General features: G+C 39.3%; 1 protein-coding gene across 1 annotated transcript; it reads right to left on the bottom strand.

The window, feature by feature from the left end:
• Positions 1-16440: 16440 nt before the first annotated feature.
• On the bottom strand, positions 16441-99909 carry LOC149298009 (serine/threonine-protein kinase SIK2-like). Its single transcript, XM_089487871.1, has 15 exons — positions 99775-99909; positions 69208-69324; positions 66075-66138; positions 49542-49703; positions 42008-42132; positions 39198-39321; positions 31904-32124; positions 31281-31433; positions 26006-26170; positions 21361-21604; positions 19786-20052; positions 19421-19578; positions 19064-19171; positions 17805-17896; positions 16441-16990 (listed from the first exon to the last, which is right to left on the bottom strand). Exons 1-15 carry the CDS (start codon positions 99907-99909, stop codon positions 16441-16443), a joined length of 2685 nt encoding a protein of 894 aa, XP_089343997.1.
• Between the last annotated feature and the right edge of the window lie 9400 nt (positions 99910-109309).

Below are 109309 nucleotides of genomic sequence, written 5' to 3' on the forward strand. Positions count from 1 at the left end.
CGCCCTCTGCTGAAGACTGTGAGCGGCATTGAGGAGCTGCAGTGCAGGTAAGGGGGTGGGGAGGGTGTTTGAATGAGAATGCGTGATTGAGGGAATGAATCTGTGAATGAATGAATTTGTGTGTGTGTGATAGAATGGATGTGTAAGTGCTGGAACCTAGGCATGATTGGACTGTGATTGATGTTAGCAATCACACTCCTATCATGCCAAGTCAGCCAGTACATGCTGAAACATAGCTAGCTGCCCCCCTTGTGTATTGATGCTGCCAGCAGTATGGGGTCTGCACATCCCTTACAGCCACCGTGTACCAGCAGGTACTGGCTGACTTGGCATGATAGGAGTGTGATTGCTAACAGCAATCACAGTCCCATCATGCCTAGGTTACAGCATTTACTAGTTGGATGTGTAAGTGCTGGAACCTAGGCATGATGGGACTGTGATTGCTGTTAGCAATCACACTCCTATCATGCCAAGTCATATTGCAATTTTTTTTTGTTCAATTGTGGTGTGTTACCTACTTTTATTAAAAATGTGAGTTTTTATTATTATTTTTAAAGGTGGGGGGTCATTTTCGGTTTTGGCTAAGTGAACCGTGAATGTTTTGGTCCAGAATTTTCATTTTAGTGCATCCCTAGAATAAATAGAACTATTTCATTTTTAATTATCCTGAGTCCTGAATTTGTAGTCACAAAACTTTCTAGGCCCAGAAATCAGTGAGAGGAAAAGTAAAGGTTTTGTGTCATTTACTTTATTTTAATCTGCATATTTTATTAAAGGCCATATTTTCTCACAGTGAAAAATGAGTGCGGCCCGCGCACGTATACAATTCTGATGAAGTGGCCCACTTCAGAAAAAACTTGGACACCCCTGGGGTAGACAGTGAGAAGGGGGGTTAGGGAGAGGGTAGCTAGTGACAAGGGGGGGTGGGGAGAGGGTAGCTAGTGAGAAGGGGGGGTAGGGAGAGGGTAGCTAGTGTGAAGGGGGTGGTAGGGAGAGGGTAGCTAGTGAGAAGGGGGCGACTAAATGTGATTATGAACAAGAACAAAAAAAAACATGCCAGGCTGTGATGCGTGCTGGCATTGTGGTGAAATAATTTAAATGAAGCCATATAGTCATGCTAAGTCAATATAACTCACATTGGCGCAAAATGCCAAAACTTGCAGTCAGTTATCACTAATCACTACAACTTTCTATACCGGTACTTGTGATGTGAAAAATAGTATAAATGTGGTTTATTATTTAGAGCCGATTTTAGATGTGGCAGGATTACTAAAACTTATTTAACCCCTTCTCAACAAAGCCTGTACAATTAAAAAAAACATTGTTCTCTGTAGTAAATTTTTCAGGAAAAAAAAAACTACACAGGTAATTAATAGTTTGCATGCCCAGGAGCGGTTCAAAAATAAGATCTAAGAATCTTTGGGGCTGTTGGAGGAGAACCTTCATCAACTTTCCTACTCTTTTAATGGCATCATATCTTCCATTGTGTCAGAGGAAGCGGAGAACTCGAGCCATTAAACTTTAAGGTTTGTTAGTGCTCTGGAGCACTGCCTGCTGGGATAAAAGCTCTGCTCTCAAGCTCTGCTGGCAGGTGATAATTCTAACCTTCCATGTTCTAATCATCTGACACCTTCCAACTGAAAGGATGAATAACGTATGCAAAGAGAGGCTATCAAGACATGTCAGACAGTCACACCCCATACTTCTGTGGCATTTAGTCCTCTCTGTTGTTATCATGCATTAACTGTTCCATAGAATTAATACCTCTTAGTCTGTGGGGTATGAATGAGTACTCCCAGCATTAAAAACTTAGAAGTTGAGTTTAACTCCTACATGATCTCCCTGAGAAGCACATAACCCCTTATTATCTACAAGGTCATGTACAGTGCATTTTCCATGGCTATTTTCTGCTATGGCTACTGCTTTTAGGTAATAAGAAGGTACTGTCTAGGGACGTGGGAGCAGCTGCGTTTTGCCTCTGCCTGTACAGATCTCTCTGGCCAAGTCGATAGAAACCAGTGCATAAGTCTATAAACAGAACAAAGCCGAAGAATAATAATCATATAGAATGAATAGACACTGACCTGTATTAAAACCTGCAAGCGACCCAGGACACACATAAAATTGCAACAAAGATGATTAATATACATTACAAAAAAAATGACAAGCCTGTCATTCCTGCAATGTATGCCCTGAAGAAGAACCTGAACTTTTGGGTCGAAACAGATGCGAGCATTTATTCATTTGATGTAACATTTTTGTTGTAATTTTATAAGTGCTCTGGGACTTCTCTTTAAATTTGAATAGTACTACTGCTGTAAATATTCTGTGAATAGATGCCGTCCTTATATGACATCATATATTATATGTATTAATTAAAAGGAAAAAACATTTTTGCTTTTTGGTGGGACTTATTTGTAGGTGATTAGTAGTCCCATAGGCATTCATATTATAAATAGACTAAAAAGCATCTGCTTGAAGAATATATTCTCTGAAGAATAAAAGAAGTGGGAGTTAACGAGTGATGGCGGCATTAATTTGATATTGTCCCGGCTGAAATATTATCTAGTAAGGAGAGTTGTTGACATACCAGCTGCTCCTTGGATACTGGACTGTAGATGCTTGTTATGAGTATAGCTCCAGTATTACAATAGAGACCCAATATTCCCTGCATCAGATGCAGCCTTTGTGGACTAAATAAGTAGCCTGAATCATTCATGGATCTCTCTGACAACAGTGAATGCTGCCTCAGTGACGCATGAGTTTTCCACCTTAGAGATGAAGGTGTCCTTTTAGGCTATGCATTAATGATGCTCTTTCCAGCAGAAGTATTCTTAGGGGACTAGTGCTTAAAACCTACATTTTTGGACAAGGGTAATTTCAAGCTGTTAGAGAGCAAAAGTCTATTCCTTACACATAATTATTTTTCTTAGAACAGGCAGTTGTTTAACAGCGTTGTAATAGGAACCAGGGGGTCTTAGTAGGACGTCCCTGACCCTTGTTGCCGCCTTCCTTGTAATGAAGGCCGGCTACTATATATTGTTAGCCACTCCAGTTCTGGAGTAAAGGTTTGCTGGGTATAAGCACATATACTAGGCCTTCCTCAAAACCAGGTGAGGATTGTACTATTGCAAGGGGGATCTCTGATCACTTTAATTGGCCCATTTACCCTGCCAGGTATAGAACAGCCTCTGCAGTACTGTACCTGAAGCCACGTGTTCTACAGAGGAAGAAGTGGGGGGGAGTGCAACAGGGTCACGTAATGCATGTTAGTGGCAGCCGCATGTAAAGTGTGCGCTGCGGTGAAGATGGGGTTCTGCATAAAGTAAGAGGGAGCGAGTACAGGAGGAGGCACAGCTGATAATGAGAGAGGGTGAGAGTGTGTATCGGTGTGAGTGTGTGGTGTTAGCGTTACTTTGGGTGTCAGTGTATGGTGTATGGGCCTGAGGTTAGCGGTGCAAGAAAGAGCCTAAATGTCAAAAAGTTTATAGAAACTTCGTCAGTTTCATGAATAGCTCTCAATAGGTAAATAAGGGTAAATAATTGTATGTGAGGGTCCTCGGCTCCGTTCCCTGTCGACCCTTGTTGGTGACGCTCCCCCGACTGCGCTTCAGACTCTTCATTATTTGCAACTTAGAGCTTACGTTGCGTCTATTCCTCAGAAACTCAACCTTGTCAGGGACCCCATGCCTTTTGAATCGTTGTATTTAAAGGATGCTCTGCCCCCTCATGGGATTTCCCTGCTGTATCATTTGCTCTTGAATGTGGGTGATGGTGGTTTGCCGGCCTATGTGGGGAAGTGGGAATCGGACCTCGGGGTGTCATTCACTGCGGTGCAATGGGGCAAAATCTTCTCTTTGACGTATGGTTGCTCCCTTAGTACCAGGTCACAGGAGCTCTCTTATAAACTGCTCACACGCTGGTACCGCACGCCCTCTCGCTTGCATAGCATGTTCCCTGATCATTCGGAGTTGTGTTGGAGATGTGGGTTGTCGGTGGGGTCGATTCTACATATATGGTGGGACTGTCCCCTTATTGTTCCTTTTTGGAGAGCTATCCAAGCCGTCCTTCCACATTTCACTGACTCTCCGCCTCCTTTTGACCCTGCCAGTTACTTGCTCCATCATACCACCCTGCCTGTAACTTTGTATAAGAAGTCTGTGCTCAGACACTTACTGGACGAGGCTAAAGCCTTGATTCCCTTGCATTGGGCTTCTGTCACCCCACCCTAGTGAAAGGAATGGATACTAAGAGTGGAGAGAGTGTGTTTTTGTTTCTCCTTTTCACTTTGTGTTATAAAATGTTAAAAACAATAAAAACTTTGATTCACAAAAAAAAAATAAAAAAATTGTATGTGGGGGGAGGGTGACCGTGCCTATAAATTTGGTCATAATTCATAAGGTTACATGTAAAGGAAACAAGAAAACCATTATTCTTTCCATGCTAAATTTGGGACAGCAGAGACACCATATTGCAGACAGGAAACTTTAAAAAAAAACGTAGTATTGTCATTAACATGCAAAACGACGGTTTTTATTACTAAAGTGAAGAGAAACGCCTGCAGACCAGCGCTAAGCGAATTCTTTAGATCCTCCCACGTAAAATCTTGGCACATCAACACTTCTGCCGAAGTGTCAAGGTTATTATCAGAGTTCTGCTATGTGTGAGCTCCGATAGATTTTCTACCACTAACAGAATGAAGGGAAATACCCCAGGTCCCTCTAGACATTGCGGTTTCCATACCAACTGGTAACACAACTGCTGTGTCATGTTCTAAACTTGGATTGTCTTCTTTTTTAACCATTTGAATATCAGACTTCAGACATGGAAGCGTGCTTTTATTTTTTGTGATATGCGCAGCTATTGGCATTTTGGGTGTTTGTGAACTTAATATTTTTTTTATTATTAATAATAATAATAATGGTACCTAGGAGCCCCTCAGTGCATGTAGAATACACCAAGCTCCCCACTTCCTAGCCACTCGTGAGTTGCTGCAAGATAACCTTGAACTGGTGCTAAATTCCGGTGTACTGAACTTTAAAACAAACCCCCGGCATTCAAACACAAACTGCACTTGACCTTAGGGGCAGTTCGAAAAGGCACAATTATGTTGTGGCTTTGTACTAGTGACCTGATTGGCTCATTGCTGGCCAATGAGGTCACTGTATTTCAGTTGGTCAAGGTGTTTGGTGATCATGGCTGAAGTAGGAAGTAGGCAAGAAAATGACTAACGTTCTTTTGCGGTATTTCTAAATAATCCATTGCATTATGATATCTATTATATACATAAAACACTAAATAGCTCAGGAAAAACTACTGCCTTTTCAGCTGGTTGCAGGGTTCCAGAGCAGTGTTTATATATTGTGAAGGATTAGGGCTGTTATAGTCGGCTTGATTCGGTGTAATATCTGCATACCTGGAAACTCTCCGGTTTTGACCTGGAGATTGCTGGGTGAAGCACAGCTTCTCTGGTTCAAGACCCGAATCCTCCGAGTCGCGGGAGCGGGGTCTTGGAACGCCCCCAATGTCAGGGGGACCTCCCACCGACATCAGGGGGACCTCCCACCGACGTCAGGGGGACCTCCCACCCACATCACGGGACCAAGCCTGAGCCCGACCTAGGCCAAGCCTGAGCAGATGTGTTGGATGGGTAAACATTATTTAGATATAAGCCAGCTATGTCCTTAACAGAGGCTCAGGGTCTCCAAGAACGCGAGACACCAAATGAAGGATGTTGCTAATAATGTAATTGCCCAATGGCAAAACTAAATAAAGACACTTTATATGCTATACTTTTATGATGAGTATAAATGTGTATATAAATATATTGCTGTTCAATCAGCGGAGAGGTTGTAAAGGGTAGAGAAGCACTGTTAGAGGGGGTTTGGGGACATTTACACAAAGTACATAATGTGTTTAGGGTTAACCTCCATGTTGTACAGCTCCGCTACAAAGCCACAAATGTGAATGCTGCCCATTTACCATTAAATAAGTTTTGTCCATCCTGTCTCATGAAAAGTGGATTAAAAATAGAAACTTCAACCCCGCTTGTCCTCTTTGACTTTGTAACCCAGAAGCCTCTTTCCTTTACAGCTGGCGGAGCGAGGTATACAAGTGACATTCCTGTAAGCAGAAAACGTATACCGCATTTACAGATTTCCTGTCGTCGATGACTGTCCAGATCGATGCAAACTGCATTCCATTTCAAACATCAATAGGACCAAATGAAGAGGTTTCCTTACTCCTTTCTAATGCATTTGGGGTCCCAGTACGAGAAACCCGTTACTGAGGACTATGAGGTGGTGCAACACTATGAATGAATGTATAAGAAGTTAATCTTTATGCCCGGGAACATTCTAAGTGATTGTCTGAGACTCCTTATACATTAACTGTTTAAAATTCCATCACAAAGTTTATGTTGTAGTGACATAGCGGCTATCAAATTGTTATAATAATCATCCTTATGAATACCATGACTTCTAAGGAGGAAATACTTTATTCTGAACCAAAATTACCTTATTTCAAGCAGGAGTTTTATCTAGATATACTCACGAGAAAGGCAGCAATTGAGATGGCCAGAAATCAGTTCTCAAGAGACAGTAGAACTCAAACATGGTCATAGCCAAAATCCCTGAGCAGATGCCAGTTGACGGTATAGATAACAGAATGCAATGTGTGGCAACAAATGGCAATACCTTTAATCCACCCAATTATATCACGAATATATTCACCACATTCCTGCAATATTAGGGAGTGACACTTGGGATTCAGAAAGCTTGATCGCACTCCCTGAATGCATTAGGGAAGAGCATATGTCATTATCCAGAGTACAGGCAAGGTAACACACATATTCATGGCATTTCCGGGGAAGTAAAAATCATAAGATTCCTGCCAATCATTCAGTTATTCAGAGAGATTACCAAACTCTTCACCATTTGCTGTCCAGTTGTTAGCTTTTCATATGTCTGGAGAGCCGGACATTTGCAGAATGGTCAATGCCCAGAATTTTACGAATGCAAATATTTAAAGGGATTTATGTATAAATTACATACGGTATATGATATACATATTCTTTACATGGTATGCAAAGCGCTCCCTTATAGGAGCTGACTTCTGTAAAGCCTTTTAATTAAATGAATGAGCCTTACCCAAGACCATGTTATGCCAGTGATCAAAGGGCACAGTATTGAAATGCATTGTTGCAGCATTAACCATGGCAGTGATGCACACTTACATTAACCCACACGTGCCCACAATTTTTGGCATAACTACATTTATTTGTTGAAACTATCTTCACCTCTTTGCTTGTCAATCACAGATATTAGTTTAGATATATTTAGTTTAACACTTACTTCTCTTCACACAACCTTACATGTTGCCTGTTCAACACTTAATAGATAAGCATAAGCAGTAACCTCAATAACGACGATCACAGGAAGGGGAGGATAAGAAAGTTTTCAGCCACCGCGGCGCTGTGCACCCCGTACACACACCTGAGCTATAAAGGTAAAGCTATCAGATAAATACCCTAGCAGCAGTTCACATGTAAACAGCAGAGATGGAATGCACGCTCTCTCTTTAAGTAGATCATGTCACTTACAGCAAAAAAAAAACAAAAAAACTACTTGCGTATTAAATTTAATTATCTGTTCACGGTTGTTGAGTGGGGCTGTCCCGAAATCCTCCCCCAGAGGCTGTGAAAAGTTTAACTTCATTCCCAGGAGGAACTGTAAGAACCTAATTTCCATATGACTTTCTCACGTCTCCCCTAACATTTTACTGTTAAATTACTGAGTGTTTCCCCACAAGCCGTACAGCCGGTGACACTTTATTATGTGCGTGATGACATGTCATCGTTAATCTCCTCTGTCACAACCATCTGTTCTTGTCTTTTACTATAATACAGTTAAAAAGAACACATACTCTCTGGGAGACGTTACGATGGCTACAAACAATGGACAGGCTGAAGGCTTAACACCCCAGTAATAAAACGGCCAAACATATTTGGGACACGGAACAAATATGTAATGATTGGTTGCGGACAAGCCCTCAATTAACTTTTATTTCATATACAGGCCCATAAAGGTAGCCAGAGAGTATAATCCTATAGTAATAAGACCCCTGAACATATGAATGTCACTCCCTTTTTCCCTGGGGCAAAACATGGAATAGCATCCAAATAAAAGATCATCCTATGGAGTATAGGAAGTCTTGAACCCAAATGCCTTCAGGTACAGTTGCCAACATTCCGATCATGGATTAGTGAAATTATTTGTCCCAAATGACAACACTCTCCATGTGGGTTATCTAGTAACAGAACGGATCCAGTAATGCTCAGGGATTATCACGTTTTTTAGTATTGTAACTCATAATAAATTTCACACTGCAATACCTATGATTTTTTTAGTATAGGGTTACTATTTACCGAGCGCTCACACTTAGAAGAATGGGGCTCCTAAGGAGCAGTTTCTTCTGGTCATAGCCCTGGGGTTGTTGCACAGGGTGGCAAGGGGGTCCTGGGCTGCTCTGGTTTATACATTTAGGACACTACCTGAATCCATACGTTCTACTTGCAATTTTATAGCTAACTACACATTCCCTTTTTGTAAGTGGGTGTCTGGCATTATTATTATTTATTGTTTTATATAGCGCCATCAAATTCCGTAGCGCTGTACAATGGGTGGACAGGACATAACAAGTAGTATGTAACATAACAATTTCACTTACAGAGACAACAGGTGATGAGCATACCTGAGAACTTTTGGGCTCTGGCTACCCGGAGCCTTCCCTTGCGGAAGGTCCCGCTGATGTCGGGGACGTTCCCGTTGACGTCAGTGGGCGTTCCTGCAGACAATGACTAAGGAGACTATGGAGAAATCTCACTGATTGAGTCATTCATTATAAAGGGCCAGCCAGAAGCTCACTGGGGTTGGAACTTCATAATGTATAGTGAGGCCAAGGAGCAGAAACACAACTCTCCTGCAATCTCTACACTCTGCTCTCCCTTTAGTGAATAAACCCCTATTAACTTTTATTTTGATTGTTTTTGATGTATCGCGGTGTTCAGTTTCTATGTCAAACGTTGACAATAACAAAAGCCTAATCCCGTCAGGGCTCTAACGTGAAAATGTTGCACCATCCTCACCAAACAAAACCAGGCCTTACCTCAATGGGGCAGAATATTCCGCTTCCCAGCAGCTAAACCGTAAAAACCCCTCTAAGGTGAGCACAGGTGTCTCCGCAATGACGAGCAGCAGGGCTGGTAGTAAGAGACTAAATGGAGTATTGATTGTAGCTTCGCCTGCTTGCAACCTGTCATAAACAATATAGAAACAATATAGAAATACATATTTGTAATATATATGTATATATATATATATATACACTTCTGGCACTGAAGGGGTGGACAAGATTTTATGTGTAATTTGTATTTCAGATTTAAAGATTTCCATCTCTTAGCCATATACAGGTGATTACAAGCGTTGAGGGTATTATTAACACGACTGACGTCAATGCAGGAATCTTATCCACTGTCCAGGCTTGTAGCGAAAATAAACCAGACTCTGCATTATTAATAAGAAACCCAGTAGGAGCTGGGTGTCCGGAACAGTCAGGGCATTCAATAATGCTTACGTCAAGGGCACGGTTTTAAAAACACTCATTGTGAAACAGCCCATCGAGCCTTCTGGAAAATGCCTTTGGTTATCAATTTACATAGTGATTGTTTACCGCAGTAAACGTCATTCTAGATGTTGCTAAGAGGGGAAGTGATAAAAGCCGCATTTGATGTACATGACATCACCGCCGCTTGGCAGATACAGCTTCCTCTTGCTTTTGGCTGACCTTGAAATGAGATTGGGAGTACATGTACCCCCAGACCATGGACCACAGAGAAAAACGGCTTATATGTTGTGTTAAATTGGTCAGAAATCCATTCAGCTGTACGGTATATGTGTGAAATACTACAAATACTCGATAAAACAGATTCTATAGTGCGGAAGCTCCAGCTTTAACAAGTTTTCATTTTCAGCCACTACGGAGAGTTAGGGAAAGACTGTTTTTGACCTGCGCGTACATCCTAATACAGATAATACAGATAGAAATATAAGAACCATTCAGTCCATCTAGTCTGCCCATTTTCGTGGATTTAAGACTCAAGTTTTTATGCCTGTTTCATGCATATTTAAATTCCTTCACTGTATTAACCGCTCCCACTTCTAATGGGAGGCTGCTCTACTTATCTACCACTTTCTTAGTAAAGTAAAGCCTTAAATTACATATAAACCCCTGACCATCTAGCTTTACATTATGACCTCTTATGGCCCCCTGGGTTTAATGAATTTGTCTGCTTTTACTTTGGAGAGTTCAAGTAGAATGTCTTCTTTTCTAGACACACATGCTTTACTTTTACTTTTCTCTTTTCTATCTCTCCTTCATATTGCAATGCAAAACCTCCATGTTCCCCCTGTGAAAACGTTATCTTCTGTGAATTATTTACTTAAACAGTCAGCTAGATCTTTATCCTTACACTTAAGGTGTCTTTAACCTAATTGTTTCTTGTTCACATCTTCTCCTGTCACTTGTATAAATACGACTGATTTTATTTCCCATTATCTACTTTTATATCACATACTTCTACAAAGACTTACCTAGCCTGACACCATGTCCTCGCATTTCTTCTTGGGCTCCTGGGTTTGATTGGTCGCTTGGTTGTCACTTCACAAGACCATCGTAACCCCTTAAGGACAATGGGTGGTCCCTAAACCCATTGAAAACAATGCATTTTGAGCCCGTACATGTACGGGCTTTGTCATTAAGGGGTTAAGAGATAATGTGGATACCTAACTGTGCAAGAAACACAGGCTCTTCTGTAAGTGGATATCAATGGGTGCCATTTATGCGGTTTTGGACTTAATCTGGATGTATGTAACGTAATGCATAATTGGTGCATGTTTTAGTTTATTTACAATGAGCCATAAACAATGCATTGAGTTGTACAATGTGCAATGTACATCTGGTTACATTATTGTGCTTAAGTGGGCCATCGTTTCATCTTCTTCAGGTCTCTTCCCTTCCCATGGTCTGGTTCTTGTTTTTAATACTTGTTTAATGCTGCATTAACCCTGGCAGTTCCTAACTTGCATCTGTCCCATCGGGACTTTCTCCATTATGTTGTAAAATTGTCTCTTTGTAAGAACCACACAAACCTCGGAGGAAGGGCTCAGACCTGTTCCTACCTGCTGGGTTCCATCCTCAAGAGCCTGGCTTCCAATCAGCTAACCATCTTCATAATTGTTTTCTCCCAGAATAAACAAATTGCCTGTGATTTCAAAAGATTTTCTTCTTTATTGCCCCCTTTTATCCTGAACATGGCTGTTCAAGAAATGATGAAGGAAATCAGGGATATTGTTCCTTTGACGTTTATTTAAACTACAAGATGGCATGAAATAACACCATGTCAGACTTGTACTGAAACATCTTTATTTTACGCAAACCACATTATCCATTTCTGCTACAATAATGTAGACAAACTGTAATTGAAAATGTTCCTTGTGCGTTGAGAGCAAAACAGTCAACTGACTAAGTAGGATGTTTTCAACAATCCAGCCTGAAAAATTAAGTTCGGTACAGCATACCTAAAAATAAATTCCAACATTTCTTATTATTTAATTTTAATGACATTAATTTCTTAATACTATACCTACAATGTCAATTCCAAAGATAAGGAGGAACCGTACAATATTGACGCAATTTATTGCCTTTAGCAATGTTTTCCTGTGTGTTGAAGGCAGACTGAGGTCTTCCAATTCACTTACACCTTTATCATATATTTTTACTTGATCTATTGCTTACATACAATGTTCCCTTTTCAATTCTTATGCTGCCCTATAATGTTGACTTTTTGGCAAAGGATTTCGGGAGCCATGGACAGCTTTGGGATACGGGTACAAACACAGTCAACTACCTGCAGGACCATTCAGACCAACTATCAGCAGCTGTCTAGGAGGCCAGCAGGGTAGAAGAAGACTACTATATTTCTCATATTAGTGAACAAATGTATGAGGGGACAGCAGACAAATTTTGTTCAGGTTTTGGTAACCCTAGGGCTGGCTCTTACTGTCTATCCTTTGGGCCCTCTCGAGAGTGCATGAGCCACCTCAAAGCTCTCCATGGATGACCTCTTGTGACTTGTCCTTTTAATAGGACTACTGGAAATATAAATAAATTCTTTTTTTTTTTTATTATTCAGGTATCTTTTTTAATAGTTTGCTCACTTTTTTGTTTAACTTTCATTCTGTAACCTAATCCTCATTATTTTAGGTATATAGATTTAGACTGCAGATAAATAAACAATAATATATGTAATATAATGTTTGGGACATTATATTACTGTTTATTTTTTCTAAATTGTTAGCATATTGTGGTAAGTTTGGTCATTTGTATTACAGAATACTGGATATCAAAGATTATTTTAAATTACAAACTATCCCCTGGAAGCAAAGTTGCAGATGTTTTGCCTCCCATCAAAATCATATAAACTGTATTTTCTGTTGATTTCAAAAAATGAAACTACAGCATGAATCCAACATCTTTGAAGTCATAATGTTACATTAAAATACGACTTAATGTTATGCTTAAGTGTATACCCATATTAAATACCTGATTATAAAGAAAATATTGTGACAAAAATGGAAATCACTCACTTTTGCCTTATGTATATTCATTGGTCTTGGTTTCTGATCCATTATGAAATGTACAAACAGCAGTTCCTCAGCCTGTTATACATTTGTAACGCCACACTGAGCATTACATTACAACATTTGCAAAATTTGTGGTTAACAATATCACATTTTAAAGTCACCATTTATAAGGTTTTTTGTTTTTTTTTAATGATTGTGTGTATGTTGGGTCTTCCGCTATTGTTTTTATCACAAATATAATGGGATATTGTGCTCAGTAAATATTGTGGGATGATACCAGGATGTAAAGTGGGACTAGAAGCCTCTGGACAGCAGCTGCTAGGAAACCTACCCGCCAAGCATCATGGGAAACGCAGTCCATCGCAGCTGGAGTTCCAGAGGTTGCTCGTCTCCTGATGGGAATGAATATGGCACATTTAAAAAGTATTCTGCTTATGGTTTCAGAGCACCTTAGAGGTCTGCTATTTATTTCCTGCCATGCCCCCTCATCCATACAAAACTCTTCATATCTACAGTAATAATGAGGCAAAGATTCCCATAGAAGCTTCAAGAGGTTTTAGGTACCATAGATACCTGGGGATACATTTTTTATATATTTACATTCAAAGAGTGCATTATTTAGTTTAATCTCAATAATAGAATAGCAGAAATCTAATTATTCTTTGCCTCTTATACATGGGGTACATATACTCTATTTAACTAGGTGACATAGTGCTTTGCTTACATTCCTCCATGTTACCCCAAAAATATTGTACATTTCAAGCTTTGAAGCTCAAAAGTCAATGAAATACAGCTCACCATAGCAAATTATATGAAACGATGAATAAAACCCAAGGAAAGAATGACTGAATGAGTGATTATAACAGATGTCAGGCTTGCAATTAACACCTTTGTTTTACAAAAGTTTAAATTATTCGTTGCGTCCATTAAATTTGGAAACCCTATGTCCTTCGATCGGGATAAAGGTACCTACACGGAGCAGGACAAGAAAGACTTGACAAAGTCAAAAGCACATGATGACCTGTTGGACCACTGGTGATAGCAGCCACTTAATAACCCCTATCCCTTTGCGGCTGAAGGTATAATGGTGGAGGACAAACAGATATGAATGCTCACAGTATGTAGAACATGCGCCTTCATAACCAAGTTGTGGAAATTGTATGTGACATGAGGTTGAGTCAATGACCTTAATTGGTGTTACCAGTGGTTAAAAATGCATGGATTGCAGATGACCTCCCTGACTAGACCTCAAATAACGACTGTATTTGACACATTAATGTAGTCATTGTCTGGATCTTAACTCTATCTGTTGAAAAATATTATTTGTTGCCATAGAGGGAAACAGACATCAAAACAAACATTAAGAAACATGCAATTATTCACGCTACTGGCTGTAATGAGCTTCTGCAGTAGCAATGACTTGCTCTTACAATTAAACATGTTTTCTTAGATTTGATTAGACATATAGTGGTTAGGACATGGAAATATCTTACCCTGGCTTGTGATTATAAGATAGGGGCTTTAAAGTCACACACACATTTCAGCTATTAGTGATTTGTTTTATTTGTGCCTTGGGAGTTGAATTGCTTACTTGATTTTAGCTTGCAGTTTTCTGTAAGCGTTTAGATTTTAGGCAGGTCATTGAATCAAGCTCCAGGGGCCATGCATAATGCCAACCATGGGTAGCTTTCTCAAGAGTAACAAAGATGACTCAGGCAATCAAAGCAGTGCTTAGGTTGTACAGACGTCATTCAATAATTTTCAATTGGTTCAGGGTTTATGACATTTACTTTTTAACACAGCTAGAGATCAGTCATTTAAATTTCCTGTTACAAAAAAAATTCGTTAATTTTTTTAAAACCTGTATTTCAGCAATCTCACTTTGACTTGTCCAGTTGTCGATTTTGTGACTCACATGATAAAGGATCCATGATTATATATATATATATATATATATATATATATATATATATATATATATATATACATATACATATATATTTTTTATATATATAAATCCTCGGGTGGGCATCATTTAATTACAGTCAGCGTTTTAATGAAAATTGTAGTGTGCTGGTGTTTACAATGTTAGCAGTAACAGCAATTCTACTCCACAAGTTCACAGGAAAATGATCTGACTCATTAATTACTGGCTTCTTTTCTAATCTATTTATTAAGTAATGGTATTGACCAGATTATGGCTATTTTAATTCTTGAGATTTACAAAAAGTGCAACATATATTGTGAATGATTAATAACAGGCGTACAAACTATGTTCAAGGTTACTACCTACTACGTAGGGTAACTTATTGAATACTAACGCGTGCGACTTAAGAATATTTGTATTCTTGAAAGAGAATTTCCTCACTTTAGCATTGTACAAACATCCCACTGCCATGTTTAATATATCAACAGTTCATGACATTAAATAGAATTAAATATTGCTATAATACTTTTTCAAAACATTTTTTCTACACATGAGCGATCAATACATTGAATTCATTAAACAATTTATGCATTCCACACAGTGGAACAAACATATGCACACACAAACTTGGAATTTACTTTGGATGTAGCATTGATAGAAATGGGGTATGGTCTAATTTTTCTTTTTAATCTGAAAAAGAAAGGTATAATCTAGTATGAAAAAGAACCCAAAAGGCACATAACTACCACATTTCACACATTATTTTTTGTAGCTCATTTTGTGTTTTCCTGACTCTAAAATCTATATAGTTTACCAAATGTACAAATCTTTTGCAACAAACAGCAACATACAGTATTACTGTGACTTCAAAACACAGTCAATATTATTAATAGTAATATTATTATTATTTCTTAGTATTTTCCTACAAATGTTGAATGTTTGTAATAAGAGTTACACCTTCAGAGAGAAACTTCTGTCTGCATCCATCTTTGAAATATATGGAGGTTTTAGGAGATTTGCTTCTATGTATGTCCAAGCTTTCGCCTACAGGTCTTTCCAAAACAAACACCTACATAAAGTCTGCACAACTGCATTTGTAGACATAAAAGAAGACTGTTGTAGCCATCCAACAAACAGGAGATTGTAATGCACCATCAGATCTCTTAAGGTAGTCTTCTGGTTAGGTCAGCATCAAAGCCACGCCAAGGCTTCATTTTACAGGTGTCTCCAAGCATCATTAATGTACAAATGGGTTAATAAGTCCCTATCTTCTCCAGATGCTTTTGCAAGGTGCTTTGTTGTCATATCAGTAGCTTAAGAGTAACATTGAAGAAAATATCCTGAAAGTCTTTGCATTCAACTTTTGGGTCACTTAAAAAAATGTTTCCCAAAAACAATATTGCTTTTTGATGTTGCTTTTCATACAAATGCCACAATCCAAATCCTTAGTTCTACCTATTGAAGTTTCGATCTGGTAGCAGTTTTAGGCTCTCAGCAAAGTAGAATGTTGACTTGAGGAGAACCACATAATGGCTTCGAGATAGAATTACTTTTCTACAGAACTCTGTCGCCAGTCTTCGAGGTTCCAGCACTCAGAACACAAACCTGGGAGTCGCAGCCAACTGAAGGAGCTTTGCCCATATGCTGGATTTCGCATAAAGGACCAGGTCAAGGGTAAGAAAATAAATTTTTTTTTTTCTCGTTTAGGTTGAAACACAAGAGAAAAAAAAAACAATCAAAAATTCACACGCTATCCTTCGTTACACCTTGCCATAACATATGTTAACACACAAAGATACCCCATGTATTTTTCTAATTAACCAAAACATAGCCACTGTGTTGTGAGTCAACAGTTTCCATCATCTCACAGTCAAAAGGTTCATTGAGTGTCAATGTTTCATAAGGTGCCTGTGGGTCATTTGCCCCCTGGTTTTCATGCATGGCTATGCCACCATGATGAGTTGGGTTCATAGAATACTGGCATTGGCTAGTGTACTCTGTTTCATGCGATAGCACCCCTGGCAACTCGCCAGTCTGATAAGGATATTGTAAAGATGCCTGCTGCACCTGCATCGGTGCTGCCGCCTGTGGCAGGCTAGGCTGTGCCAGGTGCTGCATCTGCTGGGAGTGCAGCTTGTGATACTGACTTAAGAATGGGTCGTATTGCATTTCGTCGGAAGCTGGCTCTATCACAGGGCTGAGCGGCTGGGATAAGCTGAACTGCGTCTGCTGGACTGACTCCTGGTGCGACATTGGAAGCTGCGGTCCTTGCATTGGGTAAGGGCTTTCTGCTATATGTAACTGGTTGAAGTAAGCCTGCAGCTGAGGCTGCTTCTGAAGGAACATACGCTTCTGATACAGCCTGTTGGATTAAAAGCCAAAGTCATTTAATTGGCTACTATATTATTTTTTTAAGGGCGACATGCAAGAAAAGAAAGATACAAAACTCAAAACTGAGCTATCATATTGATAAATGGTTTGAGAAAAATGGTCAGAAAAAAGTTTGAGGGCAATAGGTCCATGCCTTCTTCAAGTTTCCATGTTCTTTTAGAATTTCCCAAAAACTTTTGCTCCCCAGTATGCTTGCTCTGTCTATCCTGATGAGTTATGTCATGGACCGCATAAGCTATTTATCGTTAATCAGAATAGTATAGCAAACATTTCAAAATCACAATCTGTGATTTCTGTCCCCTAGCAGTACAGTCTATTATCCTCAATTCAGTTTTAACAGTACCTGTCCTGTCTTATGTATCTGTGCTAGAAGGAATTAATCTCAGACCCAGTCTATTCAATTTTAAATACTCCCAAATTTCAAAACATTATCCCTAACCCTATTATTATTATTATTATCTTTTATTTATATAGCACCAACAATTTAAGTAGTGCATAGAAGTTGACCTCAGAAGCTATAACGCATGTAGAAACAAGAAAAAAAAAGGCAGCCCAACACTGCAGTTTCAGCAAGTGACCCTATATTTTATTCATCAAGTAGGGAGACAGTGTTTGAACACTAAGGCACCCTTTGCTTGTTGTTATGAGAAAGAGTCATTATCCTTATTGAGACTGCAGTGTTGCTGAGTGCTTTTTTGCTATGTTTGAGTCCAGACAAAAAAGTTGTATATGGTATAAGACAGAGAGGAGCATGTAAACATTGCTCAGCGGCATCACATTCTCACCTGTGTTCCTGCAGCTGTTGCTCCAGACTCCTTGGTGTTTCTTTACAATACAGTTGGCAGCTGTTCTGAGCTTTTGCCAACAGACTTACTTTCTGCAACAGAACCAAGATCGAATTAAAGTAACAATTCCCATTAAACACAAACAAAAAGTAAATGTGTTTGAGAAAGCTTTTATCTGCAGGTCAGCTTTCAGAATTAGAATCCTACAGGAAATGTCCTGTTGGCTGCACACAATTCTGCTGGTAAGCAATCAGTGGAGCTTCTTAATTGGTGTCCTCCATTAGCAACACCAACCCAGCACTGTGGTCCCATGCCTCTTCTATTGGCACAGCTTAAATTCAAGCAATGGCTGACACTGGAAAGCACTGAACTAGCATACTATACTGTAAAAGGTCATTTTTGGCAGTATTCTCAGACACATGGACACCTCTTTACTATAGGATTATCCTAGAAGAAATTTGTAGGTTTAATTTCCACCATGTTTCCTATTGAGATAGCTGCTAAAGACACCTGTTTTTATTTTTGTTACTAGGAATGCTCTAGGTGTTTGTTATATCAATCACTGGCTCATATTTGTGTAAATTCTGTCTTCACTTGCTCTATAAAATAACTTGGGCCTACAGTATGTCTAACCTTCTCATAGCAGCTTCAGACATGAAAATGTGCACCACCAAAGAAATTGTAGAGAGGGACAACGTTTTCTACTTAGCTCTCAATTATTAATAATTTAAAAATGTAAATATAGGAGGATCACCCGCATGCCTTGGGTTGTATTGTATAAACTCTTATTCAAATATTGGTAACAGAATTTTTTTTTCTATATTAGAAAGAAAGGAACAGAATCAGAAGAATCGATTGCTTGCACTATAAGTAATATGATTGGGAAATCAAGCAGAAAAGAGACAGGGCTGCTGGATGAGAACGAATATTTATCTTCACCTGGGAACAAATTATAGTGATTTACATTTCAGATATTAGTGTCCGTTAAACTTTGCAAGCATTCTAGAGAGGAGAGCAAGAAAAAGCTAAGAACAGGAAGAAGAGAATCCCCGTGCCTCTTCCAGAGGTCTATGCAACAGCAAGTTCATTTCAAACCCAAATAATATCTTCGCTCTTATACTGAATTAATGCATAGCCTGTAACCACTAACGGCTTTTACTCTTGGCTTTTATATCCTGTTTTGGGGAGGCTATAGCAAAAAATGAAAAGGATGGATGAAATCCTAAAAACAAATTTAATCCATGCCAATGGAACCATACCTGTAGTCTGTGCTGTAAATACTGTGTCTCCAAACTTTGCCGTCTAGAAAGCAGTTGGGGATGCATGGGGAACGTAGACACATGAGGAAGTTGTGTAGACACATCATGCTGTAAAAAAGCAATCACAAGTTAATAACAGTGCATATGTCTGTGCACATGTCTATCCCTCATGCACACATGAATGGGCCTTACATGCAGGAGTGTTTATAAGCATCAATGTATACATACACATGTGTTAGGTATGTGTATGAGTGTACTTTTGTATAACCACATTTTGGGAATGAAGTCACAAACATCAAGTAATGCAACACTGATACTCATAGCATTAAACCATACTGATACATTTGGAATCCATACCTGAGGTTGACTGAGATCTTGGAGGTGATGGGGCCCATAAGCAAGGTTGGGATCTTCATCTGGTCCCATCTGTTCATACAGCATCTGGATTTTATTGAGTTCCAAAATGCCCTTGGTTCTGGCCAGGTTCTGAAGATGCTGCCGAAAGGCCACAATACCTAAAAATTGTTATGACAAGAGACATTTTTTTGTATAGACAGGTATATTATATCTGCAGGATATTAGAAAAGAGTTTTCACAAATATCAAAACAAACACCTTAAATATTTGTTGTTCAACCTTTCAATGTTGTGAATATTTGTCAATGTCTGCATATATTTGTAATAGTCAGACTATATGATATGTAAATTTAGGCAAGGTTTTTACCTTGTGTCAGTGAGGTGTCTGATGCTCGTCTTCCCTCACGGAAGCTGACTGGAGACCTGTTGTGGGCTTCTCGTTTTTGAGAGGAAAGAGCTGGCATGGCCAGATTTGTTGGTGGCAGCCCCATGTAAGGTGGCGTTAGCCTGGTCACTGACTGGTTGGCCATAACAGCATCCTCCTGGAAGTTGAGATCACTCTGAATGGAACCCATATCATATTCAGAGTCAACACTTCCTAGAGATGGGTTGTTTCCAATGGTGAAGAGTTTTCCTGTGATGGACAGAAAATGAACCAATGATATAATTCAGGACACGGAAACAGCAAACCAAATCGGGACAGACAATTTTGTCAACTAGAATTAAGGCACAATGATCTAATGTATGAACAGAACGCATATCTAAATTTTGCAATGGGTAGCATACATTTAACAAACTATAAATTTTTTGTTGGTATACTGAATCCACAATTGCAGAAAATTAATATGCATACAATGCACAGTCTGAAATGGAAAGGTCAGGTAACTATCAAGCAAAAGAGATGCGGCAAGAAGTGTTGACATTATGTTGAGTCAAATTTAAACTGTAAAGATGGCTACCGTTAAAAGAAATCATGTTACCATGGGTGAATAATACTCTTTATATTTACCCTTTATTTCCACTATGAACAATACATAAAAGTTCAGATAAAATACACTACATTCTCATGAGAAAACTGTATTCATTTAAGTATAACAGAATCAAAATATGAAACATATTTTTGCTATTAATATCTCAGGTAATTAATGGGACACTCCAGTGCCTCATGCAGCCCCTACAAATAGTGCATTTTAAAATATTATAATATGCATTCTTTAGTTGAAAGAAAAAATACTGTTCTGCTTGTTTAAAAACACATCATTATTTTTTATAGCAATTCCATTTGACGATTATTCCAGTTATCTACCAACGAACATGTCCTCATATCAGTAAAGGAACCCAACCTTCCAAGGAATCCAGGAAGTGCTGAAATTCCAGAGAGGAACTTGAGTTACAATTTGGATGGAGTTAAAACACCAGCTCTGAATGCTATTGATTCCCAATGGCAGATTGTCCTTTTTATATCACATATCATGCAAAAATTAGTTATAAAACAGGTGTGCTTGCTTTCTTTTGCTTTGATTTGTGTCATTGACACACCAAAACCACTGATTTGTTTGTTGATTCCCTTTCATTTTAAAGATGTATGAAAAAAATAAAGTTGATCATTCTGCTTCCTGTGGTACCTACAGCCACCTGATCCACATAATTCCATTCCAGAAGCAGATCCGTTACAGTTAGAAACCAGATATTATAATACCTCTTTCACCATAGCCCATATTTCCATAAAACACCGGCTAAACAATAATATGCCTGTTCTAGCTGAGTCTTGGCACTCACAGAAGTGAACAACCTGACAAAAAAGAATCTGTACTTATGTCCTAAATAAAAGGACAATTTTACCATAACGTATCTCATCAGCATTTATCCATGTGATGTTATGCTTATAAGCAAATGTATTATGGATGTTTTATGCTATGTACTAAAATATTTGAGCCATTACCTTCCATGTCTGGTCCCACACTAGGCAGTACCACTAACTGGTTAGTCACTTCAGCAAGTGTATGGCGCCGCTGTCCGCCACGCTTTCCTTGGAAGGCTGCAAATGCCAAAGCTGGGTCATCTTCAGAGTCATCTTCAGTCTCTATGCCTTCGTCGATGGAGGTCTCCATCATATTGCTAGGCAAAGACTGGCATCCTTTTCTCACCGACACTGGAGGGAGCGGGTCAAACAGACAGCCGTTCACCTGTGAAAAGTGAGGAGATGTTTAACAGAGTGATTGTGTGATGGCCCACAGAACTTTAATCAATACACTGGTATGGAAGACTAGTTTGTAATAGGAGGGTGAAGGAAAGTAAACCATTAACTGCGGTTATGCTGCACTATGCTTGAATGATCTAAAAATTATAAGAAATACACTATTGTTGAACACATAAAAGGTTAAAGCTGTCATGTTGCTTGAGAAAAGTGTTAAGCAACATTGCTTACATTTGGATATTGCTCCATGCGACCACAGTGAGAAGGGGGCAGAGGTGGGAAGGCAGTGAGAAGGGGGCAGAGGGGGGAAGGCAGTGAGAAGGGGGCAGAGGGGGGAAGGCAGTGAGAAGGGGGCAGAGGAGGGAAGGCAGTGAGAAGGGGCAGGGGGGGAGGCAGTGAGAAGGGGCAGGGGGGGGGAGGCAGTGAGAAGGGGCAGGGGGGGAAGGCAGTGAGAAGGGGTAGAGGGGGGAAGGCAATGAGAAGGAGCAGAGGTGGTAGATAGTGAGAAGGGGCAGAGGGGGAGACTTTTTTCCTTTTTGGGGGATGGGGGGGCGCCAGAAGAGTAGTCCGCACAGGGCGCCAGAACACTTAAGGCCGGCTCTGGCTCCATGGGATTCTGGGAAGCGTGCAGGATCTAGTCATAACAGAAGGCATCACGTAGGTCTAGAGTTAGTAACAAAGACGAATCACCTCCATGTACAGACCATGTGAATTTCAAGGTCAAATGGTTGACCCAAGCCACAGTTGCTGAGCTATAGGTAACTAACAAATATTGTTACTTGCATGAAAAATTTATGATTTTTATCAGTCACATGTAAAAACACTAAAAACAAAAATCGGGCAAGATATAAGTAAAAGACAACAATACTACCCATGGCAGGGGAGGAGGTGGAGGGAAAAATGCAGGAAATGGTGCCAGAGACTTGGGAATTTAATCTTTTCTCTTCAGGATGTGACTAAAATCATTCCAGGGAAAAACTGCATCCGTGAACAGCTGATCCTATGAACTTCAAAACCAGCGGAGGCCTCCGCTGCAGTATAATTTCTTTCCGGTCTTAATAATGCCAGCGCATGTTAACATTTCTTTTAAGCGTATTTCCACATTGAGAGGGCAGTAAAGCCCCTGTTCTCACAGAAGGAATGCACAAGCTATGTTCACATAAGTGGAATGATTAGCTCTGCTCTACGTGACTTACAATAAAGCACGCTGTGTATGGAACATGGCTTTGCCAGAATGTGTCGTGATTGAAGATGCAGTCTGGAAATAGAATGGGCGAGCAGGCACGTCTTGGTGCGTCCGCTATAGCTAATGTTAAATGATGGGCAATGTTGGCACTGTCCATTGGAGCTGGATAATATTACTAATTTCTGAAATTTAGGAATTCTATTGGGATAGTTAGTGGACTAAAAATAATTAACCAGATTCATTCAATTTAACACCACTCTTTTGAAATATATATTGTCAAGCTCAACGTCTTTGAGCTTGACTTTAAAACATGACATACATATCATCGTGGGCACAGGAACCAACGTAAGAATATAGAATATTCCACAGGTTTTCAGCAGCAATACTACTAACAAGAAGTTTTGTTTTTTGAGACAAAAGGCTACACTTATACCCCCCACAATATCGGTACTGCTTATGCTTAAGGGTCATCTACCCCTGAATATACTTAGGTCGTCTACCAAGAGTGAAATGTAATCAATTTATAACCTACTTGGATGGTCACTGTGCCTAAGGAGATAATGGACAACCTTGATGGACAACCTTACCACATGGTAAACTCTTCAATCTGTTCCCATATTAGCGTTGCCCCAACGTCCCCTTGGTGACACTGCCAGGGGGCACCAACAAGTAGTACAGGGCTGCACATGCTGAACTGTGAATGAACTCTAATGATGCAAACATGGGGTGGGGGATAACTTGGCAAATTGTCCAGGGTCCAATGGCATCCTTACTTGGCCCTTACTTTTTATGTTTAAAAAAACAACAAAAAACTTTTTCTTTGTGTCTGACAAAATACATATGGCCACATAATACACTAGTTTACACTAAATGTTAATATCTATACACTGTACAACCCCAAAATATACAATTACCATACAAAATAATCCATTCATAACGGAACAGGCTGAAAGTAGCTCTCGTAAAAAAAAAACCACTAATCAGCACTGGCTAGCCAACTTTTTTCTCCTGGAAAATAATTTGAAAAAAAAGGATACCGAAACCAGCAAAACGTCAACTAAATCAGTAGGCATTTGAAGGCCTTTTAAATACCAGTGTAAGTTTTAATGATCACACCATTATTTTAAGCTTGGCTGAAAAGACATCTGTTTTGTTTTATAACTTTAGTTTTTTTGAAATTTCATGCAAGTTTTATTGAATCATCATATTAAAGCAGGGTTTTAAGGATGCCGGACCTGGCCATCCCCTTACCAAACCAACAGTGATAAGGTTAATATCGTAGGATGATATTTATTAGCTGCGTAGCGTGAATAGAACAAGGATCGTTAGCTATATACGAGGAGGGTTTTAATTACCAGAAAAAATTCACTTCTCACACAAAGTGTTTTGGTTTTCTGTTTATCTGTATCTACAGTTTCATTTTTGTTTATCTTTAAAGCGACCCCATGTGATGACTGCTCAGGGGTTATTTGGACCTAGTCCTGTCTAGGCAGTGCATTTTCATGTTGTATTGCTCAATGTTAAAATTTGTTTCTGTCTGTTCTTATTAAACAACATTCGTGCCTATTTCTTTTGATATATTACTGAAGAAGAAGAAGAAATATGTTGTGGAATGACCTACTCGTAAAAGGGACCATTGATGTTTGTACTTTAAAAAGAGGATTTGTAATACTAACAAAGACAAGCTTTGTATGAAGGTTTTTAGTGATTGTTCTTAAACCCATCTTGCATCAGCAGATAGCTGACTCATTCATGGCGCCAATAACATGTTTGAAGACCGAGATGTACCCATCTGAAACTGAGGTGACAAATGTTTTTATCCACTTTATGGCATTTTAAGGCAAAACATTCCTCTAGTTTTACAGCTTTTCAGCTGGTCTTCATTGTTAGATAATTGAATTAGAGGTAGCATTTTGAAAGGTCGATGGGTAATTATGTTTCTTTTCCATAGCAAATTAGAATGCAACAGAAAGATTTTTTGAGCTTTATTATTAAAAATATTAATAAAGTCTATTCTACAATAGATGTGCTCCATATACATGTATCCCGTTTTATGTATAATAACCTTACCACAAGTGTGCACAGCACTATGTATTGCTACTATGTAAGCTATGTACTATGTCTGCGGGACAAAGTCGGGGCGAGGGAACTTTGGGTTCCGGAGGTGTTTGTGAAAAATATTCACAAAATAAAACTAATTAGACACATCTACCGCACATATACTCTAAGAAGCATATCCCTATATACCGTATGTAAAGTTATTTTATATAATGGTACTCTGCTGCTTGCTATAGGCCTCCACAGATTGCATACCCCAAAGGCCAATTACAATTAAAAAGGAAATATTTTTGCTTCCTTTGGTGCTTTTGAGGTTCTGAAAGCTGTTACTTTCCCCCTCCGAGTCTGTGAGTGCAGCAGCGTTTCAGAAAGGTTCCCTGCGGTGCAGCTAAAAATACAGGATATTACACATTGTTTTTACAGCTCACAACAGCTCGGCTGAGATTTTCTGCAGCTGAACTATCACGACTCTTGAAGTGATTGTTCATCTTTGAAACGTTAATGCACCTATTTTAACCTCCCCCTCAACACAGCTGAACCGCGGGCTTTTACCAAGGTGCATTTCCATAGGGACTGCAGTTTACTGATGGGTGGGAGGTTTAAGATGAACGACCCATTGGCAAGATGCCGGTTAATAAGGCTAAAAGGGTGAGACTTCAGTTTACACCTTGGACAAATTACCTTTAGATCCCAAGAGGTCCTATTTTAAACATTAGACGAGATATAAACAGGACGTAAAGAAACACTGCGTAAATGAAAAGTTTGGTAAAGGAAGCTAATGTAACGTTATAAACCATTTTCATAATAATTATATCTGTATACGTCTCATTTATTTCATTAAGGAAATGATGATGGAATTTCAGTGGGGTGGTGACTGAACATCTGTTTGGGCGCCATTGATGGCTGTGTCCTGACCAAGATATTTATTCCTGGTGTTGGGGGCAGCTACACAGAACTTGTGCTTTTTATGGTCCAGATCTCTCTTCCATGGTCTTCTATGATTCTCCTGCAGTCATAATTAAGGCCATACAGATCGACAACAGACAGCACAAAAAAGTATGCTGATGTTGGATCTTGGTTTCACATAAAACAAAAGTAACAAGGTGGGTAGACATTAAGAGATTTAGTGACTGGGAAAATACTTACGGTGGGTGTATTCACAGCCTCCTCTTCTAGGAATGCAGTCTCAGGCTGACAGGCGCTCTGGGGGTAGGAAAATGGTTCCACTGCAGATGATTCTTGGACAATTGGACCTCTCATCATCCTTACATTCTGTGGCATCATGTTGACTGGAGACATCACTGTGCTGGCCTATAAAGAGATAGGGATGGGCACGGATTTACATGCACATTCTGCCTTTAAGCAAACCAAACCAATTTCTACTACAAAAAAATTGAAGGGGAAGTCCCGTGAATTGTTTTAACGTAAACATATAATATAGTATGCAGTAATGTAGGTTAGCATTGACAAACTCCCTTTACCTGTACAGCTGTCTGTAATGTGATATTTTGGGTGACCTTGTCTGCACCATCACCACATTGAGCCGATTCTTTATGGAAAATGTATGTAGTCTCTTTGTACATAAACTTTCATTAACCAGAGTGGCCGGCTGTGTGATTAAGACCAAAATATTCTCTTGTTTATCACAGGTGGTAAGGAGTAAAAGTTTGTGTCTTACAGACAAAACTAGAAAACATACAAATGGCTAATATGCAGCAGCCTGGCAAACTAGAACTATTTAAAACAAATAAAGAAACCAGCAAAATATTTATAAAACATATTTTAATCTGATACTAACATATGATGGTAAAGATCTGTGGAATAAAGATGGGGTGTGGGAACTTTCCTAGCGGTGGAGACCGGATAATACACAAGTACCAAACATTTTCTTTCATGGGCTTTTAGACGTCACAAAGGAAAGGGCCATCAACAGTATACACTCAAAACAAAGTTCCATGTGTGACCACTGTAGTCTATAAAACAACACTAATCAAATGGCCTTTTTTCTGCCTATGCTGGCCACTTCAGTGAGTGTTAGTGTGCGCTGATCGCCAACAACAATGTGTGCTGAACTTATTGTGGGGTCTGTGCTTTGGGCTTCTATATCACTTCTTCTTCAGCTTGCCCTTTCCTGCTAGACCAAGAGTTGGCAGCCTGTGTCTAATAACGTCTAATTATAAAGAGCAACAGTGTGAGTCGTTATCAAGCAGCAAAAGGCCGTGCACAATGCGCTTCTGCATTATAAATCCCAAGAGGGAAAACCACATCAAACTGATCATTTTATAGATTCCTGTATTCTATACTTATAAACAAACTAGTGAAGACTGTTCCCCCATTCAAAGACATTGCGCCAAAATAGTGCATTGTGTTTGTATGAAAGTGAAACACCTGCTGAGTTAATAATTCCTGTAATGATAATAGCACTTTTGTACAGAAAATGTCAAAAATAAATGGGCTCATGTTTCCTAAAAAGTAGATTTATAACTCCTCTGCTAAGGTTCCTGATCCCGGTAGATGTCTTTAGGTCCACCTAACTGCAGGATCATTACAATACAACACTGTTTGCACCTGACAGGACAGTAATAGGTCAAGATTTCGGTGTTACAGAGATCTGTATTCCTGTGTTCACCAATAAAACACAAGCACCAGTAACTTTGGTAACAAATCAGTAAGGACTCGATAGAGCAACAGATACTAATCTTCCAGCACGACGGACAAAGCCGTCTGGGCTGAGCTGTGACCTTTACCAAGGACATTCTAACTTCCAGCTCCAAACCACGGATAACACAAAAATATTTCTGCTCTTCGAATTATGCAGGAAGCCGAGTTTGCGACACACAAAGCCACCGATAACTCTGTCTTCTGAGATATGTTGTGCGAATAACAACGTTGGCTATGCAAAAATGAGCTCAGCTTAACACACCATGCTGTAACTGTCATTGAAATCCTGTTGTGCTCTCTGATTTTTAATATTACTTATTTGCTTATGAAATAGATGGCTTGTCCAGGACGATATACGCAACAGCCGGTTTATCTGTTCTATCGCGGTAATTATTGTTATTGACAGCAGATTAAGTTCTGTCGTCGTGGTTAATAGGACGTGCAGCTCGGCACATGAGCCGGGAACATGACAGGAATAGGATTTATTAACAAATCATACGCAGCTTAACTCTGGAAGTGACTGATACCATGATGTGAAGGGGTGAAGCCCCTCACACAGCTGCCAACTCCATAGTGGCATTCCCACACCGCGCCCCAAATCTGGAGCGGCATTATTCTGTCCCAGAACCAATATAATTGTCATATTGAATAAAAGTTATGTAATCAGCTTGCTTTAGTGTAAAGTATTACTCTGGGCGAGAACACTTGGCATCCTAAACTAATTTGCGTGTTGCAAACACAAGCAAATCTTCTACCTCCGCGTCTCCTGTTTCCACGTGCTCCAGCCGCTGCTCACATGGCAGATAAGGTGAGATCCTACCCAGACTTGGTCTTGTATGATAAACAGCATGTGATACTCGTTGGCTCCTAGCCCAGAATCATATTCCTCACCACACCTGGCTCATCAGTTCCAGAAGTCGAAAATCTCTTCCCTATCTAGGACATTCCAGCAATGCAGAACTAGCCTTATCTGCTCCACGGTATCACAATTCTAGAGAGAACCTAAGCTCTGGTATAAAAAGCTAACAACTACTGCCTGAGCCCAGATGGAATCTAACATTTTTTATTTTTACTTTTAAGCCTTAATTTAGAGTGCAGTCACACCAATTGCAAATTACAATGTAAGCATATGTTGGTTAAATGGTTGATTTTTTTTAAAGACTATAATTGCATTATATTTTCACATGCTGGTCATCTGTGTTTTTAACAAAGTCATTTCACATAATTATTGGATACAAATGTGTTAATTACAGGGATCATAATTTCTTTTTTTAAGAAAAAACTCTTCCGTAAAATACATTGAGAAAAAAATGAAATCATAAAATATCAACATGTTATCCTGAGCACTTAAAGCAGCACAGCCACCTAGAAAAGGCTGTACGTTTGTGATTTTGGAAGATGAACAGTCAATAAATGATTGGGGTGCCATGTATTAAGAAAGATTATGTAAGTACAGTTGTTTTAAAATTGCCACTAACAAAAACATATATTGTACAAATTTCCTCTTATTAAATGGAGAAGACTGTTCCCCTCTTTCTTTGTTGACTAGTGTAGTTACTGGCAGGCCGACTTTAATTATAGTGGCTTTACTCATACACACATTGCCCAATGTAATGTGTGAACATAGTGATACAGTAGACACCTTTTTAAGGCAGTACAAAGGAATAGATTATTATACACTAATAATACACAGTGAGGGTGGAATATATTGACATATACAATGTACATTTGTACATATGCTCAACATTTGGCATCTTAACCAAAAGGTACTAACAACCATATAATTAGAGTGCTCTAAAACATAATGATACCCTACCCTCCATGATGTTCCTTCTATTAGTCACAACGCAAACCAGTGTTCCAGCAATATATACAGTGCTAGGAAAAATATTTGCCCCTTCTCTATTTTTGGCTTATTTGTCACATTTAACCCCTTAATGACAAAGCCCGTACATGTACGGGCTCAAAATGCATTGTTTCCAATGGGTTTAGGGACCGCCCATTGCCCTTAAGGGGTTAAATGTTTGGTCATCCAACTAATGTTAATATAAGAAAAAGACGATGCGAGTAAACACAAAATGCAGCTTTTAAATGACCATTTGATGTATTGAAGGTAAAGATTTATTCAAAACCTCACCCTTGTGAAAAAGTAATTGCCCCCCTAAACCTAATAACTGGTTATGCCACCCTTGGAGGCAACAACTGCAATCAATGTTTGTGATAACGGACAATGAGTCTTTTTCATTGCTCTGGAGGAATTTTGTCCTGCTCTTCTTGGTGTAATTGTTGCAATTAAGCCACACTGGAGAGTTAGAGCATAAACTGCCTTTTTGAGGTCATTCCACGGCATCTCTATCGGATTCAAATCGGGACTTCGACTCGGCCGCTCCATAAACTTAATTTTGTTTCTTTTGAGCTATTCAGAGGTGGCCTTGCATGTGTGTTTTAGATCATTGTCCTGCTGGATAACCCAACTGCGCTTGACCTTTAGGTCGCAAACTGATGGCCGGATATTCTCGTTCAGGATTTTCTTCTAGAGAGTACAGAATTCGTGGCTCCATCAATTATGGCAATTCACGCAGATCCTGAAGTAGCAAAGCACCCTCAGACCATCACACTATCACCACTGTTTTCTACTGTTGGTATGATATTCTTATTGTGGAATGCTGAGTTAGCTTTATGCCAGGTGTAACAGGACCCATGTCTTCCAAATAATTCCACTTTTGACTCATCAGTTCACAGAATATTATCCTAAAAGTCTTGATGGCCATCACAATGGTTTTTCAGCAAATTAATCAAACCTTTGGACAGCAGAGGTTTTCGCCTTGTAACTCTCTCACTTAGCCCATTTATGCTCAGTCTCTTTCTTAATGTGGAATTGTGAACACTGACCTTAACTGAGGCAAGCAATGCCTGCAGTTCTTTACATGTTAGTTTGGGTTCTTTTGTGAGCTCCTGGACGAGACGTCGATGAGCTTGAAGTTTTCTCTGTTTGTAGATAACGGCTCTTACTGTGGATCACTGGTATTCTAGAGCCTTAGGAATGGCTTTGTAACTCTTTGCAGACTGATGGATGACAATCACTTTGTTTCTCATCTGTTCCTGAATGACTTTAGATTGCAGCATCCTGTGTGCTGCTTTTTGAGACCTTTCATCTCTACTTCACTGCAGGACATGTTCTATTTAATTGATGATTGGATTCAGCAGGGCTAGCAGTAATCAATGTCTAGGTGTGTCTAGTGAAATTACATCCAATTATCAATTAAATTTGGTTAATTTGTTGATTTAGTAGCTAATGGGGCAAACAATTCACATAGGGCTATGTAAGGTTGCATAGCTTTTTTCTTCTATACATGAGAGCATCATGCATCATCGCATTTTGTGTTTACGGGTTTTTTTTTTGTCTTATATTAAAATTAGTTTGATGATCTGAAACATTTAAGTGTAACAAATATGCAAAAATAGAAGACATCGGGAAGGGGTAAATACTTATTCACAGCACCATATGCCTTGTATAACCTCTCCTAAAAATATTACAAGCCTGATAAAGCATGAACCTATTGAGGAACCTATTAATACAAGGTGCATCATGTCTCTACTGGTTCAATAAGTAAATACAAATAATGATCAGAGAACATCAACTTTTTCCCCTGGCGTTGGAAGACAAAATTTATCACTTATTGCTTACAAATAATTGAAATATAATGGGAGGAGTAATGACATAAATGCTCTCCATTTGCATGAGAAGACTGAGATTTACCTTGGCCACTGTCTGTTCAGCAACTGTGCTTGGCCTTCGTTGACGCGCGTCAATCCTGGACTCTACTGGGAAGCTGCTGCGATGAGATTTGAGCCTTTCAACTAACAAGTAATAGATGGCAGCAAAGTGATTGTAGCTGCGATTCTGTAGGGACTGGATAAAAAAAGGTTAAGGGTTTAAAGAATGAAAAGTAGTACAAGAATTGAAAGAGAACACAATGATGCATCAAATCGATTGCATAGTGTCTATGTCTTGTTGTTGCATGCATATGTATGTGTTATGTATTCACTGAAAGTCCTGGAATCTTTGCACAAAACATACAGAATCTGCATATTCATACTTTAATAAAAGCAGGAGCCTGTGGCATAGCAGGCATTACCTAATCATTTTTTCAGTCCTGAAGTTGTCCCCCTTCTCCTCATCTACCCTAACAAAGGTTGTCTTAACCAATCAACAGATTAACAGAAAATAACACAATAGGGAAGAATAATCATGCAGATCCATGGAACTGATACTTTTCTTCATTGTATACATATTTTTTAATTTTAAAGTGCAAACACCATTTGCTTATTTTGAGTATGGAAATGTGGCAGATGTGTCACCCTCTGTGTCCTTAAACTCACCTCTATGGTTTTCTGCTGGTCTATGCCAAGACTGTGCATGAGCCTCAGGACCTGTTCATTGTATTCTCCGATAGACGTTTCTTTCTCCTGACTCTGTGCGTACAAAACAGGCCTATGCACAGGGACCTCTGCCACCATCCACTTGTGCTCTTTAATTTGAGAAATGGAGAGACGTTTCGAGGGCTCCAAAACCAGCATCCTCCTGATCAAATGTTCACATTCTGAGGACGAAAAGAAAAGCAACATATTTGTTAACCCAATCAAAAAGAATGAGTGCCAGTGATATCTGTAGGCCAATACATCCTTGAAACAAAGCTCTTGGTCGGGTCAACTCCTAACGTCATCATTTAATGAGTGTAATTTTTTGTGGCCAATTTAATTACATTAGCTATCTGAAAGAGTTCAGTTGTTCTTAAAACAACATTTTTTAGCAATATTTTTGGCATGACACACAAAGGTTTATTTCTCTAGTTGAAGCATGAGGAATTCAGGGAACAAATTTGACCTCCGGAAGATGCCAATATGGCTAAAGACATCTGCGCGTCTTGCATACTTCTGTCCCAAGTGCATCATTTAAATTACCCTAAAGGGTATTATTTTACGTATATATACATATACAAGATCACCAAATAATTCTACCATTGTTTCTCATGGATCAAAGGAGGCCTAACCTGGCAGTGAAGAAATTGAGGATGAAATTTATTACTGATAAGTACTAAACAAGGTAGTGATTACATGGGTAAAATCTCTGCAGGCTGTATTATGGGAGGGTTTGGCAAATTTTGCCAGTCTTGATGGTAGATGTGAGGACCAAACCTACCCCGATTTCATCTATGCAGCCAGTATTACAATTTGTCTAAGTTAAAAGACCAGGCAATGTGGACTCCCCTGACGTTGTTGTGTTGATACACACAGTGAAACGCGTGTTGAGAATGATTGAGAATTAGAAAGCTAGACAGCACTAGCAAGTAATTTAACAAGTTATTTTGAGAGCAGATTTATATTTATAGTAGTTCTTTTAGGGACCAGTGTAGTACTCATATAGATATCAGACAAGTCCAGGAAAATAGGAATTAGCGAATGAATGAGTTTTATATGATGCAACTATTTTCTGCCTCTAAACATCTAGGCTAGGTGGTGTGTCCTCTAATTGTATATTAAATTGTAAATATTTTTGTTTTCTTATTGATTATGTCTACTAATCATCTTAATATACACATAATAAATATTTTTTTTAGACCATAGAGTAGGCTATATACTTTCTTGAAAATGAAAGTATATAGTGTTAATATGTCTTAGCTGTTTTGGAAGACTGGCAGTGTAAAGTATCTGGGATTTTCACAAACAGGACCCGGTCACCCAGCAAGACTCATGATTTCACGACCCATTTCAAATAACTACGCCATGGTTATATTTTAAGACAGAGTGTACAATACTTATAAAAAGCAATTTCAAATTAAAGTGGTAAACGTTGCACAGTCAAAAGAAATTGAATGTCCCTGCTTACCGCTTAACATCCAGAATGGCTGTTTATGGATGTGGTCTGTGCCTCAGCCATAGCACCATTGCAAAGACTTACTTTTATGTGGCTTCTGCTCCATCTCATGATTTAATATAAATACTTCACTGCATCACAAAATAATACAGTACAATGGACTGTGAGTGTGATGTGCCATTCTTTTACTTTTTAATAGCCCAAACGTGGAAAAATGACCGACCCCAACACCACTAAACCGCAGGTAACGGTGACAATCTCAGGTACCTATTTTGGGGTGGTTTCAACTTTGCTTAACAGAAAGACTGCACCTTTAAGAAATGGTCCATCCACAAGGCAATGGGATTATATCCAAGTTGTTCAACAGTGACTTCGCTTTATCAGATCTCACAAAATAAGAGAATAAAAGAATATTTTTTTTCTTTTATATAATCAGTGCTCTTATTTTCAAGACTGCTTTTATGAAGGAAAGAACTTCCTGACATAAGAAATTAAAAAAAAAAAAAGAGATAATAAGCCAATTATAAAAATGCTATAATGTAGGCGATTTTCTTGGGGAACAAGTTTTTACCATTTACTTTGATAAGATTCAAGAGACAAGAACAGCGACATTACTTAAAGTTTGGAGGGTGGGCTTCCGTATTCCTTTTGTATAATGGTGAGGGCAATTCATTATTATGTTTCATTGGCAAACATAAATTAAATAGTAACAGGAAAAATAATAAAACTTTAAGTTCTGGGTTTTGCAAAGTATTGCCATACACGTTTTGAGTGATGCTTTTTTTGCTAGAGGAAGAGGGTAGATTTCCAAGTGGTTAGATTTTAAATAGGTGTCATTTACATTTTATGTTATGATCCTTGTCAACTTTAGGTGTCCTGACTTTGAGCTGCTACTCTGCAATACAAAGGCCTGGGTCCCCTGCTCTGCTATTGATTCTCCATGGGCAATAAGGTCTAGAGCATGGATGAATTGAGTCTCTAGATGGGTTACTAAACTTTTACACTAATGACGTGTTAAGATACAAATTAGATGGTTAAATATAGGATGAAAGAGACTCTGGGGACAAGGATCTTAATAAATCTACATACGTCAGAGACTTAGCCTGAGGTCTGGTTTCCACCACAAGGAATCTGAAGAAAGATTACAGCTTTGTTAGTACCATAATCCCCTGGCACCTTCTTTGTAAACATCAGGATAAGCACTAGGGGAACAGGACAATGCAGACCTGGCTACGTAAGTGAAATCAAATTAATTTACAGCTCTGTAGCTTACTATTATTTTGAGTCAACACCAATACGGTCACTTAGTAACTCAGAGATGCTAAATCATCCCAACACAATACACTTATTGTTGTTAACCGCATTCTTATTGACATCAGGAAGATTCTTTAGGCTGTACAAAGCAATTTATGTACTATACTGTACTGTACAAATAAAGGCCCCACCCCTATAGTTTGGTGCCGTTTTAAAGAAAATATATATTTTTAAAAATACTAATTAGTAAAAGGGTAAAATAGTATTGTCTCACTCTTACTCACACTCTCTCAAACACTCACTCAATGTCTCCCTACCTCCTCTGCCGCTTCCGTGTCCTCATCTCCTTTTCCGCAGCTTCACTTTTTCTCATGCTTCTTCTTTCGCTTCTCTCAGTTATGCACTCAGCAAACCGGGCCTTCCAGAACATATATGCAGATGGGCGGAGCCTCTGGGCAGATCACCTCCCCAATTGGAGGAACGGGGGGAGAGGCTGTCCATGTGGTGTGCGCAGTGGCTCCATCCTTTTGCGCAGAGAAAGAAGAGAGTTTCTGCATCTCTCTCTTTCTCCAATAAGCCATCTGCATTATTTTGACTTCTTGGAGCACTTCCACAAAAGTGATGTCCTTTTGCAGAAGCGCTCTGGGAGGCCCGGCTCACAGAACTGATACAGGGGAAGAAGCTGACAAAGAAAGAACAACATGAAGAGGCAAAGAAAAGGAGACAGGGACACGGTTGGCGGAGAAGGTACGGAGAGATTAAGGATATCCGATTATAGGCTGTACCCCTAATTTAAAAGGACAAGAGAATATGCAATAAAACCGTTTAAGGTTATTAAAAGGGTTGTGAAAACATAAGTATATTTTCTGTATTTGTTTTTATGGATTATGTAAACAAAATATGGTTGATAAAACATAAGCGAGAACATGCCATTCTGCACAGTGTATTTAAAAGCCTCCAGACCCTGAGAGGGGTAAATCAGCTAAACAACCAATTTTCTAGTTATAATTGCTCTAGAATATTTGCTTCATTATTTCTTGTGGCTGTCATATATCCTGAAGAAAGGCCTTTTTAACAAATGTATTATATACATATATAAGAAAATGTTTCAAATGATTATTTATGAAATATGTTTTCAACACTAGTTTTGTCTTCTAAGTATCATTGATAACTTTTTACTAGATATATTAGATATTGCTCTAGTAAAAATAGAAGAATATTTAGTTTTGTGTTTTGCTACTCGAATTCTAGTCTTTGATCTCAGTACTTTGATCATAATATCTTTTATTTTTTGGAGGTAAATGCAGATTTGAATACACATACACACCTTGGTACTCGTTAGTATAATAGTTTATCCCCTTATCAGTCTGTCGATCATTAAGCTACAGGAGATCGAGAATGCAGTATGAATGCCCAGCTTAGACTGGTGTCAAGAGGCAGCTGCCAGCACGTTACAGAACAGAGTTCCTCCGTGAAACTCAAAATCAGATTGCCAGGATGCCTAAGTAACATGTGCATAACTCGTTTTAAAACGAACAGTTATTTTATATTTATTTCTTTAAACGCATGTTGGGGTCATTTTACATAGACTTTTGTACGTTCTACCTTGTGCAAAAAAATAAACGTGTTTGCTTTTTCAATGTATATTAGAGGAAGAAAATATATCCTCTCTCTCATTTTTCTCTTCTTACTGCTTCGGTGGGCCAAATCCTACTGAAATACAGCAACACCTTTAATGTTTAACTTCAAAAGACAGATGGAAGCCATAGGCGACTTACATGTTATAATATGGCAGTTAAATAAATGATGGGTATGTTTTATTTCTTGGTTCCAGATTGTGACATGCAGATGTGGTTTTTAGTTATCGGGGTAGAACACAATTTCACATGTAGAGGGAAAAGGCTTGTCTAAACTAGCAGGCTATACAAGCCCTAACTTCAAGCCATAACGTTGCCCTAGTTCCATGAACATTTTCATTTAAGGTCCCACAAGACCATGTTTTGATTGCAAACATGAAATGAATTAAATGATCTTCAAAAAAACAGCGAAAAGGGAGATGCTTTCCAGACAGTTAAAAAAGAACCCCATAGAATCGATGTTGCTATGTTTAATTGTCAGGAGGCAACTCATTTACAGGAGCGACAAGCAGATGAGCTTTTGTTGAATCTGCTAGAAAAGGTTCGTCCACTCGGGAACGTGATGTTAGTAGAGAAATGTTGAGTAAATGTAGCTAGCACCAGAGAAACAAAGGATTCTGTATAAGGGCATATCAAGGTCAGGGAAAGTCTTATATGTAATTGCAAAATGAGAAGCAAGCTTTAAGGGTATTTCTGACTCAATAACACGGAAAGAAAGAAAAAAAAAACCCCATGATATTTTACTCAATATAGACACACAATTTAGTAGCTGTGGGAGGAGGAAATCATTTGTCTCACATGGGGGAGATGTAATGCAAATTGCACCCAAATTTCTCAAAAATGTTGAGCTAGAATTATTGGGGTGTAGGGACTTTAAAAAAAAAATTAAATCTAAAAAACTACGTATATTGACATTTAGTTAATCACAAATAAGCTGATATAGCACATCACATTGAAGCACTTTCTAATCTTTTTCAAAGAGGGAATGTTTGATTCATGGCTAAAGATGTTAACCAACTTCAGCTTGAATCAAAGTTATACCTGTGCATCCCCAACTTGCTCAGATTTCCCCAATCACCTGAATGAGTCCATTATACCTGCTTGCACAACAACTAAAGGCAGTGGTATCTAGTTGCCACCCTAGGTCGGACCTGGGGCAGTGCTTCCAGGGACCCCACAGGGCATAACTATGCTGAGATATTGTATGACTTCATATCCCAGAGGAACTGCCTCGTAAGGCATATCAATTTTAAAATAGAACTCACATTTAGGTTTAAGAAGGGTTAAGATAACAAATACAGAGGTCTCAATCAGGAGAGAGTCCTCTAAAAATGAGGCCATCTGTTCACCCTGACCAGTATTTATGAAGTCTCTAACTATACTCGTGTAGACAAGCTCCGCTGATGCAAAGCTTTTTTGGAAGTCATGGTTTTTGAGCCTTATAGAGATGATTATGAAACATAGAATTTTCATTCCTTTTCCCAGCTACATGTGGGTTCCGGTTCTAAAGAGCTTACATCGGAGACCTGTTTGACTAATTCTGTTTCTGACCTTCTCTATAGAATAAGACCAAAACTGGAGTATGCTTTAAGGCATATAGTTCGAGAAAGCAAAAGGCTGGAATGTAATTGTGGACGGTGACTGACTTTTTATAAAGTATGAAAATATAATTCTAACTTTCATAAAAGTAGAGATCAAATACGAAAAATTCAGTCCATTTTTATAATGAAATTCAATGTAGACAAATGTAAAGTTATGCACTTCGGGGTAGCGAATGCACAAGCAACCTACACCCTAAACGGTAGTGAATTAGGGGTAACGACAAATGAGAAGGATTTGGAAATTGTTATAGACAACAAACTAGGCAACAATGTGCAATGTCAGTCTGCGGTTGCTAAGGCCAGTAAGGTCGTGTATAAAAAGGGGCATCAAGTCGCGGGATAAATATATAATTTTGCCTCTGTATAAATCAATGGTAAGGCCGCACCTTGAATATGCTGTGCAATTTTGGGCACCTATTCTAAAGAAGGATATCATAGCACTAGAAAGGGTGCAGAGGCGGGCTACAAAATTAATAAAAGGAATGGAGCACTATAGTTATGAAGAAAGGTTAACAAATTTAAATCTGTTTAGTTTAGAAAAACGTCGCCTCAGAGGGGATATGATAGCATTATATAAATATATTCGGGACCAATACAAACCATTGTGTGGAAATCTGTTCATAAACAGGACTATGCATAGGACACGTGGTCATGCGTTCAGATTGGAAGAAAGGAGATTTAGACTAAAGCAGAGGAAAGGGTTTTTTACAGTAAGGACAATAAGGATGTGCAATTCTCTGCCTGCAGAGGTAGTTTTATCAGAGTCTGTACAGACGTTTAAACTGCAACTGGATGGATACCTGGAAAAACATTATATTCAGGGATATAATCTCTAATTATGGGGAAACGGCTTATTGATCCAAGGAGAAATCTGACTGCCATTTTGGGGTCAAGAAGGAAATTTTTTTCCCTGGTTAGCGCAAAATTGGAAAGAGCGAAACCGGGGGGTTTTTTTGCCTTCTTTTGGATCAACAGCAACAAATGAACAGAAATAGGAAAGGCTGAACTTGATGGACGCATATCTTTTTTCAGCCTATGTAACTATGTAATATAATAAAAAAATGCATTAAAAAACTGGACTAAAACAACTTCATGAAGAACTGAAAAAACATGGATACAGAAATAGCACATTGTAGATTAGTCAAGTGCTACTAAACCAATCCAAACTTAAGGAATTGGTGCTTCCATGGTGCGTGAAACTATTATTTTCATAGAGAGGAAATTAAATACCATTAACAGTTCTCAACACAATTCAAGTTTTATATGTGTGTTTGGATCTCTGTGTATCCCTGTAGAGCAGACTATACCTTCTGACATGAAATATGGAATCCGGAACCTTCCTTCCAGCACCCTCTGTCTCAAGATGGGAAGTGTAGGACCATCAAAGGGCAAAGCACCACAGACTAGGACATAAAGGACAACCCCCATGCTCTGCAACAAGAGGAAAACAGGAGTTATTTAATAGGCTGCTACTGTAAAAGAGACATACATGGCAGATGAACTCCATCAAGTATACAATGTACTTATTAATTCTTATTTAAGAATGTTTAAACAAAGGAGACCTATTAGAACAAAAGGTTGTACATTGCAAACCCTCAAAGCTGGTGGTACAAAGTTATTACACGTCTGTTTTACCAGGAAGATAGTGAGGGAATGCACTAGACTGTTCTGAACAACAAACAGCTATGCATGGGAATGGGCATACAAGGGGATCCAGCTGGTTTCATCAACTTGCGAGGAAGCAGGATTGGGTGCTGGTGGTTCAAGGCAAAGTTGGTACATTGTAAGATATTGTATAAGAACATTGGACTATGAAAGAAATTAATGTTGTGAAACAACCCACTGGATGCAATACCATCTTACTTTTTTATGTTTATTTTTGCAACTACATAAGAGTCAAGCACCTTCCAACAGCCTTGACCCTTGAGGCATGAACTCCACTAAATCTCTGAAGTTGTGTTGTGGTATCTGGCACCAAGATGTTAGCAGCAGATCCTTTAAGTCCTATAACTTGTGAGGTGGGTCCTCCATGGATGCATCCTGGTGCCATGTATTCTCCAGGTAAGCGACGCACAAGGCCATCCGTGATGTAACAGAAAATGTGATTCATCAGACCAGGCCACCTTCTTCCATTGCTCCCTGGTCCAGTTCTTATGCTCACATGTCCATTGTAGGGGCTTTCAGCAGTGGACTGGGGTCAGCATGGGCAACCTTAACCAAACTGCGATGCACTGTGTCTTCTGACACCTTTCTATCAGAACCAGCATTACGTTTTTCAGCAATTTAAGCTACAGTAGCTCATTTGTTGGATTTGACCACACAGGCTAGCCTTCACCCCCCAATGAGCCTTGGCCGCCCATGAGCCTGTCACCAGTTCACTGCTTTTCCTTCCTTGGACTGGGAACACCCCACAAGAATTGCAGTTTTGGAGATGCTCTGACCCAGTTGTCTAGCCATCACTATTTGGCCCTTGTCAAAGTTGCCCAGATCGTTACGCACATCAGCTTTAAGGATGAAATGTTCACTTGCTGCCTAATATATCTCACCTACTGACATAATGTTATGGCTGATCGTTGTGTGTGTGTGTATATATATCTGCAAGTCAGCAACAACACAAAGCAAAAGCAAATAGATTAATGCATTCTTACCAATTAAAATAGTCATCAACATTCTATACTACTGTCCTCACAAGTTGTGGTAGTGCTGTCGTGTATGGGGAGTTCTGATGTTTCCCCCAGACAATGCCCCGTTTCATCTAGAGGTAAGATGCAGTTCACAAACAGAGGAGAATGTTACAGGATTTATGCCTGGGAGGAGAATTCCTTTGTTGAATTTATTGTACCTTACCATAGAATTTGCCAAATGTACAGCAATCGTCCTAGAGCTGCATATAAATTAACCCATTTAATGCCATTGTTGAAAGCACATGGAAATGGGACAGCCGGTCAGCAAGAGTATACCTCCCAAAAAATTAAATGTCAAAGAGGGACTATTTGTATTGTGGCGGCTTGACCTTACCAGTTGACTTTAGGTAACACTGTATGTAAGTAGAGAAAGGCCAAAGAGCTGGTAAGAAAGCCACGCATGAGCAGAGCCATAACATAAAAAAATACTGAGTGCAAATACGGAGGAATGTTTGCTGGCTCGGCTCTACCCCATTACAGATTAGCTCCAAGGCAGGCTTTGGTCTCAAACAGGATTTATATATAATGTAGTTATATTATATTATGTATTTTATTTGTAATTATTGTATTTATACAAGAGAACTTACATGCAGATTTACTGATGTTCCAAATCATGGCCTTTTCATTGCTGTGGGGCGGTATGATGGATACACACGGGACTCTGGGTTAGTATGACCCCTGGGCAAGTGAGCAGCATTAAGTCATGTCCACTCCTGCTCCACCCACTCGTTATGCTCCACCCACCTCATACTTTCTACCCATTTTAAGTGATTATGGCCACATCCTGAGAGTGGGAACCCTAGGGAGCTCCTAGGTATGCTTATTTCCCTTCATGGTCTCTGGACAAATATTTAGCAAACAGACCGGAAGAGGCTGAAATATCGACAGCCTGGACATGTCCAATTCCTTAACTCTGTCTACTAAAGATGTGGATCTGTCACAGACCTTGCAGTGAAAATGTATATGAATATGTATATATTCATTTTTTTAACCTTTTTAATCAATGCAATTGTGTTATAACTCAGCTGAGCTCAGAGGCATGTAGGGCAAAACCTGTATAGCTGGTTGTTCTATGTCCTGAACTAAACTCTCTTGATTCTGATTTCCCTCTGAGGCAGCCAGACCAGCTTCCACCAAAGAAGAAGGAACATTTTTAAAGGGCGGAATAATTGTGCGCATCCCGTGACATATGATTTAAAATGGCTGCCCTTGTGAGTCTACTAATAGCGCCAGTCTCTAATACATACATTGCCTATTGTAATCTGAAAACATCATTTAACATTTATAAAGGATATTCAAGTGTAAAATAACCAATTATGGTTGCCCTGACATTAATAAGTCAATAGGTTAGTCTTTATTTTAACTGAATGCATACAAATGGATACAGTTACGTACATAAATACATGAATGTGAAAGAATGATAAGAAATATACCCAGATATCCAGCTGTGGTCCCTCATACTGCTGCCCCTCGAAGACTTCAGGAGCTGCGTAGGGAGGGCTCCCACACCATGTAGCCAGAGGTTCTCCAGTCTTATAAAAGTTGCCAAACCCGAAATCTAGCAGAAGACAAAACACAATCATCCTTTGTTGCTTGGGGTTAAATAAATGGAAAGACCTACAGGAGGAGCAGGAGAAAGGAACGTTCACAGTGCAATCAAGAATAACGAGGATAATTTGCATGTCCTGCATATACATTTCAGAAAAGGCAGGTGGTCCCAACCGGCAAGATGCATCATACATTGAGGGCATTATACATGTTGTATCAAATGTAATCAGTACCCTACTGCATGTGGTATTTTTTTCCCCTAACCGCATTTACCATTCAATAGCGATATGGCTACAATGTTCTCTCTAAAGTGTGTAAACCTGGGATCTCATGCAACATAGGCAATTTTAATGTTTTATCTTGTAGGCCTCCTTCACAGCTAGGAAATCCTTCTTGGCTATGCTCCATACACAGCAATTTGATCCCACTCACATACATACTATTAACTGCAATAAGATCCTCCTCTCCTCTACACTTCAATAAAATAATTCTCTCACACAAGCTATTCTCTTTCTCACACATTCTATTCACTACAATGGGATATCGCTCTCACTCTGCAATGGACTTGAATGAACATCAGATTCTTTGCACAGTATCGCCGTGCCCATGACAGTAGCAAGGTTCTAATACGAGACTAGCCAGGTTAAGCACAGGAGCTGCAGAGACTGACACCAGCTTTGTGAAACACACTTGCGTTGCTACGGACTCATCTGAGCTGCTGACATGTGAATGTCATGTGGTCTGCGAGCGCGCAGGAATGAGACGCTCTCAAAAAGCATGAAGTGAGATCATTACAGCCGGATACTGCTACTGCACGCAAGCCCTGAGCTAATTAATAGCAGAATATATCAGAAATCCATTTAATATCTACCGTATTTTCTTATAGGAATTATATGTGTTTGCATAATAAATAAATAAATATATATATATATATAAATCTATAAATAATATAGATTCTGTTCCGTTTCTAGGGGTTGAATACTGACCCACCATCATTTTACTGACTGCAAATGGTTTTTTCACCCACTATTAGTTTAGATACTTTTGGCAATGATAAAAAAAACAATACTGAATGCATTTTACATTATTATTATTAGTCTTCGGCCACCAAGATTACAGTATTTAATTCACATTCGCATGTAGCAAAAGTTAACAGACATTAGAATTTGCTACTCCAGCTCAAAGAACTAATTAATTTGCCAAAACTTCACAGCTAGTACTTTTTTGTTTTGGAAATATCTAACTTGAAATGGGGTCTTCAGGAACTCAACAAGTTCAAGACAACAAATGCACCCTATCGCAGAAATGTCTTTATCTGGAGCAACGTGTCGTGCTTCACAGCTAACCCGCACAATACTGGTTTCTAAAAAAAGCTGGCCTGCCAATGGCTTCTACACGACGTAGGTGAGCTGTTTACATTATACTGTTGACCCGCCTGCAGTCACAAGATTAGCCATAGTACATGTGGTTAACAGTCTCACATGAATGCAGCTGTAACTGCTCCAAGCCATTACATCAGATGGAGGTCAGCCGAGGAACACGTACAAACCAAGCTATAGAACACATTATGTATTAGCGGCTGTATCCCAGGTTCTTAGAAGGACAAAACTCACAAATAAATCATAAAGCTTAAAAACATACAGGGGGAAAAGTCCATATAACAATGCTATTCATGCTTAAGCCATGTCATTTTCCGTTGTAGGATTTCCATATTTTTGCAATATTCTAAAATCACGTCACTCATGTTTGCCCGAGAAACTACTTAATGCATCTTTCTGCAGGCTTAACATTACTGTTCTTCTAAAGCATGGAAAGGGGCAGCACCAACACACGGCAGGGCACGGGAATGTCAGGGGGCTACAGTTTTCCATCAATCGCATTTTACATGCCGAGATCATATAGCTTCCGACTGTCTGGTTTCACGAGGGACTGTCCTGATTTTGGGGACAGTGGGGAATTACGGGCTGATTTTGAGAGATCCTCCGATCTTCCATGACTGGACCAGTAAGCTGTGACATTGGTTAAAATCTCTTTCTGTACAGCTTCCACATGGCGTCATATTTCAACTAAAATCTGCAAGATGGCGGGTCGTGTCCTACATTAACCATACCCTGTCCCAAAATGGACACATGAAATGGGGTGGTATAATAATGGGCTGAACAGGCTACCATGAACACTTCATGATACACAACAAAAGGACATCAATTTGGAATCATTGCTACTTACAATATATATATATATATATATATATATATATATATATATATATATATATATATATATATTTATTTATTTTTTATAATTTTTTTGTTTTGTTTTTTTGTTATTGTTTTTGTTTTAAGCTTGCGAGCAGGGCACTCTCCACCTAATGTATCGGTTTGTCTTAGTCTGTCAATTCTCGTCTTGTCATACCCCTTGAATATATGTATTGTATTAAGCGCTGTGTAAATTGTTGGCGCTATATAAACAATAATAATAATAAATATATATATATATATATATTTTGTAAGGAGCACTGCATAAATTGTTGGCTCTATATAAATAAAAGCCACTGCTCCGTGCTGTCTATTTATTTGTAAATATGTCTTAATTTTATCCCGCTAAAAAATTCTCACACAACTAACATTCTTGTTTTTTTCCAACCAACTTTATTTATAACATTCCTAATGCCACAATGAATATTTTTTCCGTGACAACTTTATTGATAAAAATGCTCCCATCACAAACGTTTTTTTTTTATTACGAAATGATCCCTGAATCTTATGCGTTTTAGATTTCAGCGCGGTGAAATCCTTTGCGACTGGAAGTTAACTTTGATTTTCAGCTTGTTCCTTGTCTATATCAAATCACTCATGTTTAGAATAAACACCATTTTGATTGGCAAGGTACACAGATGTTTATTGGACATGTCGGGAAATGTGCGTCCAGAAACGTGTCGAAAACCAAGTGAGGTTCATCCGCCAATAAAAGCTGGCAAACGTCTTGGCACGCAGCAAGAAATGCCGGTTATCAATGAAAACCTTTAAATCCATAACAGACACTTTCAGATAAACATTGGCATTGTGATTATTATAAAACACATAATTGTGCTCAGATTTGATGTTTATAAACACTGTTCATACAATAAAAATAAGCATGTTTGTTTCTACTTAAGTTGCGTGTTACAAGACGTTGCCAAGACACAGAGCGTTGCGTACAAAGAAGCACATTGTATTACAGTGTTTTATCCAAGCCATGTTATATCCCGTGCTTTACGTAGGAAGCTTGCGCCTGGCTTATTCACGGTGACCATTAAATCCAAATAACATAGCAGAGATTTCGACTCACGCATGGCCATAAAAAGGGACTGCATAGTAAGGATCCAGTTGTGGCGTAAATGATGCCCAAGTGTTGTTACTTCAGAAATCATGGCTGTTATATGTGGCACTTCAATATAAATGTCTAAAACAAAAAAAGCTCTGATAGAGGCCCAAAAGTTTCCCCAACAGTCCATTGATGATCTAATCTACTTTCATTCTTCTCTATCATCTCTTACAGCATCCCTTGGCATATGACCTATCTTTAAGGCGTCTCTAAATGTGTATATATATATATATATATATATATATATATATATATATATATATATATTATAAATAATTTTGATTGTTGCCAATATTGAGATTTCGGATCCCGATCAGCAACGTAGTTACCATGATGGCTGATATACGCCACCTACCACCGTTAAATACCTTCTAGCCTGGCGCAGTTATGTTTATGAACATGCGATCAGTAGAGACAATCTGTCCTTGGACTAACATTTCTAAGAAAAGAAAAAAAATTCTATTTCTAAAAAACTTTCCCGTAGAAATTTGTAAATTGAGTTGTGTTCATGAACTATGGTCAACCACTATGTACAGTAAAAAGGAGGATTTGGGCAAACTATCGTGATACGGCATAAAACACGCAAGAAAAACACATAAAACAAAAAGGCTCCACCTGCTGCAGAACTTCGAGAACTTGAAATAGTTCCAACAATAGAATTTGGCCACTTGGCCCATTTTTTCTGATGTAAAAGACTCAGACGTTAATCAGTCCTTAATCTTGTCTTAGATTGAGGATAGCTTTATGTCTATCCCATGCATGTTTAAATTCCCCCAGTGTATTAGCCTCTACAACCTCTGATGGGAGGCTGTTCCATTTATCCACCACCCTCTCAGTAAAACTTTGTTACATTACATCTAAGCATCTGACCCTCCGGTTTTAGACCATGAGTCCTTTTTAGTCCTTTGAAATAAACGTTCCTCCTGTACCTTATTAAACCCCCTTAAGTATTAAACGTTTCTATCACATGTCCCCCCTCTCTCCTCTCCTCCAAGCTACACATATGGTGATTGACTGCACTTCTTCCCGTGAGGTTCCGCAGCAGCTGTGGCATCAGCTACACACACAAAAAGCAGAGGATTTCTGTCTTTTCCCAATCTGAGGTACAACGTTTAAAATCTTGTTGAGCAGCAATTTGCCGAGAATGAATAAATCTCAGCATTAGTAAGTAGCGGCCCATAAAGAGATTTGCAGCGGCGACTCTCTTCCACCATTAGGGTTAATCATTAAACGCCTAATTAGCAGCATTCTGTACGGTATCTCCCTTTGAGATTGTGGTAATGCGGAGGTAGAGGGAAGATTTGGGGAGGGAAGACGTCGCTGATAATGGGAAGGTATGAGCGAGATAGGGACAGCTAATTGTCAGAGCTGACCCATTTCTTGCTCTGAATGTTAATGAGCCGTGTTTGACGTCAAAGCCAAGCTAGCTGTCCGTCAGTTAAACGGAGCCAAATATCTGGGGAGCCGCTTAAAGAAAAACATTCACTTTCACCTTGATTCACTTACAACTGGAAGTGCGGCAGCGTAAAGCAGGGCCGAGTATCTCGAAATTCCCCCAATATCATCATTGAAGAATTCTTCTTTACACGCTATATTTTTTTTTTTTTCTTTAAAACACCAGAAAACCCTGCAGTTTGTACCGGGAAGCTTCCATACCAATTTTCTCTATTCAGCTATGTATAAAATTGGTGAAACTGAAATAAAGAACATTCCACTGGTTGCTATGGTGATTGCACCACTTCACGCGGAAACCGAATTGATCTTTTTACATGACCTCTTAGTGCCTTAGGGGCTCACATATATACAAACAGTTATTTCTCAGAGAAAACTGAGAATTTCCAAGGGTTAACTTAAAGCAACGTGCGTAGAATATACATATACGCTGTTACTTTATAAGCTGCTGAGTAATACATTTGCATTATGCGCTTTGCATTGAAGCGAATGTATTGAAGCGTATGACTGTCTCTATCTATCTAGTGTTGCAGCAAACTGGCCGCTATAATGAGACGCCTGTTTGTAAGACTGTCAGTTGCTTAGCGTTTATCTGAGACTCCACGTTATTTTACATCACAGTATACCTGGGATGATAAAGAGAGTTATTGTTGTGAGCGAAAGAGATAAGCGTCGCAGACTCTGACATGGAAATGGATCTGTGCATTCAATAGCCCAAACCGCAGCGGCGTAAGTAATCGGTCACTATGGAACAGAAATACATCACGCTACTTAAAGAGGCAGAAAACATCGCTTATCGGCCAAATTACATTGCGTGCAGTAATAAATATAAATATACTGATTCTGAAATGAAAAAAAATGGCATCTATATAACTTCTACACAATATAATAATCCACATGAAATGGCTGATATATACAGCCCAAAAAAATAAATAAAAATATATACATACATACTACACATGTGTATGGTTAGACGATCACATATCATTATAATGAACAGATATCTCTCCTAAACATAGACGAGACCCAAAATGCTAGTATATAGGGTTACACATTATAGATTTCCTAAATCTCTGTCCTTTGATGGCAAATACACCCTGCCTGGCCTGTTACGCACAAGTGGCAACCTGGAAAAATATTTTGATTTCTTGCAAGCATGGGAAGCGTTAAGAGCAGCACTCTGGTTAGTAAGGCATGTAACCTTTTTAGTCTAAAGGTTGCGCAGGATTGATTTGAAATGGCTTAGAAGTGAGTTTGGAATGTTCTTAGGAGAACAGTTACCTCCCTCTCAAATATGTGTTATGGACATAACTATATAAGCAATACATTCCTAATTAGATAAAGGAAATCTAATATGGGGTTACACGCATCCTCAAAGCAATAATATCCAGCCTATTAAGGGTGGGTGGCCGACGACCAAAAAACACTTGGCTCCTAATAGATTTCAAACTAAAGCTCCTAGTTCATGTATCTGTGTGTCAGGTTTGCCGAGAGAGAAGGATGCTTATGCTATAGTTAATTACAGATTCATTAGAACCTTTACGTGAAAAGCGAAAGCTTTCGGTGTGTGGTTCTAATAAAACTGCATCTACATCAATTGGAATGTTCTCGCTAGCTTGCCATGGCATCTTTGGGTCTAATACAAGGGTGTAAGTGACCTTTGATGTAATTAAGGTCTTGGACAAGAACATCGGCACGCTGGAAATCCAGCATGTGAAAAATAATTACGTGATTCACACGTTGGGTAAAGTTCCACACACCATATATTCTGCTTTTAAAAATACAAGTCAGTGGACTGTTAATTGGAGTTTTGAAATCATATACAGACACCATATGTGATGCAGAGACTAGAATCGTTATACCGGCATCTGAAGATCAAAGGTAAGCAGCTAGTGGGCCTTTAATGTAACTGCTTCCTTAAGTGCTCACATATAAAGTGGCATTATTCCACATGACAAACCTTCTATAAAATAATATTGCAAGAACTACACTCGCTTAACGCTACATCAAAAAGCATGGGATGATCAAGAAAGCAGTTTCAGAATATATATATATATATATATATATATATACACACAAAATATATACATACATACATACACATTGCACCCCTTATGGTACTATGAACTAGACGCGGCTGACTGCCTGGCTATGTATGTGCCAACCCGAACTCTCCCACAGCAAAAGTTAAGTGGTTGCCACCATCAGTGCAGCCCAAAACCTAATGGGTGGAGGAGTCTGAGATGATTCCACTCATACTGCTCTCTTCATGACTCCAAGCTGAGAACTGTGTTAGGCTTGAGCCTATAGCCAGCTTGACCAGCAATATTTTGAAGTGACTACACCTTATCCTAATAACAAATCAAATTAATATGCCATATAAATTGAGGGAAAACAACGAGGTGCACACTAGAAGGCATCTAAATAGCTTCCATTGCGTTGTCTTCTCTTCTGAGGCCTGACAATAAGCAAGCATTGGCTTCCACAAACGGAGTTATTTGTTCCACGTACTTTAGTGCAATCCTAAAAACATGGTTAGCTACCTTGCTGACATTTAAGTCTAACTTTTGATAATACATGTAAATGCATCTGAAAAAAAAATACCTGCTATCTTGATGTTCATATGATTGTCCAGTAGCAGGTTTTCAGCCTTCAAATCTCTATGTACAATATTGCGACTGTGACAGTACTCCACCGCGGAGAGGATCTGCCAAAACTTCCTTCTGGCTTCAGACTCATTGAGGCGACCATGATTAGCCAAGTAATCTATTGAGACAAGGGTAAATAATTACATTATACGTTAGCTGTGGTGCATCAACACATACAAGTGCAATACCAATGCAGAAGACTATGAGAACTGTGCTCTATTACAGCTAGCCACTATTGTTCAAAGCCGATTGTTAGAAGAGTCCTGCTTGGTTGACTACCTTTTATGGACAACCTGTGAAATGTTGCATTTGGTGAACATCATTGTATTGCCCTGAAGTCCAACTAAGGATTTTTTGTACTCCCTGCATGCGTGGGACATCAGCACACCCAGAAACTCTTCGGGTGAACCTCTGCCTCCACTCATCCCCAGGTCAGCTTCTACTCCCGGGACATAAGAGTGGCATTTTTTCAATTTCAACCCCCCCCACCTGTTAAAGCCTGTCTGGGGTAGCAACATCCATATAATGTGGCATCATATGGTTTATATAAAATAACGTAAGTCATTAATGCCTGAGGAAGAGACCTAACAACTTGGTCTCGAAAGCTCGCAATTAAACTCTCAGTTAGCCAATAAATGGTATCATTTTAACTATACTTTTCTCCTATAAAATAATGTAAACAGTTTTGTTTAAATAAACATTTTATTTGAATACATTCATACTAGTTGTATGAAAGTTATCAAACTAGCAATGGCCTACAGGGAACATCTTCTTAAGACTGTGAGCCTTCATTCACAATTGCCAGTTGTAATTAATTCCATATATATATATATATATATATATATATATAGGCTTTTTTTTAAGTAAAGGAGGACCCTGGATCCCAGTACATGTTATTTATACAACTCTGAAAGAAGGTAACAAGGTTAGAATAAATGACTTGTTATATTATAAAACAGTGTTTTGCTTACATCATTCCAGGAAGAGAGCGGCTCTGTGTTCCAGGAAACGTGTATGATGCACAGCCTTATCACACAAGGCATTCTACCCTTAGCATTATTAACCGAAACGGCCAACTCAAAAACTGGGTTGTTTGTTTATGCAGCTATGTTTTGCTCACATGTGCCTTTTGTATCCAAAAGCAACCTAGAAATATTTAAAAACAACAAATTCTTCCATTCCATCAGGAGGTACAGTGTAACACCAACAAGGTTTGTATAATAGTTCTTGAGACCTGTATCTAGTTGGGACATACGAAATATCGAAACTGTTTTATACACGTGACTGGAAAATGCAAAACTTTTTGTTTAGTTGCAGATTTAAAATGTACCGGTACGCGGTACAGCCACACCGGGCTAGGATGTCAAATGGAACGTGAATGTGGAAAAATATTTTTCTCTGAACATAAACCCAGTTCTGTGCTCAGTGATGTAGGTTAGCAATGAGAAAAACCTGACTTTATCTCATTTAAAGTTCCTTTGTCTGCTGACCTGGAGGCGGCCATTATTATCAGTCATGTGATATTTTGGGTGACTCTCCCTGCTCAAACACCACACTGAGCTGATTCTTTATGGCAATGCTAATGAAGTCCTCTTGTTTGTTCAATGAAATCTTTGCCATACGGGCCCTGGTAAGTGGAGTTACTCCATGCTGGCCCACCAGACGTTTGCCCAATTTGCTAGATGGCCGGTCCTGGCCTGGACTATAAGACAGTGAGAATTCAGGTTAAGAATTCTGTAGAATTGGTTGCTATGGTGATGTAGTTGTAAAACAGTGCCGGAGTTTTAAAGGGAATTAACTATCATTGTCAGCAACAAATATTTCACATAATTATTAGAAGTTTTTTGCACACCTGTCCCATTGATCCATTTAGTTTCAGCCTTTTCTTTCAAGATGCAAATATAAAATTCCCAGTGTAAACAGTTTTTGTTTTTGTTGTCTCTGTTTTCAAACAGAAATAATGAACTAACCGAAATGAAAAAAAAGTCTTTATGGTTAGATATTAATTATGCGAGGAGAAGATTAAAGGGCCTCAACCATGAAGAATGCATTTTACGGATCTGTAGGGGAAAAACAACTTTAAAAGAGCTGTTCTCCACTATTTACACACATTTTTAAATTAATGGAAGCTCTTTCAGTGCATGCTTGTGGGGGGGGGGATCTCATAAACCCCCCGGGAATCTTATGCAAGCCAATACAGGAGCTGGCCGCATTAGGGTGACCACATCCGCCATGTTTTCCAGGACGCATTTCATTTTTCCATATTGCTGATCAGCCCAGCTAAAATGCTGCCCTGCAGTATGTGGGATGTATAGGCTTATGGAAGGGAACCAATTAGTCAGATAAACATCCCCCATACTGCAGGGGAGCATTTTAGCTGGGCTGATCAGCAATATGGAAAAATTAAATGCGTCCTGGAAAACATGGCTAATGTGGTCACCATAATGCGCATGTCCAAGCACATCTCCTCTAATGTGGGCAGCTGGGCCACACTCATGTATAAAATGCATTAACGTGTCCCTTTAATTATTATTTTAAAGGTGCTATTCCATCTAATCCACTGAATATACTTTGCTACGAAACGTTGCAATAAAAAAATAACTCATAATAATGATTCTTAATTTATTGAAACATTGTGTTATTTTATTCTTTCCGCTGAAGGTTTAATCGCATATAAACAGAAAACTTTTCAGATTTTAAGGGCAAAGAAGCTTGGTTTTACATCACAACCTCACAGTGTTCTAATACGCCTTGTGGAAAAAAAATGGCTGCAATGAGCACTGGTTTGGGGCTTGTCTTGATGCTATAAATGTACTGCAGCTAACACGTGAAGCACATGCACTGAGATAGATAAGATCTTACAGACACATCAGCCCATGTAGAAGCACATGTACTAAACCCATTCTTCCATCTCAGTCTACGTCTGGGTTTCTCATCCTTGTCCGCGTGTACATCAGGTTAAAAGGATCTTCTAGTCTGAGCACAGGTGACACAGTCTGCCCGACTGAGAATGGATTATCCTACTTGTTCTTAGGGATATAGGCCATGAAGTCCCCAACGCATTTTAGAACGTAAAGGACAATAGATTTGTTTCCCCGCCTACCTCCTAGGCAAGATATAGAGACATCAGATTTAAACCACTTTCCACCCCTGATCACTGTATTTGGTTTATAATTCTGGCAAGAAGACTGTCTAGGTTGGGATCATCATCTACTGACCTTTATAAAAGTTTCCTTCCACCTACACGCTTAGTGAGAAGGCGAAAGGTGCATCAGACTTTCAAACTTTCCATGAATAGCTAAATTATTTTATCATCGTTACCTACGGCTGGTGTTTTTGAGATTTATTTTAAATGGAAGCACCTATTACCCCTCAGAAGGCTCATATACTGTATGTGGCAAAAGGTGGCCAGACTGGTATAACTATTAATTTCCAAATGATCACTCGGGTTGAGCCTGCATAGCGATATTCTAAAAATGATCGAAATGCTTGACTCTCCTTCAAAAAAACCTTAGTTAGTAAATATGATCTACCCATTCATATGTCAAAAATAGCCATACATTATACGTGGGTTTGAAAGAGAGAATTTCACCATGAAGTCCGGATGAAAGGAACTGTGTGTGCGATAGTTTTTTATGGCTAATTGGGACTTGAGATTTCACAGTAGACGCAGCTTTCAACAGCGTCACTAATTACAATCATTTTCAAATAGAGAGTCCTATTGGAGTCTACTGACCTTCAAACCTCCTCTGAGCTATTCCTAATGAGCTAGATGAGTGATCCAGGGAAAAGCGTCCGTATTGGAATAATCTCGCTTAAATGTCCCTGTATGTTCTGAAGCCATTACTCAGACCCCGGGGTATATGCACCTGCACTCCGCCAGCTAAAAGGCAGCAGACACAACAAGCGGATTCAAATCCCATTAACCATTGCTGTGCCAGCCAATGCAATGCTTTTTCCCCCGTTTATATTTCTTAAATACGAATAATCGCACGTTAAATGTGTTTTTAAATTGCACTTTTGTTTGTGCATTAGAATAAATGTACTTTCCAATATAAACAACAGTTTCCATGACAACACCCATGCAAGATTAATCAAAAAATAATAATAATAATATATATTAGGAGACTGTCTATGGCAAGTCTGGGCAAATGCAGCCCAGCCGGATTTTAAAATAGTATCTTTGTTAATTATAGGTACTGCCAGACTACATTTGTCAGGGACCGGCACGCTGTTTTAAATACCAAATTGCTCAACCTTAAAAAAATATAGTTTATTTTTTTTTATATAAAATAGGCAAATATAGGTTGGCTGGACACCTCTTTCTGGGACATTCACTAAACTATAAGGGGCAGAGGAGTTTTGGTAAATTTAAACATTTCATTGTAATGACTTGACTGTGTATTACCGTATTATTATTTATTGAGTTATGCATGCCGAGCTAATTCATCCCTTCTTGCTATATAAATGTGGCTGAGATTGGTCTTCTTGATACGCCAATACTTCTGACTTGTGGCTGCCTTTCTTTGGTTTGGTTGTTCACGTTTCACTTCGAGACACCCTTTTCAGCCAAAGCCATGATGGCAAGTGCCTACAAGACTATTACTCCAAAAACAGTTCCTAAAGAACCGGTGACCATGAGAGGTCAAAGGGAAACACATCGGCTCAAATGGATTTCTATAAAGCTCTAAGACGAAGCATGCGCTGTGGCTGGCCTCTCCGCCAGGCAAAGGGTTCGAACGTGACTTTGCTCAGCTAGGACAGGTCTCAAGTTACACTTCACTGGGGAGGTGATAAATGATGGCTTGTTAGCAGTCCTATGAACAGAATATTTACAAAGTGCTGGGATGACGCAGTTAGGCTCTTGGCATCTGCCTGCGATACTTACTCTTCGTCCGGCAGGGGAATTTAGCAATAGAGGGGGGGGGGGTTGGAGGACCTTTTAAGTCACACCAGAGATTACAATTTAGAGTTGAATAAGAAAAAAACTAACACTGACCTTATATAGTAGAAACATCTGACCTAAGTTGTAAATTACTAGGTTTAACCGGCGATGCCTCTGCGGCTTTTAGGGACCATAAGCAAGTAACTGAAGACATTAATACACTAGAAAAAAAATGATATTGTACAAAACGAGCAATATATATATACACATTTTTAACACTAGACAACAAAGGGTGCTTGTGATCTGGGTAAACATCTTTACGCATGAGAAAGTTACTGCCCTTTCTAGTAAACTAAACCCAGTGAAAGGGATTAGTAGAGTCAGGTGTTTGAAGACTTTGGTGAGCAATCAGGACCAATTTGGACAAGTCTAATGTCTAAAACAAGCCCTGTCTAATATAAATTTTAGGCTGGAACTTGCTATCAGTTGAAGTTGTCGGCACACAAGGTTCTAAAGCCACACCAGACCACTTTCAAAAGACATTGCTGAACACTGCTGGAAAACAGTTGTTGATACATATGATATAAGTCTGGATAGGGTTACAGGGCCAATTTTAAGGCTTTGGGGCTCCACTGAACCCCTGTCAGAGCCGTATTGATCAAATAGAGAAGGGTTGAGCCAGTAAACACTCTGTTCTGTCATAGCAAGCTGTAAAATAAACCAGGAAAGCACACAGTACTATAGAACAACATGTAGGGATCATCAATCCCCTCTCACCTTGACTAAGGTCAGTGTTCAAAGGCATTGGGCAAACATGGGCTTCATGGCAGACTAACAAGGTGATTACCACGTCTCTCTAAGAAGATTGTTAATACTCGTCTATAGCACCTGGATGCTCAAGAGTTCTGGAACAACACGAGTCAAAAGTGAAAAGCCAATACTGCAGTTCACATTAAGAACACTGTAACATATACAAAAATGTTCTTGTTTTCGACATTGTCTATGAACATCATACCAATGGTCAAGCATGGTGGTGCTGGTGGTGTCAGGCCTTGGGGATGCTACATTCGTAAGTGGATAACTTGCCATTGTTAAAGGAATCATGAAATCTGCTCTGTAGCCCAGACCTAAACCAAAGCATTTGATTGCAGTTATTGGTGCTAAAGGTCCTGTATCCAGGTTTTATGTACAAAAATTCAAAAGCATCAAAGTTTCAGCATAATACGTATGTCTTCACTCAAGTTTTAGCTATTAGGGTTTGTTTTAAGATCTAATTAACTTGCCAAAAATATGCAAAATAGGCACTCACAGGGATTGTTTTTGTCAAGTCTCAACCCGACTTTTTGATAAATAATAGATATTTTTTATTCATAAGACATTGTACAGCTCTGTTCCAAATATACGATACAGCCCCAACTTTGCATACCCATGGCAATTACACAACTGCATGCTGTATGTGCCTATTGTATGTCCAATCAGTAATTTTGATTTTTCTGGAAAGATTCCAACGCCCAGAGCCATTCTCAATGTACCGGAAAACATCTAGTTGGATAACCTCATCATCCTCAGTATTATATAAAACAAACAGAAAGCACAAACGCTGGACTATTGAGAGAAGATCAGGTCCCAGCCCTTTGTCACGGAGATTATCGACTCAAAACAAAAACAGAAAACTCTTTAGCATTCCATGCACAACTTTAGCTCGGAAAGAGCGTCCTTAAAGAAACACAGGTCCTTTATTCACATGTCCGGGTTCAAGCATTCTCATGTGGCTGTGTCACTGCGAAGTGTCTGACTGTAAACATTTTGAAAACGCGGCACTAAAAAGCAAGTTTACAAAAGCATCTTCTATTCTGATGTCAAGAGACACTGGGCGAGACTCAAACTGTCTTGACGGCTACACATATCCAAAGGAAACACTTTCATTTGTAAAGATAATTATACTTATTTTAGTTTAGTTTTTTATCTAAGTGAACAATGTGGGAAAAGCTCAACGTTATCTATTTCTCAGTCTGGCGAGTTTACCCAAAGTTAAATCGCAATAATTGCCTACAAGTATCCAACCCAGGGGGGGGATCACAACATTGTTAGAATCGCTAGGCAATGACGAATTTACAGTTATACATTCTTTTTACATTTTCCTGTCAATGTAAAAAAAAAACCAAAAAAAAAAACCACTTTGTTGAAAATATAATTAACTCATTCATGAAGGTTGTTATAATGCTGAATGTATTTTTTTTTAACTATTTAAAAAGGGGGTAAGTAACATATTGAACATAGTTAAGTTTCTTTTGCAAAGTTTTGCTTAAATAACGTTCAGATGATTGTAAAGGAGGTAAAAGGGGAGAAACAGCGCTGCGGTGGGAGAGTAGCTGCAAAAGGGGTACCTCTACCAACGAAAGGATTAGAGACGGCAGCACTACTCCAGACCCTGTGATCGAAGGCTGACCCATAGATAATGGATGGGGAGAAAAACATGAAATATATATATATTTTATATACATAGCAGCAACGTGTATATTGTGTTTCTTTATCTTTAGTGTTTAGGTATAACTAAATCATGTGTCAATATACGAACTCTACCTGAAAATATATAGCCGCCCCTCTAGACCATGTAAATAGCATTTCATTCACTGTTATTTTTCAAACTGTTTGTAGCCAAAACTGAGATCCCCACACCTCTTTAACCTAAAATTCCCAGAAAAATGACGGGATTTTTCCACTTATCCACCATACTCTATCAACAGGCTGAACTCTATGGCAAAAGACTCCCACGAAATCCGTAACTCCCTTAGCTTCGCTATTCTCAAAAATGTAGCAGGAAATTGCAAAATGTCAAATGATTCCCTTTCAACTTGTTACAGGAAGCCCTGAACAAAACCGAAGTATATCGGGCGTCAGAAAGAACATCGCCAACGAATAATTCCGAGAGCTTATCCCTGGATGATCCAGTGGAGTCATATCTGCTTGCCAAGATGAAGAATGATAAGATATAAAGAAATATCCCGTTAAATATCAGTGTGACCGCGTCTTAATATAATACCCCGATGCCACTGCTTGTCACTGGATCGACGTCTCCTATCCTCCACATGTGCCCTTCATCCCAGGGGCATAATGATAAGATGGAACTATATAAATCAATAAAGAATAATAATAATGATGATGATAATAATAATACTAATAATATGACCTCTGCTCCTAGTAGCAGAGTTGGAAGAGCGTTAGAGAGCGCCATGTTATTCTGCACTCATAAATTCCAGGCTGAGAGCTCCGCTAGTCCTGCAGAATAGGGGGGTCCAGGGGTGCCGAGTTCTGGGTCCGCAAGAACGTAAGATGTGAACGCAGCTGCATGCTATGCATTACCTGCAGTTACACGCCACTTCACATGCATGAGACACGGATGAGCAAACATACACTGTCCATGCTTGTGTCCTCAAGACCTGTACACTTAACGGCACGTAATGACACACGTGCAACTTTCCATCTTATGTCAAAGAATGCCCTTCTTCAATTGTTTTATGCATGTACTGTGCTCGGTTCCAACATTGCGCACACGCAGCTGCCCCCTGTCCCAAGGACTACAGCAAAAGACATAAGCCTTCATCAGAACTGTACTGGCAAATTCAGGACTACTGGCAACTTCGCTCTGTTCTAATGTATTATATTGATTTGATTGTTTTGATCTGTTAGTACTGTTACTGGGGATTATCAAACACACTATACAATAAGTAGGATTTGGGATGATGACAGGCTGATCCGAGGTTGAATTATATTCATATTGGGGTTTGGTTTTTTTTTATATGTTTTGTTCTCAGTACAAATAACGTACGCTGATCATTAAATCGCTGTTCTAAACTGGAATCTGTTACTGGTTTATTTCCGGGAATGCAAGGAATACAATTACAGCGAGCCGTGAAGAGCAGCTTCCTGTCCCAGAGCAGTCACACTTTCCTGATTTGGATTTGGCTGCCATGTGCAATAATGTGGAGAATATAAAAGTAGGTGTTTATTAGACAAAATATTCCAAGGAAAAGTAAAAAAAAAAAAAAAAAGTTAAAAAAATACCAGTATGGCAAAATAGACAAATTAATACCTCTGCTTATTTTGCGAAAGACTCTTAAAGAGACTATACCAATATCCATATTCTCTGGTCCCGAAAGAAAAATAATTGCATAGAACTATTTCGGCGCTGAGAACCGCTGAGTAGCTTACAGAGCCCTTCAACTCCCATTGTCAGCAGTCACCAGTCAGATATGGTGGAGAAAATAGATCGCAAGCTCGTTTGAGCTCCCCCTCACCTTATGTTATATACTACTTGTTATGTCATGTTTACTCATTGTACAGCGCTACGGAATATGATGGCACTATATATAGTGCTAACTGTCCAGCAAGGCTATATGTAAAAGGGCACAGAATGTGTAGAGGACTCCGCTCATTAGAATTAACAAAAGAATGCAGAACAAACAAGGTAAAATACCTACAACCTATGGGAACCTCACATTAATCATTAGAACTAAATAACATGTTTTTTTTTCAAAAAAAACGTGTAGCTGTTTTTAAGAGATGTCCGCAGTATGGCCTGGTATAATGAGGCGCACAAAAGTCATCCATCTCATGTCTTCCAATCTCATCTTCTGCATTAGTTATAAAACCAGTTACACGTTTTTTGTTCAGAAGTGGATCGTTTCAATTCAGTCGAACTTGTGAATTCTTACGAATGCTTTGTCTAATAATATAATGCTCGTTGTGTGTGAGCTGATATAATAATATTTTATTTTGTCCTCTTGTGAGAACTTAAAACAAAGTTGACTTCTCTGGACCAACCAGGGACAACAGATGTCCTTTGTTGATATCCATACTGGCACAAATCAATATGTTAAGGTACCTTGGAACCTGTCATAAACTGAATACACATCCAGTGTGCAGGAAAGGTGAGTGGGCGCAGGAAAGGTGAGTGGGCGCAGGAGGTTCCTCAAAGGTCCTGGACACCTGACTTTTTTCTTGGCCACCATTCTCATACTCTACATTATGAAGTGAGTACATTTTATAATGGCTTGTGCTTCACTCATCTTGCGCTTGTTACGGGCCCACATTAGCGATGACATCAGCCCAGCTGCATAGTTTAATGCCAAGAACACAGAGTCATTGGACTTGTTCACTATGATGCCGATTCCATTAATGTGGTTGGGTAACAGGGCATGTTTCGGCACGACATTCAGGTTTGCCGAGATCAGACAACGTTTAAGTTTTCTATTTTTCTGACTAATACCGACAAATAGCTAATCATCTGATCACAGCATGATTTTCAAGTGGAACACACAAGCCATCATTATTTTTAAACCCAGATGTGGTTGTTTATAACAGCATAGGTCTTCAACGGCTAAAGAAACGCCCTATTATATAAATGTTTCGTTTTTCCTTTTTTTTTTTTTTTTATAGAAATGTTCTTTAAAAGGGACATATGATACCCACATGCACCCCCCATCTATCTGCCATGCAGGATAAGTGTCCAGCCAAATTGCCAATCTATGGAGGAGGCAGTGCACTTCAGCTCTGCTGCTTCTACTGGAAGTATTTTTTTTTCTTATAGTATACATATATTGTTCAAGAAGCTACCTGGGACACTGTCTCTTTAATGATATTTACATCATTCCCCAGGAGTTTTGTTAGCTGCCGATCTCTATAATATCACTACAGCCCACAGAAAGTGGAATTATATGACCGCATAACTCCGCAGAGGCCCCTGTTCTTCATTTCCAACAGTACAAATACTTCAATGGCAGTGAGTGCTTTGTTCAGAAATAAGAACAATTATACATAATAATCATTGTTAAAGGTTTGTCAAAAATGAGGTGCAGTTGGGTCCCAAGGATCATTTTCTGTTTCTTTTTTTAAATATAAAGATTTATCGCATTCGCATTGGGGGGGGGGGGGCTGTTCATTGACAAGTAAAGCAGGCTCCATTCCTACCACATCAGGCCATTTCTTTAACACACCAGGGTATTAGTCGTGCCAATGTGTGTGCGTCACCTCTGAGAAGAACGCTGAAAATTTCCAAGAACAATTCACTTTGATTGGCTAAAGAATTGCATGTCAAATGTTGTTTATTAGAAGGCCTGGCAGCCAAAATTCCCACAGCATGCATTCTGGAAAGAAAGGCACGGCTTGCATTCAACTGCACACATTCAGGGAATCTAACTCTCCACACATTGCAAAGTCATCAAAACGAAAATGCCATTTTTTGGGTGAGCAACGGAAGAGCAACCTGTGTTAAAATTCTTCAACACAATTCTGCTAAGGCTATTTGTCGATCATATTCCAACACATAACACTGGTTTGGACAAGTTGCTACTACATGACTACAAGGGCCTGCTGATGATCATAAGAGGTTAAGCATCTCCTGGCACTTGAGATGCTATAAATGGAGGCTTTCACGATGCTCAACTATTCCCTTTATCCCACCCTTAGAATTTCAGTTTGTTCCTTCCAGGAATCAAAAAGGAACATTGATATAGACTTATTGGTCCAAGAATGGTGGAGTCTGTAGTTGATGGAGATACATTTTACTGGAACAACATGGATAAAGATGTAGAGTCACATAAGATTCAGAACCTCAGTGTCATAAAACATTTTTCGAATTTTTATTATTATTATTATTATCCTTTATTTATATAGCGCCAACAGTTTACGCAGCGCTTAATACAATACATAAATTCAAGGGATATGACAAGACAAGAATTGACAGACTAAGACAAACCGATACATTTGGTGGAGAGAGCTCTCAGAAGCTCTTGTGACTACATTTTTTTCTCCATCAGCCGAATAAAAGGCATGGCCTTTGACTAAAGACTCCATCTATGAAAAAAAACCAAAAAACATATTGCCGGTTGAAGTAGGAGAAGACCACGTCTGATGTAACTGGCAGGAACAACTCCACAACAGGAGGAAATCTTTATTTAAGAATTCTGCGACAGCTGTTGATCTACTGCACACGTGGGAAAGGTGGTGATATCATGATTAATCTGCTTTTTGTCAGCCTGAAAGAACATTGGAAACAGACAAATATGTACATGGTCCATAGCCAGAGAAATTATCAAGTTAACTCTTTATGGCCTCCTGGTCTTAATGGAGTCATCTTATTCTACCATATCTGGCACATACCAGCTTGGCTGTTATTAAGGTGTACTTTGAAGTGGTTAAAGTTGTGGCTCCCAGGACCACAATTATGTCAGGTTGCCCCTGTAGCTAATATAAAAAAAAAAATCATTCTTATACATACACTGCAAGCCTATGTTTGCATACCAGGCCAAGAGGGGACATTAAGACCTGTGGCGTTTGGCAGTAGCGTTAAGCAGACAGACATTCCAGATCTTATTCTGCAATTGATTCAGAGCACTATCCAATACCAAGCAAAAAAATAACTGGGTCGAATCTAATATCTGTATGATGAAGAATTAACCAACCAACATATTTTTTTTTCTTTTAAGTAATTTTATTGCTTGTGGGATTTTTGCGCTAGGGGTGAAATCAAGAATGATTACGATGAAGAAGAAATAATTTTTGATGCTTTAAGGGGAAAAATGTAAATAATTTTTTTCCCCCCCTTGGTGTAGCCTTGGTAGAAGGAGTGAGAGGAAAGTAAGATGCTTCGGCTAAAAATGTATTAATTAAGCAGGTTTTGCCATCCATGCCGCAAGGTCCCTTATGTTTAAACTAAGAATCTTTAAAACAGTGAAATGATAAACAGTCAATGAAAATGGAAAGTGTTGACCATATCACAGACCTCTATTGATTTTAGAGCTCCTGGGGAGGTCAGAGTATAAACCCCAACCAGCCAACTTTTCAGTGAAACAGTGGGGCTCCTACACATGACACTGCCTAAAAAATCATGGCACACTCGGGAGGTATAAATGTAATAATATTATAATGTTAGATCCACTTGCAAAAAAAAATGGTACAAAAAAAAAAAAAAAAAAAGGAGAAAAAAAGTACAGAATGTTTAAGGTCAACTGCAAAAGTAAATCCTTGTTTCCAAGCTCAGAAGAACAGGAAGCAAATGTTAAAACAATTAAGGGGGAATGAATTAGTCAGGTAGAGAGTGACGTTATTTGAACATCCTGGATATCACGCAAGATGTAAAATCACTGTGGAAAACAAACAGAAATCCTCTCTGGAGTCTCCTGGACATAGAAATGTCCCCTTTTCATTATTTTTATGAGATTCCGTTGGAAATTACCACAAAAAAATACAGATGCTACTTTGTGTGATTAATAGAGACCTGGCAAATTCTGTGCCGATTTTTAAATAATATTAATGATGATGACTGTTGTACTATCCCAGCAGTGACGCAAGCGCATAATCCTGCCATATCCGTGAAGACTCTGCTAGTCTTAACAGTTAAACATTGGACACACAGGGCCAGATTCACTAAACCATGACACAGGAGTTTGAGTGTTGATTGTGGGGATGCTCATCTAATACCTGCTCACCAAGCAACTCCTGGCAGGAGCACAATTCCCGAACGAGCAAGACTTTCACACGAGTTGCCCAACTCTCAGAAGCACTCAATACAAATCAATGGGACTCACCAATCCTTGGTGTACTGATTGACCCTAGTAGGTTTCCACTGCCTAAATGGTGCTAATAAAAACCCAAAGATAAAATTTCATCTCAAGCCTTCTTTGAACCAAGAAATGCATTACGCAGATCTTTGACTCTCCCCGTGAAGGTCTTGCATCTATATATCAAAATCCAATACCAAATTACACTTCAAAGTTTTACAAACCCCAGACCTCTACTTCTGGTGTCATGTCTAGCGTACAATTAGATGCTGTCAACCAATACATCAGTTTTATTATTGCTATATTACTGTGCCAACTATGTTTTTTTCCAACCCCTGTCCATACATTTTCTCATCTCTAATTTCTTTCCTTACTGATCCATCGCTATCATTAAGCGGTATGCGTGAAGCCATTTGTGTGATGAACATAGACACCCAAGTGCAGGGCTGCACCTTTAAACCTTCCACTATTACACAAGCGACGGCACTTCAAACATTCTATAATTGCCATACGTAAATGCAATCTGCCAGATGATGGAGAAATTCAGAGCATGCACAGATTGAAGGCAGATCTTGTGCTGGGAACTCAGCCATATACAGGATATAGATGTGCATCAACTGTGATGAAAGATATTCGTCTGTTAAACATAGCCCGGCACATCTTCACATCATCAAAACTTGGAACATCTCATAGCTTTTGGGAATTTAAAACAGTCTTAGATGTTAGTTCACATCAGGGCAACCTGTAGCTTTCCAGCTGTGGTTAGCCCTGTAGGCCACTCATCCCTAACACTCCAGAGGAACAGGGATGCTGGGAATTTTAGTCCATCTGGAAGGTCACATTCATCTGTTCTATTTGTTATTGTTTTTCTCTGATGATTTCATAAAGAAACTAAATATTAAACATTGATATCAAAACTGTGCACATTTACCCTGACTCAAGGTATTATTCTCCAATGTGTTGTTATTAGTTCTCCGTATTTAAAAACGTTGCAGGCTTTTTATGTGTTTTGTTCATTTTAAGGGATATTACTAAAACTGTTATCACTTAACAAAATCAGCATATTCTAAAAAGCTAATTTCACTGCGGTTCTACCCATGCCTGAAGTATCCCAGACTTGCTTGGTGGTTCCTACACCTTACTTCCAAATTATGAAATGTATATTTAGATATCCTAGAGAGACAGAGGAAACAATCTCAGTAACTTTGATCTCTGGTTATCAATGTACAAGTTATATATAGGTTAACAGATGCCCCGCATTAGAAAACTGTGGGGGCTTCAGATTACCCAGTAGGAGGTCAGTAAGTAAATACCCATCACATATCTTTTACACGCTCTGCATTATACAATGTGTGAAATGATAAACATGTTTAAGAGGACAACAGCGGTCATATAACTGAAGCATCATATTATAGAAACTGATACAGGGGTGTGAACACGTGGATGTGTCGGTTAAATGTTTCAGGGGTAATAGCAACAAGGCCACTACATTCGTATGTAACTAATTTATGATAAATGGATATATCCCCAAATGTTCCTCTTTAGGACCCCCCTCTCCAACCCAGAATGCTGGGTATGAGTGTATCATAGTGTTCTACATTCCTATTTGTTACAAAAATGAGCAAACAAAAAATATTCTAATTCTTCTAAATGTTTAAATCAGTTACAAAAATGTTTCTTTATAGGCCTCAAGGTCATTTAAAAAGTCTTCCTTCCTGGCTATGCCTCCAACCACATGCCTGAAACAATGGTGTCCCTCATTGACTGTTCAGATTGTTGGCTGCAAAGTGATATGCATTTGCCCGCTCTCATTATGTAGACATACTTTAGTTATACCTGGGAACATCCTAGGACAGGATACCCAGCGCTCTCCCTCTTCTCAGGGAGTGGCTTAATCTGTGGAGGTGGGGATAGCCATGCATGGGGCTGGGCTAGCTGCACTTAGGGGCTGGGCTAGCTGCACTTAGGGGCTGGGCTAGCTGCACTTAGGGGCTGGGCTAGCTGCACTTAGGGGCTGGGCTAGCTGCACTTAGGGGCTGGGCTAGCTGCACTTAGGGGCTGGGCGTAGGGAGAGAGTAGGTATGCCTTTCCCCTGCCCAGATAAAAAGAGGCACATAACAGAGATCCGAGGAAGCAACACTTCACTCGGAGACTCTGGGTGAAACCTGGCATTCCCATGTATGCCTATAATCGGCAATTTATTTACCGTTCACTCCAAGCTACCCCCACCTCAGCCGGCGTCTGTACTCCATTAAAGGGCATACTGTGCCTTTAAGACACACAGCACCAGGATATGATATCATATCCCAGCGCACAGATATCTCCTGTAACCAGCCTATTGAACAGAACATCGGGCTGCCTGTTGTCCAAGTGTGCGATCTGCCCCCTGCTGCCAAACTTCTTGGAAGGGAGAGCAGCTAGGATCCTCAAGGGTACAGAGAATATTAATTATTGCCAAGTTCCCGTTTTTGTAGTGCATGGGAGAAGGGAGATACTGACCACAGATCCGTATGACAGTATAATGTGGGTGCCAGGGAATGGCAGCAGGTCCACAGAAGAACCGAATCACTCTACTCACCTTCACTGGCTCCCAGATCTCTCTGTACCCATAGAGGGGTGGTAGAGAACCGTATCAGTGGTGGGGCATGAAATACTTTGTAACCCGTGACAAACCATGCAAACTATCCATCAATATACAAATGTTATGCATTTTCTGAGAAAAGTCTCTCCTTGAATAAGTTATAGATATACCAGAGATAACATTCCAACAATGAGATGAATTTCTGCATACGCCATTATTATACAAAGTCCCTGCAAACCCTATACGTAAATTCATTATAGGGCCTTAGGTGGCTTTTAGCTATTTTCCTTATATATTTAATAAGATTGGAAGAACGTTATCCGTCACTAACTAGCAGCAAATACACATCCAGGCATTTCCGTTGTTATTGTGGTTTTTGCAGCTCAGCTCTCACGGTTTAAGATCATTTGCAAACTCGAAAAAACATATCCTTCAGACAATTTTAATAATAGATGTACTTACCAAAAATCTCTCCATTTTTGGCATATTCTGTGACAAGATAAAGCATGTTTTTGGTTTCCATAACCTAAAAAAAATAATGATATGATATATCTTAAATTCTATATTAAATTCTATGTTAACATGCACATGGACAAAATAAGGTGATTATACACTATTAATAATCCAAGAAAAACAGACTTAAAAACATTCGCTGTGAATTCTTGTGCAATTTTAGCACTTTACAAATATTTGTTTTCTTCAAAATTGGGGTCAAAATTATGAGTATTTTACTATTATACTAGTTTTATGGTACTATTTTTTTTTTTTATTTAGAATCTAAAAGTCTTCAAGCAAAAGGGTCCCAAAATAAAAGAAAACTACCATATATAACATCAAAAGTAAGCAGAATGTTTTAATCTGATGACATCACCACTTGTTGGGAAATCTTCCTAAAACAGCTAGAATGTTAGATGGCGCAAGGAAGAGGGTCATTTATCAAACTCCAAATAAAAGTTATTCACTTGTATAACATTTAAGGAGCCATGGCTCCCTGGTTACTGGAATTTAACAAATCCTGATAAGACTGATATTCCTGCAATCAGACCCATAGATGTTTTGCCAGCAGCACCCGCTGTTGACCGATTAAGCCACTCGTTCTGAATGACCCCCTACGAACAGCCGTACTCCTCCTTATGTTGTGGAGAACGGATAAGGCACGTTGCACAGTAGAGTAAGAACACATACCTCCTCAATCACTTTTTGCATGTTTAAACACGATATGCTTATTTAAAGTCTGTGGTTGATCGGCCTCATATGTTATCGAGTGTTGACTCATTCTTTCAAGGAGTCTTAGAAGTCCTATCCTTACGTAACCTTAGTTCTCCAGCTTTTTTACCCAGCTGACAATGATAAAATTAGCATCCTAATTATTCTTTGCCCATTCTTTTTTGGATATATTACCAACAGAAGTAGTTGGTCCCAAAAATGTAAATACGAAAACCTGATACTCGGCCGAGCGCTTGGTTATTCCAAAGCTCTTTTAAGGGTGACAACATGGGCCATTTTTTCCTTGACTCACATACATGTTGCTCACTAGTCTTCCCTGTTCATGAAACGCACATAAAAGGAATTCATTTGTTATACATCAAACATGCTGCGGGGCAGCACTTTGCACGTGCAGGTCCCCAACATAGGAAACGTATATATGTCCTGGTAAAAATGGGGTCACCCTAGCTCTGGCCCGAAGAGACAACATACCAACCAATGGAACATTCCTGCTGACTGGACCAGATTTGCAGTTGCTATGGTGATATGACCACTTTTCAAACTTTCCATTAAACTTGCTTTTTATAAAAGGCTCTCGATGTGTTTTGAGGTTAATTCACCTCTGATATGATGTTTATTAATGTAAAACTCGCCAGCCTGGGGTCAACGGGAAAAGCAATAGCAACACGGGATACATAAGTAATTATAGGGAGAGCAAATTATGTTTTTTTCAACTATATTACAATGTAAAAAAATACCTTTGTCCGTCGTGTACAAAAGCGCACAAAACATGTTAAACTGTGGATGCAAATAGTAAACCTGTAAAAAGTGGCGCTTCCCCATATAAATATTTAACCTCTACATCCAAAGTAATATATATGGAAAACGTATACATATTATGTATCCATAATAGGGCGCAACTTTACGCATCACACTAATTGCTAAATCCCCCAAATTTCTACCATTCCTTACATATACAGGGCTTTGCCCCCCAGTTAAAGGTCTAGGGTTGTCACACTAATTTAAATAGAATATTCTAGATGAGTGATGATGCCCCATTAATCCAGTGAAGCAAGGTGGGGAAATATTTTTTCACAGAGCAAATATATTCATGTTTAACATAAAGGGTTAGACAAACTACTGAAAGGTACACGAGAAAAATGTATTAATATCATTGGTACATACACCCCACGGCATGTGACAAATACACGTCACAGAGTGTCCGACGGGAGCAAAAAGCACTGTTTGTCGATGGCTATTGGAGGAAGGCAAAAAGGCCTTTCACTTAAAGGTGCAGTTCGATTATTTGCACGCTCTAGTATGTTAAACAAATAAACCTATTTTTTTTTACTCCTTATATTTCACTAAAAAACAATGGAGATTTTTTAAAGAAACTTTTTCCTTTGTCAACAACCTATCAGTGGCTGCATTTTGAATCACATGACAGTTAAGTGTTCCCAGCAAAAAGGAAGATTTTCCATAACTGCTTTTTACTTATTTTAGTACCAGAAATGGTGTTTGTTTAAGCATTCTAATTTAGTTTAGTGGAGTAGTCAAAACAGCGATTTTAAAGGGGAAATGTTGCAGAAAAAGTATACAGCAGGGCTGCCTTAATTTCTATGCTGCTCTGTAAAATGCCATTTTGACCGTTCCATGCCGAAAAGGCTAACGTGTGTGGCTTATTTATTACTTTTTTGGCAAACTCTATTTTTATGCTTCAAAAAGTTATATAACTCTTTGATTGCCAGACGACAAGTTTTGCGTATATGTATGGCGGAGCGGGTGGTGGTGGTGTTTACATTGGTTACAAATGGTTGCACGTTCTATGGCCTGGTAGTCAAAGTGTTAATGACTATTTCTCAACCAGCTCTAACAGACCACAATCTAGGGAAGTCTTTAATCCTTAATCAGAGGTTCAGTTATCTCAATGACTCATTGCTACTAAAGTAAGAAGTTCCACTGAGCGTGCCTCGTGAAGCAATCCTTGGTATGGAATTCTTTTTTAATACGCTTCCTAGAGCATTCATCCATCTACAGTACACCGGAAGTGAATGAGTTAAAGGAGGACTCATTATATATACACACATATATATATATATATACACGTTTAGATACATATATATATACACACACACACACACACACACACACGCACGCACGCACAATGTTTTAACGGCTTCAGTACAGGACTGCTCACGTACGTACCAGAGTTCTATAGTTCATTCCATCATACCTTCTGGCACTTACAAGGTTAATGTTAAAGTTATACGAGTCCCATGAGGTTTCATAAGCAGAGCATATGGAAGAATTAACACCTGCCTATTAAATTGGTAGAAACTGACTGCTACACATTTGTTACAGAATTTAGCATATAAAGGGTAAACGTTACCTGGTAAAGTTTGATAATGTGGGGATGATCCAGCATCTTCATTATCTGCACCTCTCGGTAGATTTTCTCCAAATTCACAGCATCCAGCTGAGACTTGTCTATTATCTTTATTGCCACCTAGAAGAAAACAGACATTATTAGGAACCAGAGCTTACCAAAGTATATATTTACGTTAACTATGTAATTATAAAACAGATAAAAAGGTTATAACGCAGGGAGCTCTCGAGGTAAACACATATTCTGATACTAGCAGAAACCCGGCTGCTATTCATTACTCATATACTGCACAGAAACTGTATAGGTATAGTGTTATCATATTCTACAGCAATAAATGCAGGAAATAAAGAGTTAATACGCGATACGGTATACACTATGTTGTGAGAGTTTCCTTAACACCGTACCGGCCGCCTACAAAAACACTCTTTAACAAAGTATAAATGTGTGTATGTAATGTTTTTAAAAATGAAAAGAATATATTAAAAATGATTTAAAAAAAGTTAAAATTGAACCTCCAGTTATTAAGCAAAAGTAGCCGCAGTACACCATAACAACCAACGCGCGATGGTCACGTGGTGACCTGGTGGTGACCGCTGCACGTTGCGTGTTATGGTGTACTGCGGCCAGGGCCGGCCGAAGACTTAACGCCGCCTGGGGCGAAGTTTAAAATGCCGCCCCCCGCCGACGCCGGGGGTGGGGGCGGCATTATCTACCCGCCCCCCACCGGTACTTACCCTTAAACAGTCCTGCGGCGAGTCTCCCTGTGCTGCCACGGTGCCGGCTTGTAATGCTGAGCGCCGGAAATTCACGTCACTTCCGGCGCTCTGCATTACAAGCCCACAGAGACCGAACAGGGAAACTCGCCGCAGAGGAGAGAGAGAGGGGCGCCGAGCGGGTAAGCGAAAACCACTCGGTGCCCCTCTCTCTCTCCTCCGCTTCAAAAAAAACAAAAAAACCGCTTGGGGCGGCAAAGTGCCGCCCCCTCTGAAGTGCCGCCTGGGGCAATTGCCCCAGTCGGCTCCATTGTAGGGCCGGCCCTGACTGCGGCTACTTTTGAACAGCTCTGCTCATGTATTTTTAAGGAGATTAAATAAATTGTCCTCTGTCTGTGTTTTCGCTGTTGGAAGGCGGCCTGACACTGGGGATTACCACTTATGATGTAGTGGAGGAGGTCGTGATTTGGATTCACTCCGCCGGTGTGGAAGTCCCATGGATCAGTAATGAGTGCTCCTAACTATGGGGACGAAGTCTCCGCACTTAGTTTTATATGTTTAAGAAATATAAATCTAGTTCTGTGTACAGTAACGTAGGACAACATTAAATAAATATGGGTTTATCTCTTTTTTTGTTCCAAAAAACCTTTGTTTATCTGCAGACCTGCAGGCCGCCATTGTTATCAGCCATGATATTTCGGGTGACTTTCCTGCTCACCCCACTGAACCGATACTTTATGGCAGTGGTAGTAAAGTGTTTTCGTCCGTAGACTTTCATTAGCGAGTGTCTGACTGGGTGATTAAAACCGAGCCATTCTACTGTTTACCACAGGCAGTATGATAACAAGTCAGGGCTTGGGTTAAAATAACAGAGCTAGAACACATATAAACGCATCTGCCTGAAAAACATTATTTAATCACAGTACTAAAACTATTATAAAAACTATTAAAAAGATACCAGTAATAAAAAAGGTTCTTTTTTATTACGCTCTTTTCTCTTTGATCTCTTATCGCTATATGTATGATACATAACTTGTCAACATAAAAAAAAAAAAGAAAAACCCACACCACTGACAAGAGTCAGGTTAGTAAAGTGTATTGCTACAGATATTTCAAGGACTAAACGGCTTAAAAATAACGATTGCAAAGTATAATATGCCATTACGAGGAACGTGCGTTTCTTGGAAGTAACTGGTCCGGTTTACGTAATACAAAATCGTAAATCTGTCGAAAGCGGCACATTAATTATAAGTCCCTGACCGTAAACATTTGTAATGTATTTGGCACCCTGGAAATACATAATCTATTAACTGTACGTGAGGCAGGGTGACACGATTTAGCTGTAAGCAATGCTAGACCGAAGGAGAAGCAGTATATGCCCTATGGTAAAAGGATTACCGACCCTAGACACCCTTGATAGTTGGCTGACCGCTCTATGTGACACTGGTCAAGGCCGAGGATGGGAATCTACCAGAGGTGCACTTGGTGGCCTCCTCTAGTCACACGCAAGGTTGGCCAACATGCCATACCTGCAGGCAAATCATTGGTGTTATGCCCTTGACACATTTATATAGAAAAGGGCTACCTCATCAACACAGTGGGTTGGAGTCCCCCCATATACACCTGAAACACAATGGACGCATGGAACGTAACTCATGTCCTCCTATACTACCCTTCTAAGTCGACCCACGCTGTGAATGATACTGCTGACATTTCATGACTCAAATAATTTCTCCGAATTATATTCATGTCCTCTGACACCCTGCGACAGCTGGCAAGGGACTATAAAGATTGCAAAGAAAGACGGACGGATTACGTTCACATCCCTCAGGATACCTTGAAGACATACTTTGTTTTACCTCGGTATGGATTTTTTACAGTGTAACCCTTTCCTGTTATAAAGACAGAAAAGCACTAAATGTTACAGATATATAAACACAGTAAAGCTTAATTGGGTGTATTAAGGACAAATGTAAGCATGCATCCCTATTCTTGATATGAGATTAGAAACCCTAACACCAACACAGAACATTAGTTCTCTGGATATCTCAGGTATACATTAATATAATTCTCAACTTTATGTAGCATGATGTATTGTTTGGTATCATGGTAGCTGAATGACATCACTGAGTAATGGGTAAAGAACATACAATATGTGTTTACATATTCCAGGTAATCTCTGAATCATAACAGATAAAATGACTCTTTAAAAGACACGTTGTGCATAAAAAGGTTGCCATGGTAACTGCATCAGTTTGACTACATAGCATCTGAAACGTTTAACGTACGATACACACTATTGTATGATATGCATGCATAATAATAAAAAAAAAACATTTTCAGAAAAAGTATATGTTGTATACGTGTGTAATACCATAGTGTACCATACCATGTATGCATTAAGGGCTAGCTTACTGTCTCAAAGACATACAAAAGAGTATGACCCCTATCTCCTTCATTTATAGAAAATCAGTCTTCAAGTCAAAAACAATGTTTAATTACAGATGCGGTAATATTCACACCGTATGTAGAGAATCCTAAGACGCTGGCAGGTAAGAATCCCATGGGTATTGATTTAAGCAATTGCTTCTGTACAAACCACTTATCTCTATTTTTCAGCCGCTGCCATGAGATCGAAACAGCATAGGAAACAATCAAATCTGTCATATTCACATTATTTCATTTAATGTATCATTATGAACACTCAAAGTCTACTGAAACGTTTGCTTCATTTGTGTCCAGTGTATAGAACCCATAATAAAAACATTCTAAAAGGTGCTATTCCATTTAGATAAAACATTAATTGCACATTGTAGTGTGTGGAACAAATACACCTTTATGGATCTTTCCTCTTAAGGTTTATACACAGACATTTTCAAGAAGTACATTTCCAGTGCGCAGGAGAGATAAGAAGGTGCGGGTGGGAGGGGGCATGTAGGTTTGTATGTATATGAGCATAAATGTCTACCCGTAACTGTATGTGAGCATAGATGTCTATGTATCTGTGTGTTGGCACAGATCTCTGTGTATAAGTATATGTAAAAATCAATGTGTGTATGAGCATGAATGTCTGTGTATTCATGTATGTATACAATGTCTATGTATAAGTATGTGAGCATGGGTGTTTATGTGTAAGTGTGTGTGAGCATAGATGTGTATGTGTAAGTGTTTGTGTGTGAGCATGTATCTGTAAGCGGTGTGAGATGGAGTGTATGTTAGCATGGTGTAAAAGTGAGGTTGTGTTAAAATAGACTGTGTACCAGTGTATTAGTAAGTATGAGCAAGTGTGTGTGTCAGCATGTGTAAACTTTGGTAAGTGTGTTTACATATGTGTGCCAAAGAGTCTGTTGGGGGGCAATAGGGGCAAAGCTGTTTGGAGTTAGGATGGCACTGATAACCTGCTTGGGGGCAAAGGTGGCACTCATAAGCTGTATGGGGCAAAGGTGGCACATGTTGCTCTTTAAAATTGGGGGGCTCAGGGCAATTTTTGTACCAGGGCCAATGTAAGAGGATGTGCTGGGGCACCAAGACCAATCTTTAGCTGTTGCTTGAGGAACTTTTTTAATTCCAGAGAGACATGGACACAAACAGATAATGGCTCATGCCAGATAAAACGGGGAAAACATGTATTTATTCTTTATCTGAAACACACATATGTACATTTAAAGTGCTGCAGAAAAGCTATACTGATAAGGGGAGTTTTTCTCTGGTGGGGAGTGCAGAATCACAAAAATGTTATTACAAAAAATATAAGTCATAACAACATCCATACGAAGCATTCATTTATGCTAAAACACTTGTGCACCGTGTATAAATCAACATGCTATTATCTGTGGAAAATGGCATGACCTTGACCAAATCAATTGATTTCCTAAAAGCTAAGCCAATTCGTGCCAACAATACCCCCCCCCCCAGCGTGTTGCCCGAATACATCCTATGTTGTTGTAGAAAGCAAGCTTGCTTAAATTCAGTCCATAAAACTCCTGGCAGCGGAGTCACAGCTAGGATGCGTCCCAACGGCTTGATTTCCAGTCTGGAGCGAAGCTGGGCTTGCAGTCATCGCGTTCCAGCTCCCTCCTTCTATCAGTTCTATTGCATCCAAAAACTAAAGAAACAGACAGCCAAAAGCAGGAGGAAAGACCTTGCGGTTAAATAATGAGGGTTAATAAATAATAATAAAACAAACAACTGGGTTTTGGCTTATCAACGTTCGTTTTCTTAGGCTCACCCGATAGCTTAGCTACTGGCTGAAAACACTACTGCTAATGACGTTAGCAGCCGGAGTGAAAACGTGCACCTATTATGTTGCAAGCCAGGACAATACCTAAGCAAGGACATTAAAACTTTGCAAGGGTATATAATAGACAATTAAATGTTCTACGTCAGCAGTCCCCATGCGGCAGCAGATGACCGCACATTGCCGGCCAGTTAACAGCTATTAAAATGTAAATAAAGTAATAGCATTTCTGGTATGAATGCTATATGTGGAGCAATCAGCAGGAATATTCTGTGGTTTCCATAGTAACTGCCCCACATTTAGCACGGTGGCCTGGAGTTGCTTGTCATAGTGAGGTGTGATAAAAAATAAATAAAAAAAAAGACTCCGTGATCAGCCCTCATATGTTTTATATTTAGAATATATTTTAGTCTCCCAATAGTGAAAAAAAAACCCAAAAACAAATCGGATGACTGGTGAATCCCACAGGCAATGATAGGATCACTTTCCCGAGAATCACCAGACCACAGAGGAGCAGGGAGCTGCAGCTTCTCCCTAACGTGAGTCAGTTATTTTTTTATTTCTTGACATTGAAAAAATGTTCTCAAAGTACTTTAATATACATTCTTTTTTTGGAGAGACTGTCAGGGACATTACATTGTCCCTTTAATGCAAACAGAAACTGAATTGCACAAGCCTGTGCAGCCAGTACTGATTGGGAAAGTTCTGTGACTTCCTCTGACCTCAGTGTCACAGGGTGAGAACAGGAGCCCAAGCCAGGACTAAACATTACATCATGCCCGCCGGGGCCCGACACACATAACACACATTGCTGGAATTAGCCTGCTGTCATTGTGTCATGCTTTTGCACATCATATGGTTTTGAAAAACAAACACAAAACAAAGTTAATTGATTCCCTACGCCCATTACACGAAATTCTAATGTAACAAGTGATGCTAAACATGTTACCATTAAACCGATACTTCCAGGGCGTATCTCAAGACAATTAAAGTTTTGTGACAAATCTGAAATAGGTACTTCCTTCCATAAAGAGGAACATTCTACTGAATGGCATATATTTCAGTGTTATGGGCAGAAGTGGGGTCTTTCAGGCCATATATCCTTCAAGACCACTACATGCACTCCCGCTGTCCTCTGGCCTGGCTATAGGACTTTTTAATGCTAAATCACTGTGGTGCATTCAGTGGACTATAAGAGTCCTGGTAAGATAACGTGCATCATACCATACCTCCCAAATGTCCTGGTTGTTGTGAGACAGTCTGCCCCTATAGTGAAAACCCTTAATAAAAAGGCAAACATTGAAATATAAACCACAAGAACTGCTTTTACAATAGTTGCTGACCTGCATGATGCATTTTTATAAGCAATCACAATTTAAGTAGATAGCTGACCAAGCTATTAGCAAACAACCATGCAGACAAACTGCGGGTATCATGTGAGAGATCTACGAAAATAAGCTTTTCATAAGATGTGGTAGAAGCCAACACAGTGAGGGACTTTAAAACCACAGCATAGGCATAAAGTTATACTGAATTTAAGACGAGACCAAGGACTGGTTAAGATCTGAGTCATTACAACTGGAGTAGATGGGACTTATCAACCTTCAAATTCAGATTTTGGTTTCTATCAGTGGGGCATGGCTGCATGCAGGCTCACTATATAGGTGAACTAGGTGACTGCCTATGGCTGTGAGTCAGTGCAGAGCTCCAAAAAACACGTTCTTTGCTATGTTAGCAAGCAAGGTTAGGCTGGAGGTTCCACCAGAAACCCTAACTCCAGCCCTCGTCACCCGGGTGCAATGGAAGTGACAGCCCCCTGGATCTAGAGGCACTAATATGAAAAATAATACAAGAACACAAAGACAAAAATAAAAGGAATAGCTAGAGGATTTCGTTTTATTAATTGCAGAGTTTATAAAAGCTTTTTTTTTTCTTTCAATAAATAGAGGATTAGTCATTCCACAGGCCAACGGAGTCATTCTGTCTAAAACACCAGCCTCAGCAGGGGCAACGTGGATAAAGGTGTGATGAAGAATTCAACGTCTGTTATTTATAAACTAGGGCTGTGCGTTAATGGCTCTGAATGCTCGGTAAAGACACCGTTTTTATCCATTCACAGACAATACACAGAACATTCTAGGAAGAGGACTCCTGTGGGCAACACTTCAGTAGGGGAAGGCAAACCAATTCACTTACACTGAGTGAAAATTGTAAAATGTAAGCTCTGGAATTCTATATGGTGGAATATATTCAGGAAACTTGTGTGTTCCTGCACATTCACCTTGAGATTATTCTGTAGTAATTGCTTAGATATCCACTAATATTAGTTGGGTCAAACACCACAAACTTGGCTGAACTGGCTCAGCAACTGGGCCAAACAAGGTTTGGTATCTACCACGTTAGAAGGACCTCTGAGCTGTAACTGTATGTGAAGCTCCAGAGCTAGGTCATCAACATAGATGGTCCATACTATGAGCTGCTTTGCCTTTAATAATTTTGCAGAGAACACTCAGGCATTAGCTGAGCTATAGAGTAAGGTGGTTTAAACCCATAGACTAATATACAGAACCAAATATCGTCAGATATGCCATCCCATGGAGGAGCAAAAGAGGCAGCTAGAATTGCTTAAATAGGAGTCCAACGGCATTTCAATATCACAGGCTCTTGGACAGTTTCCCACATTTGAATTGTTTCACGGTGTTCTATTCTAAGCTGGAGGATGCCTCGGAAGTGGTAATGTGATGATACAATTCCACTAGTTACAGTAGCTGTGGTTCACTAAAAGTAGAAACATTTATAATAAATGCTGTTTTGGGACATTTCGGAGCAATAGAACACCAGGTGGGGAACCATAACATCAAGACTCAAACCCCAAATTGGTACAGTCCAATCCAAAATTGAGACTTTCAGGAAAACTAGGGGTTAATGGGCTTCATTAATCTTGAGGAATCCCACCTGTGTATATGTTTACCATGCATGATTATTTCTCCCCATTATCTCGTTATTATCTAGTTATTGTTGACAAGTTACCGGTAATTTAGTTATGGAAAATGCTTTGTGGGCGATGGTCCCTGTATACGATTTGTATCTGTTCAGAGCTCATTAATTCTATCCAAATGTTCATCAAAAAATAAAAAGGAGAACCTACAAAATAATCAATACAATTTTAAAAAGTACATGAAATTATATCTGAACATGAACCATGGTAAAGAATGAAAAATATGGTCTTGTAATACACTGATTAATATGCACTAATTGTCCAAAAAGTCCCTTTAGAAGATTATGGATTTTGTGTTTTATTCTGAAACTGGCCCTTGGAGGCTGGAATGAATTCTGAAAACAAAGGGGTTAATACCTTGGGACCGTATTTGTATGGTTGAGCAGTGATTTGTAAAGAAAATATTAGGAGACATGCTATGCGCACATGACTGTGCCAATGCCAAAAGAATTGAAGACCTTGTTCAAGAACACTTAATCCGTGTAAAAATATGACCTCTTCGATTTAATGTCCTGACTGCAAAGTAGCCGCAGCTTATTTGGTAGAGGAACAATCTATTGTCTTAGATCTAGATAAATATTTGGCCATGAATGCCGAAAGCCAGGTGCAACGCCACGTATTCCTTCTGTATCGGAAGGCCTGTCTCAGCTGACCTTGCCTGTCAAAGTGTTGGGTTTCTTTTTGAACACGGTTAAAAAGGTATCCCCTTAGTAGCTGGCCAAATCAGTTTTGTTTAAGGTTTATTAGTTTATTATTATTATCTTTTATTTATACAGCGCCAACAATTTACGCAGCGCTTAATACAATACATAAATTCAAGGGATATGACAAGACGAGAATTGACAGACTAAGACAAACCGATACATTAGGTGGAGAGGGCCCGGCTCGCAAGCTTACAATCTTGAAAACATAACATAAACATAAGGCACAGAGAAAGGGTGAGCGGTAGTGTGGTGGTTGTATCAATGACAAGGAAGTTCTAGCAGACATCAGTTATAGTCGGTACCCATTAACTACTTGATTAGTTCTTGTTCATCCCGAACACTAATTAAGACCCCCAAATATAGGTATGCCAAGTCTTGAAGACTACCAAGACTTGAATCTGCAATGGCAATTACATATCAGATGCCATCAGACGCCTCTTTTTTTCTTACCATTTTACTTTCTTGTTTGCTCTATGCACTTTTAACTAAATTTCAGGTGTTCCCATGGCTGTATTTAACAGCTCTGAGTTTTTTCTGATCACATTTCATATTATACAGAAGCAATGCTGCCCTTAATTTTGTATGGAGATGTTTGATGAACAATTCTGAAAATCCATTACAGGTATTTCTATCTAAAGGAATGATTACATTATTAACTGCCTTAGCAGAGCCTTTCACTCGGAAATTACACATAGACATTCTAGTACTAATTACCGGCTGAATTATGGTTTTTATGCTGCCTTGCAATATTAATTACCATTTTTAACATACTCTGAAATATGTAACAGAAAGGTACAGGAAGTAATGTCTGATATTTGTTGAAAATATCTAGGTTTTTTTCCCTTACATGAAAAAAATAAATGTAATTTACAGTACAGAAGATGGATTAAGTGAACTTTCTGTCTGATATTAAAGATAATCAGATGGGCCTAGGATATGACATGGAATGAAGATAACAATATTTTGTTCCACAGCGTGCCACAGTGCTCAACATACACAGCTCCATGGTAAACAATATGGCCGTGATAGGATTAGGTTAGATTTGCCGAGAGGGGGCAACATTAGCATAGTGGCGACCTAAGCGATATATGGCTAATATTTATGCTGCTTTAAAATAGTGTTTGCTAGGTGTGTGTGGATGTCTTGATTTGTTGTTTGTACACAACGTTGGATCCTTTCTGCATTATGGATACTGCTGGAGCCTAGATAGATTCTAGCTTTGTCCACCACAACAGAGACAAGGCATTCTACTGGAAAATAATGCCTTCATTATAAAATCTCTATAGATTAAATGTCTCTACTTACACATTTTCTTAATAGTGCATAAAGCTGAGCCGAACATATACCACCCGAACATAAGTGATCTACAAAACTACACCACAAAGGTGGATAGTTTGGAGTTTTGGATATGTAGTACAATATTTAATTACTTCATATAATCACCTCTCAAAGTAATATGAAATTTAGACAATTAAAAATACCAATGACAAATAAAATAATTATATAGCTAGTCCTAACCATAAAGACCAAGTCATTTTCCCACTGAAGACGTGTTTTCCAGCTCTGCGGAGGGACAAGGTAGTCCCAGGGCCTTCTACAGTCAAGTTTATTGATAATTCAATCTCCCTCTGCAGCTACAGAAGGCGCTAGGAACCTTGCAGAGAAGTAAAATTAAATCACGGCTATTAATAACTAAAACACAAAGAAGATTTTTTTACACAACTGTAAATGATGTATTACTTGGACATTTTACTAATGTAATCATCTTATTGTATGTCAGTAATACCCACAAAAACCACAAGAATTATCAAAAACAAATATACTATATTAGCGTCAGCTAGTATAATTATTTTTTTATATAGCCACATCGTATTCCATAGCGCTGTACAATGGGTAGCTTTGAAACTAAAACATCAAACGCAAGAAAGGAACAAGTATTAGGGATCGCCCACCTAATTCAATTTATGCATTTGCCATTTAATTTTGAACCAAATGTTCTTAGCTTTAAATATGACTTCACCAAAGGTATTCCTCCCCTGCAGCCAGACTGCTGTGGGACAGCATGCGGGTGTCTTAACTACACCGAGCCATGATATCATGCCTTAAACAGGCCTACCAAATAAACCACATACAAAAACAAAAGTGTAAGTAAAACAGGCCACGCAGTTCCTCTATAATACACAATAAACGCAAGCCCCAGCCATTCCGCCAATATTAACCCCTTAATGACAAAGCCTGCACATGTACGGGCTGAAAATGCATTGTTTTCAATGGGACCGCCCATTGTCCTTAAGGGGTTAAACTGCTTTATGGCACCACCAGAAGCAACATTTTACCATAATCCGACTCCGCTCAAAAAGAGGATCCAAAACAAGGTTTCAAAACATGTTTTTATATGTTGTCCTTTAAGATTACAGCACATTTAACATGCGATTTCAGGGGAGAGCACAAATTTCTGCAGCGAGACAGAGTCGAAAACATACAAAATGTAATAACGAAATCCCCCCCGGGCTATATTAACTCTCCATGATCATCACAGATCCGCGTATGGGATTTTTATGTGTTGTTGGTTACAGCGGCAACAACTGTTAGCGGCTTATATACTTCTTAACCCCATTATTGTTCTACGCACATAGCTCGGCATTGAGGTCAATCCTTTATATCTACAAAGAGCTTAGTAAACAGAAGTATCCTGACTTTACTCACTAAATCGAGACAGAGATGAATGTAGCCACCAACCTCGAAACTTGCTCCCAGCTGTAAAATATAATACATAACACTTTCATATATTTAGATATTCCCTTCTTAACCATTAGGGAGAAACATGTGGCAGGAACAGGTAGGGAAGCCTTTAACGTGGTTAGATTTGAAATGTTGGTGAAATATTAGTATGGCTAAAACCACTAAGTTATTGGGTTGCACATCTGTAGAAGGGAATTGAGGTCCGGAAAGCCTATGTAACTTTACATGTTTTTCAATGTTGGCCCAATAAATTATATCACGGAAAAGTGCTAAGGCGTTTTTTTTTTATTCCACAAGGCGACTGTACAATACAGGGTATTTGGGGTATCTGGCTGGAAAAAAGTTTTTCTGAAAATGGGGCTATAACAGCCAAGGCTCCCCAAAATATATCACATTAATTAAAAAGAGAAAAATTGTCTTAAAATATTGATCTAGCCATTACTGTTCATAAAACATAAATAATTCATTTAGAATTCTTCCCACAATATTAAAAGTTCCCATGCACATCACACCAGTAGGAAATTCTGTTTGGCAAAATTATTAAAATATCTGAAAAAAGTACTAAAAGTGACATGCGACCAAAATAAATATAAAATGTTCCTGAGGCTTTGGCGCATTCCGAAGATCCTTTGCTAAGTGGGATTGCTATTTTAATGCCTATATGCCCTAGACATGGAGAGCCTTCACATGACATACAAGTTCTTGACTCAGACAAATCCTTTCCCTGTCGTCTACATGCTAAGAAGCCTCTAATGTTCCCTTGCCTTACGCGAGACTTGAGTACAGGTCACCCAGCTCTTCATCAAGAGCTTATTATATAAGTATGTACTGGTTTGGTTAGACAATGCGTAGTTGAGGTGTTACATAAAATGGAAAACAAGTATAAGGACTGCAACTAATACACACATAATATCCTGGTATGCTGAAGAGGACATACCAAGACATTCTCTTCTAACTTTGTGGGAACAGTTTGGGGAAGGCCCTTTTCTACTCCAGCATGTCTGTGCCCCAGTGCACAAAGCAAGGTCCATAAAGACATAGTTGGATGAGTTTGGTGTGGAGGAACTTGACCGGCCGCACAGAGCCCTGACCTCAACCCCATTGAACACCTTTGGGATGAACTGGAATGGAGATTGTGAGCAAGACCTTCTCTTCCAACATCAGCGACTCTACTGGATGAATGGGCAGAAATTCCCACAGAAACACTCCAAAATCTTGTGGAAAGACTTCTCAGAAGAGTGGAAGCTGGTATAGCTGCAAAGGGAGGACCAACTACATATGTCTATGTACTTAGCATTAAAGTTGGTGTAATGGTCAGGTGTCCAAATACTTTTGTCCACATAGTGTATATGTATGTACATTCCCTATATGTGTACATACACGTATATAAACAGTAAACACCCACACACTCCTGATTAGGAGTAACCTTTTAATGTGACAGATATCAATGATGTTATATACACCTTGTTGCATAACATACAAATTAAGGGAATAGAATGTAATGTAAAATTGCAACCTGGAATGAGAGAACTTGATGTGTTTTTTCACTACTGTATATACGTATACACAAAAGAATAATTGACTTGTATGCCACTCTGGTGTAAACTTTAATTTAGTCGGTTAGATTTCTAAAGGAGTTTATATAAAGTGTTGTATCAATAAATTTCATTGATAGAGTCTAACCTGTCTTGTTAAGCACTGCAGGCCTCTGAAATTCCTAAATAATACTTACATCTTTGACATACTGTATATTTTATTCTGTTGGGGAAAAATGGTTAATATCAGATGTTCTTTCTGTACACGTAAAACAGTAAAATCCCTCTTTTCTGTAGAGCAGGAGACACGGGATTAACTGTTCCCTTACAGTAGGTGAGATCTCAGAAGGCTATCACTACAGCATGGTTTTAGTACATAAAGTGAAAAAACACCGAATAGATCACATCGGTCTGTTTTCAAGGTGTGGAAACCAAGGCATAATTAACAAGTACAGATAAGCAGCATCTGTAATTGACAAATGCTCACTGGAAAACCCCATCAAGCAGTTTTGCAAGAATGAGCAATATGCAGACATTATATCCCAGAGAAACGAATGAATGTACGAAGCGATGAATTGACAACAGAGCAACCACAAGGCTTAGACGTCATTATCTATCCATCAATGGTATAAGAGCTAGCGCATAGATCCTGGGTCCCAGTGCTAATTTTTAGCAGGGATACAGGAAAATCACCTTATTACTTTAAGATAAAAGGCTGTAGGACTAGCTGTTAAAGGTCATCACGGTCTCACATGGTAATAAAGAAGAGTCGACGTGTCTATTGTAGTTCATCCTTGAGTATAGCAAAAGAAAAGAACTCCCATTTTTTTTCATGTAATTGAAGTAAGGGGGTAAAATACAAATAGGGATACAGACACTGGCTGGCATCTGCCAACAAGTCAATTCTCTGAATATAGAAATCCCACGTACTATATGTAAGACAAGAAAACAGCTGACTGTTGGGAAGTCAGGCTTGGGTCACTGATTCCTTCTCATTATTATACTTTACCCATATGGTGGGTAATGGCATATTCTGGCTAAGCCGACCAGGTCTTATGCCCATTCTCCCCACAAAGAAGATGAGCAACGGAGGAGTAGGACCTCCTTTGATCTGGGGGTCGGCTGGGAGTGTTACCATGGATTAGGGTCTAGAGTGGCAACCCTCATAAATACATCACTACGCTGCGGAATTTGATGGCGCTATATAAAACAAAAAATAATAATAATCACTAATTCACAAGCTTCTAAAGGATTAAGAAGGAAGGACATCAGAACAGGACAGCCATGATATTTGTAACAAGGCATGGGACTGAGACTTACAAGGGTAAACTACTAATGTTAATATCACCAGAGCTATTACATATTTAAAATAAAAAAAACACATTTTAGGCTATCAAAGATAAGCTAAATGGGAAAACCTAAAAGTTCTATTCAAAAGGTTATTTGTAAAAATACTTTGGCTTCTTTAGAAGACATTCACCAAATGTCCCTTCCATACATTGACAGAAGCGATCTTTACTGTAGAAAGTGAGCTGTGTTAGCAAAGCAGAGGGCTTAGGTACCGACGCAGTTAATGTTAGAGACAGAAATCTGGCCACATAACAACATGCGCTTTATGTAATTGCTGATGAAAGTAGATAAAATGAGGGTGAGTAAATAAACTCGGAGTTTGAGATGCCTATAAAAAATGAGAAATATTTGCGCAAAGTAAACACGGCTTTTATTCTACCACAGGCTACCCTGCCAAGATTAACAAGGATCAGCCTCTGAATGTGCTGCGGCTCAGCTCTCAATGTCAAAGTCAGTTCTTCGTTGGTTTGGTTGGAACGCGCCGGCCCTGCTACACAGCTGTACCCCAGTGTAACACAGCACTGCTCCGACCATACATTCTCACAACCATTTCAGTGACCATGACTGACCGGCTCTAAACGATCTTCCATAAAGATACAAATTCATTCATAACTTAAGGTTGACACACTGCCCACATTTACATATTCAGAGCACAGCGTGCATGGACGATGAAACCATAAGCTCAATTTTGCTGGTTACTTTTTATTAGGTTTTTCATTACATCTGTAATTGACTAAACCAACACTAGTATGGACAGAACGTAGATGAAAATTTGATCAAGAGACACAAATAGTAGGCAGCAAAACTATGTCAATTTCTGTACTATAATATATTTGTCCATCCTATTCACTGAAGGAGTAGATCTGGTGGTATTTACTCAGTGAAACATTTTCTCTATGGTAGAACACAGATGGGGAACATGCCTACTGGGATACTACAAAAGTAAGCTCCTGTTGTGGCTTTCATAGAGGTTTGCCACCGAGGCCAATCATTTAAAGGGGACTCATTCTGTAGAGTTTAGCACGCATATACATGATTACACTTTAACCCCAGGCTTTAGGTTACATCCTGCTGGATTATTTCCATTGCACTCTGGGAGCACATCCCATACCATATTTCTCTAGAAACTTACTTAGTGAATGAGCCCCTGTATGGAATATCACCACTTATCCTTTTGACATGTTTAACTTAATAGTTTTAGAAAACCTGCCATGGAACGTTTCATTACAGTGCTTGCTTATTACTATTCAAGGATGTATTTATGAGGTTCACTGCCGTCAGCCTAAGCAGGGTTTGCCACCAGCCCTACAATGCTGTCTTCTTGTGCAGAGTGCCCGGATATGATGTCATATTCCAACGCTCTGCCTTCGGTCACACTGAAAACATACAACGTAGGTCTACAAAGCCCACAATTTAAATGGGCCTGTTTCCAGCAAGATCTCTGTTCCCAGCTACCACACCAATAGGGAGATCAGTTGTGGAAAAACCTGAAACCCTAGGCCTACATATGCTCTAGGCTAAAATGAACTACTGTTACTATTAGCTAAACCTATGGTCATGGTCGATCCTAAATGAAAACTTGATATAACTTTCCTATTTGGCCTATTTATGTCACATAATAAATACTAGAAGTCAAAACCGACATGTCACCTTAATTTCTATCCCTTTCCAGTAACACAAGCAATAAAAAAAAGCAGACTGTGGTATATAATACTATATAAACATATGAAGATTATACATCATAGTCCTACCATCTAGTGTAAAAAAAAATATTATCTACAATCGCTTCCATGCAACATAACACCATCACCGATATCTCCTACTACCTGAGCTTTTAAAAAGCTTTTGGGCTGATCTGGCTACTTTGCATATTTGATTAAGATAATACAGAGATATTTATCCAAGGTTCCTCACACCCTTGGGCCCTGAGGTGACTTGGTTTTGCACAATTTAGTGATAATGAGAACATAAAAAAGTAATAACATTTATCTATTGTATTGGTTCCATTATACATAATTGAACTGTAAAAAATGGGACTATAAAATGTTTTCTTTTCCGATCTACCTCTACCTGACTCATGGGACATCTTCAAAAGGCGCCACTTTGTACACCGACTGCCTGCTGGGTATGGCAGGAAACAACGGTAAAAATAAACCCAAAAACGGACTCCACACAGCCATGTTTTTTCTTTTATACATCTGATTTATTCCAAAATGGCCACATTTTTTTTTTTTTTTTTATAGTGCATATACAAAACTTATATAAAACTTACACCAGTTACAAGAACTGCCCACATTCATGTGAATTTCCCGGAAAACCAGGAATAAGAAAGTACGTGTGCGTTCCCAGAACGTTTCAACGGCACGACGTGAAAACCTGATAAAGGGTACAAATTAAGAAAATATTTTTGAAGCATACCATAAAACCACTTCCTCTGAGCTCTAATGAATATGTGGAATACATGCACATTTAAAAGGTCACGTTGCTGTCGTTCATACAACTAAAAGAAGGACAGATGAAATTAACCCTTTGGTGCCCCAGACACGAATTGTCACAAAACGAAAGCATTGGTTGCTAGGCCCAAAAGGTCTTCAGGACGTTCATCAGGTATCTGCTCCTTTTTATCACTTAGACAATTTTCTGACCTCTACAAGGTGTCCACTTTGGTAATGTCATGGAATGGTTTTTTTTTTAAACCACCGATAACGTTAACAGACATTTTAGATTTTCTCTATTATACGTTCTCAAATTACTTGAATACTAATTCAAATCAGACTTCAAGTTTTTTTTTTTTTTTTTTTTTTTGTTTTTTTTTTAAAGAAGACGGCCACCTCATCGCTGTTTAAACTATATTTTCATCCACTTTCAATACATATGATCACCTCCTCAACTTTCATCTTCTACAAAGAAATACCACTCTATATCTTAGATATCTATTTTTTTTATACTTGAAGCCCCCTGGAATTCTGAACGAATGGCTCTTAATATATCAAGGAATGGCCATTTGCATCATTTCTTATCAATTAAAGCTATGAATAATTTGTCATTTCTGTTTTTTTTTTTTTTTAATGTTCTCCTTATGATCCCTATCCCTTGACCAACCATGCTGCCTACCTGATGTCAGGAGGCAGTCATCATCTCAAAGAAATGCTGCTTACTTTCCAGAAAGACAGGACAAGTGAAGCAAGCCTAGATATCTGTCATTGTGATTGATTGTAATCTGATAAAAAAGAAGAATGTCTGTGTCGGTAATTCTATACTTGTTTCATTTAGAATTATCAGTGATTGTCAGCCTCACTAATAAGAAATGCTTAACAACAGGAGGAGATCCTTCACACCATGTCGAGAGTCATTCAGTGGGTTTGATCTGCCTTTAAATTCAATCTTGTTCCTTCCATAGCAAATTACAGTCGGTGCCGTTAAGTTGTTAGCTAGAACGGCTTCTGAAGGATCTCCGTGAGATCACTGCTAATCAACAGACATAAGAGGAATGGATCAATCAGGTCCACAATAAATCCTTTAAACTGGAGGACTCTTCACGGATTAATACCCACCGTATCCAAACCACCTTACGTGCTGCTGGATGATTGCCAGGGGTAGGGGGTCCTATGACCCCTAACATTTTACTACCGGCTAGATTGGTATGCTATTTCACATTGATGTCTATGGATCCATCTCTCTGGGATTCCCGTGGCTCCTTAAACAGCTTTTTAGATTTTCAGAGTTTATTCAGTCTTGGACTCATTAAATAGCCTCTTGGATGGAGTACCAAATCCATCCTGACTCACCGAACAAAGTCTTTCACCATTCAATCAGGGAGAAATAATTTGTAGCTCTCCATTCTGGCATTCAAACCCATAATGATCCCTTATTTTCTATTCAACGGAGGAATTTTTTTTTGGTTGAAAAAGAAAACAAAAAAAAAAATAAATAAAAAAAGATTATTGGACAGAATGTTGCAAAATCACTTATAACTTGAATCCTGAACGCGTTGCAAGAATAATAAGGCAAAAGGCAGAGTAATGATACTGTGCGCTGTAAGAATGCTCTCTGGGAATAGCAACTCCTCTTGTTGTCTTTGGTCTCATTTCAACATGCGCGGAGCAAATTACAAGCGACAGATTCCACTGCTGAGAACATCCTTCCCCAGGGGGGAATTCGGCATGTTGTGCTTTTTAACAATAACTCCACAGACACCTGGGTTTATTACACACAGGTTCGTATTAATTGTTTAATTCTTTATAGACGTCAAGACCTGCATACCGCAGAACTAGAAGCTTTTTTGAGCAGCGCCTTTCTCACCTAACGTTCAAGTCTGAATAAACCGGTGATATCACGGGATACTCAGGTCGTGCTTGGCCAGCGTACTAATCCGAGGAAGATGTTGATGATTTACAAAACGTAATTTGTCAATTTACAAGAGTTAAATAAAATGTTCCTCTTTTAACAACCAAAAAATGATGGATTAAGGGCAAAAATGAGGGCATTTTTAAATTTCTACTAACAAGTCTCCTACGAAGTTAAATCTGTATTTTTGCAATATTTTTAATAAATGTCCAGTTATTTATTCTAGATTGAACAGACGCAATCATGCTGAACCTATTTACCTTTATTGTGTGAGATTGTTCTTTGTTTGGAATAAAACTCTGCTCTGCCTTTACTTCTAGAAGCGAGGGGAAAAAAAAAAAAGAAAAGAAAATGAAAAGAGGGAAAAAAACAAAAAATGCATTCCTATTTCTGATTTGTGGAGTTGTTTGTCCTGGAAATCAGAAACACAGGCTTATCATTCTAAAATGAAAAAATAAATATCCCCGCTCCATTCAAGGATATGGTCTTCAAGGCCTTGCTTCACCCCCTGCCTAATTTCCATAACCTCACATAATCCATCAGGAATGCAGAAAAAATCCCCGCTCGCTTCAGGCCAAACTGGCATCGCTGCTTTCCTACTTCATTGTTAATGTACCAGGGGAACCGAAACATGTAGAAAGCAGCTGGCGCAGAACCCAACATATAGGTAGCAGGGCATTAAGACCTTTCACACCGCTTACAAATCTAGAGCAGTCAATCGTCACAAAGAAAGATTGTTTATTAACTGTGCTTTATTTTCACTCAAAAGCAATATTTAAAATTAGGAAAGTAGGCCATACTTGGGAAAGCTTGGAGTTGACTCGGAGTCTACAGATGAAGCTCTGGTCAGTTTCTTCTTTCTTCCGACAGAGAGCTCCATTTGGCGACACTCACCCAGTGTTCATGTTCTGCCTACACCCCATCCATTTTACCCATGCCCCTTCCCACTAAAGACCTGTCCCTTCCCATCACTGGAGAGCTCCAGGGAGTTCTCTATATGCTATATCCTACACTCCCATCAAGTATCTGGAATCTATATGGAGAGGATCCACACATTGTTCATACACTAACTAGATATTTACAAGCACATGATTAAAACCAAGTGTAGTGGGATAAAGACACAATGAGATTATGGACCATTCTAAACCTAGGACAGTTAGTTGGTATGAACTTGGCAACAAGACTAGTGTACTGCAAAGGCTGCAGTGATCAGACCATATTGACCAGAGGAGCGCGAGCTGAGGATATCTATGAAAGGTTCACCTGGATGTTTTTCTGCTGCCCGTTGGTCGCCCTGTTCAGCATTCATCATTGGTTATTAGATATTTCTTGATATCATGAGTATATCCCGCAGAGGTGCCTTAATATGAGTGAATACCCTGTAAATTATCTGTAGATATTAATGTCAAGGCTTGAGAAACACACTTATCCCATCGCCTAGCATGAGCGGAAAATTGCATGACGTGGAAATCTGTAAAAACGCAAGCTGGTGAATAATGCTTTGTTTTCGGACGCTCTACCCTGTAATTTATGTTTAGCTGCATAGGAGGAATAAGATGAGAAAAGTTGCAGAGGCAAGTTAATAGATTGCCTTCTGAAGGCTTAATCACATACAACAACACAGGAACCTTAAGAATACTTTTTGTTTCTATGGTCACATGACAATTAAGCGTTCCCAGCAAAAAGGAGATGAAATTTGGTTAAAAGAGAAAAAAGATTTGGGCATTTAACAGTACTAGAAATTATGATTCCGATGCGACATTTAGTTACGAAAGCTTTATGTTTAGCAGAGTAGCTGGAACAGCATATTTACTATAACTTCCTACAGAAATCAGACCGGTAGATTATTGATCCTATTACGTATGGGTTACTACCGTATTTGCTCGATTATAAGACGAGGTTTTTTTCAGAGCAAATGCTAATCGGGGTCGTCTTCTAATCAGACCTCAAATAGAGGTCTGATTATCAGACTAAGATCCAGATCCCCCGCACCGCTGCAGGGGACCTGGATCCTCCTGTCTCCCCCCCACACACACTTACTTACCGGTGCTTCCTGCTGTATTGCCGGGGCAGCGGGTTGACGTCTACGCGATCCGCGTAGACAACGTCCGCTGCAGCCGGAAGGAGGTGGAGTTGGCAGCGGGGGTTGTCTGCGTCCGTCGCGGATACCTTCCCCGACTGTCAGAGATCACAGTTCCCCCGGTGCGAGGAACTCTGATCTCTGACAGCCGGGGAAGGTATGTGCGACGGACGCAGACAAACCCCCGCTGCCAACTCCACCTCCTTCCGGCTGCAGCGGAAGGAGACGTCAACCCGCTGCCCCGGCAATACAGCAGGAAATTGGAAGCACCGGTAAGTGTGTGTGTGCGTGTGTGCGCGTGTGTGTGTGTGTGTGTGCGTTAAATGGGGGCATAGGGCATTTCTGGAATGCCTTATACCCCTATATGCCACTCTGGCATAGGGAGGTATAAGGCATTTCAGGAGGCAGAGTGGCGTTAAAGGGGCATTTAATAGAGCACTCTGCCTCCTGAAATGCCTTATACCTCCCTATATGCCACTCTGCCCCATAATATGCCTTTTAACCCCCTAGATGCCAGAGTGGCATATAGGGGTATAAGGCATTTCTGGAGGCAGAGTGCTCTATACGATGCCTTTTAACTCCCTTAATGCCACTCTGCCTCCTGGAATGCCTTATACCTCCCTATATGCCACTCTGCCCCATAATATGCATTTTAACCCCCTAAATGCCAGAATGCACATAGGGGGTCAAAAGGCATATCATGGGGCACAGTGGCATATAGAGGGTTAAAAGGCATATCATGGGCCACAGTGCCATATTGGTGTGGCAAGCCTGGGGGCAGATGTGCGTAACTGGGGGACAGGTTGGAAAATACAAGGAAATAAAAACAAAAAAAATATTTTTCTCAATCATAGCTTTTATTTAAAAAAAATTGTTTACATGAATTAACATTTACCGGTAAAACTTTTTTCCTTTAGGGTCGTCTTATATTCAGGCTTTTTTTCCTAAGTTAATATTCAGATTTTGGGGGGTCTTATAATCGAGCAAATACGGTATATACCGGACCCGGCCAGGGCAAATTGCACCTACACCGATTAGCATAAAATAAAGAATGTTTTGTGTCGGCAGTAATTTTTAAGAGCCTTGTCTACCTGTCTCCTTCAATGTATACAGCCCTGATTAGAGCCAGTAAACATGGCAAAGAATACCAATTTAACTGCCAAGTAACAACAGTAACAAAGTGGGTGAAAAGCCTGTGACCTTGAAATGTCCTACCGGCAACTTTTTAAACTACAGCTCCACATAGCTTGGTGGTGTAACGGAAAAACACGAATAACTATTTTTATTTAAAATTCTTTATTTACATTTTCCGAGGAAGATAACCAAATAACAAAAACCGAGACTTTTTCCAGCAGGGTACCACGACAAAAACTGCAGCAAGTCTCTACCTTTCAGTCGACAGATACAGTTCTTTCCACATCCACTCACTGAACATTTTGAAGAATTAGCTGAAACGTGTAATAATATGAATTCAAAAACTGTAACAAAGATAAAATACATTGAAATAAACCTAAACTGATTACAAACAAGGACTACGTCAATAATCCCACTATGCTGCAGATTAATGCCCCCAAAGGTAAACTGTGGTTCCCTGGGGCAGCTATGCGAAAACCTCTGGCATTAGGTTGCGGGTTCTGTTACCATTGGGTCCAGTTTTTATAATATAAGTAGTATAAGTAGTATAGTATAATAAGGTTATCCTAAGTATTTAAAGTTATGAAGCTGATCACGCCTGTCTTACAGAGGTTAACGGGTTCTAGGGTACACGGATGGCACTTTCACTCATATAGTTTATTAACCAAATCAAATGTATGCATAAGAACGGATAACCACAGAAGAATTCAACAGATAATGCTTACACCCTTCCTCCATTAACCCTTTCTCCAACTATTAACCCTTACAACATGCCTTGAACATACTATTAACCCCTTTGCATCACAATACTCTTTTAGGCTTAAAAATACTAAGGGTCATACATAAACAGCATTTTTGTGGAACAAATGCCATAGCGACCCCCTGAAACGTTAGCTTTGTTTATCTGTAGGGTTTCTCATGGACGAGGACACAACGGCCAATTCCAATGTTTTAAACATAATAATAATAATAATATATAGTGTATAAGTATGTATTATAAAGACTTTAAATGTTTGGTGCAATAGAAACCCTCTACATTCTATGGTTAATTTGGTAAATAGTGAATGGTATAATGGATAAACAAGGATTATCTAATTATGCAGGGCCATCTTGGTTTTCGCAGAAGAGAAGCTCACAAGGGCTGAACCGGTACGCGACGTTGGGGAGTTTTCTACTCTTGTGCAAATGCCAGCTTTAGCGGGCAAATACCTCATTTTGGTGTACAGTCCGCCCGTGAAATAACATAAAAGTTTAGTATTTTCAACTTTTGAGGTCATGAAATGGGGTAAAACGATGAAATAATAGTTACAAGCCACACAGAGACAGATTTCGCCAATGATCTTGTTGACCAGGAGTTTCAGTTCACAGGTTTTGCGAGACCCTAAAATGTAATGATTACTACATCCTAACAGTTTTACTAATCTGCACCCAACAGGCCCCCTAATGTATGTTTATCCGGAGGAATGGGGGTTTTCTCCAGCCGGCGTGCACACAGCACGTGCGATAAGTGGCATAGAATACATTTTAGAATCAGCTGGCCCCGAAGGTGCCTCATACACACCAGTAACCTAGAAATGCTTCCCCCGCTCCCACCGTCTCATTAACAAAGAACATGGTGTTCTATCGCAGGATAAAAAGCAACATAAAACGGCCTGATAAGAAGCTTCTGTACAAAGCAGGAGATGCTGATCGTCTACACGGAAGGGTGCAGCTCTAGCAATCAACACGAACGCCTATCGGCCAGATAACAGGAGAAACCGACTTTAATCCGGTCGTGTCCGCTGCTCCCAGGTGGCACGTTCTTGGGCCAAAGGCACACATACATTTTATATACATCAAGGTCATACTGCAAATGGGATGGGATTTTAGTTAAGAGATGGCACAAAAAATGAACTGCTGGGCTCAAGAATATTTGATGCCAATGCATAAAAACTAAATGCCCCTGCCCACCTTTTGAAAATCAAAGCTTAGCGATACGTCGTTCACCTTTATGGATCTCAAATGGATCGTTGTAATAAAACAAACTAGAATATGACCGTACATCCCGTCATTAGTTACGGTGACAAACCTTTTATTTCTCTTCTTGGTACATACAGTAGTATGGCACAGATGCGCAGAACCAAAAGGACTGATTCCACTAAATTTCATTATTTAGGTTTTGATTTTTTGTACGGCGAGCTCATGGTTGATCAGCAACAAAATAGCTTCTAAAATAAAGAACTTTTTTTTTTCTTTTTAACATAAAAAAACCACTACTTTTTATTTTCCTCTATATATTGATGCCGAAGCAAATTGTCATTTTCTGCCTAAATTTTCTTTGATATTAAGTAAAATGGACTTTCACTGTCAGTCATGCATATCCACCTCTTCTTAGCTGAATTTTTGGATCGCGAAACCAGTCACATGAAGGTAAGCCGTTATCGGATTGATTATTTTTTTTTTATCAGTAAGGTCTTAATATGTTTGGGGCAAAGAAGAGACAGGAGAGACGAGATAGAAACATTGAAATACCGTATTGGCTCGGATATAGGCCGCCCCCGTATATAGGCCGCACCCGAAAAGTTTGGTGCTTTTTTTAAAGACAAAGTTTTTTTTCTTTAAAAAAAGCACCAAAACAAACATGCTGCCGCTCTGTCTCCCCCCCCCCCGAGATATGCTGCCACTCTGTCTCCCCCCCCGAGATATGCTGCCACTGTCCTCCTCCCCCCCCGAGATATGCTGCCACTCTGCCCCCCCCCCCCCGATTTACCAGAGGAGACTCCCGGGTGTCTTGCGGGGCCGGCAGGGGACATCTACGCAATACGCGTATACAACTTCCGGTGCCAGCACTCAGCTGATGTGCCGGCACCGGAAGTTGTGTACGCGTATTGCGTAGATGTCCCCCGCCGGCCCCGCAAGACACCCGGGAGTCTCCTCTGGTAAGTCTTGGGGGCAGAGGTAAAACGCATCGTGCAGCCGGTGACCCCGTGGGAAGTGCTGGCAGGGGAGGCTGTCTGAGCGTATCGGGGAGTAGGATGCAGGTCCCCTGCACCGCTGCGGGGGATCTGTATCCTAACCCCGCTGCCTGCCCGGCGCCCGGGACTGCATGTCCCGGGCGTCGGGGCGCTAGACCCCGAATATAGGCCGCACCCCCACTTTAAAAACTTAAAGTGGGGGGAAAAAGTGCGGCCTATATTCGAGCCAATACGGTACTTTAAGGGTAAAGTACAGGAGGGAAATGTTAGAACAAAAAGGCCATAGTCTAAAACTAGAGAGAGTCAGATGGGATTTAAGGAAGTTCTGTTTTACTGAATGGGTAGTAACAAATGGAACAGCCTACCATCAGAAGTAGTAGAGGCTATTACAGTGAGGGAAAATTAAAAAAAAAAAAACAACCATGTTAAAGTATAAGACTATCCTGAATCTAAGATGAAAACCAAGGACTGATTAAGGTTTAAGTCTCTGCATCAGGAAAAGTGGACATACTAGATGGGCTGAATGGTTTTTATCTGCCGTCAAGTTCTATGTTTTTGGTTGTGTCACTTAATCACAAGGTCTGTTGATTCCAAATCAACGCATGTCTAATCAGATAAAAAACAAACCAAAAAAACTAATGCAACTCCAATGAGATTATTGAAAACTTTAAACTAAATTAACCCCCTTAAGGACAACGGGCGGTCCCTAAACCCATTGAAAACAATGCATTTTGAGCCCATACATGTACGGGCTTTGTCATTAAGGGGTTAAATATCATAATAATATTAATAATAATTATACATCATTGTCGTAAGAGTCTTATTATAAACGTATAGAGATCATTGTAGATAAAAAAAAAAAGTCCCTACGTTTGTAGAGATTATTATAAAACCAAATTTGTAAAACCGCAGATACGCAAGATTGTAATATATATTTTTAAGTAAAAAGAATGGATTTCAGCGGTTTCTTTAGCGCAGGTATAGCATGGTAGGTTTGTATTTTCTAGAACTTGTATTGGTGTAGAAAGGGTTAAATTAAAACCCATATACTATTATATTTTTTCCTTTATATCACATCAACAATTCACGCAGCACGTTCAAGGGATTCGACAAAACTCAAACTCGCAGACCGAGATGAACGGATAGGTTAGGGTCAGGTAAAGCGGGCATTGTTAGCAAGTTTGCCGTCGCTGTGTTTTTAGGTCTCTGCCCGTACGCAGGGTGTTTGTTTCAGCCGAGTTCGATGCGTTAAGCTTCTTTGGACGCGTCTCAACACTTTTACGATGTTTTTTTTTTTCCCTATAGTTTGGCGCATGCGTGTAAAAGTGCATCCACGCACTAATACTCAGCTTGTCTCATTAGACTGTTTAGTAGATGTTGTTCTCAATGTACACTTTTCTGTAGCAGTCATAGTCTAGAATCCATGGTCGCTGTTTTGGTCAGGGAATGGGATCCCAAGTCATGTATTTTTCCCCGCCGTTAACTCTAATAAATGTTTGGATGGTCGGAGAATCGAGCCTCTGAAGTCTGAGGGTTGAATTTTCGACATTGTACACTCTCTTGCTAGGTGTATGAGGCCACCATTTATGATGCACCAAAGAGGATTGGTGAAGAACAGAAAAGAAATACATACTATGGATGAACCTGGACCATGGCAGACACTCGACAGTAGATGACGCTTCCCGTGTCAGTTACTGGCCTTTCTTGGTCACCGGGACCAACAATACCCAAATAAAAAGGGCTTCCAGAGCAGGGTTCAGTTCCGCTTCCAGGGTCCGGGACCCTCTCCACACTGAAATACGAGCTGTTTCACAAACAACTTCTACCGAGCACCAAGGAGGAAAAATGAAGCATTCAAAATATGTAGGTAAACACGGAGCAGCTCTGCTATCCCACCGGGTACGCTCGCAGACACTAATTTCATAACACCGGCATAGACCCGGCTATCGAACTACAAAGTGCCAGTCTGTACCAAAGCAGCACTCGTTACTTAAAGCAATCAAACGCTGCTACCTCCGCTGGCACGGACTGTAACGAGGAATCGGGCTCTTTCTACCGAGCATTAGACAGAGGCAACGGCAAGCATTAACAAAACCCCTGCCCCGAAATCGCTTAGGCCACAAAAGAAAGCACTCCAGGGGTTACGCACTAAACTGTATAGTGCTGGAGAGTAATAGTTTGGGGGGTTTTTTATATATAAAAAAGAAAGTTTTTATAGTAAGGCTATAATTTGGCCATAAAGCTAGTAAAGTAGAAGAAACGGGAGAACGGAAACGATGAAAATAAAAGCTACAAGATGAACAAAAACCACTAACGCTGGGAAACTAAAGAAAGTATGTTTAATGAAAAATAAAGTAAATGTATATGCATATATAAAATAATTAAATATGCCTTAGATTGGTGCTTTTAAATTGTATTTGCTGGGTGGGTGCTGATGTCTTGCTTTATTATACAGTATATATATATATATATATATATATATATTTATTTATTTATTTATTTTTATTTATTTATTTTTTTATATTTATTTTTTTAAATTTTTTTTGCAGAATCCATTATTTTAATAACAGCAAAAGTTACATGTTTTTACTTTTTGGTTTCCTGGGAGACGCCGGTTTTAATTTCCTTGCAGCCAATGCAAACGATCCTTATGACTTACTAGCATGCATTCTTATCTGTTTAAGTAAGGACAGCATCATAATTAGATTAGGAGCAGCGAACAAACATCAGGATGCGCAATTAAACAGTAAAGGGATGGACAGTGTTATCGCCTAAAGAGATTAGACAATGATCATGTAATAATGTATCCAATGCAGTAATGTGTCTCTTGGATTAACAATTATTACAACATTAATGAACAATTTACAACAAAACTATTTTTAAACCTAAAAATCATGTCTGTATCTGCTAGGTGTCGCTTATTGGATACATTATTTTTTTTTTTTATAGCAGCATATATATATATACATATACACACACACACACACGTAAACTTTAATAGTATTAGAGAAAGTCTTCAAGTATATTAAATGTTTGTTAGGCCAATCAAAACATCAAATTACTAATATAATGAGTGTGTAATATATATATATATATATATATATATATACACACACACACACGGGACTTTCCATTATAGTTTTTTCTTGGGGGGGGGGGACCTGAAGATGTGGTAATTCCTATTTTGTCATTTTAGAGCTTAAACATTTTTACATTATTTTATTACCAGAGACCTATTTTTCTTGGTATTTCTTTTTTATTTTTGTATATGCATGTGTTGCGTTAACAATCATTTTCTTGTTGACATAATTGGGTTGAAATTCTATATTTGCTATTTTATTATGAAGGTTAATTTAGATATTTATTTTTTTTATTATTTTTATTTGCAACTCACTCCCTTTCCATATTTCTCTTCATTTTTTTTATATTTAACCATTTAAATACACTTACATTCATCAATATATTTTTGTCTATATATAATGGTAAAATACATGCATGCTCCTAGAGAAGAGTAATATTTCCATATTTTTCTTTGACAAGAGGACGTTTCCATGACAAATACTTCACTATTATTAACACTGTCACGACTGTGCCAATATTCTCGCAATGACCTTCCTGATACCTGTTGTCTGGAGAAATATAATCTTTCCTTTGGGTTACAATGAACGAGACACTTTCAGTAGATTGTTAATATTTGACGCCATATTTCGAGTCAGATTCTCAAACTGCTCACACTCACGTCAAAACGGGGCAAAACTCTACATTTCTAGATAACGTGGAAGGGTTTGCGGCAATAATTGGAGCTCATCACACTCTAAGGAGGATAATTCTTCATTACAAAAATAAATTCAGCTTATTCTCACAATTGTCAGCAGAATCTGGCGTTATATGTCAAAAGCCAAATGTTCTCTGTGACCTGAATTTAGGGTCAAGTCAAGTGTAATCAAAAAAAAAAAAGCGACACATTTGCACATCACCAGACCAGGAGCTGCAACAGGAAACCAGGGTGCATGAGAGGTTTTAAATGCCACTTGTGCAATTCAAATGAAAGGCAGAGAAAAGAGCGACATACTCGATACCAAAGAGGCTTTCGTACAAACTGGGTTGGTCGGCGTTATACAATCCCCAGAACTTCCAAAGAACTCCTAAAGGAACATCGACCTTGTTGCCAAAATGCTAAATTGTGTGAGGGTTTTATACAATCGCTCTGACTTTCAAATAACTCCTAAAGGAAAACTGACCATGACGGCAAAACCTTTGTGTAAACATCTTAAGGAGATTAAAGCCCATTAAGAACACCTGTGCCATCAAGACGCACCAAAAGGTCACATACGACTAGTAGTTAATTTATAAAAAAAAATTAAAAATCATTAGTTTCAATCATTATGTAAATTAAATTAATGACCAAGTGAAAGATGCTAATTTCTTTACCCATTGATCATTAAAAAATGACCCCTTATTACAATGAAATTTTAGAGAGACCAAAGCCCACCTAAGAAGATTATGCATAATAAATAATATGGCATTAGGAGGAAAATAATGTTTTTTTCTGCTATAACCTACACCGTGCAGCCCAGACATTTATTATGCAGTCATCGCAGTTTCTCAGACCATGAGAAGGAAAAAAGATCAAGCTTAGCTTGGATAACTTACCTTTTAGGTAAGAAATATCAGTTTACATCTCCCACTATGGAGCCAAGAGGTCAAATGAAATGTCTACTTCAATAATAAATGGACATGGAGAGATTTATCTCAATGGAGACAAAGATCTCCAAACTTATATCACCTTATTGTAGAATTGGGCATATTTTATACATTGAGAAATCACATCTAATATTAAACACTGAATTGAGTCTATTTGTGCTTTAAAGTGGACAGTGTTATTGGAACTAAACCTTAAATCTGGATAACATACACTAATCAATGTCTCAGGTTGGCTAAAAGAATAGCAAGTATGATATGTACAATGACCCAAAAATCAGGATTTTTTTTTTTTTTTAAATAAAAAATAAAATAAAAAAGGCCCATTTGGTTTTACATGTTTTTTTGTTGTTTTTGTTTTTAAATATTTCATACTCTGCCACTAAATGGTGCCTTTGAAAGGCACTGGGTAGGGAAACTAGAATAAAGCAATGATCATTTCTAGGGTCATTATTTAGCAATTGGTTACTATACTCCTTTGTATATAAAAACATTTGTAACATTTAAAAACAAACAAAAATATCCAACAAACACAAGGAGACCGCACAGTTATATGTGAGTGACATTATTTGCCACTTTTTACTTGTTAAATAATATACATTATATATACATACAAATAATATATATATATATATATATATATATATATATATATATATATATATATATATATATATATATATATATATATATAGTGACCTTTAGAGCCACAGTTGTCTCTCACAATAAAGCATTATCGGAAACAACTGTCACATAGACCAACCGAATCCAAGAAAAGTTCCACTTTTTATCATTTAACCCCCCCCGGGACACTCAAAGGGTTAAAAGCAGATGATCAGACTTCGAAAAGCAAACAATGTCCAGCACATCATTTTAACAGGAGAGAATGAAAAGTTTGTGTCACACCGGAGGCTGGGGAGGAATAAACCCAGACCCACCGGTGGCGATTTAAGATCAGCAGCTTTTAACTCTCGGTTTGCGGGAGGTGGGGGTAAATGAGCAGCCAGGGCATTAGGAGTTGGTGGTCACTTGAAAGATATATGTGTTCGGTACGGGTGCGTTAGGGGTTACTTGCCTCGGTTTTGGTAATGCGGTGCCGGGCCAGCTTCACCACAGCGAAATTCCCCTTCCCTAACGTGCGCTCTATGTCATAGAATCCGACCCGGACAGGACCCCTCTGGACATGCTTCTGACAATCCGCCATGACCATGCTGGGACCCCGGACAGCGAGATCCAAGGGGACAAAGACATCAACCGGCTCGATGGTCTCCCCCAAAACAAAACCCCGACAACGGGGCAGAGGATGAGCAGCGAGTCGCAAGCCCCGCGGCGATCAGCTCGGGCTGCCCATGGCTGACAGCCGCTCTACTTCTACTGGATCCCGAGTAAAAAGAAGGGGCAAACACACGATGTAGCCAATCAGAAGCCAGCATGCGCTGCCCAGGTAATGCTAACATAAAAGGACTTCAGCCGCCCCCATCAAATTAGGGCTCCAGATCTATCACAGTCTGTACCGTCCGGCTTCCAGAATGCGAGAGGGTGATCTATCCAGAACCGGCAGGGCTGATCACACATCCAGGCTACAAAAAGCCGCAAACATGACGACGGCCCCCCCCGCCGGACCATAAAACAAATGAATCGGATCAGTGGGAATGAGGCCGCTAAAGTCTGCTCATCAACTTGCTGCACACAGAGTTACATGCAGATGATCCAAAGTGTGGGGAAGCCGGGCGCACGCTGCCGCGCTCACACATATGGCAGCTTATCGTGCACACCGGGGCTCGTGTGATCACTGCTCCGGCAGAGTGTCACACTCAGGGAGTGGAGGCAGCTGTACAGGAAACCGGTGAGCAGCACAGTGCAAGGCACTGCTCCTCGCACAAGGCATCATGTTCTCAGGGTTGACGTCCATTGACGTCAGAGCCACAGGAGGTCTCGTGGGCGGGGCTAATGCCTCTCCCTCGCTCCTTTTTTTTTTCTCTTCACAGCTCGCTTGCCAAATGGGTTGCCCCTGGCAACCGGAGCCAGCTCTGACGTCAGCAGGCCTTCTGCACAACTTGTCAATCAAGGCTACATAGATAGGGGAGAGGGAGTGTGAGCAGAGAGAGGTCACAGGCGGTGAGGAGAAGCTCATTACAGGAATCAGATTAGGGAAGAGCAGACACACAATAAACCAGATCAGCATATACTCCGGGCTGCCTCTCCAATTAGCAGTCTGCCCCTCTGTGAATGTGTACCTTCTACATGTGATATATACAGTTCTACGTGTGAATGACATGTATGTGCATATACTATACATAGATATATACTTTCACATATGTATAGTATAAATGTGGGCATTTTGGAATTATATATGTGGTGTGTGTATATATATATATATATATATATATATATAATGTACATTCATGCATGCCTAAGAATAGTAAGGACGCATCAGTGCACACCTACGTTAGCACTACGCTCATTACCCGATCAGCATATATAGATGTGTAAGCTTACATAAAATACAGTGTGTATGGGGAAAGTCGGTGTATATACAGTTTATATATATATATATATATATAAACAGAAAATGTGTCTCGTTTGTAGTTCTAGCTGTCACTAGCTGTTTAGGACAGTCCACGGCAGACCGTACCGCATGTATTTTAGCAGAAGCCATAATCTGAAACTGTAACACGGTGATTAAATTGAAACATGTATTTTTCTGTGTGGCCCAGCTTGAGGATATATAATTATTATTATTATTATTATTATTATTATCATATATTGAAACATGTATTTTTGTTTGTGCCCAGCTTGAGGATATATCATTATTATTATTATTTATCATATATTGAAACCCTTTTGTGTGTGGCTCAGCTTGAGGATATATATGAGAGATGCATATATATTTGTGGGTATCATGTCATGCCTGTGTTTTTGTCTCAAATAGTGCACATATATGATATCAGTACTCACTCATGCTTGGTTATATTATGAAGGAAGTAAACAAATGGTAATAATCATACCTGGGAACTTTCTGGCTCTGGGTACCCAGAGTCCCCCTTGCGGGTAGGAGGTAGCGAGACACACGCTACTTTTAATGGGGTAGTAGCCCGATTGGGGCTGTGCCGCAACACCACTGCCATGACGTGGACGTTTCTCTTAGTTACCTGGAGAAGCGGCACTTCACCTGGAGTCCCCGGGCAAAACCAGGTGAGTTACCAGGTATGGTTACCATCTTTTCTTATTAGGGCCATCCTCAAAGGGCTCCCTCGTGCACCAAGAAGAATTTGGGCAGGGGTTGTCCTCTTCTATTTTTCTATGAACCTGTCTTGGCGGTAGAGGGAATCTCGTCAGCTCTTATCATTCGCAGTTGAGTGTATTCACCGGAATGGAAGTTTGCAGGTAGGTTGAACCCTAGTGAGGTTCTGTATGAAGGACAGAATTGCCCATAAAATGCATCAAGAAGCTGACAAAGTAAATTGAAGAAGTCACTTCATATCAGCTGCACGTTGTCCAGTGCCAGCTCATTCCTTCATGCAGTAGAAGCCTATTTGAGTTGGCCCTCCATAATGAATAGATCAACAACTATTCATAAATGCATACAAAGGATTTTGTTACACGCGCACACATTAGTTCATTGCTGCGTTTATCTATTAGTCCTGGCTCTAATGGCTGGTAAAGAGATGGAATCAAGTCTTAAATCAAAACAACCCCATGGAAATCGGAGCATTGATGCAATGTAGGTGATTATAATATCGGTTTTAAAACAATACAGCCAAGGTAAATTACAATAAACATAGTAAGCATATCACATATTAACCAACCAAGTTGCACTATAGTGCAGATCTGCACGTTTTTATTTTTTAACTGCACTTTTTGCGAGGGCAATATAGGAGAGGAGTTCCAGTGGGCTTCCTGTTGGCCATGTTGAAGCCATGTAATATAACAAGTGGGATGGATGAAGCAATCACGTAGAATTGCCCTTTAATCCAGTTCCTCCTGGTATGAAGTATGATCCGCTATCATCATGGAGATTAGTCAATGGCTTCAACAACAAGCTTCCACGTATTCCAGAGTATATACTACGTATATATACCACATATATATATATATATATATATATATATATATACAGCACATCTAAGACATACAGGTTTTCAGATTCCTTTTGTACAGGAATTTATTTGTGTAATAAATCGCCACCATTATGTGTTTTACAAAATGTCTGTGCAGTTTAACCCCATCTTTGTCTGAGAGAGGGACACGAGTAATACAGCCTGAAACTATAATGCGTGTATATTCTGAAAGGATTTAAAATGTAACTTTTATTATAACAAATAAAAGCAATAATGAAGAATAAATGTGCCACTAAATGATGTGTCAAACAAAAAACCAGAATGCTATTCCTCATCATCAAACGACTGTTTAAAGCAGCCTTATCTGAGGTCCCCAAATAAGCTCAGTTATTGCGGCAGCAAATTGTTCAACGTTAATAACGATTCGCTTGATAGATGAGGAATAAGGAAAATATGGAATGACCCAACACCCATTACAGTGACCAGATCGTCAGGGGTGCCAAACTGGACTACTGTCTGAAGTTATGGTCGTCGCAGGGTCACATGATCACTGATCACAATCTGATAGGATCTCAAATCACCTTTTTCATCCAATCAGGAACACCAAAATACCAAAATAACTTAAAGGAAAACTAATTAAGTGTCCAAATGTAGTTAAAAACAAAGCTCCTGACTGATACAATACCAGATACAGTTACATGTTCTTTTTTTTTGTTTTTATAAAAATTAGGCTTGAACTGTACTTTAACCATGATGGTACCATCCGAGTTTTGCGCTACGAACACCAAAAATGACTCTGATGTCACGCATGCCCCTTGCATGTTGCAGCTAAGACTATTTTATAAGACTCTAAAACATAATGGATGTTATTTTCAAAACCATAGTACTTAGGTGTTAATAATTAGATTCCCAGTGCAGAATCTCTTTCTCTCTATCTATATATTTATACATACCATGTATGTATATATATATATATATATATATATATATATATATTGTATATAACATTAAAATGAGACATATTTGTTGTTTTCAGAAGACAGACCGGACACATGAAGCCTACAGACAAACAGAAGAGAATATGTTATGAATAAAACAGTCCAGACGGATAATATTTTTTAAATCAATAAACTGCTGTATACTATGTTATGTAGTATACAATAGTTTATTGATTTGAAACATATCTGTCTGTATTGTTTAATGCATAACATATTCTCTTCTGTCACATGTTAAAACAATAAATAATAATAATGTTGAAACATATTTCTGTAGGGTCTCTTTATATATTAAATATAAACCTATTAACAGCCCAACATGCGGTTTGTATGTAGTGACTCATCAGATGTTTAACCAAATGACTCTTCTACCTGTCCTCATGAAAACCTTAATTTCTCATTATTGACAGAAACTTCACATGCACTCAAACAGGGATATCAACCGTGTCCTACTGGTAACAAAAAGATGTCATCGGATCACTGTAGAGGATGAACATGTCAGCTCCAGATCATATGACCCTAAGATTTTGCCCCTTCACCCTGAGATTGGTGCAAAAACCCTGAGACTTAGGGTCAACCTCTGAGAGTTCCCAGGTATGACAATTTGCTCAGGGCCGGCCCAAGACATAGTGCCGTCTGGGGCGAAGTTTGAAATGCCGCCCCCCCTGCCGACACCACTGCTCATTATCTACCCTTCCTTTCCCTACCTTCTCATTATCTACCCTTCCTCTCCCTACCTTCTCATTATCTACCCCCCTCTCTTCCTATTATCTACCCTATCTCTTCCCCTTTCTACTTCACTTACCTTCCAGCAGTCCGGTGCGCGCTGCTTTACTGCTGGGCACCGGAAATGACGTCATATTCCGGCGCTCAGCATTACAAGCCGGCACCGAGACCGAGCTAGAGGGCTCACAGAGGAGAGAGAGGGGCGCCCCTCTCTCTCCTCTGCTTCAAAAAAAAAAAATGCCACCTGGGGCAATTGCCCCACTGTGCTCCATGGCAGGGCCGGCCTTGGATGTGCTTTATTTTATGTAAAACAACACTAGAGCCTCACTAACTGCGTGATACGGGAAGGTTAGTATGAGAGTTTCATACTGCCCAGTCATTATGTACCTTGCGAAATATATAATGTCAGGGATCAAGTATAAATATAGCAGATTTCAAACCATCTGCGGTGTAACTACTTATGTTAAAGTGTCTGGTCACTCCTCCTGTTCTCTGCACCAGTTCTAAACACAAAAAACTATTTCTGAAATTGATAGAGAAGAGATCAAGTACATGATGGACTACAGATAAAAATCAGCTGCAATATCTATATTAAAAAATATAGCTTAGCGTTTGCTCAATGCTCAATACAGAGCCCTAAACTAATATTGGCATCCCTGGTATATATGAACAAAGAAGGCTGTGAAAAATTGCCTTTATTGTTTAACCATTTCATATTTTCTTTAAAAAAAAATACACCAAGAAAACTCTACTCTCGTGGGTATCAAACAATTGCAAACAAAACACAGGTTTATAAAAAAATATTGAATATATGTGTCACTCCTGTGAATTTGTATGAGAAAAATATATTTGGAGTATATTCCCATTGATTGACTAGAAACAGGAAATTGTTTAACCATGACTTCCTGTTTCACAGGGGTATAAATATGAGATAACACACAGGCCTAATTCCCATAGCCATTCATCACAATGGGTAAGACCAAGGAATATAGCTGTGATTTGCAGCAAAAGGTAAAAAAAAGAAAATAGCAAAAGTATAGAAAATGTCCATTTCCACCATCAGTGCAATAATTAAGACGTTCCAGTCAACTGGAAATGTTATGAATAACCTGGAAGAGGATGTGTGTCTATATTGTCTCAACGCACTGTGAAAAGGATGGTTCGAGTGGCCAAAAAATCTTCAAGGATCACAGCTGGAGAATCTTGAGGTCCAAATGTCTCCAAAACTACAATCCAATGTCACCTACGACAAGCTGTTTGGAAGGGTTTCTGGAAAAAAAGCATCTACTTTCATCCAAAAACAAACTCAACTGTCTTCAGTTTGCCACCACTAGAACTTCAAATGGGAATGTTATGGTCAAATTAAACCAAAAGAGAGCTTTTAGGCAATAAACACCGGAGTGGTAGCCATATGGAAAAGTACCTCATATATAGAAAGCTTAAAATGGCCCGTAGTTGGATCTTCCAGCCGGACAACAATCCAAAACATTTATCAATGGCTATTTCACTGCTCTGACTTGAACCCAATGGAAAACCTGTGGGGTGAACTGAAGGAGGACAATCAACCAGCGTTCTTCTCGAAATTTGAAGGATCTGGAGACAAGATTCATGGAGGAATGGACTCAGATCCCTTGCCATGTATTCTCCAACCTCATTAGGCACTAAAAGGGTGCAGATACAGTTAACAATTTATTGTTTTGATAAAGGTGTGTTGTGTTTGCAATTGCTTGATATCCATGGGAGCAGAGTATTTTTGTATGTTTTTTGAAGAAAAGATAGGGTTGAACAATAAAGATAATTTTTCACAGCCTTCTTTGCTCATATTTACCAAGGGTGCCAATATTAGTGGAGGGCAGTTTTCTATGCTTTAAAGCAATTACAGCTAACAGTATTTTTAATTATAGGACAACTGTCACAAATATTGGAAAATGTAATAAACACAGTCATATTTATACTGTTCTTTGATCTAGATTGGGACTTGATTGGCCATGGGACCCACATTGGCTGATGTGCTTTAAATATCCAAGCCTGTCGTGATCCTGATACAGCCCTGGGTTAGATAAATCCATCCAAACTACGGGGCAGGTAGAACGAGATATGTGATGCTTACATAGTGTGCAGGTGCTGACTGCGTGCAGAGCATGTCTCTCATTCCTTTGGTCAGATTAGACGTATCTTGACCAAAGAAAAGATTAAAGATGACACTTGGAAAAGTAGGAGAACCAGGCAAGGCAGCCTCACCAAACATCAGGTAGACATATTCTTTATGATAAAATGTATAGGGAAGATAAATGTAGCATTGACACCTGGAATCTGCTCCCATCCACCAGGAATAGAAGATTGGAAATGAAAGGGCATTCTCTGTGGCAATTAATAAAAGCCCCACCAGCACCTGCTAGGAATACATTGTGCACTAAAGGCAGCTATGGCATTTTTACGCTGTTTATTGGGTTAAAATAATACTTGATCATTCAACATGGGAAGCCTGAATCCACAATTGAGTGCGACTAATCCTTGAAATAAATATTATAACACAATAAATAACTTCCACTAAATGATTTCAGGGCCTTGAACGTTTTGTCCCCTGAAGTCACTACAACTTTAGGAGGGCATTTTATCTCTGGAAAAATATAAATTAAATAATTCCTACTGTAAGTTAAGTGCCAGGAAACAGATGACCAAACACACACACCAACACAGGCTCTGTCACACTGACACCCAGACACACACACCAGGACAGGCTCTGCCACACCAACAACCAAACACACACACACACCAGGACAGGCTCTGCCACACAGACACCCACACACATCAGGACAGGCTCTGCCACATCCACATCCAAACACACCGACACCAGGACAGGCTCTGACACACTGACACCCAAACACACACCCTAGCACAGGCTCTGCCACACCGACAACCAAACACACACACACACCAGGACAGGCTCTGCCACACAGACACCCACACACATCAGGACAGGCTCTGTCACGCCCACATCCAAAAACACACACACACACACACACCAGGACAGGCTCTGACACACTGACACCCAAACACACACCCTAGGACAGGCTCTGCCACACTGACAACCGAACACACACACCAGGACAGGCTCTGCCACACCAACACCCGAACACACACCAGGACAGGCTCTGCCACACCAACACCTATACACACACACCCGAGGACAGGCTTTGCTACACTGATTCGGCAGGGGGGCAACAGGGGGGGGCAAGGATTAACCTAGGGGGGGGCAATTGCCCCCCCTTGCCCCCGTGTAGCGACGCCACTGGCCATAAGTACCATACAGGGGTTTTTTTGCCATTTCTACCATATGTGGGTTTAATGAAGATTCCCTTTTCAGTTGCCACACAAATTATACATCCTTTTTTTTTTTTTTTTAGAAAAAATAGGGCTTTTGTTTGAAACCATAGAAACACACAACCGATAATAACTGTGAGTGCTACTATGTAAAAACCTATTGTCCAAGTGTTACAATGGACTTTATATAAAAAAATCTAGCCTTAATATTGTGAACTAGAGGATATATGAAGACACAGTGTATTGCTATTTTAAATAAATGATCGTTAAATGAAAAGTTCAGGTATAGTGTAAAGAATGTATTATTACATTTAGTTTTCTGGGACTTATAAATAAATCCTTTTAACTAATATTCATCTGCTCCATTTTCAACAACTTGATTACCTCACGTTGCCTTAGAGACATTCCTGGAAGTTGACTCTGGATGCTCTCTGGAATCTTTATTCCCTAGTGTTACACCAGCACCTGCTGTTATTCTACACGACTAGCTAAGGATGTTGCTGTCTGGCAACTCTGTTATAGCACAAGCTACCAGCAATAAAATTGATGACAGATCTCAGTAGTTACCCTTGAATGTATAAGTATACTGTTATATTGTAGCAATAGGTTCACTTGCTACCTATGGTTGAAGAACCAAAGATCTATTGTTTAGTGGCCAACTAGCCCTTAAAGAGAAAGTGGGTGGCAAAAAGCCCTACTTCTGTACACAAAGTATAGGTTCTGGTGGATAATTCAGAATATATGTAAATAGAATGCATGTTCCTGCACCGCCTTTGCAAGAAGCCACAGCCTCTACTAGAGTTACCATGAATGGTGGCAGAATTGAGCAGTTGTAGCAGTAATATTCTTGACATTTTTACTTCTCATTCAGCTCTACTCTTAAGCAATTAGATTTGTATATCCAGTCTGCCACTTAAAGAAACAATAGACTATTTGGGGCTTATTCACCCACTGTATGTCCAACTAAGACCAACACCAACTTACTACTAATCAATCCATTCACTAGAGATCACTATCACCAGGAAACATCATAGAGCTTTATCATGAAGCACTATCATGCCTTATAGGTGTATCTACAGTATATGTTTTGTTTGGGTTCATGTCTTCCGGAAATCATTTCTCCCCACCAAGACCAGATACTTATAAGTAAGGCTAGAATTAGATACATAGAAGAGTTTATATCTACCAAACAAGAACAGTAAAAGGTGTATAGATTATAACATGACGTTTTAAATTGTCCAGTACGTTATTCATTAACTTATACATTTGTCTGGAGTAGCAGAATCAATAGGATGTTTTAAGACATTCACAGTGATTGCTCCAAATGTAGAACTTTGCTATAGAATTACTTTTATAAGTATGGCCCAATGTGCTCTACTGGGATACATGCATATAACAAAATAACAATGGTTCTCATCTACACTTTCATGAGTTCATTGTTTTAGAGATTTACTTAATTTCTGATGGTTGCACTGATATGTTTACAGAACTTATTTTGATAATA

The sequence above is a fragment of the Sceloporus occidentalis genome, unplaced genomic scaffold (assembly GCF_023333645.1).
Source record: "Sceloporus occidentalis isolate IW3139 unplaced genomic scaffold, rSceOcc1.0.p SCAF_35, whole genome shotgun sequence".
In the NCBI taxonomy this organism is placed as follows: domain Eukaryota; kingdom Metazoa; phylum Chordata; class Lepidosauria; order Squamata; family Phrynosomatidae; genus Sceloporus; species Sceloporus occidentalis.

Excerpts from the sequence above, each read along its gene's own strand:
- LOC149298009 (XM_089487871.1), bottom strand. The coding sequence starts at position 99,909 with ATGGTCATGGCGGATTGTCAGAAGCATGTCCAGAGGGGTCCTGTCCGG. Across the intron at positions 20,053-21,360 it reads TGTGGGACCAGACATGGAAG|GAAAACTCTTCACCATTGGA; the intron begins GTAATGGCTCAA and ends TGTCCATCACAG. Across the intron at positions 16,991-17,804 it reads CAACAGCTGCAGGAACACAG|GCTGTATCAGAAGCGTATGT; the intron begins GTGAGAATGTGA and ends TTAATCCAACAG.